The sequence below is a fragment of the Amphibalanus amphitrite genome, unplaced genomic scaffold (genome assembly GCF_019059575.1).
Source record: "Amphibalanus amphitrite isolate SeventyFive unplaced genomic scaffold, NRLGWU_Aamphi_draft 001531F_arrow, whole genome shotgun sequence".
In the NCBI taxonomy this organism is placed as follows: domain Eukaryota; kingdom Metazoa; phylum Arthropoda; class Thecostraca; order Balanomorpha; family Balanidae; genus Amphibalanus; species Amphibalanus amphitrite.
Genome location: NW_024883024.1, coordinates 1 through 144,179, shown reverse-complemented (window position 1 = coordinate 144,179; position 144,179 = coordinate 1). Strand labels below are relative to the sequence as shown.

The 144,179-nt window shown below is 49.2% G+C and overlaps 3 protein-coding genes across 12 annotated transcripts in view; 1 reads left to right on the top strand and 2 right to left on the bottom strand.

The window, feature by feature from the left end:
- LOC122373659 overlaps positions 1-19,891 on the bottom strand; it is a 20,915-nt gene extending 1,024 nt beyond the window's left edge. Inside the window, exons 1-3 of one of the 8 annotated variants that reach the window (XR_006255081.1) lie at positions 14,326-14,388; positions 10,028-10,226; positions 279-507 (exon numbers count right to left, since the gene is read on the bottom strand). Coding sequence is in view for 1 of the 8 variants with exons in the window: in XM_043351948.1 (XP_043207883.1) it covers positions 279-507; positions 19,179-19,304 (355 nt within the window). In the remaining 7 variants the exon portion in view is untranslated. The other 7 variants (XR_006255085.1, XR_006255083.1, XR_006255082.1 and 4 more) reach the window with 7 other exon arrangements.
- Positions 19,892-45,961: 26,070 nt separating this feature from the next.
- On the bottom strand, positions 45,962-56,719 carry LOC122373660 (dynactin subunit 4-like). 2 transcript variants are annotated; one of them, XM_043351950.1, is made up of 11 exons: positions 56,479-56,719; positions 56,210-56,347; positions 54,282-54,393; positions 52,971-53,100; positions 52,144-52,246; positions 51,313-51,418; positions 50,477-50,660; positions 50,124-50,223; positions 49,493-49,602; positions 48,377-48,505; positions 45,962-47,138 (listed from the first exon to the last, which is right to left on the bottom strand). In XM_043351950.1, the coding sequence occupies exons 1-11, from the start codon at positions 56,620-56,622 to the stop codon at positions 46,919-46,921; spliced, it is 1,476 nt and encodes a 491-aa protein (XP_043207885.1). In that variant the 5' UTR covers positions 56,623-56,719; the 3' UTR covers positions 45,962-46,918. The 2 variants fall into 2 exon arrangements, with proteins under 2 accessions (XP_043207885.1, XP_043207886.1); XM_043351951.1 differs by lacking the exon at positions 45,962-47,138 and adding an exon at positions 47,314-47,371 and having other exon boundaries at positions 56,479-56,705.
- A 580-nt stretch (positions 56,720-57,299) lies between these two features.
- On the top strand, positions 57,300-143,481 carry LOC122373658 (protein transport protein sec31-like). 2 transcript variants are annotated; one of them, XM_043351946.1, is made up of 5 exons: positions 57,300-57,951; positions 71,247-71,401; positions 74,526-75,019; positions 142,589-142,690; positions 143,265-143,481. In XM_043351946.1, the coding sequence occupies exons 1-5, from the start codon at positions 57,856-57,858 to the stop codon at positions 143,447-143,449; spliced, it is 1,032 nt and encodes a 343-aa protein (XP_043207881.1). In that variant the 5' UTR covers positions 57,300-57,855; the 3' UTR covers positions 143,450-143,481. The 2 variants fall into 2 exon arrangements, with proteins under 2 accessions (XP_043207881.1, XP_043207882.1); XM_043351947.1 differs by lacking the exons at positions 57,300-57,951; positions 71,247-71,401 and adding an exon at positions 73,387-73,756.
- Positions 143,482-144,179: the final 698 nt, after the last annotated feature.

The following is a 144,179-nucleotide window of genomic DNA, read 5'->3' as shown; positions in this document are numbered from 1 at the left end:
AAAGACAACATTAGAAGCGGAACAATCCAATGATATCCATGTCATGCGAAAATACGTGTCCATCCATATGGTCGATCACTCAGTCACTGACAGTGAGTGATAGTCGACAGACAGGTGAGGTATCTTAGCAAAAGTTCTACTTATTGTCACCTGACATTGTCATTACCCACTAGATACAGACAGACAGGCCAACGTTCTTACTTCATTGCTCATCCCCATTACTGACTGTATCCCACTATTCACTATCCCGTGTTTCCCAGCCTGCGACGGCTGCCTACCTTCAGTACGGTCTCCAGCAGCTCCGGCCGTGTCTCCGTCGCCACCTCCCATGTCTCTCTCCGTGTCTCCGGCCTGTCTCGGTCTCCGTCTGCCGTGTCTCCGCTCTGTGCGGCCCAGATACCGGCTCTCCAGTTTCGCCACCAGTCGGGCGGGTCGAATTGGAAGAAAACCGTACTGCGCCACAGCGATGGCAACCAATAGGAGAACAGCGCCGACGGCCGGAGCATACTGCAATAACGGAGGGAACGGTGATAGAGTCAGAAAAATCAAGACAACTCCGGGAGAACACAAGGAATGAACAGCAAACGCCAAATGGTATCGAAGTAAGTATTTTCCAGTCACAATACAAACTAACATCTCAAAGCACCATTAGCTTATTGCGATTAGCGACACAGTTCCTGGAAGAAAAGTTATGTTCTAATCAAGCGTTACGCTCCTTTAGCTCCAAAATTTGCGGCATAGGCGCCCATGGTCAATACCTACGAGAAGATAATCATAATGACCTGCGTAGTCCTCCATTGAAAGCTTGAAATGCAACGGCCGACGACTGGCGAATTACGATTTATAACTCGAATGATAACGGTCGATGCTCAAACCGTGTCAAAATAGATATCACTCCCTGTTAAATCCTATTCATAGTCACCGTGTTAAATCCTATTTATAGTCACCGTGTTAAATTCTAAATCCGGCTGAGTGAGCGCGCGTTCATTGACCTCTACCAGAGCAGGATGGTCGCAGTGTCGGTTATCGACAGTAGTCATCACGCTGGGGGCGCCGGAGCCTGGTCTCAATGCAGACCCCGCGTCAAGTCGCTGTTTACATGACCGATATCGACGGTCATAGCCTCTCATTGACGTGTTTGAGTGGAATTGGCATTGCTAATGGGTGTCTATGGAGCGAGAGATGCACTCAATGCAATGCAGCTATATTATTGGGATCAATAGCTGTATTTATGTCAAATGAGGTCCCATAATAGATTCATATCGTTTGAAAGTATACCCTGTTTTAGATCACGGAAAATGCGAAACAAGGAGTATGTAGACACCATTAACCCGGCAGGCGGTGGGACTCCCGGCCACCTTCCGCGCGGTGGTGGGGGGGGGGGGACATTTTTTTGCCCCCCCCCCCGTATCTCCGAAACTACTGGACGGATCCAAAAAATTCAAACGCCCTTCGATAGCCCTGTCAAATTTGTCCAGGGCAACCAAATTTCATTGACCTCGGGGTCACCAATGACGTCACAGGTCAGGTCAAAGATAAAATTTTTCACCGTTCACGGGGCTTCTAGGGAAAGCGCTATAACACCGAGTAAAACGCATTTTCTCGAAAATCAGCGATAAGGCGTCAGTTGTCTAGTACATATGTTGCTATTAGAGGTCACTGGTCATACCAGGTCAGGTCACAGGTCAGGTCACCAAAGGTCACCAAGGGTCACCACATAAGCCCAACTTTACTAAGGTTATGCGATGCATGTTTTATGGCCAGTTTTTCATTTCCAACTCAATGGTGTTGGTTATGACCTGTTGACCTGTTGACCTGTTGCTGGTTAAGTGGCCTTAACCGACCATCAGGTACGGTTAAGGTCACTTTCTGGTGGAGGTCAGGTCAAGGTCAGGTCAAAAAAGGTCAAATTTCAAAGTTGATATTTTTGCATAAAATGGGTATTGATTCGATGCAGCTCGTCACGGGGAGTCTAATGGTGGTGGTCTTTGTTTTGCGCTACGAGGTCTAGAATTGCTAAAAATTGAGTTTGAAAATTTGACGTCATCAATTTTGAACAGTTTTTTCGCTATAACTTGGCCAAAAAAAGAGGTATCGATCTCAAATTCGGTATGTAGATAGAAGGCGGTAGGGACTATCACATATATTCCGGTTTTGTCGAAATTCAAAAATCTTTTTGGATTTTTCGGCTATTATATTCGAAAACCTATTTTTTTTTTAATTTTGGGGGTCAAAATCCAAACAATTCGAAAAACCGAAATAGAAGTTTTGTAGCCCTTTTGATTCAAAACCTTTTATCCCTCGCCGGACCTATTGGTTTTCTACATACGAGCCGGCCGAGGGGGGGGGGGCGGTTACGACCCCCCCTCGCCGTTTCGCCCCTGGTGGAGCTAGCGCGACGCGGAAAAAACGAGCGGGTGCGCCGTTACGAGACGCAGAGATTGGTACTCGATTTTAAAATCCTAGGTCAACCGGTGACCTCTGAGGTCAGGTCAAGTGCCCCAAGGTACGGTTCAGTTTTTGGTGAATAACTTCGCAAAAAACGGCCGCAGCGCCGCGATTTTGGCAGCATCGTGTTTGCCTCACTCAGGCGCGTCGAATGATATACTTTTTGTTCGGGTCAGGTCAACTTGGGGTGTTGACCTCAGGTCAAGGTCAGGTCAGCACCCCCAGGTCACGAAGCTGGTCGAAAGAGGTCATGTCGCATATCATTCGATTCGGCAGGTCTTCCTGAGTCCATTGGTGGCTTTCCCGACTCGCTAGCTCAATTTGATCAAGAGTTATTGACGAAAAACTAATATGACCTTGATGACGTCATAAATGACGTCACGCAAGGTCAACATTGCAAAAGTGACGCATCTAACCTAGCAAGGAGTGCATCAAATCACGATTCTGTGTGCTTGAGATAGTTGGAGATCGTTCCCGGCGCCAGAATAGCAGTTTTCATTTTTCCCCATTGACTTATAAAGGTGAGGTCACGAAAATGACCTGACCTCATATGACCTTTAGGAAAAATCCGAGATATACAAGTTGTGAGACTCATAATGGATACTAGATCCTGCAAGTTTCATTTCCCTGTGACATCTCCTCTGGCAGTGAGGGCGTTGCGAAGTTGCGACATCTGAAGACCGTGCAGAGGTTCACTTATGACGTCATAGGTCAGTGACCTGACCTGACCCAAAAATACGGTTGGTGTCAAAAGATCCGGCTTGGATCAAAGGTCAGGTATGCCAAGTTTCAGCTCTCTATCGCCAGCGCGTTCGGAGCTATCGCGAAAAACCCTATGGGGGGCGGCACCCCCCTTGGCCGGCGAGGGTTATGTCTGAAACATTTTTATGCATCTCTAAAGCTGTAGGCCTGACAGCTCTTCCCGGGAAATCTTTTTTTGGGTCCAAGGGCTCCGCCACGGACTTTTGGTTGGGGGGGACGGGGGACAATTCTTCGCTCATCGCCCTGTGTGTCCTCTAAACCTAGGGTACCCCCAAATCCTGTTTTCTCATCGGATTTAGGCTACTTATTTTTCGTCATAGCCCTGGCGCGATTGTTTTTTTTTAAGTAGAGTAAAAAAAAAGGTTTGCCCAGTGGCTCCGCCACGGAGTTCAGGTTAAGGGGGGGGAGCGGTCTCGCAAATCAAAGACGGTTGTAAGAATAGCGGGTGGCCAGCGGCCCGGCCACCCAACAAATGTTGGGCGGCCGGGCACGGATTAGGCCGGATGGGTAGCGCGGAGGCTCTTCGCCGTTCGGAGCGATGCCCAGACATGAATAGGTACATGCATGTATCTACTTGTCGCGAATTCAGTTGCGAATTTAGTTAATTTTTATTTTGAATCGTTTGTTGATGGTAAGATATACACAACACCTTAGTTTAAACAATGCTGTTGTCACCTTTTATACAAAAGCAAAGAGCTATATAGTTATTGCACTCGGGATAAATTAATCAGCTACTCTACATGCATCATCCACAAGGACCAGTCGATACCACGATATGTATTCACCATATGTTGGCCATTACGAGAACAGCGCTTCAATGCAAACGTTTGTTACCCTGCCCCAAACATTCTCAAACTAGAGAGAATTCAAACTAGAAACATTCTCAAACTGAGAGCATCAACCGATTTTAAAAGAATGTAGCGATTGATCCGAATGTTTAAACGATGTAACGACTTGTGAATTTTGAACTACGATTTTTTGTATTAACTTTGTTTTGTCATGTATCATGAATGTAACATGTATGCCCACTGATGATGGTGCTTAAACGTGCCGAAACCGGTCTGGAATATGATTACTGCCTTGAGCTGTCTTTTGGTGAAGTTTCTTTTACTTCTACGACCAAAACATGAACGACTTTTCGATCATATCAAGAGATCACACAGAAGATCTACGTTCAAAGACGTTTTCAAACTGATCGATCATGAGAAGAAGGCCGCAAAATGCAACCTGGACATCACGTTTTTAGAAACTTGCAAAACTTATGACATCTTTCCGAAGTTCTCAAACTATTGCAGCTAGCTTCAATGCCTTCATCTGATTAACACTCATACATCACAAATATAGATATTCACAATCTAGGGTATCACTACACTGCAGGTGATAGCGTCGGCCTCCGCCCACGCCGCCTCGCACCTCTACCCACGCGAGGCGGCGCCCCCTGACCACCGACCCGTCACGCGGGCCACAGGCGGCCCGGCCACCCAACAAATGTTGGGCGCCCGGGCACAGGTTAGCCCGGATGGGGTAGGGCGGAGGCTCTTCGCCGCTCGGAGCGATGCCCAGACATCTGCATTCGCTTACGTATCGTTCAGTATGGGATTGGGGCCCAATGGTAGCATCTGTGTGCCATAAAATGTAACAATGGGCGCTTTCATCTGGCGCTCGCCGGCGCGGACACTATGGCGACCGTCTAAAAACGCCTGTCCGTTTCACGGCCACTATCACGCTGCTTGCCGCTAGCGTTAGCATTGACACCAAGTTGTAATGTTCGTGCATTAAAATATCAAGATATTTCTGTTACCATTTGGGCGGTCGATTGTTACCTGTTATTTTGGTGAAAACGTTCAAAAGAAAAATGTAACCAATGTACATATGTGTATAATCCATGTTGTCCATGACATATGTATTATGTGGTATGTCATATCTGCACAATTTGAGACAGGGAGACATAATTGAGCCTGTTATTGTACAGTTGGAGACAGCCAAGCCATTTTTTCAGCTCTGTACATATTTGCACATTACGTATTACGGCAAAAGCCTGTTAACCTCCCACAACTTGAAAAATGAAATAAAAGGCGGCAATGGAGTTTGAAAGCAATCGCTTCCATATGAAGTAATCCTCCGCTAGCCATTTTTCCTTCATAGGCTTACCCCGTGGCCGTTCCCTTTCTTCTAGAATCTAGAGTGACAAAATCTGTAATACGTTTATATAACTAAAGGGGAAATTTGGACAGATTTTTGGGGGGGACAAAAGACACTATATCCCACCCAACATTTTGGTTGGGTGGGACGTGTCCCCCCCGTCCCCCCCGGTGGCGGAGCCCTTGTTTGGGTCGAAAATGGCAGAAATGACGTCACTCTGACGTCATTAGCGGCCAACCTATCATAGCCTTTGGGAAAAAAAAATGTGGTCACCATGTGCGCTAGTTACTCCCGGGAGGGTACTGAAAGTTTGGTGACGATCGGCGCAGCGGTTCTCGAGATATATCGAAAAAAAACTTAACCCTATTAGTGGCAGGCTCCTGGCTACCCCATATTAGTGGCAGGGGGGGGGGGGCTGTTTACGACCCCCCCCCCTTGATATCTCGAGATCTAACCGGCCGATTTTCAAAATTCAAACGGCATTCGATTTGGCTCAACGAGATCTACATTTCTAAAAAAAAAAATGTCAATAGGGGGGTAGAGGGGGTAAAAACGGGCAAATTGCAGATACATTTTAGACTGTTTATCACGGCCAGGTTTCTGAACCAATCTTAACGCAACTTTTGCCGATCGATAGAGAATGAACCAGGAATTCACATGGATCCTAAAAATATGCATTTTCAAAAATCATAGGTGGATACAGATCATTGAGATTGGGGGTACACAAAAAGTATAGTAAATAAGGTTTATGTTGGTACTGTTTCTAAAAAGGGTGGCAATGGTCTTGTTATGTTACAATTTTCTTATGAGAGAACGACTAAAATTGTATTGGTCATGCATAGGCGGTGTCAGGGCACCTATGTTGGGAGGTAAAAAATAACCCCCCTTTTTGGACGCCTGGATCCGCCTATTATAGCAAAAACGTGTCAAAAGAGGATGCACAATAACTTTGTATATGCTATTACATGATACCTTTCATTCACTGTTCGTAAAACTGGTGCAGCATCGTGATCTTCGCCCAAATGACTCGCTTCACGAATAGGACCCCCCAATTCCCAGTGCTCTGGAGCCGCCCCTGATAAAGTTATGAACTTGAAATTTTCAGGGAATGTGCCCAATTTGGTTTTAGGAAAAGTCAGAAAATTTCAGCATCATAGCTTTAGCGGTTTCGGAGATATTCCCGAAAAACCTGAGGGATGGATAAAAACAACCCCCCCTGCCACTAATAGGGTTAAGGGGGCTGCAAAAAATGCCCCCCACACCGCCTGGAAGGTTAACCAAGCATTGTTGAAATGCTGGCTAATTTTTCTTTTCAATAACAATATGAAAAGTTCCCAAGCACTGGTAAACTACTCGTATCTACTATTAATAAACTCACTATTAGCAATGTAGGGAAATTGGCTTATAAATCTATATTACTATTTGTGGTGACGTAGTTTCTGTCTATTACGAAGGTCGCGACATGGTGCTACGTAGCGCGGGTTACAGGTCACACCGTGGCACCTACCGCGCTGAAGTTTGCGCAACTCATAGAACAAGGATGGACAACGTGCCTTTGATGGGTCTCAGCTCGATCGGATCGATAGCGAGCGCGTGGCGCGTGCCCAAAAAGTGCAAATTCGCGTCATAGACTTTACATGTATTAATCGGCTGGCAAAAACGGGCGAAAACAGCCAAATTTGCCCGACACGGGTCCGGTCCCGGTGCAATATCTCGGTAACCGTGGGCCCGACCGGTACGGGGAAAACAGCATCGTGTAGAGAATCGAACGGGCTATCGAATGGTGTGCGGTGCAGGGGTTGGCACGCGCCACGTGCACCGGGGAGGACACTTTCTTTTGAAAAATGGACGTTTTTTACGGATTTTGGAATTTATATTAATTTCAGGTGATCGTCAGACGGAATGAGTTGAAACAGCGCCTATTAGCAATAAAAATGTACCGTCTCTCATGGAAAAATTGTGAAAAACTAATTGATCAAAAACAATGTGGAAAAAATCGCTGAATTAAATGGTATTTGTCCAAAATGTGCCACTAAATAATTGCACGGATTTCGCTGCTTAACCTGATACGTTTGACAATTGAAAATGCTATCATTGGAAAGAGCATTCAATTCTCCCCTAGATCCTATCATCACGTTTGCATGACAAGCAACAGTATTCTTAAAAATATAAATGTTTCAAACCTCTGCAAAACGATTTTTAGTGAAAATTATCTACGCCTTTAATTTGTCATAAAACTACGCGCCTAAAGTATAAAGCACATTTGACAGATTCTGAAGTGGAAAGCATGCTTATCAGACACGGGCACCGCGATGCGGTGGATATTTTTTCCACAAACCAAAACGTTTAGCCGTCAAAAAGCAATCGACCGAAATGGATAGATAACCCAACCGACACAAGAACAACCGAACACCCGCCGATCGAAAATATCCCTTTTCGCGTTGCGGAGCACGCGGGTCACCCTAGTTCACTACTATGCACGCACACCGAGCGAATGACCAGAACCAGAGGCTTTAATTACCCACATACATATGGTAAAATTACCAATGCGTTCAAAAACTGGTGATGAAATTAATGAAATTAAATTTGAGCAGTGTTCCTACGACCTATAAATGACAATGCCCATTGCGTCAGACTAACTCAGCTACATACTTCCCGCATTATCCGATCATCGGATCCGGTTTGAGTAACCCAGACGTTCTCGCCGCCTTTAGCGCCGCGACATCTGTCCCGGGCGGGTCACGAGGTCAATCCCGCCGACCTCAGCTCCGCAGCAGGGGCGTAGCCAAGGGGGGGCATAGGGGCCATGCCCCCCCTTGGAGCCCAAAAGGGCCCCCATCGCGGTGTCACAAGTACGGTAAGGGGCACAATAAAAGTAGCGTAAGGGCCCCTCGGGGCACTCCACTGGGTTCGCGGGGGCCTTTCGGGCCTGAGACTTTGCCACTGGGCCCCTCGGGGCCCTCTCCATTGGGTTCGCAGGGGCCCTTCGTAATTTTAAGGTAGTTAAGCAAATAACTACGTCATGAAATTAAGAAAATGTTGGGCCCCTTCGCTCACACGGGCCCCTTTCGGTTGGATCGCCCCCTCTCCCTGAAGAAAATCCTGGCTACGCCCCTGCCCTTAGACGGGTTACATGACCCTCAGACGGCTTACGAGGCTGCCATGGGCTGTAGGGGCCTTTGGCGGTCTGAAGGACCCTCATCCGACCAACGGGGCCCTCAAGACCGCCTTCAGAACCGGTTGAGCAACTCTATGAAGCTATTCGTGGGCCGATCTAGCAGGCACCCATGAACTGCTTGCCCCTCAGTTCTAACATTTTTTCATTTTTTAAATGGTTTTTAAAAATTATTTGGGCCCCCTCCAAAAAATAGTGGATGAAATCCGATGACTTTTTGGATTTTGAGGGGGTTTACCTTGGGCCCCTGTAAGTTTGGCCCCATCCTGGAGGAAATACTGGCTACGCCCCTGCTCCGCAGTGCATGTCCTGGCCGGGTCACGAGGTCAACAGCGGACCTCCATTAGGTGGTGGTCGGGTGGCATGTCGCCAGGCGTCGGGTGGCATGTCGCCAGGCGCCGTCGCCATTTGTTCCTGTCTGACACGACATCGTTCCGTCACAGACCGCTGAACAGGAGTTCAGCGGCAGACAAGCGGGCGACGAGTGAATACCATGAATGGCAAGTGAGGACCATTGGCACAGCTGAAACCTGAGGCGGACTTTGGGATGACAACAGGCGTTACAAAGGTCCATGGAGAGGAGTTGGCAGTTGGCACGTTATTGTTTGGATGTTGGAGGCGCGTTCCACTTCAGCGCTTTTTTGCGGTGCACTTAGAGGACTTGATTTTATTTGCATTGACTGGCTGGTTTTGTGGCGTTTGTGGTGGAAGAAGTAAACTATCCTTTTTTCTACGACCTGATTATAAGTTCATGTATCGAAAAAGCGAGAATAAGGTACATTTCAGCATGCCTATATAATGAATTTCACGAAATTCACCTTACAAATTTCACGACCTTCTTGGACAATATGTTGCGGAGAGAGAGAGAGAGAGAGAGAGAGAGAGAGAGAGAGAGAGAGAGAGAGAGAGAGAGAGAGAGAGAGAGAGAGAGAGAGAGAGAGAGAGACAGAGACAGAGACAGAGACAGAGACAGAGACAGAGACAGAGACAGAGACAGAGACAGAGACAGAGACAGAGACAGAGACAGAGACAGAGACAGAGACAGAGACAGAGACAGAGACAGAGACAGAGACAGAGACAGAGACAGAGACAGAGACAGAGACAGAGACAGAGACAGAGACAGAGACAGAGACAGAGACAGAGACAGAGACAGAGACAGAGACAGAGACAGACAGACAGACAGACAGACAGACAGACAGACAGACAGACAGACAGACAGACAGACAGACAGACAGACAGACAGACAGACAGTCTGTCTGTCTGCCAATCAAAATTGACAGACAGACAGACAGAGAGGCAGAGAGACAGAGAAACGGACAGACAGACAGAGACAGAGACAGAGACAGAGACAGAGACAGAACCAGATTCAGAGAGGCAAACAACTAGACAGAAATAGAAAAACAGTAACAACAGACAGAGAATAACACGAGAAGAAACTATTACAATTGTTCGTAAATAACCACTTGGGAAAAATAGCGGTACTCTGATGGCCACTCTCACCTTCCAGTTCTGTAACGCGGCGTCTGCCGTCAGAAATACAACCGGGAGCGAATTAAAGTTGAAAAGCTGTTCACTGACAGGTAGCAGAGCTAGCGCCGCCAGTAGCAGTGGTAGCAGACCGACTCTCATGATCGGCAGAGCGATGTTCCATTCAATCTTAACCCGGCAGTTGCTGGGGTATTTCGCCACCCACCGTTTGCTGGGGGGGGGGGCGTTAAACGCCCCCAGCCCATAACTCGAGAACCAATAGGCGCAGCGAAACGCACGAGGCGGCAAACGAAAGAGCGCGACGAGACGCTTCAGATGAGTACTTTAAAGTTGAATTTTGAGGTCACAGGTCGGGTCAAGGTCAGGTCAAACACCTGAAATCGGGCTTTCAGTAGCATGGACTTCAGGACTTCGCAATGGGCGCCTCTCGTCATAAACTCTGTCCAAACGGTGCACAATCCATCATATAAGACCTACAAGAGTGTCAGCCCCATGTAGGGGTCAGTCAAACATAGGTCAGGGTCAAGGTCAGGTCAACCGGGTAGGCACATATCCCCGAAAATCAAAACTGATATTCGCAGCCTGTGACACATGTTTTATAGGTAATTTGGGGCGTAGAACACGATGGTGACATTCATTTTATCATATGTGTACGTGTTTGGCTCAAAAAGTTCAATTTAAGAAATGCATGTATCATGGTCGTGAAGTAGTCACGAAAAATTGCCAAGATTCAGTTCAAGATTATGGAAAATGCGGAGCGACAATCAATAATCGAAGATAGCCATTTGATTGATCATGGTATTGGCAGTCTAATGGCGTTTACGGCATGTCTGTATGTCTATTCTGTGATTTTATATGATTTTTTGAACATATGCCGTTTTTGGTCGAAAACTCAGAAATCATGACGTCACTAAAACCTCGATATCTCAAAAATTTTCCAACCGATTTTTTTGAAACTTTGTCACAATAAACTTCAATCAATTCCCTACAGGTACCCAAAATTTGGCGCGCCTGCGGCGCGCCGTTTTTATGCTATGGCCCGGCGAAAAAAGTGGGGGCGTTTAACGCCCCCCCCCCAGCAACTCGCGGGTTAAACCACGGCCAAATAACTACAATAGCACTTCAGTTCTAACCACACACATTGCCCCAACAGACGGTAAATAACTTTTGAAAATACCAATTTCCAATTTTAGTGTTTTCTGGACCAAAATTTTGCGAGGAATCCGATGGTGTGGTCCCCGAAACCTGAAAAATTTCCATTTTGGAGATAGCACCAATTTTTTGAAAAATAAATATTCGTCAGGCTTAATAGTCAAATAAATTGGAAATATAATGAGTTAATTTTTGTAACAACACTAGAATGTGTCGAACATGAATTAGAGATATATTTTAGCTGAGATGATACTATATCTGCGCATACATGTACATGAACTAGTACATTAACCCTCGTCGGCCGAGGAGGGGTGGGGCGGGTGCCGCCTAATAGGGCTTTTCGCGATAGCTTAAAACTCGCTTAGGGTAGACAGCTGAAACTTGGCATACCTAATCTTTTATTCAAGCTGGATCTTTTGACCTCAACTGCGTTTTCAGGTCAGGTCAGGTCACTGACCTATTACGTCATAAATGAGCCTCTGCGAGGTCCTCAGATGTTGCAACTTTGCAACGCCCTCAGTGCCAGAGGAACTTTCACAGGAAGATGAAACTTACAGGACGTAGTATCCTTCAGAGGAGGAAGATGAAACTTACAGGACGTAGTATCCTTCAGAGGTCTTACAACTTGTATATCTCGGATTTAATCTAAATGTCACATGAGGTCAGGTCGGTCACGTGACCTCACCATTATAAGTCAATGGGGGAAATACGAAAACTGTTATTTTGGCGCCGGTAATGATTTAAAACTATCCCAAGCACATGAAATCGTGGTTTCATGATCGGACCTTACAAAGAGTACATGAAACCACGATTTCATGTGCTTGGGACAGTTTTAGATCATTTCCGGCGCCAAGATAACAGTTTTCATATTTCCCCCATTGACTTATAATGGTGAGGTCACGTGACCGACCTGACCTCATGTGACATTTAGATTAAATCCGAGATATACAAGTTGTAAGACCTCTGAAAGATACTACGTCCTGTAAGTTTCATCTTCCTGTGAAAGTTCCTCTGGCACTGAGGGCGTTGCAAAGTTGCAACATCTGAGGACCTCGCAGAGGCTCATTTATGACGTCATAGGTCAGTGACCTGACTTGACCTGAAAACGCAGTTGAGGTCAAAAGATCCAGCTTGAATAAAAGATTAGGTATGCCAAGTTTCAGCTGTCTACCCTAAGCGAGTTTTAAGCTATCGCGAAAAGCCCTATTAGCAGGGTTGGCATTTTTGCCGGCAAAAACTAGTTTATGCCATTTGCCGGTTTAAACCGGTTTTAACCGGCAAAAAGTGGCAAAAACTGGCAAAAACTAAGAAATATCGCAATGCTATGCTTGGACATGAATTTGAACATGAAGCATTTTAAGGAGAATTCGGTGAAAGCTTTATGCTTTCAAACAGAGGCCTGTTTCACTAAAAACTTGCGATTACAAGTGTTTGAACTTTACAATTCATAAGTATTTTTGCAAACTATGTAAAATCGGGTTTCACTAAACTTCATCACCAGCGGCACCTCCGATAAAAAGAGTTGGTAAATAAACTTGTAAACAATAAAATTGTTTTTAATCAAGAACTTTAACATGTTACAGATATTGCTTCTTTTTATCAAACTATGTCTAGTTTTCATGTTAGAAATTGCAGGAATAAATTAAAAATAATGATGCTGTTTCTGAGTGGTATAAATGATAGTTCACAATATCTTATTATTGAAAGAAAATAACACGTAAAACATTTGACAGCAGAAGACTGTTTAATGCAATTATGGCGCGCGAATGACAAAACATGACGATATTTATTTATTGCTCGTAGCTGGTTCGTAGGGAATGTGCTAAGTGAAAAAGAGCATATAATGACTCAGCATATCATATTTGTTTTAAATAATTGATTGCTTTGCATCATTGCACAAAAAGTATCAAAATTCCGAACGTCATGACCACTGGAATTTCAGGTTTGTAATTACGATGTTTTCTTTCAAGTTTCTGGTCTTCGTGAAACAGAAAGTTTGCGATTCCCGTGTTTTCTAGCAAACTTTTTCTTGTAAAAAAGTTTGCAAATTTTAAACTCAAAATTCATGCCCGAAGGTTTCGTGAAATCCAAATTTCAAATGTTGGTAATTATTTCTTTTAAACTCAAGTTTTTTCTTTGTAATTACACACTTTATTTGTTAGTGAAACAGGCCTCAGAAGTGACATTGGCCATTGAAATGCTTCATAACTCAAACATTTTCATGGGCTTTCCATAAGGAGCTAGTAAGATGCCTTTTGGGGTGACAAATGAGCCAGTGCAAGAGTGACTGGGTGAGTCCTGCACAATCAGAAGTGCGAAGGGGCATCTGCCACTGATATGCATTGCGCACGGCACCGCATGGCACCTTACTTACCGTGGCTGTCTTGCCCCACTCTCCCCTACATGGAAATACGTTCCGTTGTGGATGTCTATTGTCTACCGACATGCATAGACATTTTAAGCAGGGATAAGTAATGAGGCAGCTTTAGGATGTTTAGTGCATCTATATAACTACCAGAAATGCATTCGTACATTTCAAATCCATTCCTAACTAGAAGAGTTGTAGGTTTGGCCATCTGAGTTTTAGCCAGTTTTTGCCAGTTCTTGCCACCAGGGTTTCTGCCAGCCGGTTTAAACCGGTTAAAACCACTGGCAAAAACCAGTTTTTGCCACCCCCTGCCAACCCTGCCTATTAGGCGGCACCCGCCCCACCCCTTCTCGGCCGACGAGGGTTAATGTACTAGTTCATGTACATGTATGCGCAGATATAGTATCATCTCAGCTAAAATATATCTCTAATTCATGTTCGACACATTCTAGTGTTGTTACAAAAATTAACTCATTATATTTCCAATTTATTTGACTATTAAGCCTGACGAATATTTATTTTTCAAAAAATAGGTGCTATCTCCAAAATGGAAATTTTTCAGATTTCGGGGACCACACCATCGGATTCCTCGCAAAATTTTGGTCCAGAAAACACTAAAATTGGAAATTGGTATTTTCAAAAGTTATTTACCGTCTATTGGGGCAATGTGCATACTGGGTGAAGACTTTTTATATTGTTGACGCACTACACTGAGAATGCTGTGGCTGCCGATTTCCACAAGCTCCACCCGAAATTCGGACGTTCGTGATAAACCTCTACGCCACCTCACTTTGTTCACTGTTCACTGTTCCGCGTCTGATGACCACTCAGCACACCCCTCTCTCAGGAGCCGCGGCAGGGTACTGGTCGGTGGCTGGGCTCAACAGCACTGCACAGGACGCTCCGTGCTGGTCAGGGGGCCGATAATTCGGCCGATACGGATGGCCCAGACTGCACACGGACCGGTGCAGAGCGATATATGACTGACACCAGCCGATACATATCCTCAGCGGGATTATACGAGCCGGGTCTGAGATAGGAGGCTGGGTCAGGGCTGATTGCAGAGCACAGAGTCGCGGTCTAATAACACAACTTTTAATATCATAGCGCATGCAGTAACTACCTGAGCCTAGGCAGGAGGTATGCCGGTCTTCTTGTGTGAGTAAGTCGAAGGAATAAGTCGAGGTATATAATACATATAGTTTTGGTCACGATTCATACAATGGTAAATGTGTTTTTGTAAGTACCACTGAAAATTGCTTATGGTGCCAGCCCCAGGCTTAGTAACTGGTGCCTACGTTACTTCATAACTTATCGTTCTTGCTATCTTTCTTAGCTATCCGTTTATCATAAATATTACTTTAAAAAAGTCTACTCTAGTTGCAATATCAAGTCACAATTTGCATGAGTTATACGTCATTGAACTGACTTGTCGCCTGTCGGGTTAGCAAATGACTTATGACCTTAACCCGCGCCCCACTGGGGTCTGCGTATAACGCGCCCTACGGGGGGGGGGGCTCTCCATAGCCTCCCTCCAAACTCCGAAACTACTCGGCGGATCGCCAAAATTCAAACGGCCTCTGATAGCCCCGGAAAAACTGTCGAAAGAAACCTAATTTCAATGACCTCGAGGTCACCGATGACGTCACAGGTCAGGTCAAAGTAAAAATTATTAGCATTTTGGTTTGTTCACAGTTTGGGCTCTGGCCGCCGTCTTACAAGTCAGATAAGGTTAATTTTTTTGTTTTCACACTCGTGAACAGCTGCTTTAGCTATCCTGTGGGTACCAAATCTTTACGTAAATTTTCAGGTCAGGGTCAGGTCATCACAGGTCACGGAAATATTGTATCATGCGTCGGTCACGTGACACATGTTTTATGGTCCTTTTAGGCCATAGATTTCGAATTTGATGTCTTTTGTGTTATTTGAGGTCATTTTGAGTTGAATTTAGCTTAGATAAGTTCACTCACAGGTAAAAAAAGGCAAATTTTGAAGTCAGATTTTTTCAACAACAAAGGTGTTTAGTGGATGCCGTTTGAGCTCAGGAACACGATGGTGCTATTCATATTGGTGTGCAATGTCAAATACTTGCTGAAAAATTGATTTGAAAAATTAATAATTGTGAATTTTTTAGCAATAATGCGTATAACTTGGCCATTTTTGAAGATATTTAGATAAAACTTGCTAGAGTAAGTCATAAGCATGTGTTGTATCACATATATACCGTTTTTTTTCGAAAAGTCAAAAGTTTTTGAAAAAAATATAAAAATTTAAATTTTGAACTTTATTATCTATAATTTTCAAAATTGTCAATATTTGGAAAGTCCGAGATAAAAGTTTGATAGCACAGTCTATTTTGAGTCCTCTCATACAAAGAAATTGGATCTAACCTAAAAACTGAGCTCTTGGGAGCGATTGCGGTGGTTCAATGTCATGTGTCGAAATCGGCCGAACATGACGTCATTCTGACGTCATTTCCAGCTGACCTATGGTAGCTAGGAAGTTCATATTTTGACACAAGGTGTCAAATTGATGCAACCGAAGGTACTGAAAGTTTGGCGGCGAAATGTTAAGCCGCTTTGAAGTTATTGCAGAAAAACGGCAGGGGCTATGAATAGCCCCCCCCCCCCCCATGGGGCGCGGGTTAAGTTTAGATGCATCGGCTTTGTCTCGCCGTGAGCAGCGCGCTCTTTTCCCGCCAACCTCTACCTCATTCAGAGGTCAAAGGGTTGGGGAGTTCGACCAACCTCACCCGTGATCTCACGTATCGTCAGCTGCTGCGAAAAGGCCCATACGTGTAATGGTTGAACCAAAATGATAATAATATGGAGTTCTGCTGAAAAAAAATCTCGATTGTATTGCGACTGCGCGCAACAATGCAAGAATATCTGCTTCTTACAAGATGTGTGTAACATCCTTACCTTGATATGCTGCAGTGCTGGAACTTCGATGAAATAAGAAAGCGGATACGGCTCGAAGTTTAGAATCGCAGTCACTGGCCAGGCGCATATCAGCAGCCACAAGAGCGAAATAAGTCGCATGGCGACTGGAAGTGGTTCAGTGCTTCAGATGAATACTGGTTTTTGCGGATTGAAGGCGGGTGAAAAGCAGATAAGTTGCTATCAAGAGAACGTATTTGCCACTGATCAAGACATTCTAACCAGTAATTCAAGTTATCGAAGATAACTCAGATCGAAGATGCTTGTGGTTTTGGATTAAATTTTGAAAACTGTGTTTCAGCACCCCGTTTTTACAACACTATAATGTAGGTCTTCGCAATGCAGTCACGCAACACTAAAATGAGCCTAATATGGCACAGAGACCGCCTCGCAGCACCGACCACACAGTAACAGTCACCGCTCAATCGTCACCCGTGTCATATGTGGGGCTCGGGTTTTATAGAAACTCGTTTCCTATGCAGTAACGGGTGGACTGTGTACTGTGTCTCGATCAGAAGGGTGATCGTATGTAAATTGTCACTCTTTTGACTGGAGACACGCCTGTGGTCGTGAGCTCAGTGACTCCCTATCGGCGGGACTTGAGACATGTCTTTGTGGTGATACAGGGCAATGTGAATTTACTGACCTTGTTTGTCATATAGCAGCACAGAAACAACAATGACCTGCATACTCTTATTGACAAACATCGTGATGCAAATATATATGGAGTTGGAATTGTTCAAATTTTGGGGTGGTGCCACCGACTCAAAAACATTTTAATGCAAATAATGTAAAATCGTGGACGTGGTGGAGAGAGGAGAGAGAAAGAGAAAAATAGAGAGAGGGAGAGAGAGAGGGGGGGAGGGGAGAGAGAAAAGAGCGGGCATTATAATATTTTTAGCACTGAAAACATTTCTATCTACCTATAGTTATGCTGTTTATATGTATGTCAAAATTAGCGCTGGTAGGCGCGAGCGGGTACCCGAATAAGAAAAATAAAGTGTGAATAGGTATGATTACAAATTATGTATCATATTAGGTATAATAATAAATATGTTATGTGTACCAACAATGCAATTCAGTTAAAATGATCTGACGAATTTGTATTACCTATCATACCGAATACGATGCAAAGAACAAGCGTGCCCCATTGGTGCGTTCAATGCCTGAATAAATGAGCATAATTTACCGCTTAGTGCCACACTTTTTCAAACGAAGCATGACGAAAGACAGTTTGCGCCCGGCTCTCGCTAATCGGCCAACATAACTCCTATGAACCCAATAACAGCGGCGGCGAATTTATGAGCTGATGAGCACCAGAACAAGGTAGTCCGGGTCGCCGGGAAGACGTTAGTGGAGCGATACATATCCGTGCTGGTCAAATGAGCACCTGCCTCATACTTCATATCAAGAACTCGTGGCACTAAACCCCGCCCATATTGGTGTTTTGCCAGCCGCGAACGTATGTATAAGAAGGAGATCCGTTGCATCCCCCTTTCCGTTTCGTCCCTGATCGAGCTAGAGCTCCGCGGAAGAAAAAAAGCGTGTCGCCCATGACGAGAGGAAGCCGATGATACCCAATTTTAAGGTCCTAGATCATTGGTTGAACTTCCAGGTCAGGTCAATGACCCAAAAGTCGGGAAAATTGGGACCTGTTAGAACGTCGTAGTGTGGCTGCTATGGGGTTTTTCGGGTTGTTGATCACGATTATAATGTTAGTTTTGATCACAGATGATGTCTTCATGCATTTAGACCAGGTCGGGTCAGGTCAGGTCAGGTCAACCAGTAGGGGTCGTGACGGGTATTCTAGTAGGTGTCTAACCGCTTCTGACAGCTTCCTAACATGTTACGAAGGCACCAAAACGACTTCGTAAATGTTCAAATGGCTGCTAAATTGGAATTTAGCTCCAAAAACTATCCTAGAAACATGTAAAACTTGACAAAGTGGACCGAGGTCATCAAAGGTCAATGACCTGACCAGACCTTCAGGGGACCTTGATACCCACCCTGATGCATAGGGGCAACATTAGGTATATCACACGTTTGAACGCTTGAAACCACGAAAAGACTGCAAACGCGCGGCTAATAAGAGCCAACATACGCGGAATCGATTCCAGCCAAACATGGTCTCGGAAAGTATAGGTCACAGGTCAACGATCATTCGGGTCACATGAAATCTTCAGCGGAGGTGTAAGATTGATTACCACGAGGGTACTGAACGTTTCGTCACGATTAGCGAGTTATTCGCGAAAAATCGAGATGATTTTTCGTTCGACCCCCAATCCCTATAATACGGGCGAGCTGGTAAAAAAAAAAAAAAAACGGGCTGACACGTGAGAGCTGGATGTAAATGTTTGTTTTGAATCAACTGTCTTTGATAGGAGAGAAAACAACTTTAATCAGGCAAACATCAATAAATATTTTTGACCAACGTAATGGGCAAAATGTTTCTGTCTCATAAATCAACTTTTCAAACAAAACCAAGAACTAATAACTGCCGATATCCGAGGCCAATGAGTTCACCCCTTCTCTCTGTCTCTTTCTCTCTCTCTCTCTCTCTCTCTCTCTCTCTCTCTCTCTCTCTCTCTCTCTCTCTCTCTCTCTCTCTCTCTCTCTCTCTCTCTCTCTCTCTCTCTCTCTCTCTCTCTCTCTCTCTCTCTCTCTCTCTCTCTCCCTCCCCGCTCTCTCTCTCCTTGTCTCTCACCTCCCAGTCGTCCAGCAGCGCCGGGTGTATGAAGAAGTTGGTCACGAAGCGGACGAAGTTGAGGCCGTACCCACTGACTGAGTTCAGACACACGAACAGCAGTAGCAGAGGTGTGGTGATCCTCATCGTGTCAGGTCACCAGGAGCGGCAGGTCAGCGGGTAACGGCAGGTCACTGGGAGCTCGCCGCCTGGTCACAGAGGCCCCTGACGTGCTCGTCGGGAGCGCAGAGAAGAAGTATGTGGTGGGACGAGCGGCCGTTTCAATTTCAAGATGAGTCAATTTTCTGATGATTGAAGAGTGAGGAGAAACGATCGACTTCTGGTGACGGACGATTGATGACTGATGATCGACGACTGACGACTGAAGACTGACGACTGAAGGCTGACGAGTGACCGCTGACGACTGACGACTGAAGACTGACAGCTCAACCTGATGATCGCAATCGGGAACGCGATGTGGTTGATTTTCTATTCACCACACGGCTGAGACCCCACATGCAGAGTCGGAAAGTCGATTGTCTTGACCTGTGAGCTCCGAGACAATGCCAGAGACGGGTTCACCAGCCGGAGACGACCGAAGATACCAGCGCCACAGAAGAAGCTGAGGGTAGGCGGAGACTACCGCACGCTTTTAGACTTGGACTATGGCAGATCAGGTATCGGTGGACGGGCGTGCTTCGGATAGCGACTGACAGAGCCGTCTGAAAAGAACTGAGGATAACCGCTCGGCCCGACCGGTGTCATTCACTGGCAAAAGACCTCCCACTGTTCGGATTTCCATAGAATCCATCAAAGTGGGAGGACGAGAGTCAAAACATTGAAAAATGAGACACTGGTAGATGGGCCACGGTGACTTTGCGGTTTAGCCTCTGTTTAGGGAGTCGTGTTCAGTCCTATTGTCGTTCCTGGCACACTTTTATGATTTACGGTAAGCAGGGGCGGATAAATGCAGGCCGATTGGTTCGTCAAAAAGAGTTGGGTTGGGGTGACTTTTGTGATCCCCAGCAAAGGATCTGTTTTAGTGATGTCAATTACGGAAAATCGGAATACCGATACCAAACCAAATACCAACCAAAACCATGGGAAAATACCGAAACCAAACCAACTTGGGAAACTGAGGGGAAATACCAACTTTTTACCGATTTCTTAGCCTCTTACACATTAGTAAGGGCTTATGATACCAACAAAATACCAAACACATTACGATTGAAATACCAAATACCAAGTTGGTATCGGTTTGGTATCGGTATACCAAAAAGTTGGTATCCGATTGACATCTCTAATCTGTTTCGTAGCAAATTACACCGAATGATAGTTACCCTACACACATGCAAATTATTAGATGTTTATTGCAATGCAAGCACATTGCCCCAAAAGACGGTAAATAACTTTTGAAAATACCCATCTCCAATTTTAATGTTTTCTGAACCAAAATTTTGTGAGGAATCCGATGGTGTGGTCCCCGAAATCTGAAAAATTTTCATTTTGGAGATAGCACCTATTTTTGAGAAGTAAATATTCGTCATGCATAAAAGTCAAATAAATTGAAAATATAATGAGTGAATATTTGTAACAACATAAGCATGTGTCGAACATGAATTAGTGATATATTTTAGGTGAGATTATATAATATCACACGGGGCCGGTAAAATGTTTCATTCAGGACCGAGGGATTTGTTGAGTTTTCCGCACGAGACCGAAGGTCGAGGGCGGAAAATTCAACAAAGCCCGAGGTCCTGAATGAAACATTCCGGCCCAAGTGTGATATTTATTTTAGCATATGCCGTTTAATTTCCATATTTAAGCTCCTTTAACAATTTTACATGCTTGAAAGAAGTGAAAAAACCAAGACAGAATATCAAGAACTAAAAATGTACATATTCCCTGCAGTGGCGGCGGAAGCGGGGGGGCAGCGGGGGCACGGCGCCCCCCCCCCATCTTCCAGGGTGGGGGTGCAAACATATCTTTTTGCCCCCCCCCCCAAATTGTTATCGACGAAGTACCACAATACTTCCATACTACGTCATGAACATATGCCAGTTTGGCTGAGTACCTTTTTAAGTTAGGTAATAGAGCGAGTAATTTGGAATGGATTGATATTGTTGTCAATGTCGTCGTACATATTTTGATCACATTGGCTAGCATTTTGCAGTGCGAGTGTTACCAACCAAAAAGGTTTGCAATAGCCAATAATTGGCTAACTTTAATGACGTCATTGGTTTAAAGGAAGCAAGTTGTTCAACGCGAACAACAGTCACGGCGACAGCCACAGCGTGCTACACGTATTTGAACTGGACTTGCCGCAGTGGCGCGGGAACCAGAGGGGCGGTTCCCGGGAACCGGCTGGAGGGGCTAGCGGGGGCTGAGCCCCTCCAACTTTTCGGCGGGGGGAGGGCTCGTAATGTAGGTATTTGAGACCCTCCAACCGGAGGAATCGAAATCGGAAATCTACCAACATAATTTCATAGATTTATTACCTTTTCGAAATGTTAACCAGAAACAACCTTCATTATGGAGCGTTCTAACGCAGAAGACTGTGACAACATGTAAGCACATATTCATTCTCTAAATATCATACATTTCCACCAAACGCCCTCCACACATAATGCTCAGAAATCAAGCAGCTATCTACGAGCTACCGGTAACCGGAAGAGTAGGACGGAACGCGAGTGGCCCGGCATGCGGACGTCACAGAAGCGCGTCTGAGCGTGCCACAGGCCTTTCCCCGCGACTCTGCCAGACGCCAGCCGGCATAGACTCGTGAGCCGGGGGGCAGCATGGGGGTAGCCTGCCCCCACAACTCTGGGGCCGTGGGGGGCGCAGGCGCTGCCCCCACAAAGTTTCATAGGGCCAGGAACCGTCGGGGCAGCTTGTCCTCCCTATATTGGCGGCCGTGGGCCTCAAAGAAAAGCTGAATGGAAGACAATACCTATTTAAGTAAAAAAATCCCCCTCTATACCTGATTTGACAGCTCATGTGTGAAAGCTTTAAACGTTTATTCCAAGTTACCAAAAAGGTAGTTCCTTGACTCAGATGAGACGGGATATCCCACTTTTTGCAAATGTTTTCGTTTCGATTTTTCGTTGTAAAGGCCAAGGGGTGAAAAATAAGTGGCCTAAAACCGGTGAGAAAACTAGATTTGGGGGTACCCTAGGTTCCGGGAAGGATCAGGTGTGCCCCCCCATCCCAAAATACCTTCCGCCGCCTCTGATTCCCTGACCAAGATAATAAACCAAGCCGACTCAAGATCACTGTGTTCCATCCTTGTGTCTGGTTCTGAGTTGGATTCATATCAAACCAAGAACACCTACTTCAATCTATGTCATATAAGAAGCTAGAGTAACGTTTGTTTTCAATATTAGAGAAGAGTGGAAGGTATACAATCTTGTGAAGTGAGCGCTTGGTTTTTTACCCATGTCAATATGAATAAAGTTTTTACTGATCAATGTGAAATGCGTTTTTTGTCAATTCATTGCAGTTGTAAAAGGCATGAAATTGACGCTGTAAATGTAGGTGATTAATTAATCTGTCTGTACATTAGGATGTAAAATATTATCTTATTGAAAACCAACATTTACAATCCAGGGCCTATTTTAAGACAATTGGACTGGGGTGGCCAGGCAGTGGTGGCGCCCCTGTCTCTTGTGTTGGCGCCCCCCCCCCCCCCCCCACCGAAATACTGCTGTGCGCAGCATTTCGATGGGGGGGGGGGCGTCGCGATCGAGTCTCAGAATCTTTTCTTTGTGACGGTAGTACGTAAGGACTAACGTTTCGGGAAAGTGTCTGGAGGCCTTTGTTGGCATAGTTTTTTTTTCTAACATAGCCCTTTCGGGCGATGCATGGAAAGAATTAAGCCAAAAGTCGGCTGTGCATGGTGCAACCCCCTTTCGTCAGAGAACTTTTACTGCTTATGCCGATGGCCCTCAAATCCCCCCCCCCCCCCCCCCGATCCGTCCATGATAAACACCTTCCCATACCAAGCAGCCGGCGTCACTCGAGGTCACTTTATCTTGAAATTTCGATATCGATGACCTAAGGTCAGGTCAATTTTTCGACCTCTCCATTAGGTATAAGTCAATGGGAGAAAATTGAAAAGCGCCTCTTTTAGACGAACGCCATTCTAAACATTTTCAAACACTAAATTACGAGTTAACATGACACGCTGAACCAGAAAATGGCACCCGTGACCCCTCGTTATGCCCCCGAGGTCATATCAGGTCACGAATGGTATCTAACAGTTTTTCGCTAATAACTTCTGATAGAGGCAAGCTAGAGCGATGAAAACGCCTTAGATGTGTTCGGCTCGACGTTGCGGATCGACTGATATGCAGCACGACCTTTTCCGGTCAGGTCATTACCTTGACCTGTAGTCAAATTTTCAAGTTGACCTTTCAAGGTCAAATTATAGTTCATTCGACGCGTCTAGACGAGAGGAACACCATGCTGGCAAAAATACTGTCGTGTCTCTCTTGAGTCAAAAGTTATTGAAGAAAACGAAGTTTTTGCACTCTGGAGGCTAAACCGTTGACCTGAGGTCAAACCTGAGAACATTATTCAGAAAGCCCTGTAAAAGAGCTATCGATTGCGCTTTTCCGCGGCGCTGTAGCTCTATTGGTTCCCGAGTTGTCCGTCGGCAGTTTCGAAAAATGTTGAAATAACAAAATTTGACCTTTGATGACCTTTGGTGACCTGACCTTTGACCTGACCTAAAAAAATAACAAGTGGGTATTTTCGTCATGGTTTTTGACGTCCTTTCGGATGCCGCTTACCGCGTGTCGCTACTTGGCCCAGGAGCCGACTTAGAAGGGGGTGTTCAAATCCCCGCCCCCCCCCCCCCTCCCCAGCAGGGCGTGGAAATCCAGGACCCCCAGTGGGGCGCGGGTTAAACCGCCGCCCGCCAGATTTTTCTCTTGGAAATACCCTCGTCAGAAGCAATGCGTGCACGTGCGTTTGAAAATCCATTGTTGATCACACGGCCTGTCTCATAGCCAAATGACAAATTTAATTTTGCGGCCGATACTGATAGGGCTCCCAAAGGTGCAGTTGGCGCCCCAGTAGTGGTGTGGCGCCCCAATCGTGTCTGGGCGCCCGAATGTTGATAGGGCTCTTCAGTCGTGGTAGGCGCCCAAGTGCTGGTAGGGCGCCCCATTGCCGGTAGTGTGTCCCAATCGAATTAGAGAGTCCCATAGCTCAGTTGGTAGAGCACCGGACTCCCGGTAGTGAGAGCCCGGGTTCGAGTCGCTCCGGTGCTCGATATTTGAGACTCCTGACGGGGATGGTCTGCGGTTGGTGGGAGCAGCCGCAGCCAGTTGAAGTCAGTTGAGTGGGACAGGTTGTGTCCGGCTTTGAAGGGCACGTTAAACTTAGGCATCTAAATTATTCCGTTACCCGGAATTGCGCGATCAGACGGTAGGGGTCGGGGTCTACGCAACAAGCTCTGCTTAGCGTGGGCTCCGGCTCTGTCAATCCGTCCATTCAAACATTCAAGCTAAATTTATAAAAAAGTAGGGCGCCACAGTTGCGGCAGGGCGCCCCCAGTAGTGAGAGGGCATCCCATTGGTGGTGGTGGCGCCTCAGTGAGCCCTTTTCCCCCTGTCAAGCTGAGTTCGCCCCAAGAATGTGTCGCCTCCGTGATTGTCGGCAGCCAATATCTGTGGGCAGACTTTTGGGCTGTTTTGCACTGGGGTGGCAAAGCAAGACGACTTGGGTGGAAAACCGCACCACTGGGGTGGGTTTTGCCACCCCAGTTAACATGTTAAAATAGGCCCTGTTACAATCTGTTCAATAGTTCAAAGCGACCAAATGCAACACGTAAGTTCACGTTAGATTTCTATCAGTTAAGCTCTTTTCCAGCACCTTCCTCCGCCTCAGGAAATGCTACAAAATCTCGCTGATAAAATGTTTTGCCCATGGGCCGAAACCTTTGCTCAATTGACTTCAACATTATGCGGTTTAATCCAAAAAGCTTTTACCGCACGCTCGCGCTAATGCTAAAGGCATACTTCGGCATATGCTAAAATACTACATACATCTGCTCATACATGTACAATGTACATAAACTAGTACATTAATCGCCGGCCGAGAAGGGGCGGGGCGGGTGCCGCCTCATACATAGGTTTTTTCGCAACAGCTCAAAACACGCTGAGTGTAGACAGCTGAAACTTGGCATACATAATCTTTTCTTCAAGCTGAATCTTTTGACACCAACGGCCCTTTCAGGTCAGGTCAGGTCACTGACCTATGACGTCATAAATGAATCTCTGCACGGTCCTCGGATGTTGCAACTTTGCAACGCCCTCAGTGCCAGAGGAACTTTCACAGGAAGTTGAAACTTACAAGACGTAGTATCCTCCAGAGGTCTCACAACTTGTATATCTCGGATTTTTTCCATAGGTCACATGAGGTCAGTTCGGTCACGTGACCTCACCACTGTAAGTCAATGGGGGAACTATGAAAACTGTTATTTTGGCGCCGGAAATGACCTAACACTAGCCCAAGCGCATGGAATCGTGGTTTCATGATCGGACCTTACAAGGAGTGCATGAAACCACGATTTCATGTGCTTGGGACCGACGTCCAGCCGAAGTCCAGCCGACGTCGAGCCGACGTCGGGCCGAGGTCGTTTGCCGAGGTTGACGAGATCGTTTGTCGTTAGACCGACGGGGCCGACGTCGGCATGTTTATTGGGACAACGCGCCAAAAATATCAACCAGCGGCGGGATTCGAGCCCCCCATTCGCCGACGTCGGCATGTTTACTGGGACAACACGCCAAAAGCATCATCCGGCGATGGGATTAGAACCCCGTGTCATTCGAACGCGAGGTTAGTGCGCTAACCACTACACCACGCAGCCAGATAGCGAATCTAGTTTGTTTTGTTGGGTTATGCCCTTTCGGTCTGACAAGACCATTTCAGAGCCGGAAGGATGATAGGATGGAGACATTGGTCTTCTTGGCGAGCACCCTGGGTCCAGTTCATATAGAGTCCCTGGTCCCATTGCTGTTACGTGACACTTATTGGAAAGGGCGACCCCACAATGGATTCATATAGTTAGCCACTCTTACACACCTGCACCAACGTTTCCCAAAGTGTCCCTTTGATAAGTGGCACTTTGGCAAAGTGACACTTGCCGACTGGCCTTTCTATCTGAACTGGGCCCGGCCCTGGTGAGTTGCCGGGGCTGAGCCTGACCAAAGGATAGGCCGAGCAGCCCCCAAGCACTCACCGCACCCGGCTACGGGCGAGCTCGGCTTACGGGCAATCCCAAATGGGACAAAGTTTCCCGTCCAGTCCGGATCAGCTGGTTGCGGCGTGGAAAAAGATTTGAGTTTCCTGAGGATATTTTGAATACAGAAGCTCTTTATGAAACATGAAACATGTGGTTTATATTATTTTAACGGTCAAAACAGCGGCCGATGTCGGTCCGACGTCGCCCCGACGTCGGCTGTGTTCGGACGCGCATCCACCGGCAAACACCTCGGTTCAGCTAATCAATATATTTACAATGATCGTACGGTACACGCCAGCGCAATCCGCAGTCACCCCCGATTATCCCATTGGACCTCTTGTCAGCTTTCCCTCCTCGCTGCCGCCCCGGAGCTCCGACCGCCGAGCGCACCGCTCAGCGTCTGACTGCTGCCGGCGATGCACCGCCTTATATAGGGGGGCTGGGCGCCCACCGACCAATCAGCGGCCGCCGCAGCCGCCGCGTCATCACCGGCAGAGCTGCAGGATTCGCGGCCGGCGCCCGCCGCCGACTGCCGGCCGGGCGGCCGTGTGTCGCTCCCCAACACACACCCCCCCTACACATAGGAGAGGTGCACGGCCGCTCACTCAGCCGCCCCGACGAATCTTGGCTTGCAGCGCGCAACTTCGCGCGCCGGACCATCGAGTCCCCGATGATCAGGTGGCTTTTCGGAGCGCTAAGGTGCGGCGGAGGTGTGGGCGCACCGCCCCCCACCGTGCCGGGCGCAGCCGGGAAGGGGTCGGACGCCGTGTCGACCGTCTGGTGCGCTCCCCACAGGTGCTCGAACGATGCGTCCTGGAAACCCTCCAGGATCTCGGACAGGAGGCTAGGAGTAGGATCCATACTGTGGACAAAAGGAATTGATAATCTCCCGACGGCATGCACATCACCCCAGGCAACTTCAAGGGAATCTTAACTAGGTCCCGTCCTGAGCCTGGCACTACCTTAACAAAACTAGAGCAACACTAGAACACCCGAGCGACATACACATATACATTCCCTCACACCGATCGAATTTGTACACGCTTTAGTGGCTGCAGTCCCCGCAGCTCACGAGCCCCCCGCCTGGTATTGGGCGAGAGGGCGGCTGAGCCGCCCGTACCGCGTTCGGTACGGCGCAGGCGGCCCAAGGGCGGTCGGGATCGGCTCGTGTCCCTCGCCGTGATCTGGGCGATGCCGAGCGCACCATACCGCGATCAGCGGCCTGCTGTCTCGCGGTGACCAGCCCGTCCGACCCAGGAAGAGCTCAGGGGGCTGCCCGGGACGCCCGCACCGCTGAGGACCCCCACCCCCGTTGTCGCCTTCGAACGGCTTCAGGTGGTCGTGGTGCCACACTTTGACCTTACCGGCGCTGTCCCGCACTCGGTAGGTGTCCCCTCTTCTTTCCTTACTCCCGTGGCCCTCTACCACCCACGGGCCCTTGTACCGTAGGCCGAGTTTCGGCTTCCCGCCGGCTGCCGCCCGGAAGTCGCGCACCCACACCTTGTCACCGGTGTGATACGCCTTTTGGCGTGCCCTACGGTCATACATCTCCGTGGCGTAATCCGTGGCTCTCACTGCGTTCTTCTTCGCCAGCTCCCGAGCTGCTCTCATGGCGGCCAGCCGGTCCTCCGCGTAACTTCGTACCGGTACCAGTCGTTGTGGAGGTCCGAACTCCGCGTCCAGGGGTGTGCGCGGCTCGAAGCCGTGGACCAGTGAGAAGGGCGTGTGTCCGGTGGTGTGGTGTACCGACGAGTTGTAGGCGAACGTGTACGCCTTGATGTCGACGTCCCAGTCTGACCCGTCCTTTTTGATGTATTTACTGACCATGTCCTTCAAGGTTCCGTTGAATTTTTCGACCATTCCGTCGCTTTGGGGTCTGTACGGGGTTGTTCGAGTCTTGTGGATCCCCAGTCTGTCGCACATGAGCTTGAACAGGCCTGCCTCGAACTGCGGACCCTGGTCCGAGTGCAGCTTCTCCGGCACGCCGAAGTCGTACACCCAGTCCAGTACGCCATCGAGGATCGTCTCGGTCTTCTGGTCGGGCATGGGATATACACGCACGTACTTAGAGAAATAGTCCATCACGACTAGTGCGTACCTGTTCCCCTTCGCCGACGTTGCCATCTCCGTGATGTCGACGGCTATGCGCTCGAAAGGATGTGTGGCCAGCTCAGTCTGCATCGGGGCTCTTGGCGACGGTGTGGGTTTGTTTCGCCTCTGGCAGAGGATGCACGTCTTGCAGTATTCCCTGATGTCCTTGTACATCCCGGGCCACACGAAGTTTCTTTTCACCCTGAGCGTGGTGCGTCGGTGGCCCATGTGTCCGCTCGTTGGTGGTTCGTGCGCCAGCTGCATCACCCGGGTGCGCAGAGAGGGGGGCACTGCCACCCTGAACCCGCTCGTCGTGTCGACGCCGACGAGACCGTCCACCATCCGAACATGGTGACCTCCTGATCCCAGGATCTGACCCCACTTCTCCAGCATAGGGATGTCGAAGGGTGTCTGCTGGCCGATACACCGTCGGGCATAGTTGAGTGGTGAGCTCTCCTCTTGCGCCCTCTGCATGGCGCTCCGCTGCTCCAGCGGGCTGGCATCACCAGCGTCGCCGTCAACACCCGTGTGGGCGAAGGCGCGTGCGTCCTCGCCCGTCACCAATAGAATTTTACTGGCAGAATCAACCTCCACGTCGGCCTGGGCGGTCTGCGTGCCGGGCTCGCCTGCGCTACCGCTGCTGGGCCTCCCGCCCTCGCAGTGGCTCGCGCTTTCCGTTCCCTGCACCCTCGAGGTCATCACGTCCGTAACGCAGCCGCTGCTGGGCGACCCGCCCCCGCAACGACCCGTCCCGGGTCCTTGGAGCTCGACTGTGACCCTGTGCGAGGGCGTTGGGGTGCTTTGTAGCCGTCGGTTTGGTCCCGCTGACCGAAAGACGGCCCGCACGGTGCCAGTCAGGAGGGCCGCCGCCCGCGCGCAGACTTGTGCGCAGCGCCTCACCAAGCCAGTGCTCGCAGCCTTTGGCCGCTCGCGATGCCCAAGCTCATCGACCGGGGGTCGGCATGCGGGCGGAGCCTCGCTGCCCGCCGGCTCTGACCGTGTCATGCATACGACCGACGGTGTGGGTCCCGGGGGCTGGCGTGACATGGCGTCGGCGTTCCCGTGGGCGCAACCCGCGCGCACCTGAACTTCGAACTCGAACGAGCTCAACTCCACCGCCCACCGCCCACGTCGTCCTGTCCCATCACGCTCCACTGCTATGGACTTTGGGATATTGGCCAGGGGTCGATGGTCAGTGACCACAAGGAACGGCGCGCCGACCGTGTATTGCCGGAACCTCCGAATGGCGTGTACAACTGCCCACAGCTCCTTATCGTACGTCGGCCATCGTGTCTCGGCTTTCGAGAGCACTTTGCTGTCGTACGCGATGACCCGCTCATCGCCGTCGACCCGCTCGGTGAGCACCGCCCCCACGGAGGTGTTGCACGCGTCTGTGTAGAGTACGAACGTGCCCCGGAACGTGGGCAGCGCCAAGAGCGGTGGAGAGCTAAGAGCCTGCTTCAGTCGGCCGAAGGAGGTCCGCATCTCGTCAGTCCACTTCAGCTTGCCGGGGGCTTGAGAAGCCACCCGCAGCGGCCGGCTGACTTCTGTGTAGTGTTCGATGAACCGAGCGTAGTACCCACATAGCCCGAGAAAGCTGCACATCTCATCGCTTGTTGCGGGTTCTTTCCACGACAGCACCTTCTCGACGTTGCGTGGGTCTGGTTTCACCCCATCCTTGGAGACGCGGTGTCCGAGGAAAGTGACTTCTTTCCTGGCCAGGACACACTTCTTGGGTTTCAGTTTGAGTCCCGCTTCTCTGATCCGCTGGAACACGTCTCGAAGAGTGCTGAGATGGTCATCCTCGGACCGGTTGAACAGCACGATGTCATCCAGGTAGACCAGACAGGTGGTGGCGTCCATCCCAGCGAGGACCAGCTCCATCAGCCGCTGGAACGTTCCGCTGGCGTTCTTCAGTCCCATTGCCATCACTCGGAACTGGTGCAGGCCACTGCCGGTGCTGAATGCAGTTTTTTCACGGTCTTCGGGTGTGATGCCGACCTGCCAGTATCCGCTAGCGAGGTCCAAGGTGGAGAACTTTGAGGCGCCGGCCAAGCTGTCAAGTGTGCTGTCGATGCGTGGTAGGGGGTGAGCGAATCCCTTTGTGACCCCGTTTACGGCTCGCAGGTCCACGCAGAACCGGAACGTGCCGTCCTTCTTTCGGGCCAACACCACTGGAGACGACCACGGGCTCATACTTGGTTCGATGATCCCGTCACGAAGCATCTGTTCCTTCTGGCGCTCGATCTGGGCACGGACCGACACCGGGATTCGGCGAGGCGGCTGCCTGATCGGCCGAGCATCGCCTGTGTCGATCTGGTGTTCGACGAGGTGCGTGTGTCCGATGTCGCCGTCGTGACGGCTGAAGATGTCTTTGTACTCGGTGAGCGGCTTCTGTAGTCGCGTCTTGCCGGACGGGGAGAGGTCACACTCGCTGAGGTCTACATCGGGGTGCTCTCCCGCACTCCCACACTCGTCCGTGTCCGGCTCCCCATCCTCCGCGACCGCGTTGACCCGGGCCTCTTGTCCCTCACACAGCTCGAACTCCCCATCAGGGACAGGGGAGAACGCGAAGAACGTGCCCACGTCACTGCCCCTCAGCAGAGTTGCCTCTTCGAAGCCTGGATTGGTGAGTTGGACGGGCACGCAGCCACCTGCTGCGATCCTCACGACCTCACGCGGCATCAGCAGGTCCTCTCTCGTTAAGGTGCCGCTGGGTTCGATGACGCCCTCGCCTTCCAACAGTGGCACCGACCGCCCCGTTAGGCTCAACAGACGGGCGGAGACGCACATTGCTGACCTGGGAGGAACTACCACCGTCTGCGTGAGCATGACCCGTGCGCGCTGCGGCCTCACTTCTGTGTAGTACAGTAGGTCTATTAAAAAAGTCCCCGGCACCAGTGGGCGCTGCCTTCGCTGAGCCGAACCCCCGTCTGCCTGTCCCATATCGCGCCGGGCTCAGGTCAGATAGGGTCAGCGGGACCGCTCGGTCCGGCCCGCGGGCGGTGGACGGGCGGCCGGTAACGCTTTCCGCCAGCCAGCTGTAGAATCCAACAAACGGGACGGCCGCCGCTCAGCGCAGCGAAACCGGTGTTGAAGAATGGCAGTAGATGTTCATGGCCACAATGATTATGAGAAAGTCATTGTTAGCCCGTGCCCCAAAGGAATGCCTATGCACGCACTGTTGGAGGGAAAATGGGGATTGAGCATCATTCTTATAACTCAGCTTTGGGCATTTAAGTGGCATTCGAAGTAGCGTCAAAAGTAGCAAAAAGAAGAAATATACTTCAGCCAATTTTAGATCGGGTCAGAGCCAGAGGTCATGTCATCAGAGGTCATCGGTGGTAAAATTTTGCTTGGACAGGGTGCGTTGCGCGCACCGGTGCATTGGGTTTCCAGTTTCCATGGAAAAATCAACAGACTCGGGAGCTCGCAACGCTAGCGTGGAGCCGAATTCATGTCAACCGCCGCAACAATGCAGCAGCGCAGCGCAGCGTGCTGCAACGCAGGGCCGGGAAACACCGCCCAGGGCTATCCATGTGTCAGGGCAATCCAACCCACGTGATGGGCTCGGCCCCAGCGGAGCATGAGGTCCAGGACTCTCGCCCAGGCCCCCTGTCTCCCCCTAATTCCTGTCATCCTTCCCACTCTGAAATCGACCGAGCCTAACCTAACACAACAATCATCTCGTTTACCGCTATGTCTGAATAATATTGTCAGATTTAATAAAGGCGAACGGCTTAGCACGTAAATAACAGCAACTGCCACCATCGGTATTATGAGAAAACCAATTGCTTTTCCACAAACACTTAAAAGTTTTTAGCTTAAAACTTGCTTGAAATTAATTTTACCAGCCTCGTGTTCCTCTTATAAAAAAAAAACGCTTCGAATGAATCAAAAGTTGATCTATAAAGGTCATTTGAAAAATTTGGCCTATGTTCAAAGACATGACTTGACCAGAAATGGTCATGATGCATAGCAGGATATTAGATTCGTATCGTGGAACTTTACAAACACTTTAGATAATTTCATAACTTAAGCATGTCTATCAAAAATGATTATGACATGGCTCATATATAAGCTGGGTGTGTGATCATGCTTACTAGTATGTTTAACGCAACTGATAATGTTCTGTTGGTCACAATTTCTATATTTAATTTATTCTCCCGGATTTCATATTTCTATTAATGACACCTTGACGATGTCGAGAAAAAAAACGCTTAGGAGATTTAACAGCCTGAGATACGTTCAGTATAAGGAAGGGTCAAGGGTGCTAGATCCCTTCCGTCCTCGCTATCCTCAGGAAAAAACAATCCACATCGCCCCTAGTCTTCATGTTTCCCTCTCTGGACTGGAGGTCACCCCACCAGCCAACCTGTAGTTGATGTCGGATCCATTCCAGGACACATAATCCTCTTCGGGTGACCGTTTGGGAGACGGCTGGACCGTCCCGACAGGGCAATCGTCCCACGGGAACAGTCTCGCTTCCGCAGATCACTGTCGCTGGCTCGCACAACCCAATTACTACACCAGCGCATAGTTATGTCATAGCTCTGCAAGGGCCTTTTCAGACCGAAAAAGATGGCTCCCAACAAAACAAACAATTTTCTCATTCAGTATTGTATCTCATCAAGCACCACGTGTTTTCATAGTGTTTATTAAGCGTTCCGTCCAAAAAAGCGCAGTTCAATTTTCTCCCATTGACTTGAGCGATCACAAAATTGACCCGGCCTTACTGTCTGTCAAACTTGCAAAGTAAACGTTTCAAATACATACAGTGTTGCCCATTGAAATCGCTGAAAGTTCTAAGGCGATCGGTTAGTCGGTGTATTTAGATATGATGAGCACAGGAACTTTCCTTGAGGTAAGGTCACTTGACGTGACCTGGTGTTATGACCTTGAATTGAAAGACTTGGGCGGGAAAAATGGGTTATTTGAAAGCTGAAAATGCTAGATTTTAACAAGAACTGCAAACATTATCCCGGCCAAATAGTGAGTGAGAAGGGAACGATCCCCCAACCCCATGTTTAGCTCCTATAATTGAGCTAGCTGCTAGAGCCTCGCGGAAAAAACGAGCGCTTGCTTCGTTACGTGACGCAGCGACTGGTACCCCATTTTCAAATATCAGTGACCTCTTAGGGCAGGTCAAGGGCCCTAAGGCATTCGATCGGTTTTTGGTAAATAGCTTCGCAAAAATGGTCGCATTATCGTCATTTCGATACAATCGTGTTTTCTGTTCTCAGACGCGTCGATTTATATGCTTTTTTGTGTAGGTGAAGCAATTTAGAATGTTTACCTGAGGTCAATGTCATGTTAGGGCAACACAGGTCACGAAGCTTTTGAAAGGAGGACATGTTGCATAACATTTGATTCGGCAAGTCTTGCAAAGTCCAAAGATGGCTGTCCCGACTGGCTAGCTCACTTTGATCGGGAGTTATTGACGAAGCACTCCTATCACCCTAGTGACGTCATAAATGACGTCAAGCAAGGTGAACAATGCAAAAGTGAAGCATTAGACCTTGCCAAGATTGTATGAAGTCACGATTTGAAGTGCTTGAGGTGTAATTTTAGATCATTTCCGACGCCAAATTAACAGTTTCCATATTTCTCCATTATGCTTGACACTAAGTGCATTGCGGGTTTGCATCATTTTATAACCGACAACCGTGCAGAGGTTTACTTAACCCTCGCCGGACCTATTGGTTTTCTACATACGCGCCGGCCGAGGGGGGGTGGGTGGGTATGACCCCCCTCGCCGTTTCGCCCCAGGTAGAGCTAGCGCGTCGCGGAAAAAACGAGCGTGTGCGCCGTTACGAGACACAGAGATTGGTACCCGATTTTAAGGTCCTAGGTCAACCGGTGACCTCTGAGGTCAGGTCAAGTGCCCCAAGGTACGGTTCAGTTTTTGGTGAATAACGTCGCAAAAAACGGCCGCAGAGCCGCAATTTTGGCAGCATCGTGTTTGCCTTGCTCAGGCGCGTCGAATGATATACTTTTTGTCCGGGTCAGGTCAACTTGGGGTGTTGACCTTAGGTCAAGGTCAGGTCAGCACCCCCAGGTCACGAAGTTGGTCGAAAGAGGTCATGTTACATATCATTCGATTCGGCAGGTCTTCCTGAGTCCATTGGTGGCTTTCCCGACTCGCTAGCTCAATTTGATCCGGAGTTATTGACGAAAAACTAATATGACCTTGATGACGTCATAAATGACGTCACGCAAGGTCAAAACTGCAAAAGTGACGCATCTAACCTTGCAAGGAGTGCATCAAATCACGATTATGTGTGCTTGAGGTAGTTGGAGATCGTTCCCGGCGCCAGAATAGCAGTTTTCATTTTTCCCCATTGACTTATACCTAATGGTGAGGTCGCGAAAATGACCTGACCTCATATGACCTTTAGGAAAAATCCGAGATATACAAGTTGTGAGACTCATAATGGATACTAGATCCTGCAAGTTTCATTTCCCTGTGACATCTCCTCTGGCAGTGAGGGCGTTGCGAAGTTGCGACATCGGAAGACCGTGCAGAGGCTCACTTATGACGCTATAGGTCAGTGACCTGACCTGACCCAAAATGCGGTTGGTGTCAAAAGATCCGGCTTGAATCAAAGGTTAGGTATGCCAAGTTTCAGCTTTCTATCCCCAGCGTGTTCGGAGCTATCGCGAAAAAAACTATTGGGGGCGGCACCCCCCTCGGCCGGCGAGGGTTAAGACGCCATGGTTAAGTGACCACTGACCAGTGACCTGAAAACGTGGTTGATTTCAAATGATCCGGCGTGAATCAAATGCAAGGCATGTGAAATGTCAGCCTTCTATCATCAGTGTGCTTTGAGCTACCGCAAAAAATACCTGGTGGCGGCATTCACCCCTTCTTCTCGGCCGCCGAGGGTTAAACCTCGCTTCGAATTATTGCAGATAATGATGCGACCGAAAACAAAGCATTTATCTGTGTCTAACTAGAACGGCCGCTGACTTGTTGGACAAGATCCCCAATCTTGATTTGCTAGATGGGAATAAAATGCTGGGTATGTGATGCATATATACCCCCCGATTTGCTCTCGCGCTATGTCTATTTTAATCATTACTGTCGCTTTTTTATCCGAGATGATGTCGCCGCTAAACGGGTTGTTTTGTTTGCTTGCTTGCGTTGAATGGTCATTACGGATTATTTAAGGGTTATGATAAAATAGGAATGGGGCGAGGGAGGATATGCACTGCGTCTGCGGGTGTTTAATTTAGATCACAAAGGCATCATTTCCGGCATAGTGCAGAGTCACTATCTTCCCCCTCCTCTGCACTGCGGCATCTCTGCGCCCCTCACACGGCGTCCTCACTCCACGGCCGGCCGCCGCCAACTGACCCACTCGCCGGGCGCCGCGACCTGACCCGTGTCGCTGCCGCGGCCTGCGCAATAGAGTCGGGGCTGGAATCCGGGGGTTCGGCCGGCTGGCCGCCTCTGGAGCGGGGGACTTTTTTTGTAGACCTACTGTACAGTAGGTCTACTAAAAAAGTCCCCCGCTCCAGAGGCGGCCGGCCGGCCGAACCCCCGGATTCCAGCCCTGACTCTATTGCGCAGGCCGCGGCAGTGACACGGGTCAGGTCGCGGCGCCCGGCGAGTGGGTCAGTTGGCGGCGGCCGGCCGTGGAGTGAGGACGCCGTGTGTGGGGCGCAGAGATGCCGCAGTGCAGAGGAGGGGAAGATAGTGACTCTGCACGATGCCGGAAACGATGCCGGAAGCGATGCCTTTGTGATCTAAATTAAACACCTGCACTGCAGTGCATATCCTCCCTTGCCCCATTCCTATTATATCATAATCCTTCAATAATCCGTAATGACCATTCAACGCAAGCAAGCAAACAAAACAACCCGTTTAGTGGCGACATCATCTCGGATAAAAAAGCGACAGTGATGATTAGAATTGACTTTGCGCGAGGGCAAATCGAGGGGTATATATGTATCATATGCCGAGTATTTTATTCCCATCTAGCACATTAAGATTGGGGATCTTGTCCAACAAGTCAGCGGCCGTTCTAGACACAGATAAATGCTTTGTTTTCGGTCGCATCATTATCTGCAATAATTCCAAGCGAGGTTTAACCCTCGCCGGCCGAGAAGAAGGGATGGATGCCGCCACCATGTATTTTTTTTTTGCGGTAGCTCAAAGCACACTGATGATAGAAGGCTGACATTTCATATGCCTTACATTTGATTCAAGCCGGATCATTTGAAATCAACCACGTTTTCATGTCAGGTCACTTAACTATGACGTCTTAAGTAAACCTCTGCAGACTGCACGGTTGTCGGTTATAAAATGATGCAAATCCGTAATGCATTTAGTGTCATATAAGCATAATGGGAAAATATGAAAACTGTTAATTTGGCGTCGGAAATGAGCTTAAACTATACCTCACGCACATGAAATCGTGACTTCATACATTCTTGGCAAGGTTTAATGCTTCACTTTTGCATTGTTCACCTTGCGTGACGGAGTGCTCGTCAATAGGAGTGCTCGTCAATAACTCCCGATCAAAATGAGCTAGCCAGTCGGGACAGCCATCAATGGACTCTGCAAGACTGGTCGAATCAAATGTTATGCAGCATGTCCTCCTTTCAACAGCTTCGTGACCTGTGCTGCCCTAACATGACATTGACCTAAACATCCTAAATTGCTTCACCTAAGCAAAAAAGCATATAAATCGACGCGTCTGAGAACAGAAAACACGATTGTATCGAAATGACGATAATGCGACCTTTTTTGCGAAGTTATTCACCAAAAACCGATCCAATGCCTTGGTGCCCTTGACCTGCCCAAGAGGTCACTGATATTTTAAAATGGGGTGACAGTCGCTGCGTCACGTAACGACGCAAGCGCTCGTTTTTTTTTCCGCGAGGCTCTAGCAATTAGCTCAATTATAGGAGCTAAACATGGGGTTGGGGAATCGCTCCCTTCTCACTCACTATTTGGCCGGGATAGTGTTTGCAATTATTGTTAAAATCTAACATTTTAAGATTTCAAATTATCCATTTTTCCCGCCCAAGTCTTTCAATTCAAGGTCATAACACCAGGTCACGTCAAGTGACCTTACCTCAAGGAAAGTTCCTGTGCTCATCATATCTAAATACATCGACTAACCGATTGCTTTAGAACCTTCAGCGATTTCAATGGGCAACAGTATATGTATTTGAAACGTTTACTTTGCAAGTTTGACATTACTGACAGAAAGGTCGGGTCAATTTTGAGATCGCTAAAGTCAATGGGAGAAAGTTGAACTGGCGCCTTTTTTTTTTGAACGCATAATAAACACTCTGAAAACATGTGGTGCCTGATGAGATACAATACTGAATGAGAAAATTGTTTGTTTTGTTGGGAGCCATCTTTTTCGGTCTGAGAAGGCCCTTGCAGAGCTATGACATAACTATGCTCTGGTGTAGTAATTTGGTTGTGCGAGCCAGCGAGAGTGATCTGCGGACTTCGGAAGCGTGACTGTTCCCGTGGGACGATTGCCCTGTCGGGCGGTCCAGCCGTCTCCCCAACGGTCACTCGAAGAGGGTTATGTGTCTTGGAATGGAACCGACATCAACTACAGGTTGGCTGGTGGGTTGACCTCCAGTCCAGAGAGGGAAGCATGAAGACTAGGGGCGATGCGGATTGGTTTTTCCTGAGGATAGCAAGGACGGAAGGAATCTAGCACCCTTGACCCTTCCTTATACTGAATGTATCTCAGGCTTTAACCCGCGCCCCGTAGGGCTACCGGCGGACCCTACCACCCGTAGGAGGGGGGGGGGGGCGTTTCGGCCCCCCTAAGATCTCGGAACGTTACCGGCCGATTTTCAAAATTCAAACGGCGTTCGATAGCCCCACCCGGGAACTACCTTGTGACCAAATTTCATTGACCTAGGTCAAACCGATGACGTCACAGGTCAGGTCAAAGGTCAGATTTTCACCGTTCACAGGCATTTCAAGAAATGTGTTGTAAAATCGAGTAAATTGGTAATTTATTGAAAACCATCGATGGTATATTGTTCGTCAAACACATACTTTGCTATCTGAGGTCACTGATACCAGGTCAGGTCACAGCGAGGTCAGGTCACCGGGGGTCACAATATGAAAGTGTCGTGCGGTGTGATACATGTTTTATGGTCCATTTTACATGACAAATGCGATTATGTGGGTTAGGCAGCCTTTGGGGCCGGCCTAGGTCACGTTTTGGTAAAGGTCAGGTCAAGGTCAGGTCAAATTAGGTCAAATTTCGAAGTTGATATTTTTGCATAATATGGGTATCGATTCGATGTAGCTCGTCACGTGGAGTCTAATGGTGGTCTTTGTTTTGCTCTACGAGGTCTAAAATTGCCAAAAATTGTGTTTGAAAATTTGACGGCATCATTTTTGAACAGTTTTTTCGCTATAACCTGGCCAAAACGAGGTGTCGATCTGAAATTTGGTATGTAGATTGAAGACGGTAGGCACTATCACATATATTCCGGTTTTTCGAAACTCAAAAATCTTTCTAGATTTTTTTGGCTAATATATCCAAAGAAAATGCTTTTTTGATTTTTGGGGGTCAAAACTCAAAAAGTTCGAAAATCCGAGATAGCAGTTTTGTAGCCCTGTCAATTCTACACCTTTTATGTCTTGATCATTTTTGATTTTCTGTATCTTCAAAGCTGTAGGCCTGACAGGTCTTCTCGCGAAGGGCTTTTTTCGGTCGAAAATGACAGAACATGACGTCATTCTGGCGTCATTTGTGGCCAACCTATCATAGCCTCTGGAAAAATTTTAGTCGCAATGTGTAAAATCGATGCCCGGAGGGGTCCTGAAAGTTTGGTGGCGATATCTCCAGCCGTTTAGGAGATATTGACCGAAAAGGACAGGGGGGCCGTTTCGGCCCCCCTACGGGGCGCGGGATCTCCTAAGCGTTTTTTCTCGACATCGTCAGGGTGCCATTAATAGAAATATGAAATCCGGGAGGATAAATTAAATATAAAAATTGTGGCCAACAGAACATTATCAGTTGCGTTCAACATACTCGTAAGCATGATCACACACCCAGCTTACACATGAGCCATGTAATAAATGTTTTTTATAGACATGCTTAAGTTATGAAATCATCTAAAGTGTTTGTAAAGTTTCACGATACCTACGGATCTAATATCCTGCTATCCATCATGACCATTTCTGGTCAGGTCATGTCTTTGAACATAGGCCAAATTCTTCAAATGACCTCCCTCGCCGGCAAAGGGAGCAACTTGATGTTGTTGAGTTGAGGGAGTTGCATCAACTTGAGTTGATGCAACTCCCCCCCCCCTCCTCCTAAGGTTTTTCGCGAATAACTCGCGTAAAAAGCGGCCGATCGCGACGAAACTTTCAGTACCCTCGCATTGATAAATTTTACACCTACCCTGAAAATTTCATGACCCTGACCCAAATGACCTTTGACCATCTGAATCACCTGAAGGTCAGGTCAGGTCATTGACCTTTGGTGACCTCGGTTCACTTTTTCGAGTTTTACATGTTTCTACGCGCGCTAGTTTTCGGAGCTGAATTCGAATTTAGCAACCATTTGAACATTTACGAAGTAGTTTTGGTGCCTTCGTAACATGTTACGAAGCTGTCAGAGGCGGATGACAGGTATTACGAATACCCGTCGTGATCCCTACCGGTTGACCTGACCTGACCTGACCCGACCTGGTCTAAATGCCTTAAGACATCATCTCTGATACAAAATAACACGATATTCGTGATCAGCACCCCGGAAAACCCCATAGCAGCCACACTTTACGACTTTCTAACAGGTCCCCATTTTCCCGATTTTCGGGTCATTGACCTGACCTGGAAGATCACCCGATGACCTAGGACCTTAAAATTGGGTATCATTGGCTTCCTCTTGTGACGGGCAGCACGCTCGTTTTTTCCGCGAAACTCTAACTCAATCAGGGGCCAAGCGCGAGGGGGGAGGGGGGTCGTGCCCCCCCCCCTTGTGCCGTCGAAGGATGCAAAATAGCCTATGCCGGCGAGGGTTAAAGATCAACTTTTGATTCATTCGAAGTATTTTGATAAGAGGAACACGAGGCTTGTAAAATTAATTTCATGCAAGTTTAGCCTAAAACTTTTAGTGTTTGTGGAAAAGCAATTGGTTTTCTCATAATACCGATGGTGGCAGTTGCTGTTATTTACATGCTAAGCCGTTGACCTTAATTAAATCTGACAATATTATTCAGACATAGCGGTAAACGAGCTGCTTGTTGTGTTAGGTTAGGCTCTTTCGGTCGATTTCAGAGTGGGAAGGGTGACAGGAATTAGGGGGAGACAGGGGGCCTGGGCGGGAGTCCTGAGCCTCATGCTCCGCTGGGGCCGAGCCCATCACGTGGGTTGGATTGCCCTGACACATGGATAGCCCTGGGCGGTGTTTCACGGTCCCGCGCTGCAGCACGCTGCGCTGCGCTGCCATGCATTGTAGCGGCGGTTGATATGAATTCGGCTCCACGCTAGCGTTACGAGCTTCCGAGTCTGTTGATGTTTCCATGGAAATTGGAAACCACATGCACCGGTGCGCACAACGCACCCTGTCCAAGCAAAATTTTACCATCGATGACCTCTGGTGACATGACCTTTTGCTCTGAACCGATCTAAAATTGGCTGAAGTATTTTTTCTTCTTTTTGCTACTTTCGACGCTACTTCGAATACCACTTAAATGCCCAAATGAGAAGAGTCAAACATTTTGTTTTTCTCACAGACAATGACTACACAAAAACAATGTAATAAGACCAGACGTTTCGACAAAAAAGTGGATATTCGTCAGTGGAAAACAAGATATAGGCTTTACATCGATAAAAATATAGATTTTTTATACTTATTATCTTCTATATTTTTTATCGATGTAAAGCCTATATCTTGTTTTCCACTGACGAAGGCACTTTGTTGTCGAAACGTCTGGTCTTATTACATTGTTTTTGTATTGTCATTGTCTGTGAGAAAAACTAACTGCCCAAAGCTGAGTTATAAGAATGATGCTCAATCCCCATTTCCCCTCCAACAGGGCGTGAAAGTCTAGGCATTCCTGTGGGGCACGGGCTAACAATGACTATCTCATAATCATTGTGGCCATGAACATCTACTGCCATTCTTTAACACCGGTTTCACTGCGCTGAGTGGTGGCCGTCTCGTTTGTTGGATTCTACAGCTGGCTGGCGGAAAGCGTTACCGGCCGCCCGTCCACCGCCCGCGGGCCGGACCGAGCGGTCCCGCTGACCCTACCTGACCTGAGCCCGGCGCGATATGGGACGGGCAGACGGGGGTTCGGCTCAGCGAAGGCAGCGCCCACTGGTGCTGGGGACTTTTTTAATAGACCTACTGTACGGTAGGGGGAGCGTCAAGCTTCCGAGCCTGATGACTCCGTTCTCGTCGTCGATAACTGTTTTCTCGCGGCAGCAGAAGTCCCTTCCGAGCACCATATCATACAGCAGACCCCCAACAATCTCCACTTCCGGGCAGACGACTATCTTATCTCGTATCTCGAGCCCCAAATTACGCACCACTCCCAGCATCTGCAGCTCGTTACCTCCGGCCCCCTTTGCGAGCCGGGTGCTTGGTGAGGACTGGAGGTGCAAACTTCCCCTGATCGTGTCCCAGAAATCCCCCCTCATCATGGAAAAGTCGGCCCCGGTATCCACCAGAGCCCAAGCCTGGTGACCCGCGACCCGCACCTCTACGGCTGACGCCGTCAACCCCGCGCTGTGGGACTCTGATGGATTACGTACCGGTACTGGCCCCGTCGCACCGGTACTCACTCGTTTCCCTGTGGCTGACCCACCGCAGCTACGTGAGTGTCCCTATGCACGACCGCGGGTGTGGGAGGGCACCCTTGTCCCTGGCGTGCGGGCTGTCCCGCGGCGGGTGTACCGTAGGGGGCAGGTGGGTAACCCACCCTCCGCTGCCCTTCACGGTCGCACCCCGCTGCCTGTGTGTTTCCCCGCTGCCAGTGTCCCGTGTGTGTGGCGGGGCCCTCCATCGGCGGGATATCAGGCGTGCCTATGGCTGCAGTCGCGGGGGCAGGCGGGCACCCCGCCCATCGCTGTCCCCCACGGCTGCACCCGGGACAGAACGGCGCCCATCCGCCGGCCTCCTCAGGCGGACCACGGGGGCGTTCCGCCCACTCCAGGCCCGCCTGCTGGTAACCGGGTGGAAAGGGCCGCCCCGCCCGCTCGTTGGCCTGCGCCTGCCGCGCCGGACAGTTGCGGATCAGGTGGTCCGGGCTATTGCAATGGAAACAGCGTCGCCCCGGGCCCTGCCTGTTCGGGTTCGGTCGCCCTCGTTGGGGGTTCCTCGCCCCCGCCCCGTGCCCCGTTGTGTCAAGGCGCTGCAGGGCGCGCTGCAGGTCCCCTATGCCCCTCTCCAGCGCGTCTAGGCGATCTGTGCCCGGCGCGTCCCGGTCTCGGACTGCCAACGCCTCACCGCTCTCGTTGGGAGGGCGCATCGCTCGGAGTGCGTCCTGCTGTTGTTGGAATTTAGCGGCGACATCCATGGCCTCCATGAGGCTGGCCGGGTCCTTTGTCAGCACCCGCATCCGCAGCTGTTCGTCGCGGAGGCCGCACACGAAGCGGCTGACGATAGTCGCCTCCACGGACGGGTCACCGGCTGCCGCCCCCGGGTACGCCTCCCGGCTGGCCTGGCGCACCCTGTCCGCGAAGTCGCGAGTCGCCTCGCCGGGCTGCTGTCGGATGCTTGCCAGTTCAGCTTGTGCCTGCATTGCGTTCTTTGCCGTGCCAAAGCGGGCTTCCAATGCGGCTACTGTTTGTTGGAGATTTCCTTGGACATCCTCTGACAGCGAGGCGAAGTAATCCAGGGCGCCGCCCTGCAGAAGGCTGAGCAGGCCCTGCAGCCGTTTTTCTTCGGAAAACGCAGCCGTCTTTGCCCGGAATCGTCGGTACCATTGACCCCATGCCTGTTTGTTCTCCCCCGTGAAATTCTCAAAGTTAGTCAAAAGTAGGAATTCTCTCTCCATCTTACGTTGCTGTACTAAGGCCAATTAAAATAAATTAGATTGAAATTTACTTTAGGGGTGATGCAAGCCAATGAATGCGCGTCCGCTTGTTTCCGAACAGTCCTACCGACCGCGCCAGTTGTTCGGACGCGCATCCACCGGCAAACACCTCGGTTCAGCTAATCAATATATTTACAATGATCGTACGGTACACGCCAGCGCAATCCGCAGTCACCCCCGATTATCCCATTGGACCTCTTGTCAGCTTTCCCTCCTCGCTGCCGCCCCGGAGCTCCGACCGCCGAGCGCACCGCTCAGCGTCTGACTGCTGCCGTTTGTTTTTTTGTTTTGTTGGGTTAGGCCCTTTCGGTCGAAAAGACCATTGCAGAGCCGGAAGGATGATAGGAATTAGGGGGAGACATTGGTCTGGGCAGGCACCCTAGTGAGTCGCCGGGGCTGAGCCCGTCCAGAGGACAGGCCACCCAGCCCCAAGGCACTCACTGCACCCGGCTACGGGGTGCGCTCCCTCAGGAGCAGCGGTGCCGCTCCAAGGGAGCAGCCCGCATGAGATAAAGTTGACTGTCCAGCCCGGAGGAGGGTTGCGGCTTGGAGGAGAAGGATTTCAGTATCCTGAGGATAGAAGCACGGATAGGTGACTGCTGCCGGCGATGCACCGCCTTATATAGGGGGGCTGGGCGCCCACCGACCAATCAGCGGCCGCCGCAGCCGCCGCGTCATCACCGGCAGAGCTGCAGGATTCGCGGCCGGCGCCCGCCGCCGACTGCCGGCCGGGCGGCCGTGTGTCGCTCCCCAACAGCTGGACCTCAGCAGTTGATCTCGGTCCGACGTCGGCCCGACGTCGGCTGGACCTCGGCTGGACGTCGGTACATGCGGGCATATCCGACATCCAGCCGACGTCGTGCCGAGGCTGGACCGACGTCGGGCCGACGTCGGCATGCCGATGCCGAGTTGCCGACGTCACCCCGACGTCGGGCCGACGTCGGCATGTTTACTGGGACTTTCCTGTGTATAACTGCAGTCTCCAAACTGGTGCTACTGTCCTGTGTATAACTGCAGTCTCCAAACTGGTGCTACTGTCCTATGTATAACTGCAGTCTCCAAACTGGTGCTACTGTCCTGTGTATAACTGCAGTCTCCAAACTGGTGCTACTGTTCTATGCATAACTGCAGTCTCCAAACTGGTGCTACTTTCCTGTGCATAACTGCAGTCTCCAATGACTGGTGCTACTGTCCTATGTATAACTGCAGTCTCCAAACTGGTGCTTCTTTCCTGTGTATAACTGCAGTCTCCAAACTGGTGCTACTGTCCTGTGTATAACTGCAGTCTCCAAACTGGTGCTACTGTCCTGTGTATAACTGCAGTCTCCAAACTGGTGCTACTGTCCTATGTATAACTGCAGTCTCCAAACTGGTGCTACTGTCCTGTGTATAACTGCAGTCTCCAAGCTGGTGTTACTGTCCTGTGTATAACTGCAGTCTCCAAACTGGTGTTACTGTCCTGTGTATAACTGTAGTCTCCAAGCCGGTGTTACTGTCTTTTAACAGCTGCAGTCTCCAGTTACTGGAAATATTGTACGGTGTATAACTGCAGTCTCCAGGGACTGATGTTACTGTCCTGTGAATCGCTGTAGTCCCCAGACTGGTGTTATTGTCTTGTAAACAACTAGTCCCTAAAAGCTGCTGCTATCGTGAGCAAAACTCGGTCTACGGGGACTGGCAATCGTATGGGAGACGGGCGCATGGTGGAACCGATTCCCTTGTTCATATCACGATAGAGCAGTGTCCGTCAGTCGGCGGATCGGCCCGGTATCACGATATCACTAAAGGTCTGCTTTACGCTGACGCTGACGGATCAACACTGTCTGAGTAAACAGAACTCTCAGCTCGCCCAGTCGTCTTCTCCATTAGACTTCCACGTGTTGAAAACACCTTATAGTGCGTGCTTAGTTATATTTACGCGCAACAAGAACAGTGTGCATTTAGAGTGCAACGTGCGGTTTTTATGGGGCTTCAAAGAAGATGCCCCTAATCCTAAAGAAGGTAACAAAAGCCAGTCAGTCACATTCACCGGAACACGTCCCTTACAGGCTGGAAGCTCAAAAAGGCCCACCACAAAAAGGAACTTTTTGTGGTGGGCCTTTTCACGGGATAAAGTGCCTGGTATCCACATAGCAGTAAGCAGATACGTGGAAGTTTCCAAACTTGCTTTCAAAGCACAGCTACATTGCGCCACGATAACAAAAGTCTTAAGAAGGCAGCCTGCGACCAAAAGCCAGGCAATCACTCCTTCACGGGATAAAGTGCCTGGTATCCACATAGCAGTAAGCAGATACGTGGAAGTTTCCAAACTTGCTTTCAAAGCACAGCTACATTGCGCCACGATAACAAAAGTCTTAAGAAGGCAGCCTGCGACCAAAAGCCAGGCAATCACAACACTGAATAAATAATAAGCAACGGTAATCCACAATTCCGTTGAAAACAAGCAAGAAACGCATTCGTCTAAGGGACAGAAAATATGTTACAATCTCCCTCAAAACACACAACACTCAAAGCAACACCGGAGAAAGAGTCCAAGCCAGACCACTTGAAAAGCCTTCAATTCAAAGGTGCACGACCCAACTCTTAGCTAATTGGGGGTTACAGACGCGTAACCTACACGGACCCAGACCTCTGTCATGGACCTCAGCGGATCACAAACGAGGACCTCCCGATCGCATCCCCCCTCGGCACATTCTCTATATAGAAACACAGCTGCGCTGAGAGCGATGGCAGTAGGGAACCGGTAGCCCAACACCCAAAGACACTCTAGCCACATAGTGGGCTACCGTTGCTCAAAGCGCCGTCTCAAAGCAAAGATCCAGCATTCCCTTCACTTGAAAGGCATCTTTTCACACACCATATAAATAGGAAGTGTTAGGATAGCTTTTGCCAGTATTTTCGCCGTCAGCAGATGCAAAAGATAGCTATCACCGGCTGTGCATCCCAAACGTCTCCCTCCACATGATAGTACACACCCCAACTAACGACTCTTTCACTCGTTACGACTAGCAATTACGACTCCCTATCTTCCTCATTCGCTGGTGACCACCCTCCTTTATTACCTCCGCTTTTCTCCCTTCTTTTCAATCGCCTGCCAAACACGGCTATCGCTCCATCAGTGACTCTCTCAGCCTATAGCTGCTCCCCGTACATCGCTGTTCTTGAATACTCTCCAATCTAGTTACTGACAAGTGACAGCTCTTCCTTATCTCAATCTCTCCTCTTTCTGACTGCTGTCTCATCTCGCTCCCATCTCGCCAGCCTTAGCAGCTTTCCCCTGCCGCTCTATCGCCTGCCCCCTCTATTCCTCTCTGCACTCTCTCTGTCCTATCCGCCCTACAAATGCTCTCTCGCCGGTCCCATGCCTACCCTACCCGCCTCTCTAACCACTGCCCTCTGCGGCGGTGACCTGCCCAAGATCGACCACGAGCCGTGCGCGCAGTTTGAGCGTCTGCGGCTGCTTGCTCTCGCCAGTGACGATTGTGTTTGTGTAGCTGTAGTGGAGTAGCAGGGCAGCGGAGCAGCGGCCGCCGCCGGCAGACGGCAGGGGTGTGACGGGCACACGGAGAGCCACCTTGTTGGCCTGGCGCCACACGACGACGCTGGGGGAGCGGAGGGGGGGGGGTGTTATAGGGTGACACGGAGAGCCACCTTGTTGGCCTGGCGCCACACCACCACACTGGGGGGAGCGGGGGGGGGGGTGTTATAGGGGGACACGGAGAGCCACCTTGTTGTTGGCCTGACGCCACACCACCACACTGGGGGAGCGGAGGGGGGGGGGTGTTATAGGGGGACACGGAGAGCCACCTTGTTGGCCTGGCGCCACACGACGACGCTGAGGGGTGTGTGTGTGTGTGTGTGTGTGTGTGTGTGTGTGTGTGTGTGTGTGTGTGTGTGTGTGTGTGTGTGTGTGTGTTATAAGGTGACTCTGAGACACCACCACACTGGGGGAGTGGAGGGGGTGTTATAGGGGGGGGGGGGGACTCGACGGACCCAGTTAGCCTGCCACCACACCAACGCACTGGGGGAGGAGAATTAGAGGAGATTTATCCGAGGCCATTATATCTCAGATCTCAGACAACAAAAAATGTATCGAAGGCCTCGAATTACCTACAGTGAGTATCCTAACTAGCCTGAAATATTCGTTAACCCTCGCACCGACGGGGGGGGGGCGGATATCCGCCCCCCCCTGAGGTTTTTCGCGAATAGCGGGAAAACCGCGGCGCGTAGCGCCGCGAAATTTGATATGACTATAACCTCATCAATTTTACACATGGTGTGCAAGTTTGAACCTCCTACCTTTTAAGGTCAGGTCACCAGGTCACTTTGAATGACCCAACCTCAAGTCACTTTTTTGCAACTTTGTCACCGTGCCAGAGCTACAGTAGATGTCGGAGGCCTTTGAAAGTCGCAGGATATTATTAGGTCATTAGTAGCTACAATTTGTATATCTCGGAATTTTGATATCGATGACCTAAGGTCAGGTCAATTTCGCGACCTCCCCATTACATAAGTCAATGGCTCTTTTTGACCCAATGTAACCTGAGATCAGCCTAACATGAGATCAGCCTAACCTAAGATCAGCCCTGAACAAGACGACCTCCTATATTATAGCCTCCCTGACCTCCCGAGACAGCCTGCAGATCTGTATGATACCTCTGATCGGCAGTGATCTGAGCGTCCCTGATCTAGACGACGCTTCTGACCGCTCTGACCCCCACGATATCCTTAATTGACCTGACGTGGGGTCATCCCGGAACTATGTATGGCACCACATGGCCCAAATACGGCCGTAAATGACCTCTCTGACCCCGCACGAGAGCCTCAGATGACCTCTGACCTGGGGTCGTCTCGGAACTCGGAGGAGCTCGGTGCGTCGTCAAACTCGGCCGAGTCGTCCCGGGGCGCCAGCACCACCTCGGCGGCGGGCAGCGTGAGCTCAGCAGTCTGCTGAATGTCCGGCTCCACTCTGGAGAGAGGGCAACAGAGGTCAATAGAGGTCAATAGGGGTCAACAGGAGTCAGCGGAGGGCAGCGTGAGCTCAGCAGTCTGCTGGATGTCCGGCTCCACTCTGAGGGGAGGTCAACAGAGGTCAACAGAGGTCAATAGAGGTCAAAAGGGGTAAACAGGGGTCAAAAGGGGTCAATAGAGTTCAGTGAAGGTCAACAGGCGCAAACATAGTATCAACAGAGGTCAGTGGAGGTCAGGCATAGGTCAACAGAAGTCATCATAGGTCAGTGGATGTCAACAGAGGTCTACGGAGATCAGTAGATTTCAACAGAGGTATACAGAGCTCAGCGGGCGCGGAGGGCAGAATGGGCTAGTCAGTCTGCTGAACGCGCGGCTCCACCCTGCAGCGAAGGTCAGAGTTCCGTAAACCGTGTGAATTCTCACCTCTACGGCGTGAACGGTCTCAGCAGAGAACCATGTGAATTCTCACCTCTACGGCGTGAACGGTCTCAGCAGAGAACCATGTGAATTCTCACCTTTGCAGTGTGACTGGTCTCAGCAGAGAACTGTGTGGATTCTCACCTCTGCAGTGTGACTGGTCTCAGCAGAGAACTGTGTGGATTCTCACCCCTGCAGTGTCATTGGTCTCAGCAAAGAACTCTCCTTGTGCTCACGGTCCGGGTTCTCGCCTCTGTAGTATCGCAAGTCTCAGCAGAGAACTGTGTGAGTACTTACCTCTGTAAGGTAACCATTCAGGCTCAACAGAGAGCTGTGCGGGTTCTCACCTCTGCAGTGTGACTGGTCTCAGCATAGAACTCTCCTTGTGTTTGGGGTCCAGGTTCTCACCTCTGTAGTATCGCAAGTCTCAGCAGAGAACTGTGTGGGTTCTCAGTTCTCACCTCTGCAGGGTGACTGGTCTCAGCAGAGAACTCTCCTTCTGCTCCGGATCGCGGTTCTCACCTCTGCAGTGTCACTGATCTCAGCAGAGAGCTGTGTGGATTCTCACCTCTGCAGTGTGACTGGTCTCAGCAGAGAACTCTCCTTGTGCTCGGGATCAGGGTTCTCCTGCAGTTCCTCCTCGTCCGGCTCACGGTACTTCTCCAGACGAATTGTCATCTGACGGAGTGATGACACGGAGTCAGTGTCATTTTCAGTGACATCTGACACTTGACGAAGACACAACGGTAAGGCTAGGCACCGCTTTAGTACCTATAATTTATCCATTATCATCATTCTTACGCAAGAACACAAATACTTTTCACTTAGCACACGCGGTGATGCAGCTGCTAAGGGTCATTGTTCGATTCATTATTGAGGTGCTAATGACCTTAGTTGATGAATAACACATAGGTACATAGGATGCTGACAGCTCAATCCTTACTGGGTATATGGCGGGGTTGCTGAGAGTCAGCACTAGGTTAGATTGCCGACTGTTGAATTCTTACCGGGTAGATGGTGGGGTTGCTGAGAGTCAGCACTATGCTAGGTTGCCGACTGTTGAATTCTTACCGGGTAGATGGTGGGGTCGCTGAAGGTCAGCACTAGGTTAGATTGCTGACTACTGAATTCTCACCGGGTTGATGGTGGGGTTGCTGAGAGTCAGCACTGGGTTAGATTGCCGACTACTGAATTCTTACCGGGTAGATGGTGGGGTTGCTGAAGGTCAGCACGGTCTCAGTCTGCTGTCCGACCAGCAGCTCGCCGACAGACAGAATCTTCACGTCCGGCACGTGGTAGCTGGGGGCAGAAAAAAGGTCAGAGCTCAGAGGTCGGCTGTCGGCCGGATTAAGTCTGAGGTCACGTGGGGTCAGTGTAGTTCGACGAGCCTATCCGAATTCGTTTGCACTTCGAGATCTACGTCGGAAACTGAAGTGAAATCAAAGAATCAAATTTAGATCCTAGAAATGTGTTTGGCCCGAAGATATTTATTTCCACAGGAAACTAAGAGATAGCACAGAGCATATCATCCGAAACCAGGACTGCTACCCACTAGGCGTTGAGCTGGATCCTGAACTTGATGCTGATGCAGCTGTACTCTGGCTTGCTGAGGTTGTGGTCGCAATACCGGCAGCGCATGGAGCGCTTCATTTCGGCGTGCTTGTGCTGCGGCTGGAGACGATCCTGGCGCTCAGTCTGCAGCTCCGGGAACGCCAGACGCTGGTCCAGCGTCGTCACTGGGGAAACAGGCAGACATTACTGCCGGGGGGACGACAGACGCTGGTCCAGCGTCGTCACTGGGGGGACAGATAGACAGAGAGACAGACATTACTACTGGGGGAGAGACAGACAGACAGACATTACTACCGGGGGAACGCCAGACGCTGGTCCAGCGTCGTCACTGGGGAACAGATAGACGTCAGTAGGGGAACTTATAGACAGACAGATACACATCACTGGGGGAACGCCAGCCGCTGGTCCAGCGTCGTCACTGGGGAAACAGGCAGACATTACTGCCGGGGGAACGCCAGACGCTGGGCTAGCGTCGTCACTGGGGGAGGAATACGGGTGTGTTGTTACCGGTTGTTACAGAGACAGACACGTCAATTCAATGGTGACAGTAAATACTGAATGACTCTGGGATGAATCGACTTGGGTATTGAGATCACAAGACACAGAAATGCAATATCTTAAAAAATACACATAAGAAAGTCATACGCATTAATAGAAATACCTATGTACGTTAAGTACGTATCAATAATAATATCACGATTTCTACCAAACACTTAAATTAGCGTCGAGACTGATAACAACCATCGTAAAGTGTCTACGATTTTTACTACGTGAATTCAGCTACGTTTGTAGCGGGATAGTTGTCGTGTCTCTCACCAGATGTCAGCACTAGCGGCTCGGTGAAGGCCGACTCCGGCAGCGCGTCATCGGCCTCGTCAAAGGGCTGCGCCGCCATCTCCTTCAGGCTTTTGGCGTCCAGGTCCTGGGGGATGGGAGGGAGCGGTTATTGTACTCGTAGGCTCAGTGGAAGAGACGGCTCTGCCATCTACGTCAGGCTTTTAGCGTCCAAGTCCTGGGGGAGGAGGAGGGGTTATTGTACTCGTAGGCTCAGTGGAAGAGACGGCTCTGCCATCTACGTCAGGCTTTTAGCGTCCAAGTCCTGGGGGAGGAGGAGGGGTTATTGTACTCGTAGGCTCAGTGGAAGAGACGGCTCTGCCATCTCCGTCAGGCTTTTGGCGTCCAGGTCCTGGTATGGTCACAATATGGGTGAGTGAAAGATGGACAAGACAAAGTTATCAATACTATCTTCACACACCATGCCATTTTCGCTTGATATATCATACCAGTAGCAAGTAGCAGCATCCATTCCTATTAACAGATTTAAACAGCTCAGGACCCATCTCTAGGACCAACTCCGAGCAGCCGGACCCTAGCACAGGAGGAAGCCCCATCATACAGCAAGCTGTTGTACAGCGCCTCCATTCCCTTAAACCAGCCTCAGTAGGTTGTCAGAGCCAAACCCTTCATCTGCTCCCCCCCCCCCCCCCGTACGTAGCTCTGTTGTCACGTATAATGCAGCCAGGCCCAGGACACTAAGCACTTTGGTCGAATCGTCCCACCCACACCCCCAGACCCCAAGCAGCTCTCCTGTCACGGTATAACGCAGCCCGGCCCCGGTCACTTTGGAGTCGTCCCACCCACACTCACCTTGGCGGTAACCAGGGAGCGGGACGGCGGCAGGCCGGCCTGTTTGCGGGTGGCGCGCGCCATCGCGCCAAACTTGCCCTTACCCTCCAGAAAACGGCGCGTCCTGATGGGGAAAAGAGAGCGAGGAGCGTCATACAGCAGGCTTTATGGAGCAACATGAGGTGATGAGCACACCACAGAGAAGCATGAAGTGCATTACATTCCCTCACCTCCATCCTGACCAGCTTATTCAAAGAATTTAGCTCCAGGCAGTACCTGCCTGCCAAGTGACTTACAGTCTATCGTCTTGTCTATCTATACGACGTCTCTATATGACGTCTATCGTCTACCATCACAGTACCAGACTTCCTGGCATTTGTAGGATATCATCCCCTCCCCACCCCCACTCACACTCACTTATCCTGCCGGCCGTATTTGGTATTTGCCCTGCTCCACCGCAGACCGCTCCAGTCGCCCTTCCTCCCCCCCCCCCACTCACACTCACTTATCCTGCCGGCCGTATTTGCCCTGCTCCGCCGCGGACCCGGCTCCAGTCCTCCCCCTCCCGGTCCCACTCACTTATCCTGCCGGCCCGTATTTGCCCTTCTCCCTCTAGCACCGCTCAAGCCCCCCCCCCCCCCCCCCCCCAACTCACTTATCCTGCCGGCCGTATTTGCCCTGCCCCCCCCCCCCCCACCACTCACTTATCCTGCCGGACGTATTTGCCCTGTTCTTCCCCCCTCGGACCGCTCCAGTCCTACCCCCCCCCCCCCACTCACTTATCCTGCCGGCCGCATTTGCCCTGCTCGGCCGCAGACCGCTCCGGTCCCCCTGCTCCCCCAACTCACTTATCCTGCCGGCCGTATTTGCCCTGCTCCGCCGCGGATCGTTCCAGCACGGCCAGCGCCCGGTAGTTGTCGGAGAGGGTCGTCAGCCGCTCCGAGTCGGGGTTCTCAAACTCCGTCCACGTGCCAGACGCTGCCGCAAAACAAACGTCGCACCTCAGAACATACAGGAGTCAGTGCAACTTTGCGCAATAACGCAAGGTATTCTTCGAGGGTTACTTCACAAGTTATGATCACAAACAGCACACTGCTTACATATAAATTCTCGAGCTTATCTTCCCACTTTTGGAGCTTGTTTCCACTAACGTTCCAGTTCGTTCTCTCACCATAATTAGCCGAACGTGCCCAGGCACCTCATGTATGATTTTATAGATGATTTGTGGATGAGGATTGAGATGCTTAGCAGGGTGCTGACAAACTGGCCAAATGCTGACAGACCTTGACGCATGTCTATTATAATCAATATCGCAAATTGGTGCGATAGCTCACCCCGGCGGCCGCCTGATCTGCTGGCTACCAGAGTTTTATTACAATATCGGCGATTATATGCTTCGGTATCGACCGACGACGATCAGATAGCGACAAACGTGCTCCGCAATTAAATGACGTCCTGGAGTAATACTGACCGACATTCTGACTAACAATACAGACATTCTGGTGAGCTAATGACCGACATTCTGACTATAATACTGACGATCTAATGAGCTAATGACCGACGTTCTGACTATAATACTGACATTCTAGTGAGCTACTGACCGACGTTCTGACTAACAATACTGACATTCTAGTGCGATACTGACCGACATTCTGACTATAATACCGACGATCTAGTGAGCTACTGATCAACGTTCTAACAATACTGACATTCTAGTGCAATACTGACCGGCGTTCTGCCTGACAATACTGACATTCTAGTGAGCTACTGACCGACATTCTGACTATAATACCGACGATCTAGTGAGCTGCTGACCGACGTTCTGACTATAATACTGACGATCTAGTGAACTAATGACCGACGTTCTGACTATAATACTGACATTCTAGTGAGCTACTGACCGACGTTCTGACTAACAATACTGACATTCTAGTGCGATACTGACCGACATTCTGACTATAATACCGACGATCTAGTGAGCTACTGATCAACGTTCTAACAATACTGACATTCTAGTGAGCTACTGACCGACGTGCTGACTGACTATACTGACATTCTAGTGGGCTACTGACCAACGGTCTGACAATAATACTGACATTCTAGTGAGCTACTGACCAACATTCTGACAAACAATACAGACATTCTAGTGAGCTACTGACCGACGTTCTGGTCGGGCAGCTTGCTGTCGCGCGATGTCCAGCGACAGAACCCGCAGGCCACGTAGTAGACCTTCCTGGGCACGATCTTGGTCGGATCCTCCATACTTGGGGCCTGGGGAACAGAACGTATTCTGTGAATGCATCAGTGATGATAGGCTAGGAAATATTGCTACTCAATGGGCGCTCCAGTGAATTTAACTACACATACAAAAATAAAAATAATATCGATTTGATGTAATGGCTACTTTCATTCCATTCATTGATTGTTCATGCAAGTCATCTCCTCTGTTGTTTAGCCTCATAGTCAATGATGCCAACTATTTGCATCATTTGAAATGTCTGATAGGTCAGCTTCATTTACTCTTATCAGGAAGTTTCTTCTTCAGCTTGTATAAAATAAAAATGGAAAAAACAAAAAACGGTGCGTTGCTTAGGCTAGAAAAAAACTTACTTTCATGAGGTCTGGTCAGAATAGCAATCTAAAAGTTATCTGCAGTGCCATTTGCTGAGCAGTGACAGTGATCAGTGGCATGAGATAAGTCATTCTTCTTTTCATGAAATTCTGTGGTATACATTGTATTTTTCAGAGGAATGAATACAACTGTTTCTACAACTTGCCATCAACTTATGGTCCCTGATTAGTGATCACACAGTTCAGCTCTACTTTTAACTTTGAGGCTGATGTGCAAAGGGGGACGACGGTGAAAACAGGGCGCCTGGGGCGATTTGATCAAGGATCATGAAATTCACACGTGACATTTAGCATGTAGAAGGCCCACGGAGGGGGACAAGTTAAAAATGTCACATGACTAATATGCCCTCCGGCGCCCTGTTTTCACGGGCGTCCGCAAAGGGCAATTTTCACAAAGTAGAAAACTGCTGAATGAGCAGCTGACTACCAATGACCCTGGTAAGAATCTCAGTTAGGTCAGTTGGGCAAACTAGACCTTTGGAATCAAAATATGGAGGCATCAAAAGATTGATTCCTTTTGGGCATAAATGCAGACCATTTCTAACTTACCAATCACATAAAAATAAGAGAGTGTTTCAAGAAGGAGCATGCCTGATCTTGAACAGAAATGCTTGAACTATCTCCTAAGCAAAATAATATTGCTCCTTTCATAACAATTTGAATTCTATAGGTAGTGAAAGACAATCAAGGAATTGATTCACTTTAAACAGATAATCATAATATTGATTCCCCATCAGCTGGCTAATCATTATTTTGATTCACAGGTAATGTTAACAGATAGGCAACAATGACTTGCAAGAATACAGCATTTATCTTGCTATTATTCTCATTTAGTGATATCCTCAGCACCACAACTGATACCTATAGCATTGTTGTACTTTACCTTCACTACATTTGATAACAATTCACAATTTTTAAATGTCAAGAATACAAAAACTGAAGCAACAGGTAAAAACCATATAAATAATATAAAAGCACTACAACAATGATAATTAGGGGTTTAAAAATTTCATTTTGCCATTTTACACAAATGCTGATTGGTTAGTATGTGATTCATGATACACAAATAACATACAGTGTGATTTCCTCAAAACAGCTTTTACGTGATGGACAGTGGCTCTGTCTTTTTCCCATTCACAAGGCCAAAGGGACAATTTCTTAGCTTTGAGGTAACACTTTTTGCAAACCTACCACATTTTTCTGCCTTTTAAAAGAAAAATCTCACCGTCATGGGCCTTTTTTCAACCGTAACGATTCATTTGAAGTCAAAAGTGTACCCAAATGAATCAAAAAATTGATTCCATGCCCATATTTGGTCATGGCTCCTCCCACCAGAATCAAATTATTGATGCCTCCATATTTTGATTCCAAAAGTCTAGTTTGCCCAACTGAGGTAGGTAATCAAACTTTCAGCTGGCTTAGAAGTTCCGTTCGGGCATGCTGCTACGTTCCACACCTGGATGCTGGTGGCCCTGGTGGAGAGGGTGTGGCCACAGGAGGGGCAGTCCTTGCATGTGGAGCAGCGGTTCTTTTTCAGCCCCGCCTCCACATTGGACATCATCTCCAAGCAGCCACTGCAGTACGTCGAGTCCATCTGCGGAAGAATGCAAGACACAGGCTGATGCCAATGCTCATAATCTAAGCTCGTGGGTATATGCAATAAATCTGTGCGAAGTGAACCTGTCATCCGTTCACACACCAACATCAACAATTTAGATAAATTACCTCCTGCGAGACGCAGTTTCCACATCTTATCTTCTGGCAGTGCCGACAGAAATAAACTCGGTAAATTGGCTTCAAAAAGCCGCAAGAACATAAGTACTTTACACGTTCAGAAAGAAACGCTTCTTGGACGTTTGCTCGTTCCATGTTTGAGTCTTCAAAGCCACAACAAATCACAGAAAAATAACAAATTGCAATCTATATTCACCGCGCCCCACCCCACACACAATATTAGCCAGCAGGCAAAGAGGATTTGTATATGTTTTAGGGCCTTGGTTTTAGGGCCTTGGATTTGTACATATATGGCGCAGAGGTTTCAATCAGGATGTTTGTGCTAAAACGCAGACACTTTTAATATTTTTTAGTCCGTATAAAACTATTAAAACGAATTCTGATTTTTAATATATTTTAGTAGAAATCATTACATTTTTCATGTGAGCCAGTACCTTCATTCCAAGAAAAATGTCAAGCAGTAGATTTTTGAAAGAACTGAACTGAGCTACTTGATTTGCAGCATCAGTTCCTGTCTTATGAAATCGGATTTTAGTAGGAAAGGAATGGATCGAGAAGAGACAGAAATGTGTTCAAAATCATATTTTAAACACAACTTTCAATGTAACATATACAAATCTAAATCCAAAAGGAATGCATAGGCACAAAGAATACACAATTCATATTTCATCCATTCCTGGTAGGTGGTGCTGATAGCAACACCTTTTCTCTATAGATGTCGCTGTCGTTACCTTCTCTGACCGATCGATGTGGCCGGCTCAGCTGCCGCCGGCCAGCCGACGGCGGCGACTCGTTCTGTTTACGCCTGAGGCAGTCGCGGTCCATGTGGTCGCCGGGAGGGTGGAGGTCGGCGGGTCGTCGGTCGGACGTGGTGTGACCGGTGTTTGAGAGTGACAGCGAGAGGGGTATATCGGTGTGACAACTGACAAACGAGTGTGGATTGACTGAGCCAGTGACTAACATGGAGAGAAGCCTATCACACGTGGGTTTGTTGTGGCCTGCAGTCCAGTGAAACCACCAGCGGAGCTGGGTGATTGACAAATGACCGAAGGCACTGTTTGAACGATCTTGGCCTTTGCCATTTGTTGATTGGGTGCTCGGGACTTAACGGCACGCCGTACGGTCTCTGGGGTGAATGAGTGTCACCTGACAGCGACGTTAGCCTGACCCGTGTCAGATGACAGAGATGATGACTGCGGCGGAATGATGACAGCAGCACGTCATCGGTGACCGACATCTCCACCCGGTGCACTCTGACATTTCCCCGAGAGGGCAGCCGAGGCAGCACTGCCCCCAGGTCGTGTCCCGTTACACGCGGTACCCGGTGTCTACAGTTACACGGTCCTGTGGAAGCCTCAGCTGTAGCCGATGACGACCAAGGAGATCGTACTGGAGGGCGGGCCGCCGTGGGGCTTCCGGATGCACGGGGACGGCGCGGCCGGAACGCCCTTCCGGATATCTCGGGTGAGTGGGGAGAGAAGGGGAATACGGGAAGAGTGAAGGGAGGGGAGCGGAGGGAGAGGGAGAGAGAGAGAGAGAGAGAGAGAGGGAGAGAGAGAGAGAGAGAGAGAGAGAGAGAGAGAGAGAGAGAGAGAGAGAGAGAGAGAGAGAGAGAGAGAGAGAGAGAGAGAGAGAGAGAGAAAGAGAGAGAGAGAGGTGTTTGAACCTGGCTAAGTGTTATGTGTACGATTGCAGTTCAAATATCTATTTTATATCATCGCAGATTGGGATCCTGTATTGGTGGGCAGTTTACGTCAAATTCAGTTACCTTAGTTTGGTTTAGTTTAGATTAGCTTCGTTTATTGAAAAAGAAAACAGTAACGGCATTGGCTCCCAATGATGGGCGCAGTGAAATATAAAACGTAAATGTAAATATGAAGGTCCGTGCATTTAAGTGCTCGATAACTTAAATTTTACCGAGGCTCGTTTTCTGTGTTTCCTACTCATCAGATGTTTCTAGTGGGTTTACATGCAGACACCCGACATAACTCTCCCCGCCGCTTAGACTGTTTTATTAGTCTCAAATCACGTCTCTCTTTCATCCCGTTCACGGCTGCGCGGTACTGACCGCCACGGCCCGAGATCAGAGACGATGAGCCGTAGTCCCGGTCTGGCCGACTCGTCTCGGTCAGGGACCGGTAACTGTTTCCAGATGGAGGTCTGGGAGTAGTCACGTCTGTCTGTCTGCCAGGGTGGTGGTGGACGGAGGGGGGGGGGGGTAGAGGAGGGGGGAGGGGCGCACAATGTCAGGTGTATCACTGCAGTCCTAGTCGCGGCAGGGCACTGGACAGTGGACGTTGTGTCGTTTGGAACTAATGGTGGCGGTGATTTGTGATCTTCAGTAGATTAAATCCACTCTGCTCTTCATCCTTCGACCATTGCAATTGGTTAGTCTGTCTGTTCGTCTGTCCGTTCGTCAATCTGTTCGCCTGCCCGTCTGTCCATACCGTCTGTCCCGTCCGTCTGTCCGTCTGTCTGCCTGTCTGTCTGTCCGTCCGTTCCGTTCTGTCAGCCTACGGACAGACAGAAGAGTGAAGTAAAATGTAAACGTTATCCGTCCGTCTACCGTCCGTCCCTCTGACCATTTCTCAGACTACCCGTCTGCCCGTCTTTTCAAGAAACCAACACATGTGACAATTCAGATAAACTTAAAAATAACACGACTGATCTCAGTGTAGATTTACATCAAACCCTTTTCGTGTGTCTATGAACGATATAAAAACCGTGGTTCTATTAAAGTTGATAAGGCCACTGGGCAGCATGTCTGGTTCTTTACTTGATGTATTTACCTACTGGTTCTTTACATGATTTAGTTTCTGCCGAAACACGTACATCATTGATGCGAACAAGCGGACGACACGAAAGTGGCCTAGTGTAGGCTCAACTTAGCTGAAGTTTAGTCAACCTGCAAACGCACCGTCTCGTAAATATGGAAAAGTAAAAGTCTGGACGGAAGTTTTCAGTTTATGGCTGCCGGTTTCATATTTCCTACGTTGACATGGTGAGTTATTGCAATAGTGTTGCGAGTCTTGTGCGACCTTATGCAAGTCCTTGAGTCTCTAAGCCTATGAGCCTGTGAAATTATGAGCATACAGGCATTGTGAGCGTGTGGGTCTGTGGTCCTGTGAAACTCATGTGCCCTGTGGGCCTCACGTTATCCCATGAGTTTCATGTGAGTCTGTGAGTCTCATGTCACCCTGCGAGTCCCGCGTCATCCTGTGAGCCTGTGAGCTGTGAGTCTATGGGTTCCGGCCCATCCCCGCGGCCCGCTCCACCACCATCCCGCCGATAACCGGCCGACCAATCGATACTGCAGATGATTGGTGGACCCAGGGGTAGCCAGTAACAGTTGGTAGCATTAGGCCAAATGGGCGCTCAAAAACTACTACCCCATAGGGTTTCCATGTTAAATCGACCTTTTTCAAGCGAGCCTCACACGTAAGCTAAAAGATAAAGTGCCAATATTATTGTGGGGAAAGGTAGCTTCAAGCCTCCTCTACAACCTTTTTATCTAGCGTTTTTCGATGCGGAGGCCATAACAGGTCCAAAAAGCATTGGGCGCTGCCCGAGGTACCAAAAGCCCCTCCATGAGAGCACAAGTTCCTGCGCATGCGCACATTGCCTCAACCCTGTACTGGCGTACATTAGTGATACTGCTCACGGACCCGGTCAACCAATCAGCGTCCCCGATTACATTAATAAATGTCGCTAGCATTACGTAAATCCTGCTTGCGAACACGTTTTAAGAATGAAACAGCTGCGCCATTTCCGCCTTCCATTGATTCCTTCCATCTTAGTATCAACTATACGCTTTTCAACTATTTTTAGACTAAGTTTTAAACTATGGTCAGTATGTTATTTCTGGTACATATATTTAAAAAATAACTGCTTTATGAATTTGGTTTTACTCGTCAGAATAGAATACTCTATTTTTTTCCATATTCAAAAAATATATCACCTACCATGTAACTCATCCAGGTAAAATGGGCGCTTTCCGCGTCGTTGGTGTACCCGTTGTTCTATATACCCTGGGTGGACCGCCCGGGCAGCTGTGACCTGATTGGTCCAGCCGCGGCCGGGGAAATCAGCCGCCGGCTGTCAAATAGGGCAGCGTTTTAGCACCTCTTGGTGGAATGAGGACGGAAAATGTGATAATGGTCAATGACATGTGAAATAACTGAAATGTGTGATTGATAGGCATGTAGGAAACTTTTTGCAAGTATTTTCTAAAACAAGCAATAAATCAAACTTTGATTTGTTTTACATACTCGTTTTACTTGTCATAGGTGCTCGTTGATGGGTACCCTATCTATTTTTTTATGTTAACTTGTTCCATGAAATCAACAAAAATAAATTAACACTCGTTTCGTAAATGAAACGATTCAGTTTTCTCAAATCAACACGACATAATTAACTCGTGCCCGGGAATGATATGTGCAAAATGAGTATGAGTATGAGTATGAGTTTATTGTAGAGACCATCCACGCAGTGGCTATTCTGATCTCACGTCAGATGATACATTACTAAAACACAGGATTAACCCGCGCCCTGCTGGGGGTCCTGGATTTCCACGCCCTGCTGGGGGGGGGGGTGTTTGAACACCCCCCCCCTTGTAACTCGGCTCCTGGGCCACGTAGCGATACGCGGAAGGCGGCGTTCGAAAGAGCGTAAAAAATAATGACGAAATCACTTCGGTCAATTTTTTGGTCAGGTCAAAGGTCAGGTCACCAGAGGTCATTGAAGGCAAAATTTCGCCGATTTCCAGGTCGAATGTCGAAAATTTCCAAGAAGCCAACGCATAACTCGGGAACCAATAGAGCTACAGCGCCGCGGAAAAGCGCATTCGATAGCCCTATTAACGCCCTTTCTGAGTAATTCTCTCAGATTTGACCTAAGGTCAACGGTTTTGCCTGCAGGGGGCAAAAACTGCAAAAATAGCCGATATTTTCGAAAACAGTTTTTCTGCAATAACTTTTGACCCAAGCCTTGTACGAGCTTACTTTTACCGGCATCGTGTTCCTCTCGTCAAGACGCATCGAATGAACTATAACTTGACCTTGAAAGTTCAACTTGAAAATTTGACCTCAGGTCAAGGTCATGACCTGACCGGAAAGGGTCATGTTGCATATCAGTCGATTCGTATCGTCGAGCAGAACACATCTAAGGCGTTTTCATCGCTCTAGCATGCCTCTATCAAAAGTTATTTGCGAAAAACTGTTAGATACCATTCGTGACCTAAGATGACCTCAGGGCATAAACAAGGGTCACGGACACCATTTCCAAGTTCAGTGTGTCTAAACCACTTGTAATTCGGTGTTTGGGAGTGTGTATAATGTCTTTCATCCAAAAGAGGCGCATTTCAATTTTCTCCCATTGACTTATAATGGGGAGGTCGCAAAATTGACCTGACCTTAGGTCATCGATATCAAAATTCTGAGATATACATTTTGTACATGCTATTGCTCTTAGCAATCGCTGAAAGTTTCAAAGCGATCGGTCACTCGGTGTAGCTATGACAGACATTGAAAGTTTTTATGAGGTGAGGTCACTTCAAGTGACCTGGTGACCTGACCTTGAATGACCTTGGTCTGAAATTTTCACAACATGTGTAGAATTGATGTATGATAAGGTGTACCAAAAACGGCGGCGCTCCGCGCCGCCGTTTTTGAGATATTCGCGAAAAACCACAAGGGGGGGTGTTCAAACACCCCCCCCAGCAGGGCGCGGGTTAAAACACATACCTAAAACACCAGGCCATTACATTTTAAAAGTAAAGTAAATTAAGCAGTAGGCAAACACTATAAACACGTTAAACACCAGATAAAAGAAGAAAAGCTCTTAGTAATCTTGTCTCATATTTTGTTTATGGAAGGGGTGTTTCCTCGGTGCGCCATTTTTCGAACATCATCTCAACCTCTCACTATCCGATCTTTGATGTGTCTTCCTGCCTGGTGCGTCTGCGGCTGCGTCTGCCATCTCTATCTACCGTCAACACTGCGTCTCTGTTTTCTATCTGTCGGTGCGTGCCAACATCTCGGCAGTGGTACTGGTGCCCTCGTCACCCTCAGCCCCCCCCCCCCAGGCCGCCCCCCCCCCCCGAGGTCGCCGGGCTGCCGAAATAGCCCCGGGGCGTACGAGTGACCTCGATCGGCTGGCACTCGGCTGTCACTGCCCCCAGGCGTCAGGGGCGGCGGTGCCCTCTTTGAAGTCGTTTGGCGGGCGGTTTTGTCGGGCGCGACAAACGGGAATTTGGAGCAGCCGGTGATTGATGAATGTTCTGAGTGATGAGGTGTGAAGGCCTATATAGCGGACGAGGGCTTGAAATGTGGAATGTGATTTTTTCTTTATAGAATCGAGGTATTGTATTTTAGCCCATACCTACGTCTGTGCTGCAGAAACTATGTTTGACCACAACAAAGTGTTAGAACAGGAATAAAGTAAAAGGACCGGAATGACATTGGAACAAACGGGCGGGAAAAAACTAATGAAGCAGTTAAATGGAACTGCAATCAATAACACTTCAAGAGCAAGCTTCCTAGACGAAATCGTCAAGATGCATCTACATATATGTACCACCGAAATCATTTATCACTGTCACAGGCTGCATCGAGCGGTAAATAAACATTGCAACGTGAACAGATGTTGCCTGCGGGTCTATGTCTGATTGATAGGGTTTGCAGTTGCAGCGTAGCGGAATTCTGTAGTCGTGTTGCTGCCTAATGATCAGCGATATGCGCTTATGTAGAGATATAGAGCGACATTGGACAGTCATATTTCTCTATGTACAGCAAATGGCGAGACTCTAGACAGGTAAAAATGTTAATTGACTGATAAGAATGTGGCTAATGCACCGAACGCGATTTCCAAATTGAGAGAAGCAGTACTTACAGCGGCGTAAGCTACTAAAGTAAGATGCGCTTATTTCACATCTTAACGCAAAGCCCAATAATGCTACAAAAACAATATGGTTCAGCTCAATGCCAACAGCTCAGTTTCCTTCATGTTCATGGATTTAAAATGATTTGGATTGCAGATCAACTAGTCTTTAATGCAACGTCAGCTCATTAACCCGCGCCCTGCTGGGGGGGGGTGTTTGAACACCCCCCCCTTGTGGTTTTTCGCGAATATCTCAAAAACGGCGGCGCGGAGCGCCGCCGTTTTTGGTACACCTTATCATACATCAATTCTACACATGTTGTGAAAATTTCAGACCAAGGTCATTCAAGGTCAGGTCACCAGGTCACTCGAAGTGACCTCACCTCATAAAAAGTTTCAATGTCTGTCATAGCTACACCGAGTGACCGATCGCTTTGAAACTTTCAGCGATTGCTAAGAGCATTAGCATGTACAAAATGTATATCTCAGAATTTTGATATCGATGACCTAAGGTCAGGTCAATTTTGCGACCTCACCATTATAAGTCAATGGGAGAAAATTGAAATGCGCCTGTTTTGGACGAAAGACATTATAAACACTCCCAAACACTGAATTATAAGTGGTTTAGACACACTGAACATGAAAATGGTGTCTGTGACCCCTGTTTATGCCCTGAGGTCATCATAGGTCACGAATGGTATCTAACAGTTTTTCGCAAATAACTTTTGATAGAGGCATGCATGAGCGATGAAAACGCCTTAGATATGTTCAGCTCGACGATACGGATCGACTGATATGCAACATGACCCTTTCCGGTCAGGTCATGACCTTGACCTGAGGTCAAATTTTCAAGTTGACCTTTCAAGGTCAAGTTATAGTTCATTCGATGCGTCTTGACGAGAGGAACACGATGCCGGTAAAAGTAAGCTCGTACAATGCTTGGGTCAAAAGTTATTGCAGAAAAACTGTTTCCGAAAAAATCGGCTATTTTTGCAGTTTTTGCCCCCTGCAGGCAAAACCGTTGACGTTAGGTCAAATCTGAGAAGATTACTCAGAAAGGGCGTTAATAGGGCTATCGAATGCGCTTTTCCGCGGCGCTGTAGCTCTATTGGTTCCCGAGTTATGCGTTGGCTTCTTGGAAATTGTCGACATTCGACCTGGAAATCGGCGAAAATTTGCCTTCAATGACCTCTGGTGACCTGACCTTTGACCTGACCAAAAAATTGACCGAAGTGATTTCGTCATTATTTTTGACGCTCTTTCGAACGCCGCCTTCCGCGTATCGCTACGTGGCCCAGGAGCCGAGTTAGAAGGGGGGGGGTGTTCAAACACCCCCCCCCCCAGCAGGGCGTGGAAATCCAGGACCCCCAGCCGGGCGCGGGTTAAATGACTGTTCGAAACTCGAATGACCATCACCAATAGTATCACACATTCGTTATGTAAAACAAGTACAACTTTTATTTTGTTCTTTATATGGAGCCTTGCAACTCATTTAGCTTTGTCATAAGCAGTCGGAGCGCCTCTGAAAGCTCATCCGATCGTTACCGGAACAACACTCGTGGTGACCTCGTGTGACCTTTTGGGCGGCGATAGCGGGCGAGGGCGACCCACCGACTATCGGACGCGCGGGACTCTCTGGCGCCGCGGGGATCGATTGTGGGGACACGGGGGAGGGGGAGGGGGAATCTGCCCCTATAGTCTGGTCCACTCGTCTATTGAGATGGCGCAGTGGGGAGGGGTAGTCTGACGACCCTTTCTGACACATGCAGTAGAGAGGGGGGGGGGCGCTTCAATTCAATTCTGTTGAGTGGTGTGCTTCTCATTTGCTAGAGTGAAGCTAGTTTGACGATATGGACATTGGGTTTGTTGATATGTGAGACTGTAACCGCACAGACAGACAAGTGAGGAATCATGGCCCATGTGCGGCTGCTGCATGGATGGAATATGCATTGGGCACGCATTGCTCAGCTCTTGTCGGGTACTCTCCAACGACTATGGTCACGTCTGTTTTATGTATCTGCGTCGCACGCTCTATAAATAATCTGAATCAAACAACTCTAAAATCGAAATAAGAAATGATATGCAGATGATCTAGCCCATCTGTTACCAAAGCCAGTGTAAAAGTTCCCTGCACGACCTGCACGATAATGAAGTTTATCGCATTTGTATATCGGTTCACCATCGCCTCATTATCTGTTGATCTCACGTCTTTGCACACGAATCTCATCACACAACACATCACCACACATCACTCCATCATCACATCATCACATCAGCACCTTTGGCGACGCGGGCACTTCAGACGAACCGCCAGCGCTGTGACTGCACAGGGTGCTAAGTGCTAATGCTACCCTACCCTGTCCTGCACGGCCGTGTCTCCTGCCCTGCACGGGGATTGCTGCCCTGTCCTGCACGGGTGAACGATATTTGAATGAGTGACGTGGCGCCGTATCGGCGGCCCGTTCGACGCAGTTCGGTCGCTCAAGGTAATTAACAGTGCGGTAATAACACCCGGTAGAGTAATCATGGTCCACCGGTCAGGCGCAGAGTAAATCAGGTCTGGTCAATCGGGTAATGATGTTTCGGTTTATTATCATATCGTGTCTGGTTTAGGGCAGGCTTTATTATAACAGATGCTCAGTACCTTCATTTGACCCAACGCTGTTTCACGCAAATGCTGAGAAATGCCCTCCAGAAAGCAATGAGCGCAAAGTCAGCTGGAAGCGGATTATGAGGCTATCACTGCCGCCTCCGACGAATGAGACGGCTTATCCCTCGCCGGACCTATTGGTTTTCTACATACGCGCCGGCCGAGGGGGGGGGCGGGTACGACCCCCTCCCCCCTCGCCGTTTCGCCCCTGCACAGTGGCCCTTTTTCAGAATTAGCACGCATTAATTCTCACATTACCTGAAAGTGGTGTAAGACATCACCACGTGATCAAGGACGTATTCCCTGCCAATGCAAAGAGAAGAAAAGAAACGAACTGCCCAATGAGATTCGGCCCAACAGCGACAGGCCGTTTGGCCCAAGATTTGGCGCACGTTCGCACGGCTCGCCCGCCGGCCCAGGCCGCTCCGAACGCAAGTGTGGCGAGCCCGCCAGCCGACCGCGCTGCACTGACCGCCAGGACGCCCCAGGGCGTCACGTGACCGTATCTCTACAGCTGTTGCCAGCCACCGTCAGTCGGCCCCGGCCGGGCAGCAACTAAGGTCAGCGCGACGCGAACAATACAAACACATAGGCGCTTTTGACGTTAGATCTTAAGCCGACCACGGGACTTGTGCGGCTTGGACATCAAACGCGACAAGAAATCGGACAGTTTTTCTTGAGCACAGCGTTATGCCTACATGACATTTCAATAAGCACATCTTATGGCAAAGGTCAAGCCACATTTAGGCGCACACCAGGTGACACCAGCTTCGAGCCAGGTCAATGAGCTTAGTCGTATCGAACAGGAGCCACAGCCGCTCGCGGACTGAACTGGCTCACGTTATCCACCGTAGAAGCAAAATGGCGCAAAATGGCGCGATGCCCTTTGGTGGACATGGTCAGAAGAGATCGGCGATTCGAACGATGTATAATACGACATGTTCCAGAGTGTGCTACTTAACATAAAGCTTCATATGTATGCCGCCATCTCCAGTTAATAACACTGAACAACAAAATTTGACTTTTGTCATAGTACAGAAAGCAGAATACCCATTTCTGTGGTAATTTGTGACGCTGAACACGAATCTGGCATCAGAAATGGCGTATCAGGCTAGGTTTTTTGAGATCCAGTATGTCTGTGTATCTGCTCTGAATGGCTATTTTCAACATTTCACTCTTCTTTTATATGACATTGCCGGTGACTCCGAAGGAAAAAGCTCTGCGTCTGGGGTAATTTAGGGTGCAAAATACGAATCTGGCACTAGAAATGGGGTGTCGTGCTAGGTTTTGGCATTACAGTATGTTTGCGTCCTTTTCTTAGGTGCATGTACTCAGCTTGTTATTCTGTCTTTATATTACATGGCTAGTGATCCAATTTACTTTCGACAATCAAAATATTGGTGCTATCTTATGGCTGTTAATTTCTTGAATGTTAATCGATGCTATACAGCACACTTGGGGTAAGACACGGCAGATCTACATCACCCTTTAAACACAAATATGGAGACCCGGTGAGCCGTCCGCACGTCACCGTCGACACGACACTGAGAATGCATATGAACTATTTTGATATTTGAAATGTTCTTTTACTGCCGTCAGTTAGCTGTAACTTCTTCTTTCAGCCTCGCGGAAACCGATTCTTTGAAACAGCCGCTTGATGGAGCGCCGCAAGTGCCTGAACGACCCCGACCGATTTTGCTATATATGTGGAGAGTTTACGCCAGCCACTTTGAGGAGGTCCATAACAAAACCTGTGCGGCTAAAATTACATTTCTGTTCCAACAAATTCAACAGTTTTGTGCTCATCTGTGATGCCTGGCTGTGGTAAATATGGATTAAAAAGATATATAATCTAGATCTAAGGATATCTACAATAGGTCAACAACAATGCATAAAAAGTGAGAATTTAAGGCATCGGTATGTGCCAGACAAAAAACTGAGCCCGATGGGGCAAAACGGTGACCAGATTTGGAATCAGCGGCCTCGAATTAGGTAGAAACGAATGCTCACCTCTCTGTACATTTTTGGCTGTTGATCAGTGTAATTGCCCTGTTATTGTGTCCACAATATTCGGCAAAAGTGGTCTATTTAAGTTTATACAATGAAAATTGTGGTCTCTAGGGCTTCTACGTAAACTCAGCTTCACAGCCATGCCACTAAATTTTAATATTTTCTCACCGAAAGCCTTACAAATTGATGTTCATCTCACCCTACTTTTTAGGGTCCGCCGGTGGTGTCCGCGCGCCTCTCGACAAACTTCGATTTTGCGGTCAGTTTTACCAAAGATAATTATTTTTTAGGAGGTAAAAATGGCACCATCGGATAGTTTGGAATGTTTTGCACACGATTAGACTGCTTTTTACTCAAAAGAAGAGAAAAAATATTTTGAATTTATGCGTGCTAATTCTGAAAAAGGGCCACTGTGCCCTGGTGGAGCTAGCGCGTCGCGGAAAAAACGAGCGTGTGCGCCGTTACGAGACGCAGAGATTGGTACCCGATTTTAAGGTCCTAGGTCATCCGGTGACCTCTGAGGTCAGGTCAAGTGCCTCAGGGTACGGTTCAGTTTTTGGTGAATAACTTCGCAAAAAACGGCCGCAGAGCGCCGATTTTGGCAGCATCGTGTTCGCCTCGCTCAGGCGCGTCGAATGATATACTTTTTGTCCGGGTCAGGTCAACTTGGGGTGTTGACCTCAGGTCAAGGTCAGGTCAGCACCCCCAGGTCACGAAGTTGGTCGAAAGAGGTCATGTCGCATATCATTCGATTCGGCAGGGCTTCCTGAGTCCATTGGTGCCTTTCCCAACTCGCTAGCTCAATTTGATCAAGAGTTATTGACGAAAAACTAATTTGACCTTGATGACGTCATAAATGACGTCACGCAAGGTCAACATTGCAAAAGTGACGCATCTAAGCTTGCAAGGAGTGCATCAAATCACGATTCTGTGTGCTTGAGATAGTTGGAGATCGTTCCCGGCGCCAGAATAGCAGTTTGAATTTTTCCCCATTGACTTATAATGGTGAGGTCACGAAAATGACCTGACCTCATATGACCTTTAGGAAAAATCCGAGATATACAAGTTGTGGGACTCATAATGGATACTAGATCCTGCAAGGTTCATTTCCCTGTGACATCTCCTCTGGCAGTGAGGGCGTTGCGAAGTTGCGACATCTGAAGACCGTGCAGAGGTTCACTTATGACGTCATAGGTCAGTGACCTGACCTGACCCAAAAATGCGGTTGGTGTCAAAAGATCCGGCTTGGATCAAAGGTCAGGTATGCCAAGTTTCAGCTCTATCGCCAGCGTGTTCGGAGCTATCGCGAAAAAACCCTATGGGGGGGGGGGGCGGCACCCGCCCCCCCCCCTCGGCCGGCGAGGGTTATATCCCAGTGAAATATAGGACCTATTCGTCACACAGCTCATATATTACACGAGCCGCCGACTATCTGAGACAGAACAGCAAATCTTCCGCTTTGCTTTTTTTAAAAGGAAGCTGTCTTGCCCTGAAAGCCGTTGCTCACTGCACAGCTATAGGATGATAGAAAAGGATGGTAACATTGGTCTGTACGGGCCACTGAAGGTGCGCCGCAGCGGCAGAAATCGTCCCAATATGGGACGAAAATGTCCCGGGGGGACAGCCGCCCTGCCGCTATAACGGCCACCCCGGAGAGGGTGTGGTCGATTGCGACAAGTCCGATGAAGACCTGCCCTCGCCACTGGCTGTCTGATGAGGGTGACCGCCACCGGCAGCTGGGGGGGGGGGGGGGAAGCGTGTGTGGGCAGTGGGAAGGGGAGGGGAGGACGCGGAGGGGTTTATCCTGAGGAGGGCAAGGACCAGGGGCGTCGCCACGGATTTTTGACTGGGGGGGACGGATTGGCTGACTAAAAACCCAAAAGTTAGTTAGTTTACCGTACAATTTCAGGCCTATGCACTACTTGTAACGCATACGCAATACACATGTTCTCATGTTCTCGCGTGGAGGCGTTATTAGTCACACTCTTTTCTACCTGTGCATGAATTGGCGGCGCGAAGCGCCGCGAAAATTGGCAAAAACTCTTGGCAAAACAGTCCCAAAACGCATAAATTTTGCATCCCGCGTAATAAGTTTGATACCAGGACAGTTAGGGTCTGGTCACCAAGTCCAGCAGCCCTGCCTCTAAAAAATCGTGTGGTCCTCTGTAAACCGCTGTCAACCATAGGTACAGCTTTTTTCCAACTTCTGTGCAGTGTAGCTGCAGGACTGCGGGGTCGGAGTCGACTTCGGTCGTAGTCGACGGTTTTGGTCGGATACGGAGTTGGAGTCACCAAAATCGTAACAGACTTCAACTCTGAAGTCAGAGTCAACGTCATCCCCGAGGATGGGTCGAATAAGAGCTGGAGATTCTGTTGGCTGTGGTGATTGTAGGGGTCATGGTAAGACCAATGTAGGGGCATACTGAGCATTACGTCCTCCTGGGCTCTCTCAGACCAGGTCGAGGTCCTCTCACCCTCAAGCATCAAGCGTTTAAAGGCCATGGTGAGACCTTCTGCTGTCAGATGGCCTCGAACGGGAAGAGGGCCGTTTGAGAGTGAGCTGAAGGTCTTGACTATTACGAATATCCTATGTAAAATGTGTGGTCTCTGCAAGCTGTTGTCCTACTGCACTCTGAGACTTTGGGACAGATCTTCAGCCCTTGTTGGATATGGTCGCCCCTACAACTGGAGCTTTGGCTCCCTATCGAGGACCTGGGACGGACAGTCCAGAGCTGCACCTCGTAGGCAATGTTATCTTTTAGTGTGCCAAGAAACGTTCAAAGAGACAAAAGCATCACATCACATGTTTTTTTCACTCCGATGCGGGCTGAGGGATGCCGTGGTCGGAGATGGAGTGGGGACTCCGAGCATTTTTTTTTAAGCCGGAGTCGGAGTTACCAAAATCATCTACTCCGCAGCCCTGTAAGCAAGGGTACAGTGTCAGCAATTCGCAGATTCAATTTGTATACGAGTAGGTATCCGCAATTTCATCCCAAAACGACAATATACCAATGTTGTAGGTCACTTTTTAAATCATTCATGGGGATATTTTTGCGGGGGACGTCCCCCCCGGATTCCTCGACTGGGGGGGACGCGTCCCCCCCGTCCCCCCCGGTTTCGACGCCCATGGCAAGGACGGATTAAGTCTGCCCCCGTTCCGACGTCACGTCATTAGTCGATTCCGTCCCCCTCGGCAACTTCTGACGCTATTTTTCTCCGCCAGGTGAACCCTGGCAGCCTGTCGGCCGAGTGCGGACTGCGAGAGGGCGAGCTGGTGCTCCGTATAGGCGGAGTCCCGGCCGCTACCCTCAGCACGGCCCAGGCGCATCAGCTGATGAGGGAGGCCGGCGGACGGATGGAGCTCACCGTGGCCGCGCGGTACGTGCTGCCGCCTGGCGAGTGAAACGGGAAACTGTAGTAGTGAGGGTGGACGGTGGTGCGCTGTGTTTCCCCACGATGCAATCTGCATGACCGGCTTCAGCACTTGGCAGTTGGCTGGTGCATTAACCCTCGCCGGCCGAGGGGGGGGGCGGGTGCCGCCCCCCCCCATAGGGTTTTTTCGCGATAGCTCCGAACACGCTGGCGATAGAGAGCTGAAACTTGGCATACCTGACCTTTGATCCAAGCCGCATCTTTTGACACCAACCGCATTTTTGGGTCAGGTCAGGTCACTGACCTATGACGTCATAAGTGAACCTCTGCACGGTCTTCAGATGTCGCAACTTCGCAACGCCCTCACTGCCAGAGGAGATGTCACAGGGAAATGAAACTTGCAGGATCTAGTATCCATTATGAGTCTCACAACTTGTATATCTCGGATTTTTCCTAAAGGTCATATGAGGTCAGGTCATTTTCGTGACCTCACCATTATAAGTCAATGGGGAAAAATTCAAATTGCTATTCTGGCGCCGGGAACGATCTCCAACTATCTCAAGCACACAGAATCGTGATTTTATGCACTCCTTGCAAGGTTAGATGCGTCACTTTTGCAATGTTGACCTTGCGTGACGTCATTTATGACGTCATCAAGGTCATATTAGTTTTTCGTCAATAACTCTTGATCAAATTGAGCTAGCGAGCCGGGAAAGCCACCAATGGACTCAGGAAGACCTGCCGAATCGAATGATATGCGACATGACCCCTTTCGACCAACTTCGTGACCTGGGGGTGCTGACCTGACCTTGACCTGAGGTCAACACCCCAAGTTGACCTGACCCGGACAAAAAGTATATCATTCGACGCGCCTGAGCGAGACGAACACGATGGTGCCAAAATCGGCGCTCTGCGGCCGTTTTTTGCGAAGTTATTCACCAAAAACTGAACCGTACCTTGGGGCACTTGACCTGACCTCAGAGGTCACCGGTTGACCTAGGACCTTAAAATCGGGTACCAATCTCTGCGTCTCGTAACGGCGCACACGCTCGTTTTTTCCGCGACGCGCTAGCTTCACCAGGGGCGAAACGGCGAGGGGGGGGTCGTACCCGCCCCCCCCCCCTCGGCCGGCGCGTATGTAGAAAACCAATAGGTCCGGCGAGGGTTAAAGAAGGGGCATGGGGATGCAACGTAGCCCTCTTTTCTGGCTCGAACTTGAATATTCCACCTACAACAATTCATGGGAATAACGGAACAACCAAGCATCATTTTTACGGCTGTCTGCCCTCCTCCACGGGTAGAACTTTATTTATGAGTGTGGTTGCCCGTTGCAAGTGTACCCCCATCTACAAAAAATGCGCCCACGCAGTCAAAGTACCCCCCCCCCCCATAGGCTAAGTGTCACCTCGTGGCTCGTGCACCGAAAAACACCGATAAACTGATGAGCAGAGAAGGAGGGTAATTTCCCGTCTACAATCCGTCTCGAGGTCTCGTGATCGCTGTGGACTCTTTTCAGGTCAATAGGGGCTCAGTAGGGGTATCAAATGATGTCGGAAATCATAGCTACACGATCCGCTGCATTCATTCCTGAGTCCTGAGAATAGTGCTTGAAGACAGGAAGATAGTTCGGTGTTTATTTCTCATTCATACACATTTACACACTTCGACAACATCAGCATTTTACATTTCGACATATCGACGTCACCAACATTTTATACCCCTGCCCTCCAACATTCATGAATCCAGCCTCAGCTCGTTCCCACCCCCTTACCTCACCCCGTCGACAGTTCTAGCTCCCACTGCCGTCCCCTGTGTCTCCGCCGCCGCCGGCGCCGCCCGGCCGGTATATTTGGCAGCAGGGTCCAGCCGCCCGTGGCCCTGGCAGACGCTCCAGCGAGCTGCGCCGTGTTTTGTGAGGCCTGGCACCGGCCACCCCCGGGGGAGAGGGGAGAGAGAGGGCGGAGGAGCCCTGGAGGCCACCAGATGAGCTCAGTCGTCGGGCGGCCTCGCCCCAGGGCACGGCCGGGTACGGTCAACTACGGCCGAGTACGACCGAGTACGGCAGAGTACGGCAGGTCATTGTAAGGCACCTCAGAGATTATCGTGCAGCGTGGTGCGATCCTGCCCTGCGGCTCATGTGGCTGTATGAGTGAAGAGTGAAATCTTAGAGCCTCCATTCGTGAGATTCAAGATATGTGAATGCAAACGTCCGTGGTTTGGTGATCGTAAATGTTCCTGCCTTGATACGATATTGGTTAGCTATCTGTGACGTCATTGTGACGTCATGAAGTTCAACCCTCACCGTCGGGACGGCAGTCCCAGTTACTACACCATCGGAGGGAAGCTGCTCATCCACAACAGGTCGGTATGCATACCGAGACGTCATGTTAGATTGTCGCCTCTACCTGCGGAAAAGTGACTACATAGATGACCCATCTCCCTGTGTGCATTTCATCTGATCGCCTTTCCGCCGATTGACTCGTAATATCTGCTAGATCGATGATGTTGATTTAATCGTTTCATAAGTTAGCGATATGATATATAAATATAGAATCTGCCTGCTAGATTGAGCTATTCGTTTTTTTTCGGCTAGCGGTTCCATGCTACAGGCGTCCGTACTAAAGGCTCGCCGACGCCTGACTGCTAGGCTGTGCCGCCGAGCTCCCATGCTGCGCGGAGCAGCATCCGCGGGAATTGGCCTGTCTCCGGCCGGACTCAATCAGGCGACTTTGACGCGATTCACTCATCGATGCTACTGTTTTCACTTTTCAGCATTGCATTTGTCGAAGCAGATTGCCTGAGTAATAATCCGTTCCCACTTACATACAAGCATGGCCTGTAACAAGCGCGAAAGTGCGAATTCTTGACAGGTAACCTTTTTCAGCACCGCTTGTCGCAAACTGATCGGATGAAATCCCACTTTTTACGTCAGTTTCAGTGGCATGTTGTCGAGCCAGACGAAATTCCCCACGGCCCTTTGTGAATAATGGCATCGTCCGGACTGACGCTTCCTGTCTCATTTTCTCATACCACCGGACCTGCTATTGATTTTCGGAATATTAGATGGCGCTGTAACTGGTCTCATCCTTCGTCAATAGTGCCGTTGACGCACGTTTTTCTCCTTTTTCAGTGAGATGCCGTCGCCGCGGATGAGCCGAAAACAGAGTGCTCCTACTGCGGTGCCTGCTCCGCCCCCACCTCCTCCCCCACCCCCCGTACGTCCCCCACCTCCTGCCCCGGCCCCGGCACGGCACGGCAGCCCCAGCGCTGCCCGGAAGGACACGGTACGTCCCCCGGCCCCGGTGCTGCAGGGCAGTCCCAGCGCCGTGCGGAAGGACCCGGTCTCAGTACCGGGAGCTGTGCCGTCCGTGGGCCCCCGTCGCAGCCCGGTCCGCAGCCCCAGCCCGGCCCGGGCTGCCGTGGACGGGATGCAGCGGTCGGGGTCACAGGAGGAGCTGAACGCTGCGTTTGAGCGGCTGGCGATGGGGGCGGTGGCCCAGCAGCAGCAGCAGCCACAGCCGCAGCAGCAGCAGCAGACCCCGCCGCCGGCCCGGAGAATGGTGGCACTGAGTCGGAGTCGATCGCTGGACAAACCCCCGGGGATGCAGCGACACATCGTCAACGGTGAGTACCTACCGCCGCCGATACATCGGCGTTTGATCTGTTGACGGTCCTTGCTCCGTTTTTTTTTTTTAATCTTTGTAACCTTACACCTGCGATGAAGGTTGACGAGGCTAGTTGGGAATAATGCCTTCATATTCTTTACATTTTGACGAGGTGAAATGCAGCTCCAATTTCACTTACTGCAATGTAATTCATGCATAATTCATACAAATTACCGCTATCGCATTAGTGTAGCTACCAACATTAGCTCATGCACTTCCCGGTACAATGAACCATGTCAGCAACTGTACCCAATCACTTTGCCAGCGGCTGTACTGGGGCCATGACCCATATCGGTGCGCGCTTTATGCGTCCGGGGGCTCAGGTGTCCGCCAGGGGGAGGGTCAGCGGAGGGAGGATAGGGGGGCTGGGTCCGATCTGATTCTAGGTGGCGCGTTCCGACCCCGGGCCGCGGTGGTGTCAATTTCATAGCGCGATGCGGTGCTGAGAGCGAACGGCCTCAGCGCTAGGTGGGCTTATAGCTCTATCAATGGTTGGTGATAGGCACTGGTCAAATGCACGGCGGAAGGAGCCATGCCACAACTTGCCGTGGGTTGTTATCTAGCGACAATTTTTATGGTTAATGACTGCTATGGTGGAATTTATTTACGCAGAAAACCTAAAGCACTCATCTGATATGATCCTCAGAATTATTTTCGTGGAAAACGAGGTTAAGTCTGTTTTCAAGTGTTCTGTAAGTCCTCACTCCTCTGACGTTGCTCATGGCGATGGCATTTCCCGCTGGGATTTCCTCTGACCTGTCCCTCTCTTCCCTGTTCATTCCTGTGCGGTATTAGAGGTGTCAGCGGCTCCCAAACAGATGAAAACGACGAATGCAATTCACAGCAGGCACCGTCACATCAGCAGAGGCACAAACAGAAAGAAAAATTAGAACCGGAAGCACTGTTGAATGTTGATATAGCACCCCGGCTGCCCTTACAAAGGAGTTTCTTATTTTCGGACCGCCTCCGTCCTTCTAACTGATCCGTAACGAGAGCTATTTTCTTGACGAAGGTGTGTTTATGCTCCTCAAACTGAGGTTCTCTCATCCAACTGTCATCGCCAGGTCAATGACCCCAGTCTGCAGCTGAGACCCCCTGTGACCCTGTAACCTCTGAAGGTTATGTCGCTGTCACCGGGGGGAGGGGGCGCTCTGGTATTAGGAAACACCTGTGGTTGATGACTGTTCCACGGAGGACACTTGTAGATGACGAGGCTGCTGATAACGGTGGTTATTCAGGTGCGTTCAGACACGTTTGTGTTTAGGAAATGATAATTGACTCATTTATAGTTTTACACATAGCTTTTAAATGAAGCATAGCGTAACAATGCACATATTGTGTGCATTGTGTAGATGGAAACATCTTGCATTTTCAAAAGCAGAAGTGCTACTGAATGATAGAGAAAGAGAGAGAGAGAGAGAGAGAGAGAGAGAGAGAGAGAGAGAGAGAGAGAGAGAGAGAGAGAGAGAGAGAGAGAGAGAGAGAGGAGAGAGAGGGAGAGGGGATGAGAGCTATAGGTAAATGACAAAAGCACTTTGAAAACCGATATCAATCATGGCGCTATTCGCGAATTTTGAACACCTTGAATTGTTGATTTTTTAGTTACCCGATTTTCACTTATCAGTTTGGTTCATCGAGTCTCATGATGGAAAGAACAGCGCGATTCCTTGTATTCCCCAATCTTTCAAGGCCATCCCTCCCGCAGCTGGTCTGGCCTGTATCCAGCTGGGTCACTCCTCCTCTCTCCCTCCCCTCCATTCCTCTCTCCTTCACACCTGTCTGCGATACTCAGTCTGCCCACACTGCACTGTTTGTGCTAGACCCCCAGCCGTGTGTTCAATCTGAAACAGATACAGGTGTTATCGGTGCAGTTAGAGCAGTGTGCCGCTCAGTGTTGAGAGAAAGATTATTATCCCAGGCCGAATGATGTGAGATGGGGGGCTGTTCCCACCTTGTCAGGATTCCAATGAATATTGGATGGTACTTGGATTGCTGCAGTTTTCATTGTGACTCATTGATGACCGTATTCCGGCATGTGAAATGATGAGACTTTATATGTAGATTCCTTACGTGTCATAAGACAGTGCGCTTGTTGGTTCCTCTGCTGTCACTGAACTCATCAGAAAGTATTCCTTTTGCCTCCGTCTGTTCCATGGTTATGGATAACCGAGGCTGAGGGACCCAGTGCATCAATGTAATTCATACAAAGATAATCCAGCCTTTGTAGTGACATACGATCAGAGGAGATGTCAATCATCCAGACAACCGCTGAGGCCTCTGTCGCTGTATCCTGTTGTGATTGGAGGGGTCTGTGGATCTCTACAAAGAGGGATTATCCCATAGAGCACGCTCTCTTTTATTCTCAGTTCCGGCCGGCGCGGCGGAAGCGATTTGTGAGGATGTATTAGCAGACTAAATGGGCCTTTGAAGAGCACTGCCTGCCAATAGAGCAGGGGTCGGCAAATGGTGGGGCATGCCCCCTTTGGGGGTAATGGAGCCCTTTCGGTGGGGGTAATGAGGGATTCTGAGAAAGCATATCTTTTTAGAGTTTGTAGCTCCAGTGATGGAGCCATCGTGACTGTTGCATCCCAGGGTTCAAAGACTAGCCCAGGCCAAAGGCACAGCACACTATTGATTAGATACCAATTTTCACGTACCTGCTCGCCTCACCATCTCACCCCTCCGTACAGTCGTTCAAAAGCAGCTGCAACTTTTAACCGTCGCCCGTCTGTTGGCGTTTCAACAGCCGCTAACGTAAGGGGGAGGAGTCGATCGGACCCCCGCGGCCTCTCGGACTCTGATATGGAGCTGTGCATAAAAAAGACGAGCGTGCTACCCGTGACCATAGGAAGCCGCTGCTGCCCATTTTTAAGGTCCTTGGTCATTCCGTCTCATTCAAGAGGGCAATGATAAGTGTCGAGAAAATCGGGACCCGCTATAACTTCTTGAAGTGAGATTTTATGGCTCAAGATGATCTCCAGAAAAGGCTCATAAGCCAACGGTCATTATGGGTCCAGAGGCCAGTTTTACCAACAGAAAAATAGCCGCCTGCCGGAATTTTTGCCTAAAGATCGTTTCACATATGGAGCGTAAACGGTAAAGCCCTATCCGCTTACGAGCCCATCGCGCTTACGCTCCGTATGTGAAGCGGTCTTGAGGCAAAATTCCGGCAGGCGGTTATTTTTCTGCTGGTAAAACTGGTCTCAGGTCATGATATTTTCCGGGCTGGTGAAAAAAAAAATGATGGGCTCGAGGGTACAATTTGGTCGTGATCCAATGCCTTTTACGTGAGCTTTTAACGAAAAACCACCCGCCGCCCCTATACGTACAAGGGTTAAATGGGATATAGCATAGGCGGCGGAACGGGGAGGGCACCGGGGCACCGTGCACCCTTTGATTTTTGCATTTTAACATTAGCCCTATGGGCGTTGCATGGAAAGAATGGGACCAAAAGTCGGCAGTGCTCCCCCCTCCCCCTTAATTGAATGTGTTCCGCCGCTACTGGGATATAGGCATTAAATGTTTTGTGGAGGAAGTGTCATGTTTTAAATTTGATGCATTGGAAATGCACAAATACCCAAAGAGTTCCAGGACGGTATGGAATTTCAGTAAGCATAGTTGTGTCAGCAATGGGGTCTGGTAGGTGGGGGTAATGGCCCTGCCTGGCGCCCAAAAAGGGGGCACGACCCCGAATGACCTGCCGACCACTGCAATAGAGGAATACAATGTTACAAGTCTTTGTGATCTATTGTGATCTAAACTCCAGAATAAAATGTTGTCTTCACTCTTTTCTATCTTCAACCATTGCCTTCAGATCTTACGATTTATCAGAAGCGCCAGGACTACCGGAAACACTTCCACCCCTGCAGAGAAATTAAAAACACCCCTTCGTCCTCGGATGGTCTCTAAACACCACCGCTCTCTGATGATCCTCTGATCACGGTCCGTCTGACCATCTGGCAACTGTACCGACCTGGCAACCGGCGTCCTCCTGGCGCCCGGTTCGCGGCCGGTGCCAGGGTACACAACACACACATGGCCTGGTGTTCGGTCAGACAGGTCAGCGGCAGCTCAGGGCCCGTGGTGGGCGAGGGCGGCCTTTGTGAATCACTCACCGGGGAGGGGGTGGGTGTAGGTTACTGAGTCAGGAGCGAGCGGGCTCAAAGAAAGGTAATACCGATACTCGTATATCAGGTGAGGGAATGGTATGCGCGATGGTGCGTATAAAATTACATGGTTGAAACTGTTACATGTGTAATCATATCCATCACGAATATGCGAGGTATATACGACATACGACGATTTTCCTACCTCTTGATAGATGTTTTACTGAACTGATGATAAACAACATCCCTTCGTCACTTATTTGAAATCAGGCGTGCAGCTACCCAGCCGTTCCTGAGATCTGGAAGCGTCACCCTGCACGTGCGCACGTGCAACCTGGGGCCCAGCAGACCTGTGCAAGACACCCTACTACGCGATCTCTAGCGGTGTGCCAAATCTGAGCACAATTGGCCCGGCCGTTCTCGAGATCTGGAAGCGTCACCCTGCACGTGCGCACGTGCAGTTGCACCCCAATCGTGGCACACGGAAATACATACTAAATGACTGCAACCTACTGATCGGTATCAAGCGTTATGCCAAATTTGAACACAATCGGTCCAGCCGTTCTCGAGATCTGGAAGCGTCACCCTGCACGTGCGCACGTGCAGTTGCACCCCTACCAAGACACATGGAAATACATCGCCTGGAAAGTGTCTACCTCCATGCCAAGTTTTAGCGCAATCGGCCCAGTAATTACCGCGAGCTATTGCGCTTATTACAAAACAGGCACCTCTTGGCTTTACACGTGGAACGTGCGTTAGGGGTCACCCATATGCATCGAGAGTAGCACACTATGTGAAAGAAGGGAAAAAGCTACCCCGCACAAAAAACCGCACGTGTATCAGCCCAGTGGTTGCCGAGATATAAGTCGTACAAAAACGTCCCCACGGCGGCCGGCCGCTATTTAGCAGTAAAATCGTGTCGCATCCTTCTATGGGAGGTATCCCCGTCACCTGTTCGTATACTGTCTGAGCAAAGGCCATACGTTACGGTCCAAACTCCATAGTGAGGCGGACATACGAATTTACGAGAGTTTAGCGACGAAATGATTCACTTAATTGTTAAGTAATGGGTACCATTAGGTAGACCATAAATTTTATCTAGCATCTCACCGTAGATGCAGTAAAAAGTGCTTTACTTTTCAATGTACCTATATAAAGACTTGCTCAGCTCAATCAGTTCACTCTGTATTGGCTCAAGCCGTATCATGCGAGCGCAATACAAACTAGAGCACCAGACAGCGCAGCGCTCCCCAACTCACTGCTCGCCCAGTCCACCCGGGCCGCCGCCACGACGGCCCCCCGCAAGTAGGCATCCCGCACTGCACCGACAGCCGCGGGCGACCAGCTGACCGGCCAGCAGCCGGCGGGCGGCAAGCCGCGGATGGCCGACCCGCCGGCGCGGCGAGGGAGGGGAGGGACGCAGCTGAAAGACCCGACTACATATATATCAAAGAAACATTATATGTAATCATCGATGACGCGACATAAATCTGCTTTATTGGGGTTAGCGGTGTAGTCTGTGATGCCATCACAATGAAAATAGCCTAGTTTTGTAGAGCATCAAATTCTGATTCCATAACGACTCTCGCTAGTCCATTCTCAATTGTAAATAAGCCTTTTATTGCGATGCAAAGTCCCGAAATGGTGCCGACGGCGGCCGGTCCCCCGATGGTACCATACCATAAATGGTAAACAGGTTAGTTCACATTCCCGCCGCTATGCGGGCGGCGGCGGCGCCACCTGTCCTCGTGTCCGCCTTACACCGTAACGATATAGGTCTGAGCTCAAATCTCGGTAAGGTCGTGCTTTTTTACTATATTTCTCAAAAACGGCACCACGTGCAATAAAGTTGTATATATCATTGGAAAGAGCATCAAAAGTTGTATAAAATATCAACTTTTGACTTAAACATATCATTAACGTAAAAAGTTATAAAGCAGCAAAGACGCTCCCATTGACTTCCCATGTTAAAATTTTTCATTTTTAAACGAGCTTAAAAAGAACAAACGAATTCTGACAGCTTAACGAAGCATAACGGCATGTACTACGGCCTATTCTGAATAAGTGTTGAAAGTTTGGTCAAAATCGTATCATATAATTTTGTACAATGAACGAATGAAAATGTCTCTGCAAAAACGCCCATTGACTTAACATGGGGAGCGAAAAAAGTTCAACTTCAAAGTCGTACTACAAAAAATATCGACTTCTTACGGGTATACAACGCACAGGGGCGTGTACCTGAACGTGTCGGCCATAAAATGGTGTGCAGCAAACCATACCTTGACCTGCGATTTTTCCCGCTATTTGCGAGCGCGCAAAAAGTGTCCAAAACCCCGTTGACTTAACATGGGGAAAATGGAATGGCACGTGCCACGTGCCACGAGGTTTTAAGCGAGTAGCGACCGATGCCATCAGGTAGATCGCCCCCGATAGCCCATACACTGAACTTTTTACGAAAATCGCAATGCACGTTTAGGCCCCACCCAAAATGTCTCGATTCGCTGCCAGACTTGCAAAACATAGCCCGGAGAAGGACCGCTCCGGTTGTTTTTCAATAGAAAAACACAATTCTAACGAATAGTGTTTGTCTTTTCAAACAACCTGCGGTTACACCGGCATCTGCGATGCCGGGCTCCGCATCGCGGGACCGCAGGTTGTTTGAGCAAGCACCTTTGTAAACGCAGCAAAAACGCCCGCCACCAAACGAGAGAATGAGCCTTGCACGTGCAGACCGGAGTCGGTGTGCTACGGACTGACGTGCACTGCACCCTATTCGCCGGTCTATAGCGGTGTGCCAAATTTGAGTGCAATCGACCCGGCCGTTTTCGAGATCTGGAAGCGACACCCTGCACGTGCGCACGTGCAGCCTAGGCCCCAATTGACTTGTGCACGGCACTCTATTCGCCGGTTTCTAGCGGTGTACCAAATTGGAGCTCAATCAGCCCCGTCAATTTCAAGATCTGGAAGCGACCCCTACACGTGCGCTGGTGCAACTGCACCCCAACCGTGGCACATGAAAATACATACTAACTGACTTGTGCACGGCACCCTACTAACCAGTCTCTAGCGGTATGCCAAATTTCAGCAGAGTCGGCCCAGCCGTTCTTGAGATCTGGAAGCGTCAGCCTGCACGTGCGCACGTGCATAGCGGGTCCCATCTGACTTGTGCACGGCACCCTACTTACCAGCCTCTAGCGGTGTGCCAAGTTTGATCACAATCGGCCCAGCCGTTCTCGACATCTGGAAGCGTCACCCTGCCCGTGCGCACGTGCAGTTGCACCCCTACCAAGACACGTGGAAATGCATCGCCTGGAATGTGTCTACCTCCATGCCAAGTTTTAGCGCAATCGGCCCAGTAATTACCGCGAGCTATTGCACTTATTACAAAACAGGCACCTCTTGGCTTTGCACGTGGAACGTGCGTTAGGGGTCACCCATATGCATCGAGAGTAGCACACTATGTGAAAGAAGGAAAAAAGCTACCCAACACAAAAAACCGCACGTGTATCAGCCCAGTGGTTGCCGAGATATAAGTCGTACAAAAACGTCCCCACGGCGGCCGGCCGCTATTTAGCAGTAAAATCGTGTCGCATCCTTCTATGGGAGGTATCCCCGTCACCTGTTCGTATACTGTCTGAGCAAAGACCATACGTTACGGTCCAAACTCCATAGTGAGGCGGACATACGAATTTACGAGAGTTTAGCGACGAAATGATTCACTTAATTGTTAAGTAATGGGTACCATTAGGTAGACCATAAATTTTATCTAGCATCTCACCGTAGATGCAGTAAAAAGTGCTTTACTTTTCAATGTATATAAAGACTTGCTCAGCTCAATCAGTTCACTCTGTATTGGCTCAAGCCGTATCATGCGAACGCAATGCAAACTAGAGCACCGACAGCGCAGCGCTCCCCAACTCACTGCTCGCCCAGTCCACCCGGGCCGCCGCCACGACGGCCCCCCGCAAGTAGGCATCCCGCACTGCACCGACAGCCGCGGGCGACCAGCTGACCGGCCAGCTGACCGGCCAGCAGCCGGCGGGCGGCAGGGCGCGGATGGCCGACCCGCCGGCGCGGCGAGGGAGGGGAGGAACGCAGCTGAAAGACCCGACTACATATATATCAAAGAAACATTATATGTAATCATCGATGACGCGACATAAATCTGCTTTATTGGGGTTAGCGGTGTAGTCTGTGATGCCATCACAATGAAAATAGGCGCCTAGTTTTGTACAGCATCAAATTCTGATTCCATAACGACTCTCGCTAGTCCATTTTCAATTGTAAATAAGCCTTTTATTGCGATGCAAAGTCCCGAAATGGTGCCGACGGCGGCCGGTCCCCCGATGGTACCATACCATAGATGGTAAACAGGTTAGTTCACATTCCCGCCGCTATGCGGGCGGCGGCGGCGCCACCTGTCCTCGTGTCCGCCTGACACCGTAACGATATAGGTCTGAGCTCAAATCTCGGTAATGTCGTGCTTTTTTACTATATTTCTCAAAAACGGCACCACGTGCAATAAAGTTGTATATATCATTGGAAAGAGCATCAAAAGTTGTATAAAATATCAACTTTTCACTTGAATATGTCTTCAAGGTACAAAGTTATTAAGCACCAAAGACGCTCCCATTGACTTTCCATGTTAAATTTTTTCATTTTTAAAGAAGCCTAAAGACAACAAACGAATTTGCACAGCTTAAAGAAGCATAACAACATGTTCTATGGTCTTTTCTCAACAAGTCCTGAAAGTTTAAACAAAATCGTATCATATAATTTTGTACAATGAGCGAATGAAAAAGTCTCTGCAAAAACGCCCATTGACTTAACATGGGGAGCGAAAAAAATTCAACTTTGACCTCGTGCAAAGACACGTTACGAAGTTCTGAGGGGTATACGGCGCACACCAGCGTGTACCCAAACGTGTTTGCCATAAAATGCTGGGAAGAAAACCACCTCTTCCTTGGCTCGTTTTTCCGCTATTCCCGATCGCGCAAAAAGTGTCCAAAACCCCGTTGACTTAACATGGGGAAAATGGAATCGCACGTGCCACGTGCCACGAGGTTTTAAGCGAGTAGCGACCGGTGCCAACAGGTAGATCGCCTGCGGGAGCCCATACACTGAAATTTTTAAGAAAATCGAGCCACAAGTTTAGGCCTGACCCAAGTTGCCCCAATTCGCGGCCAGACATGCAAAACATAGCCCGGAGAAGGACCGCTCCGGTTGTTTTTCAATAGAAAAACACAATTCTAACGAATAGTGTTTGTCTTTTCAAACAACCTGCGGTTACCGGCATCTGCGATGCCGGGCTCCGCATCGCGGGACCGCAGGTTGTTTGAGCAAGCACCTTTGTAAACGCAGCAAAAACGCCCGCCACCAAACGAGAGAATGAGCCTTGCACGTGCAGACCGGAGTCGGTGTGCTACGGACTGACGTGCACTGCACCCTATTCGCCGGTCTATAGCGGTGTGCCAAATTTGAGTGCAATCGACCCGGCCGTTTTCGAGATCTGGAAGCGACACCCTGCACGTGCGCACGTGCAGCCTAGGCCCCAATTGACTTGTGCACGGCACTCTATTCGCCGGTTTCTAGCGGTGTACCAAATTGGAGCTCAATCAGCCCCGTCAATTTCAAGATCTGGAAGCGACCCCTACACGTGCGCTGGTGCAACTGCACCCCAACCGTGGCACATGAAAATACATACTAACTGACTTGTGCACGGCACCCTACTAACCAGTCTCTAGCGGTATGCCAAATTTCAGCAGAGTCGGCCCAGCCGTTCTTGAGATCTGGAAGCGTCAGCCTGCACGTGCGCACGTGCATAGCGGGTCCCATCTGACTTGTGCACGGCACCCTACTTACCAGCCTCTAGCGGTGTGCCAAGTTTGATCACAATCGGCCCAGCCGTTCTCGACATCTGGAAGCGTCACCCTGCCCGTGCGCACGTGCAGTTGCACCCCTACCAAGACACGTGGAAATGCATCGCCTGGAATGTGTCTACCTCCATGCCAAGTTTTAGCGCAATCGGCCCAGTAATTACCGCGAGCTATTGCACTTATTACAAAACAGGCACCTCTTGGCTTTGCACGTGGAACGTGCGTTAGGGGTCACCCATATGCATCGAGAGTAGCACACTATGTGAAAGAAGGAAAAAAGCTACCCAACACAAAAAACCGCACGTGTATCAGCCCAGTGGTTGCCGAGATATAAGTCGTACAAAAACGTCCCCACGGCGGCCGGCCGCTATTTAGCAGTAAAATCGTGTCGCATCCTTCTATGGGAGGTATCCCCGTCACCTGTTCGTATACTGTCTGAGCAAAGACCATACGTTACGGTCCAAACTCCATAGTGAGGCGGACATACGAATTTACGAGAGTTTAGCGACGAAATGATTCACTTAATTGTTAAGTAATGGGTACCATTAGGTAGACCATAAATTTTATCTAGCATCTCACCGTAGATGCAGTAAAAAGTGCTTTACTTTTCAATGTATATAAAGACTTGCTCAGCTCAATCAGTTCACTCTGTATTGGCTCAAGCCGTATCATGCGAACGCAATGCAAACTAGAGCACCGACAGCGCAGCGCTCCCCAACTCACTGCTCGCCCAGTCCACCCGGGCCGCCGCCACGACGGCCCCCCGCAAGTAGGCATCCCGCACTGCACCGACAGCCGCGGGCGACCAGCTGACCGGCCAGCTGACCGGCCAGCAGCCGGCGGGCGGCAGGGCGCGGATGGCCGACCCGCCGGCGCGGCGAGGGAGGGGAGGAACGCAGCTGAAAGACCCGACTACATATATATCAAAGAAACATTATATGTAATCATCGATGACGCGACATAAATCTGCTTTATTGGGGTTAGCGGTGTAGTCTGTGATGCCATCACAATGAAAATAGGCGCCTAGTTTTGTACAGCATCAAATTCTGATTCCATAACGACTCTCGCTAGTCCATTTTCAATTGTAAATAAGCCTTTTATTGCGATGCAAAGTCCCGAAATGGTGCCGACGGCGGCCGGTCCCCCGATGGTACCATACCATAGATGGTAAACAGGTTAGTTCACATTCCCGCCGCTATGCGGGCGGCGGCGGCGCCACCTGTCCTCGTGTCCGCCTGACACCGTAACGATATAGGTCTGAGCTCAAATCTCGGTAATGTCGTGCTTTTTTACTATATTTCTCAAAAACGGCACCACGTGCAATAAAGTTGTATATATCATTGGAAAGAGCATCAAAAGTTGTATAAAATATCAACTTTTCACTTGAATATGTCTTCAAGGTACAAAGTTATTAAGCACCAAAGACGCTCCCATTGACTTTCCATGTTAAATTTTTTCATTTTTAAAGAAGCCTAAAGACAACAAACGAATTTGCACAGCTTAAAGAAGCATAACAACATGTTCTATGGTCTTTTCTCAACAAGTCCTGAAAGTTTAAACAAAATCGTATCATATAATTTTGTACAATGAGCGAATGAAAAAGTCTCTGCAAAAACGCCCATTGACTTAACATGGGGAGCGAAAAAAATTCAACTTTGACCTCGTGCAAAGACACGTTACGAAGTTCTGAGGGGTATACGGCGCACACCAGCGTGTACCCAAACGTGTTTGCCATAAAATGCTGGGAAGAAAACCACCTCTTCCTTGGCTCGTTTTTCCGCTATTCCCGATCGCGCAAAAAGTGTCCAAAACCCCGTTGACTTAACATGGGGAAAATGGAATCGCACGTGCCACGTGCCACGAGGTTTTAAGCGAGTAGCGACCGGTGCCAACAGGTAGATCGCCTGCGGGAGCCCATACACTGAAATTTTTAAGAAAATCGAGCCACAAGTTTAGGCCTGACCCAAGTTGCCCCAATTCGCGGCCAGACATGCAAAACATAGCCCGGAGAAGGACCGCTCCGGTTGTTTTTCAATAGAAAAACACAATTCTAACGAATAGTGTTTGTCTTTTCAAACAACCTGCGGTTACTCTACTAACCGGTCTCTAGCGGTTTGCCAAATTTGAGTGCAATCGACCCGGCCGTTTTCGAGATCTGGAAGTGACACCCTGCACGTGCGCACGTGCAACCTGGGTCCCAATTGACTTGTGCACGGCACTCTATTCGCCGGTTTCTAGCGATGTACCAAATTTAATCTGAATCGGCCCAGCCGTTTCCAAGATCGGGAAACGACCCCTACCCGTGCGCACGTGCAGCTGCACCCCAACCGTGGCACATGAAAATACATACTAACTGACTTGTGCACGGCACACTACTAACCAGTCTCTAGCGGTATGCCAATTTTGAGCACAGTCGGCCCAGCCGTTCTTGAGATCTGGAAGCGTCAGCCTGCACGTGCGCACGTGCATAACGGGTCCCATCTGACTTGTGCACGGCACCCTACTAACCAGCCTCTAGCGGTGTGCCAAGTTTGATCACAATCGGCCCAGCCGTTCTCGAGATCTGGAAGCGTCACCCTGCCCGTGCGCACGTGCATCTTTTCAAACAACCTGCGGTTACACTCTACTAACCGGTCTCTAGCGGTTTGCCAAATTTGAGTGCAATCGACCCGGCCGTTTTCGAGATCTGGAAGTGACACCCTGCACGTGCGCACGTGCAACCTGGGTCCCAATTGACTTGTGCACGGCACTCTATTCGCCGGTTTCTAGCGATGTACCAAATTTAATCTGAATCGGCCCAGCCGTTTCCAAGATCGGGAAACGACCCCTACCCGTGCGCACGTGCAGCTGCACCCCAACCGTGGCACATGAAAATACATACTAACTGACTTGTGCACGGCACACTACTAACCAGTCTCTAGCGGTATGCCAATTTTGAGCACAGTCGGCCCAGCCGTTCTTGAGATCTGGAAGCGTCAGCCTGCACGTGCGCACGTGCATAACGGGTCCCATCTGACTTGTGCACGGCACCCTACTAACCAGCCTCTAGCGGTGTGCCAAGTTTGATCACAATCGGCCCAGCCGTTCTCGAGATCTGGAAGCGTCACCCTGCCCGTGCGCACGTGCAGCGGCACCCCAACCGTGACACACGGAAATGTATTGCCCGGCGGTTGCCTACATCCATGCCAAGTATCAGTGCAATCGGCAAAGTAACTACAGAGTTATTAGACTTGTTACCGAACTGAGACCTCTTCGTTTTGCATGTGGCACGTGCATTAGGGGTCACCCATACGCATCGAGAATAGCACACTACGTGTAAGAATGGAAGAGGCTATCCCACACAAAAGACGGCGAGTGAATCGGTCAAGCAGTTGTGGAGATATAAGCTTAGCAAAGGCGCACCCACAACGGCCGACTGCCAATAATAAGCAATAATCAGTGTCGCGTCCGCACATGGGAGGTGTCCCCTTCACCTGTTCGTATACTATGTGGTTGGGTTCAAGTCACAGTCGAGCCCTGCTTTTTTACAACTTTTCTTGAAAACGGCACATCGTGCAGTGACGTGCTATACATCGTTGGAAAGAGCATCGAAAGTCGTATATTATATCAACTTTTCACCTATATATATTACTAACGATAAAAGTTATAGAGGAATAAAGACGCACCCATTGACTTTCCATGTTAAAAATTTTCATTTTCAAACGAACTTTATTAGAAAAAACGATTTCTGCCAGCTTAACGAAGCATACCAGCATGTACTATGCTCCTTTCTCTACAAGATATAAGAGTTTGGGCGAAATCTATCTCTAAAATTTTGTACAAAGATCGAATGAAAATGTCTCTGCAAAGTCTCGACATCGCCGTCCATTGACTTAACATGGGACACAGCAAAATTCCAACTTTGACCTCGTGCAAAGACACGTTCCGAGATTCTGAGGGGTATACAGCGCACACTGGCGTGTACCCAAACGTGTTTGCCATAAAATGCTGGGAAGAAAACCACCTCTTCCTTGGCTCGTTTTTCCGCTATTGGCGATCGCGCAAAAAGTGTCCAAAACCCCGTTGACTTAACATGGGGAAAATGGAATCGCACGTGCCACGTGCCACGAGGTTTTAAGCGAGTAGCGACCGGTGCCATAAGGTAGATCGCCTCCGGGAGCCCATACACTGAACTTTTTACGAAGATTGTACATTTCGTCTAGGCCCCAATCAAGATGTCTCGATTCGCTGCCAGACTTGCAAAACATAGCCCGGAGAACGACCGCTCCGGTTGTTTTTCAATAGAAAAACACAATTCTAACGAATAGTGTTTGTCTTTTCAAACAACCTGCGGTTACTAAACCCGTTTTCAGATCGACCCTATCACAAAAACTGACGGCCTGACGGCTATTTCCCCCACTCCTTGCATTTCACAATGCTAGTATACTTAAGCACCAAAATTGACCCCGTGCCACGGCACGTGCAATAGCACGTGCGACACGTGACCACTAGTGCGACAAGCTGGACTCATCTGCTCACCGGCTGCACTGATTTGGTGTCGCTAGTTGAAGTCGTTTCCACGCCATAGGACCCCAAGTAGGCCAATGTCGGATTTTCCCGGAGGTTACCCCATCAAACACGTTTGCACGTGGCACGTGCTTTTCAATCGCCTCATATCTGACCCATACCTTGTGGTAGCCGAAACCCCGGGGCACAACATATTGGAACATTTTCAAAATCTAACGTGGAAATTTTTCACAAAATCGATTTGAAAATAATATTTCGAAATCGCCATAGGCTCAACATGGGGTAACTGTTTGTGACGATTACCCGAAATTTTGTCAATTATATTTTAAGTAATTACCACCGTCAGTTGGGGTGCCAGCCCGAGATCCGACCCTAAAAATATCAGCAAATATAATTGACGAAATTTTTCGCAAATCGCATTTTAATTTTTCCCATGTTAACCCTATGGGAAAATGCATGTGCCGATTACCCCAAAACGGGCCATTATATTTCAAAACGAAGCAAAACAACATGTTCTATGGTCGTTTCTCAACAGGTCCTGCAAGTTTAAACAAAATCGTATCATATAATTTTGTGCAATGAACGAATGAAAATGTCTCTGCAAAAACGTCCATTGACTTAACATGGGGAGCGAAAAAAGTTCAACTTTGACCTCGTTCAAAGGCACGTTACGAAATTCTGAGGGGTATACGGCGCACACTAGCGTGTACCCAAACATGTTTGCCATAAAATTCTAGAAAGAAAACCACCGCCTTCTTGGCTCGTTTTTCCGCCATTCGCGATCGCGCAAAAAGTGTCCAAAACCCCGTTGACTTAACATGGGCGAAAATTGAAACGCACGTGCCACGTGCCACGAGGTTTTAAGCGAGTAGCGACCAGTGCCATCAGGTAGATCGCCTGCTGGAGCCCATACCCTGACATTTTTACGAAGATTGAGCGATTCGTTTAGGCCCCGGTCAAGTTGTACTGATTCGCGGCCAGACTTGCAAAACATAGCCCGGAGAAGGACCGCTCCGGTTGTTTTTCAATAGAAAAACACAATTCTAACGAATAGTGTTTGTCTTTTCAAACAACCTGCGGTTAACCAGCATCTGCGATGCTGGGCTCCGCATCGCGGGACCGCAGGCTGTTTGAGCAAGCACCTCTGTAAACGCAGCAAAAACGCCCGCCGCCAAACGAGAGGATGAGCCTTGCACGTGCAGACCGGAGTCGGTGTGCTACGGACTGACGTGCACGGCACCCTATTCGCCGGTCTATAGCGGTGTACCAAATTTGAGTGCAATCGGCCCGGCCGTTTTCGAGATCTCGAAGCGGCACCCTGCACGTGCGCACGTGCAGCCTGGGCCCCAATTGACTTGTGCACGGCACTCTATTCGCCGGTTTCTAGCGATGTACCAAATTTAATATGAATCGGCCCAGCCGTTTCCAAGATCGGGAAACGACCCCTACACGTGCGCACGTGCAGCTGCACCCCAACCGCGGCACATGAAAATCCATACTTACTGACTTGTGCACGGCACCCTACTAACTAGTCTCTAGTGGTATGCCAAATTTGATCACAATCGGCCCAGCCGTTCTCGAGATCTGGAAGCGTCACCCTGCCCGTGCGCACGTGCAGCTGCACCCCAACCGTGACACACGGAAATGTATTGCCCGGCGGTCGCCTACATCCATGCCAAGTATCAGTGCAATCGGCAAAGTAACTACAGAGTTATTAGACTTGTTACCGAACTGAGACCTCTTCGTTTTGCACGTGGCACGTGCATTAGGGGTCACCCATACGCATCGAGAATAGCACACTACGTGTAAGAATGGAAGAGGCTATCCCACACAAAAGACGGCGAGTGAATCGGTCAAGCAGTTGTGGAGATATAAGCTTAGCAAAGGCGCACCCACAACGGCCGACTGCCAATAATAAGCAATAATCAGTGCCGCCTCCGCACACGGGAGGTGTCCCCTTCACCTGTTCGTATATTCTAATGTGGTTGGGTTCAAGTCACAGTCGAGCCCTGATTTTTTACAACTTTTCTTGAAAACGGCACATCGTGCAGTGACGTGCTATACATCGTTGGAAAGAGCATCGAATGTCGTATATTATATCAACTTTTCACCTATATATATTACTAACGATAAAAGTTATAGAGGAATAAAGACGCACCCATTGACTTTCCATGTTAAAAATTTTCATTTTCAAACGAACTTTATTAGAAAAAACGATTTCTGCCAGCTTAACGAAGCATACCAGCATGTACTATGCTCCTTTCTCTACAAGATATAAGAGTTTGGGCGAAATCTATCTCTAAAATTTTGTACAAAGATCGAATGAAAATGTCTCTGCAAAGTCTCGACATCGCCGTCCATTGACTTAACATGGGACACAGCAAAATTCCAACTTTGACCTCGTGCAAAGACACGTTCCGAGATTCTGAGGGGTATACAGCGCACACTAGCGTGTACCCAAACGTGCTTGCCATAAAATGCTGGGATGAAAACCAACCCTTTCTTGGCTCGTTTTTCCGCCATTCCCGATGGCGCAAAAAGTGTCCAAAACCCCGTTGACTTAACATGGGGAAAATGGAATCGCACGTGCCACGTGCCACGAGGTTTTAAGCGAGTAGCGACCGTTGCCATAAGGTAGATCGCCTCCGGGAGCCCATACACTGAACTTTTTACGAAGATTGTACATTTCGTCTAGGCCCCACCCAAAATGTCTCGATTCGCTGCCAGACTTGCAAAACATAGCCCGGAGACGGACCGCTCCGGTTGTTTTTCAATAGAAAAACACAATTCTAACGAATAGTGTTTGTCTTTTCAAACAACCTGCGGTTACCGCAGGTTGTTTGAGCAAGCACCTTTGTAAACGCAGCAAAAACGCCCGCCGCCAAACGAGAGGATGAGCCTTGCACGTGCAGACCGGAGTCGGTGTGTTACAAACTGACGTGCACGGCACCCTACTCGCTGATCTATAGCGGTGTGCCAAATTTGAGTGTAATCGGCTCGGCCATTTTCGAGATCTGGAAGCGTCACCCTGCACGTGCGCACGTGCAAGCTGTGTCCAATTGCATTGTGCATGGGACCCTATTCGCCGGTCCCTAGCGGTGTACCAAATTCGAGCTCAATCGGCCCAGCCGTTTTCAAGATCTTGAAACGACCCCTCCACGTGCGCACGTGCAGTTGCATCTCAACCGTGACACATGGAAATACATACTAACTGACTTGTGCACGGCACCCTACTGATCGATCTCTAGATGTTTGCCGAATTTGAGTGCAATCGGTCCAGCCGTTCTTGAAATCTGGAAGCGTCACCCTGCACGTGCGCACGTGCAAGATGGGTCCAAACTGACTTGCGCACGGCACCCTACTAATCGGTCTCTAGCGGTGTACCAAATTTGAACTCAATCGGCCCGGCCGTTCTCGAGATCTGGAAGCGTCACCCTGCACGTGCGCACGTGCAGTTGCACCCCAATCGTGGCACATGGAAATACATACTAAATGACTGCAACCTACTGATCGGTATCAAGCGTTATGCCAAATTTGAACACAATCGGTCCAGCCGTTCTCGAGATCTGGAAGCGTCACCCTGCACGTGCGCACGTGCAGTTGCACCCCTACCAAGACACATGGAAATGCATCGCCTGGAAAGTGTCTACCTCCATGCCAAGTTTTAGCGCAATCGGCCCAGTAATTACCGCGAGCTATTGCGCTTATTACAAAACAGGCACCTCTTGGCTTTGCACGTGGAACGTGCGTTAGGGGTCACCCATATGCATCGAGAGTAGCACACTATGTGAAAGAAGGGAAAAAGCTACCCCACACAAAAAAACCGCACGTGTATCAGCCCAGTGGTTGCCGAGATATAAGTCGTACAAAAACGTCCCCACGGCGGCCGGCCGCTATTTAGCAGTAAAATCGTGTCGCATCCTTCTATTAGAGGTATCCCCGTCACCTGTTCGTATACTGTCTGAGCAAAGGCCATACGTTACGGTCCAAACTCCATAGTGAGGCGGACATACGAATTTACGAGAGTTTAGCGACGAAATGATTCACTTAATTGTTAAGTAATGGGTACCATTAGGTAGACCATAAATTTTATCTAGCATCTCACCGTAGATGCAGTAAAAAGTGCTTTACTTTTCAATGTATGTAAAGACTTGCTCAGCTCAATCAGTTCACTCTGTATTGGCTCAAGCCGTATCATGCGAACGCAATACAAACTAGAGCACCGACAGCGCAGCGCTCCCCAACTCACTGCTCGCCCAGTCCACCCGGGCCGCCGCCACGACGGCCCCCCCCCCCCGCAAGTAGGCATCCCGCACTGCACCGACAGCCGCGGGCGACCAGCTGACCGGCCAGCTGACCGGCCAGCAGCCGGCGGGCGGCAAGCCACGGATGGCCGACCCGCCGGCGCGGCGAGGGAGGGGAGGGACGCAGCTGAAAGACCCGACTACATATATATCAAAGAATGATACATTATATGTAATCATCGATGACGCGACATAAATCTGCTTTATTGGGTTTAGCGGTGTAGTCTGTGATGCCATCACAATGAAAATAGCCTAGTTTTGTAGAGCATCAAATTCTGATTCCATAACGACTCTCGCTAGTCCATTTTCAATTGTAAATAAGCCTTTTATTGCGATGCAAAGTCCCGAAATGGTGCCGACGGCGGCCGGTCCCCCGATGGTACCATACCATAGATGGTAAACAGGTTAGTTCACATTCCCGCCGCTATGCGGGCGGCGGCGGCGCCACCTGTCCTCGTGTCCGCCTGACACCGTAACGATATAGGTCTGAGCTCAAATCTCGGTAATGTCGTGCTTTTTTACTATATTTCTCAAAAACGGCACCACGTGCAATAAAGTTGTATATATCATTGGAAAGAGCATCAAAAGTTGTATAACCTATCAACTTTTCACATAAATATATCTCAACTGTAAAAAGTTATTAAGCAGCAAAGACGCTCCCATTGACTTTCCATGTTAAAATTTTTCATTTTTAAACGAGCCTAAAAAGAACAAACGAATTTGCACAGCTTAAAGAAGCATAACAACATGTTCTATGGTCTTTTCTCAACAAGTCCTGGAAGTTTAAACAAAATCGTATCATATAATTTTGTACAATGAGCGAATGAAAAAGTCTCTGCAAAAATGCCCATTGACTTAACATGGGGAGCGAAAAAAGTTCAACTTTGACCTCGTGCAAAGTCACGTTACGAAGTTCTGAGGGGTATACGGCGCACACTAGCGTGTACCCAAACGTGTTTGCCATAAAATGCTGGGAAGAAAACCACCTCTTCCTTGGCTCGTTTTCCCGCTATTCGCGATCGCGCAAAAAGTGTCCAAAACCCCATTGACTTAACATGGGGAAAATGGAATCGCACGTGCCACGTGCCACGAGGTTTTAAGCGAGTAGCGACCGGTGCCAACAGGTAGATCGCCTGCGGGAGCCCATACACTGAAATTTTTAAGAAAATCGAGCCACAAGTTTAGGCCTGACCCAAGTTGCCCCAATTCGCGGCCAGACATGCAAAACATAGCCCGGAGAACGACCGCTCCGGTTGTTTTTCAATAGAAAAACACAATTCTAACGAATAGTGTTTGTCTTCTCAAACAACCTGCGGTTAGGTTTTTCAGCACGACTTTTCTATCAATACAAACGTTAGAATATTTTGCAAAAAGCGCACTCGTTAAAATATAGATAAGTGATTTTAAAAATATACTATTTAGCCAGCCCGTTGTCTGTCTGTCTCCGTTTGTCTGTATTGGTATGCGCGATGGTGCGTATAAAATTACATGGTTGAAACTGTTACATGTGTAATCATATCCATCACGAATATGCGAGGTATATACGACATACGACGATTTTCCTACCTCTTGATAGATGTTTTACTGAACTGATGATAAACAACATCCCTTCGTCACTTATTTGAAATCAGGCGTGCAGCTAAGGTTTTTCAGCACGACTTTTCTATCAATACAAACGTTAGAATATTTTGCAAAAAGCGCACTCGTTAAAATATAGATAAGTGATTTTAAAAATATACTATTTAGCCAGCCCGTTGTCTGTCTGTCTCCGTTTGTCTGTATTGGTTTGGTTTGGTTTGGTTTGGTTTGTGGTGACGTCACCGTTACGTCATAGTGTCTGCACCGCACTCAGTTACGGTGGTATGACGTCACGGTTGGCTGATGAACCGCCGAACAGCGGCTTCTAACTGTGGTGGCCCGCGTCATAGATGGAAAATAACCGCAGGTTGTTTGAGAAGACAAACACTATTCGTTAGAATTGTGTTTTTCTATTGAAAAACAACCGGAGCGGTCGTTCTCCGGGCTATGTTTTGCATGTCTGGCCGCGAATTGGGGCAACTTGGGTCAGGCCTAAACTTGTGGCTCGATTTTCTTAAAAATTTCAGTGTATGGGCTCCCGCAGGCGATCTACCTGTTGGCACCGGTCGCTACTCGCTTAAAACCTCGTGGCACGTGGCACGTGCGATTCCATTTTCCCCATGTTAAGTCAATGGGGTTTTGGACACTTTTTGCGCGATCGCGAATAGCGGGAAAACGAGCCAAGGAAGAGGTGGTTTTCTTCCCAGCATTTTATGGCAAACACGTTTGGGTACACGCTAGTGTGCGCCGTATACCCCTCAGAACTTCGTAACGTGACTTTGCACGAGGTCAAAGTTGAACTTTTTTCGCTCCCCATGTTAAGTCAATGGGCATTTTTGCAGAGACTTTTTCATTCGCTCATTGTACAAAATTATATGATACGATTTTGTTTAAACTTCCAGGACTTGTTGAGAAAAGACCATAGAACATGTTGTTATGCTTCTTTAAGCTGTGCAAATTCGTTTGTTCTTTTTAGGCTCGTTTAAAAATGAAAAATTTTAACATGGAAAGTCAATGGGAGCGTCTTTGCTGCTTAATAACTTTTTACAGTTGAGATATATTTATGTGAAAAGTTGATAGGTTATACAACTTTTGATGCTCTTTCCAATGATATATACAACTTTATTGCACGTGGTGCCGTTTTTGAGAAATATAGTAAAAAAGCACGACATTACCGAGATTTGAGCTCAGACCTATATCGTTACGGTGTCAGGCGGACACGAGGACAGGTGGCGCCGCCGCCGCCCGCATAGCGGCGGGAATGTGAACTAACCTGTTTACCATCTATGGTATGGTACCATCGGGGGACCGGCCGCCGTCGGCACCATTTCGGGACTTTGCATCGCAATAAAAGGCTTATTTACAATTGAAAATGGACTAGCGAGAGTCGTTATGGAATCAGAATTTGATGCTCTACAAAACTAGGCTATTTTCATTGTGATGGCATCACAGACTACACCGCTAAACCCAATAAAGCAGATTTATGTCGCGTCATCGATGATTACATATAATGTATCATTCTTTGATATATATGTAGTCGGGTCTTTCAGCTGCGTCCCTCCCCTCCCTCGCCGCGCCGGCGGGTCGGCCATCCGTGGCTTGCCGCCCGCCGGCTGCTGGCCGGTCAGCTGGCCGGTCAGCTGGTCGCCCGCGGCTGTCGGTGCAGTGCGGGATGCCTACTTGCGGGGGGGGGGGGGCCGTCGTGGCGGCGGCCCGGGTGGACTGGGCGAGCAGTGAGTTGGGGAGCGCTGCGCTGTCGGTGCTCTAGTTTGTATTGCGTTCGCATGATACGGCTTGAGCCAATACAGAGTGAACTGATTGAGCTGAGCAAGTCTTTACATACATTGAAAAGTAAAGCACTTTTTACTGCATCTACGGTGAGATGCTAGATAAAATTTATGGTCTACCTAATGGTACCCATTACTTAACAATTAAGTGAATCATTTCGTCGCTAAACTCTCGTAAATTCGTATGTCCGCCTCACTATGGAGTTTGGACCGTAACGTATGGCCTTTGCTCAGACAGTATACGAACAGGTGACGGGGATACCTCTAATAGAAGGATGCGACACGATTTTACTGCTAAATAGCGGCCGGCCGCCGTGGGGACGTTTTTGTACGACTTATATCTCGGCAACCACTGGGCTGATACACGTGCGGTTTTTTTGTGTGGGGTAGCTTTTTCCCTTCTTTCACATAGTGTGCTACTCTCGATGCATATGGGTGACCCCTAACGCACGTTCCACGTGCAAAGCCAAGAGGTGCCTGTTTTGTAATAAGCGCAATAGCTCGCGGTAATTACTGGGCCGATTGCGCTAAAACTTGGCATGGAGGTAGACACTTTCCAGGCGATGCATTTCCATGTGTCTTGGTAGGGGTGCAACTGCACGTGCGCACGTGCAGGGTGACGCTTCCAGATCTCGAGAACGGCTGGACCGATTGTGTTCAAATTTGGCATAACGCTTGATACCGATCAGTAGGTTGCAGTCATTTAGTATGTATTTCCATGTGCCACGATTGGGGTGCAACTGCACGTGCGCACGTGCAGGGTGACGCTTCCAGATCTCGAGAACGGCCGGGCCGATTGAGTTCAAATTTGGTACACCGCTAGAGACCGATTAGTAGGGTGCCGTGCGCAAGTCAGTTTGGACCCATCTTGCACGTGCGCACGTGCAGGGTGACGCTTCCAGATTTCAAGAACGGCTGGACCGATTGCACTCAAATTCGGCAAACATCTAGAGATCGATCAGTAGGGTGCCGTGCACAAGTCAGTTAGTATGTATTTCCATGTGTCACGGTTGAGATGCAACTGCACGTGCGCACGTGGAGGGGTCGTTTCAAGATCTTGAAAACGGCTGGGCCGATTGAGCTCGAATTTGGTACACCGCTAGGGACCGGCGAATAGGGTCCCATGCACAATGCAATTGGACACAGCTTGCACGTGCGCACGTGCAGGGTGACGCTTCCAGATCTCGAAAATGGCCGAGCCGATTACACTCAAATTTGGCACACCGCTATAGATCAGCGAGTAGGGTGCCGTGCACGTCAGTTTGTAACACACCGACTCCGGTCTGCACGTGCAAGGCTCATCCTCTCGTTTGGCGGCGGGCGTTTTTGCTGCGTTTACAAAGGTGCTTGCTCAAACAACCTGCGGTAACCGCAGGTTGTTTGAAAAGACAAACACTATTCGTTAGAATTGTGTTTTTCTATTGAAAAACAACCGGAGCGGTCCGTCTCCGGGCTATGTTTTGCAAGTCTGGCAGCGAATCGAGACATTTTGGGTGGGGCCTAGACGAAATGTACAATCTTCGTAAAAAGTTCAGTGTATGGGCTCCCGGAGGCGATCTACCTTATGGCAACGGTCGCTACTCGCTTAAAACCTCGTGGCACGTGGCACGTGCGATTCCATTTTCCCCATGTTAAGTCAACGGGGTTTTGGACACTTTTTGCGCCATCGGGAATGGCGGAAAAACGAGCCAAGAAAGGGTTGGTTTTCATCCCAGCATTTTATGGCAAGCACGTTTGGGTACACGCTAGTGTGCGCTGTATACCCCTCAGAATCTCGGAACGTGTCTTTGCACGAGGTCAAAGTTGGAATTTTGCTGTGTCCCATGTTAAGTCAATGGACGGCGATGTCGAGACTTTGCAGAGACATTTTCATTCGATCTTTGTACAAAATTTTAGAGATAGATTTCGCCCAAACTCTTATATCTTGTAGAGAAAGGAGCATAGTACATGCTGGTATGCTTCGTTAAGCTGGCAGAAATCGTTTTTTCTAATAAAGTTCGTTTGAAAATGAAAATTTTTAACATGGAAAGTCAATGGGTGCGTCTTTATTCCTCTATAACTTTTATCGTTAGTAATATATATAGGTGAAAAGTTGATATAATATACGACATTCGATGCTCTTTCCAACGATGTATAGCACGTCACTGCACGATGTGCCGTTTTCAAGAAAAGTTGTAAAAAATCAGGGCTCGACTGTGACTTGAACCCAACCACATTAGAATATACGAACAGGTGAAGGGGACACCTCCCGTGTGCGGAGGCGGCACTGATTATTGCTTATTATTGGCAGTCGGCCGTTGTGGGTGCGCCTTTGCTAAGCTTATATCTCCACAACTGCTTGACCGATTCACTCGCCGTCTTTTGTGTGGGATAGCCTCTTCCATTCTTACACGTAGTGTGCTATTCTCGATGCGTATGGGTGACCCCTAATGCACGTGCCACGTGCAAAACGAAGAGGTCTCAGTTCGGTAACAAGTCTAATAACTCTGTAGTTACTTTGCCGATTGCACTGATACTTGGCATGGATGTAGGCGACCGCCGGGCAATACATTTCCGTGTGTCACGGTTGGGGTGCAGCTGCACGTGCGCACGGGCAGGGTGACGCTTCCAGATCTCGAGAACGGCTGGGCCGATTGTGATCAAATTTGGCATACCACTAGAGACTAGTTAGTAGGGTGCCGTGCACAAGTCAGTAAGTATGGATTTTCATGTGCCGCGGTTGGGGTGCAGCTGCACGTGCGCACGTGTAGGGGTCGTTTCCCGATCTTGGAAACGGCTGGGCCGATTCATATTAAATTTGGTACATCGCTAGAAACCGGCGAATAGAGTGCCGTGCACAAGTCAATTGGGGCCCAGGCTGCACGTGCGCACGTGCAGGGTGCCGCTTCGAGATCTCGAAAACGGCCGGGCCGATTGCACTCAAATTTGGTACACCGCTATAGACCGGCGAATAGGGTGCCGTGCACGTCAGTCCGTAGCACACCGACTCCGGTCTGCACGTGCAAGGCTCATCCTCTCGTTTGGCGGCGGGCGTTTTTGCTGCGTTTACAGAGGTGCTTGCTCAAACAGCCTGCGGTCCCGCGATGCGGAGCCCAGCATCGCAGATGCTGGTTAACCGCAGGTTGTTTGAAAAGACAAACACTATTCGTTAGAATTGTGTTTTTCTATTGAAAAACAACCGGAGCGGTCCTTCTCCGGGCTATGTTTTGCAAGTCTGGCCGCGAATCAGTACAACTTGACCGGGGCCTAAACGAATCGCTCAATCTTCGTAAAAATGTCAGGGTATGGGCTCCAGCAGGCGATCTACCTGATGGCACTGGTCGCTACTCGCTTAAAACCTCGTGGCACGTGGCACGTGCGTTTCAATTTTCGCCCATGTTAAGTCAACGGGGTTTTGGACACTTTTTGCGCGATCGCGAATGGCGGAAAAACGAGCCAAGAAGGCGGTGGTTTTCTTTCTAGAATTTTATGGCAAACATGTTTGGGTACACGCTAGTGTGCGCCGTATACCCCTCAGAATTTCGTAACGTGCCTTTGAACGAGGTCAAAGTTGAACTTTTTTCGCTCCCCATGTTAAGTCAATGGACGTTTTTGCAGAGACATTTTCATTCGTTCATTGCACAAAATTATATGATACGATTTTGTTTAAACTTGCAGGACCTGTTGAGAAACGACCATAGAACATGTTGTTTTGCTTCGTTTTGAAATATAATGGCCCGTTTTGGGGTAATCGGCACATGCATTTTCCCATAGGGTTAACATGGGAAAAATTAAAATGCGATTTGCGAAAAATTTCGTCAATTATATTTGCTGATATTTTTAGGGTCGGATCTCGGGCTGGCACCCCAACTGACGGTGGTAATTACTTAAAATATAATTGACAAAATTTCGGGTAATCGTCACAAACAGTTACCCCATGTTGAGCCTATGGCGATTTCGAAATATTATTTTCAAATCGATTTTGTGAAAAATTTCCACGTTAGATTTTGAAAATGTTCCAATATGTTGTGCCCCGGGGTTTCGGCTACCACAAGGTATGGGTCAGATATGAGGCGATTGAAAAGCACGTGCCACGTGCAAACGTGTTTGATGGGGTAACCTCCGGGAAAATCCGACATTGGCCTACTTGGGGTCCTATGGCGTGGAAACGACTTCAACTAGCGACACCAAATCAGTGCAGCCGGTGAGCAGATGAGTCCAGCTTGTCGCACTAGTGGTCACGTGTCGCACGTGCTATTGCACGTGCCGTGGCACGGGGTCAATTTTGGTGCTTAAGTATACTAGCATTGTGAAATGCAAGGAGTGGGGGAAATAGCCGTCAGGCCGTCAGTTTTTGTGATAGGGTCGATCTGAAAACGGGTTTAGTAACCGCAGGTTGTTTGAAAAGACAAACACTATTCGTTAGAATTGTGTTTTTCTATTGAAAAACAACCGGAGCGGTCGTTCTCCGGGCTATGTTTTGCAAGTCTGGCAGCGAATCGAGACATCTTGATTGGGGCCTAGACGAAATGTACAATCTTCGTAAAAAGTTCAGTGTATGGGCTCCCGGAGGCGATCTACCTTATGGCACCGGTCGCTACTCGCTTAAAACCTCGTGGCACGTGGCACGTGCGATTCCATTTTCCCCATGTTAAGTCAACGGGGTTTTGGACACTTTTTGCGCGATCGCCAATAGCGGAAAAACGAGCCAAGGAAGAGGTGGTTTTCTTCCCAGCATTTTATGGCAAACACGTTTGGGTACACGCCAGTGTGCGCTGTATACCCCTCAGAATCTCGGAACGTGTCTTTGCACGAGGTCAAAGTTGGAATTTTGCTGTGTCCCATGTTAAGTCAATGGACGGCGATGTCGAGACTTTGCAGAGACATTTTCATTCGATCTTTGTACAAAATTTTAGAGATAGATTTCGCCCAAACTCTTATATCTTGTAGAGAAAGGAGCATAGTACATGCTGGTATGCTTCGTTAAGCTGGCAGAAATCGTTTTTTCTAATAAAGTTCGTTTGAAAATGAAAATTTTTAACATGGAAAGTCAATGGGTGCGTCTTTATTCCTCTATAACTTTTATCGTTAGTAATATATATAGGTGAAAAGTTGATATAATATACGACTTTCGATGCTCTTTCCAACGATGTATAGCACGTCACTGCACGATGTGCCGTTTTCAAGAAAAGTTGTAAAAAAGCAGGGCTCGACTGTGACTTGAACCCAACCACATAGTATACGAACAGGTGAAGGGGACACCTCCCATGTGCGGACGCGACACTGATTATTGCTTATTATTGGCAGTCGGCCGTTGTGGGTGCGCCTTTGCTAAGCTTATATCTCCACAACTGCTTGACCGATTCACTCGCCGTCTTTTGTGTGGGATAGCCTCTTCCATTCTTACACGTAGTGTGCTATTCTCGATGCGTATGGGTGACCCCTAATGCACGTGCCACATGCAAAACGAAGAGGTCTCAGTTCGGTAACAAGTCTAATAACTCTGTAGTTACTTTGCCGATTGCACTGATACTTGGCATGGATGTAGGCAACCGCCGGGCAATACATTTCCGTGTGTCACGGTTGGGGTGCCGCTGCACGTGCGCACGGGCAGGGTGACGCTTCCAGATCTCGAGAACGGCTGGGCCGATTGTGATCAAACTTGGCACACCGCTAGAGGCTGGTTAGTAGGGTGCCGTGCACAAGTCAGATGGGACCCGTTATGCACGTGCGCACGTGCAGGCTGACGCTTCCAGATCTCAAGAACGGCTGGGCCGACTGTGCTCAAAATTGGCATACCGCTAGAGACTGGTTAGTAGTGTGCCGTGCACAAGTCAGTTAGTATGTATTTTCATGTGCCACGGTTGGGGTGCAGCTGCACGTGCGCACGGGTAGGGGTCGTTTCCCGATCTTGGAAACGGCTGGGCCGATTCAGATTAAATTTGGTACATCGCTAGAAACCGGCGAATAGAGTGCCGTGCACAAGTCAATTGGGACCCAGGTTGCACGTGCGCACGTGCAGGGTGTCACTTCCAGATCTCGAAAACGGCCGGGTCGATTGCACTCAAATTTGGCAAACCGCTAGAGACCGGTTAGTAGAGTGTAACCGCAGGTTGTTTGAAAAGATGCACGTGCGCACGGGCAGGGTGACGCTTCCAGATCTCGAGAACGGCTGGGCCGATTGTGATCAAACTTGGCACACCGCTAGAGGCTGGTTAGTAGGGTGCCGTGCACAAGTCAGATGGGACCCGTTATGCACGTGCGCACGTGCAGGCTGACGCTTCCAGATCTCAAGAACGGCTGGGCCGACTGTGCTCAAAATTGGCATACCGCTAGAGACTGGTTAGTAGTGTGCCGTGCACAAGTCAGTTAGTATGTATTTTCATGTGCCACGGTTGGGGTGCAGCTGCACGTGCGCACGGGTAGGGGTCGTTTCCCGATCTTGGAAACGGCTGGGCCGATTCAGATTAAATTTGGTACATCGCTAGAAACCGGCGAATAGAGTGCCGTGCACAAGTCAATTGGGACCCAGGTTGCACGTGCGCACGTGCAGGGTGTCACTTCCAGATCTCGAAAACGGCCGGGTCGATTGCACTCAAATTTGGCAAACCGCTAGAGACCGGTTAGTAGAGTAACCGCAGGTTGTTTGAAAAGACAAACACTATTCGTTAGAATTGTGTTTTTCTATTGAAAAACAACCGGAGCGGTCCTTCTCCGGGCTATGTTTTGCATGTCTGGCCGCGAATTGGGGCAACTTGGGTCAGGCCTAAACTTGTGGCTCGATTTTCTTAAAAATTTCAGTGTATGGGCTCCCGCAGGCGATCTACCTGTTGGCACCGGTCGCTACTCGCTTAAAACCTCGTGGCACGTGGCACGTGCGATTCCATTTTCCCCATGTTAAGTCAACGGGGTTTTGGACACTTTTTGCGCGATCGGGAATAGCGGAAAAACGAGCCAAGGAAGAGGTGGTTTTCTTCCCAGCATTTTATGGCAAACACGTTTGGGTACACGCTGGTGTGCGCCGTATACCCCTCAGAACTTCGTAACGTGTCTTTGCACGAGGTCAAAGTTGAATTTTTTTCGCTCCCCATGTTAAGTCAATGGGCGTTTTTGCAGAGACTTTTTCATTCGCTCATTGTACAAAATTATATGATACGATTTTGTTTAAACTTTCAGGACTTGTTGAGAAAAGACCATAGAACATGTTGTTATGCTTCTTTAAGCTGTGCAAATTCGTTTGTTGTCTTTAGGCTTCTTTAAAAATGAAAAAATTTAACATGGAAAGTCAATGGGAGCGTCTTTGGTGCTTAATAACTTTGTACCTTGAAGACATATTCAAGTGAAAAGTTGATATTTTATACAACTTTTGATGCTCTTTCCAATGATATATACAACTTTATTGCACGTGGTGCCGTTTTTGAGAAATATAGTAAAAAAGCACGACATTACCGAGATTTGAGCTCAGACCTATATCGTTACGGTGTCAGGCGGACACGAGGACAGGTGGCGCCGCCGCCGCCCGCATAGCGGCGGGAATGTGAACTAACCTGTTTACCATCTATGGTATGGTACCATCGGGGGACCGGCCGCCGTCGGCACCATTTCGGGACTTTGCATCGCAATAAAAGGCTTATTTACAATTGAAAATGGACTAGCGAGAGTCGTTATGGAATCAGAATTTGATGCTGTACAAAACTAGGCGCCTATTTTCATTGTGATGGCATCACAGACTACACCGCTAACCCCAATAAAGCAGATTTATGTCGCGTCATCGATGATTACATATAATGTTTCTTTGATATATATGTAGTCGGGTCTTTCAGCTGCGTTCCTCCCCTCCCTCGCCGCGCCGGCGGGTCGGCCATCCGCGCCCTGCCGCCCGCCGGCTGCTGGCCGGTCAGCTGGCCGGTCAGCTGGTCGCCCGCGGCTGTCGGTGCAGTGCGGGATGCCTACTTGCGGGGGGCCGTCGTGGCGGCGGCCCGGGTGGACTGGGCGAGCAGTGAGTTGGGGAGCGCTGCGCTGTCGGTGCTCTAGTTTGCATTGCGTTCGCATGATACGGCTTGAGCCAATACAGAGTGAACTGATTGAGCTGAGCAAGTCTTTATATACATTGAAAAGTAAAGCACTTTTTACTGCATCTACGGTGAGATGCTAGATAAAATTTATGGTCTACCTAATGGTACCCATTACTTAACAATTAAGTGAATCATTTCGTCGCTAAACTCTCGTAAATTCGTATGTCCGCCTCACTATGGAGTTTGGACCGTAACGTATGGTCTTTGCTCAGACAGTATACGAACAGGTGACGGGGATACCTCCCATAGAAGGATGCGACACGATTTTACTGCTAAATAGCGGCCGGCCGCCGTGGGGACGTTTTTGTACGACTTATATCTCGGCAACCACTGGGCTGATACACGTGCGGTTTTTTGTGTTGGGTAGCTTTTTTCCTTCTTTCACATAGTGTGCTACTCTCGATGCATATGGGTGACCCCTAACGCACGTTCCACGTGCAAAGCCAAGAGGTGCCTGTTTTGTAATAAGTGCAATAGCTCGCGGTAATTACTGGGCCGATTGCGCTAAAACTTGGCATGGAGGTAGACACATTCCAGGCGATGCATTTCCACGTGTCTTGGTAGGGGTGCAACTGCACGTGCGCACGGGCAGGGTGACGCTTCCAGATGTCGAGAACGGCTGGGCCGATTGTGATCAAACTTGGCACACCGCTAGAGGCTGGTAAGTAGGGTGCCGTGCACAAGTCAGATGGGACCCGCTATGCACGTGCGCACGTGCAGGCTGACGCTTCCAGATCTCAAGAACGGCTGGGCCGACTCTGCTGAAATTTGGCATACCGCTAGAGACTGGTTAGTAGGGTGCCGTGCACAAGTCAGTTAGTATGTATTTTCATGTGCCACGGTTGGGGTGCAGTTGCACCAGCGCACGTGTAGGGGTCGCTTCCAGATCTTGAAATTGACGGGGCTGATTGAGCTCCAATTTGGTACACCGCTAGAAACCGGCGAATAGAGTGCCGTGCACAAGTCAATTGGGGCCTAGGCTGCACGTGCGCACGTGCAGGGTGTCGCTTCCAGATCTCGAAAACGGCCGGGTCGATTGCACTCAAATTTGGCACACCGCTATAGACCGGCGAATAGGGTGCAGTGCACGTCAGTCCGTAGCACACCGACTCCGGTCTGCACGTGCAAGGCTCATTCTCTCGTTTGGTGGCGGGCGTTTTTGCTGCGTTTACAAAGGTGCTTGCTCAAACAACCTGCGGTCCCGCGATGCGGAGCCCGGCATCGCAGATGCCGGTAACCGCAGGTTGTTTGAAAAGACAAACACTATTCGTTAGAATTGTGTTTTTCTATTGAAAAACAACCGGAGCGGTCCTTCTCCGGGCTATGTTTTGCATGTCTGGCCGCGAATTGGGGCAACTTGGGTCAGGCCTAAACTTGTGGCTCGATTTTCTTAAAAATTTCAGTGTATGGGCTCCCGCAGGCGATCTACCTGTTGGCACCGGTCGCTACTCGCTTAAAACCTCGTGGCACGTGGCACGTGCGATTCCATTTTCCCCATGTTAAGTCAACGGGGTTTTGGACACTTTTTGCGCGATCGGGAATAGCGGAAAAACGAGCCAAGGAAGAGGTGGTTTTCTTCCCAGCATTTTATGGCAAACACGTTTGGGTACACGCTGGTGTGCGCCGTATACCCCTCAGAACTTCGTAACGTGTCTTTGCACGAGGTCAAAGTTGAATTTTTTTCGCTCCCCATGTTAAGTCAATGGGCGTTTTTGCAGAGACTTTTTCATTCGCTCATTGTACAAAATTATATGATACGATTTTGTTTAAACTTTCAGGACTTGTTGAGAAAAGACCATAGAACATGTTGTTATGCTTCTTTAAGCTGTGCAAATTCGTTTGTTGTCTTTAGGCTTCTTTAAAAATGAAAAAATTTAACATGGAAAGTCAATGGGAGCGTCTTTGGTGCTTAATAACTTTGTACCTTGAAGACATATTCAAGTGAAAAGTTGATATTTTATACAACTTTTGATGCTCTTTCCAATGATATATACAACTTTATTGCACGTGGTGCCGTTTTTGAGAAATATAGTAAAAAAGCACGACATTACCGAGATTTGAGCTCAGACCTATATCGTTACGGTGTCAGGCGGACACGAGGACAGGTGGCGCCGCCGCCGCCCGCATAGCGGCGGGAATGTGAACTAACCTGTTTACCATCTATGGTATGGTACCATCGGGGGACCGGCCGCCGTCGGCACCATTTCGGGACTTTGCATCGCAATAAAAGGCTTATTTACAATTGAAAATGGACTAGCGAGAGTCGTTATGGAATCAGAATTTGATGCTGTACAAAACTAGGCGCCTATTTTCATTGTGATGGCATCACAGACTACACCGCTAACCCCAATAAAGCAGATTTATGTCGCGTCATCGATGATTACATATAATGTTTCTTTGATATATATGTAGTCGGGTCTTTCAGCTGCGTTCCTCCCCTCCCTCGCCGCGCCGGCGGGTCGGCCATCCGCGCCCTGCCGCCCGCCGGCTGCTGGCCGGTCAGCTGGCCGGTCAGCTGGTCGCCCGCGGCTGTCGGTGCAGTGCGGGATGCCTACTTGCGGGGGGCCGTCGTGGCGGCGGCCCGGGTGGACTGGGCGAGCAGTGAGTTGGGGAGCGCTGCGCTGTCGGTGCTCTAGTTTGCATTGCGTTCGCATGATACGGCTTGAGCCAATACAGAGTGAACTGATTGAGCTGAGCAAGTCTTTATATACATTGAAAAGTAAAGCACTTTTTACTGCATCTACGGTGAGATGCTAGATAAAATTTATGGTCTACCTAATGGTACCCATTACTTAACAATTAAGTGAATCATTTCGTCGCTAAACTCTCGTAAATTCGTATGTCCGCCTCACTATGGAGTTTGGACCGTAACGTATGGTCTTTGCTCAGACAGTATACGAACAGGTGACGGGGATACCTCCCATAGAAGGATGCGACACGATTTTACTGCTAAATAGCGGCCGGCCGCCGTGGGGACGTTTTTGTACGACTTATATCTCGGCAACCACTGGGCTGATACACGTGCGGTTTTTTGTGTTGGGTAGCTTTTTTCCTTCTTTCACATAGTGTGCTACTCTCGATGCATATGGGTGACCCCTAACGCACGTTCCACGTGCAAAGCCAAGAGGTGCCTGTTTTGTAATAAGTGCAATAGCTCGCGGTAATTACTGGGCCGATTGCGCTAAAACTTGGCATGGAGGTAGACACATTCCAGGCGATGCATTTCCACGTGTCTTGGTAGGGGTGCAACTGCACGTGCGCACGGGCAGGGTGACGCTTCCAGATGTCGAGAACGGCTGGGCCGATTGTGATCAAACTTGGCACACCGCTAGAGGCTGGTAAGTAGGGTGCCGTGCACAAGTCAGATGGGACCCGCTATGCACGTGCGCACGTGCAGGCTGACGCTTCCAGATCTCAAGAACGGCTGGGCCGACTCTGCTGAAATTTGGCATACCGCTAGAGACTGGTTAGTAGGGTGCCGTGCACAAGTCAGTTAGTATGTATTTTCATGTGCCACGGTTGGGGTGCAGTTGCACCAGCGCACGTGTAGGGGTCGCTTCCAGATCTTGAAATTGACGGGGCTGATTGAGCTCCAATTTGGTACACCGCTAGAAACCGGCGAATAGAGTGCCGTGCACAAGTCAATTGGGGCCTAGGCTGCACGTGCGCACGTGCAGGGTGTCGCTTCCAGATCTCGAAAACGGCCGGGTCGATTGCACTCAAATTTGGCACACCGCTATAGACCGGCGAATAGGGTGCAGTGCACGTCAGTCCGTAGCACACCGACTCCGGTCTGCACGTGCAAGGCTCATTCTCTCGTTTGGTGGCGGGCGTTTTTGCTGCGTTTACAAAGGTGCTTGCTCAAACAACCTGCGGTCCCGCGATGCGGAGCCCGGCATCGCAGATGCCGGTGTAACCGCAGGTTGTTTGAAAAGACAAACACTATTCGTTAGAATTGTGTTTTTCTATTGAAAAACAACCGGAGCGGTCCTTCTCCGGGCTATGTTTTGCAAGTCTGGCAGCGAATCGAGACATTTTGGGTGGGGCCTAAACGTGCATTGCGATTTTCGTAAAAAGTTCAGTGTATGGGCTATCGGGGGCGATCTACCTGATGGCATCGGTCGCTACTCGCTTAAAACCTCGTGGCACGTGGCACGTGCCATTCCATTTTCCCCATGTTAAGTCAACGGGGTTTTGGACACTTTTTGCGCGCTCGCAAATAGCGGGAAAAATCGCAGGTCAAGGTATGGTTTGCTGCACACCATTTTATGGCCGACACGTTCAGGTACACGCCCCTGTGCGTTGTATACCCGTAAGAAGTCGATATTTTTTGTAGTACGACTTTGAAGTTGAACTTTTTTCGCTCCCCATGTTAAGTCAATGGGCGTTTTTGCAGAGACATTTTCATTCGTTCATTGTACAAAATTATATGATACGATTTTGACCAAACTTTCAACACTTATTCAGAATAGGCCGTAGTACATGCCGTTATGCTTCGTTAAGCTGTCAGAATTCGTTTGTTCTTTTTAAGCTCGTTTAAAAATGAAAAATTTTAACATGGGAAGTCAATGGGAGCGTCTTTGCTGCTTTATAACTTTTTACGTTAATGATATGTTTAAGTCAAAAGTTGATATTTTATACAACTTTTGATGCTCTTTCCAATGATATATACAACTTTATTGCACGTGGTGCCGTTTTTGAGAAATATAGTAAAAAAGCACGACCTTACCGAGATTTGAGCTCAGACCTATATCGTTACGGTGTAAGGCGGACACGAGGACAGGTGGCGCCGCCGCCGCCCGCATAGCGGCGGGAATGTGAACTAACCTGTTTACCATTTATGGTATGGTACCATCGGGGGACCGGCCGCCGTCGGCACCATTTCGGGACTTTGCATCGCAATAAAAGGCTTATTTACAATTGAGAATGGACTAGCGAGAGTCGTTATGGAATCAGAATTTGATGCTCTACAAAACTAGGCTATTTTCATTGTGATGGCATCACAGACTACACCGCTAACCCCAATAAAGCAGATTTATGTCGCGTCATCGATGATTACATATAATGTTTCTTTGATATATATGTAGTCGGGTCTTTCAGCTGCGTCCCTCCCCTCCCTCGCCGCGCCGGCGGGTCGGCCATCCGCGGCTTGCCGCCCGCCGGCTGCTGGCCGGTCAGCTGGTCGCCCGCGGCTGTCGGTGCAGTGCGGGATGCCTACTTGCGGGGGGCCGTCGTGGCGGCGGCCCGGGTGGACTGGGCGAGCAGTGAGTTGGGGAGCGCTGCGCTGTCTGGTGCTCTAGTTTGTATTGCGCTCGCATGATACGGCTTGAGCCAATACAGAGTGAACTGATTGAGCTGAGCAAGTCTTTATATAGGTACATTGAAAAGTAAAGCACTTTTTACTGCATCTACGGTGAGATGCTAGATAAAATTTATGGTCTACCTAATGGTACCCATTACTTAACAATTAAGTGAATCATTTCGTCGCTAAACTCTCGTAAATTCGTATGTCCGCCTCACTATGGAGTTTGGACCGTAACGTATGGCCTTTGCTCAGACAGTATACGAACAGGTGACGGGGATACCTCCCATAGAAGGATGCGACACGATTTTACTGCTAAATAGCGGCCGGCCGCCGTGGGGACGTTTTTGTACGACTTATATCTCGGCAACCACTGGGCTGATACACGTGCGGTTTTTTGTGCGGGGTAGCTTTTTCCCTTCTTTCACATAGTGTGCTACTCTCGATGCATATGGGTGACCCCTAACGCACGTTCCACGTGTAAAGCCAAGAGGTGCCTGTTTTGTAATAAGCGCAATAGCTCGCGGTAATTACTGGGCCGATTGCGCTAAAACTTGGCATGGAGGTAGACACTTTCCAGGCGATGTATTTCCATGTGTCTTGGTAGGGGTGCAACTGCACGTGCGCACGTGCAGGGTGACGCTTCCAGATCTCGAGAACGGCTGGACCGATTGTGTTCAAATTTGGCATAACGCTTGATACCGATCAGTAGGTTGCAGTCATTTAGTATGTATTTCCGTGTGCCACGATTGGGGTGCAACTGCACGTGCGCACGTGCAGGGTGACGCTTCCAGATCTCGAGAACGGCCGGGCCAATTGTGCTCAGATTTGGCACACCGCTAGAGATCGCGTAGTAGGGTGTCTTGCACAGGTCTGCTGGGCCCCAGGTTGCACGTGCGCACGTGCAGGGTGACGCTTCCAGATCTCAGGAACGGCTGGGCTGATTGCATTCAAATTCGGCACACCTTTAGAGACCGGTTAGTAGGGTGCTGTGCACAAGTCAGCTAGTATGTATACTCATGTGTCTCGGTTGGGGTGCAACTGCACGTGCGCACGTGTAGGGGTCGCTTCCAGATCTTGAAAACGGCTGGGCCGATTGAGCTTAAAATCGTTACACCGCTAGAGACCGGCAACTAGGGTGCCGTCCACAAGTCATTTGGGACCCAGCTTGCACGTGCGCACGTGCAGGGTGAGGCTTTTAGATCTCAGAAACGGCTGGGCTGATTGCATTCAAATGCGGCACACCTTTAGAGACCGGTGAGTAGGGTGCTGAGCACAAGTCAGTTAGTATGTATATTCATGTGTCATGGTTGGATTGCAACTGCACGTGCGCACGTGCAGGGGTCGCTTCCAGATCTTGAAATTGACTGGGCCGATTGAGTTCAAATTTGGTACACCGCTAGAGACCGGCTAAATGTATCCCATGCAAAAGTGAATTGGACATAGCTTGCACGTGCGCACGTGCAGGGTGACGCTTCCAGACCTCATATTCGGCACAAGTCAATGACTCTGATTCGAATGGTGACGTCGACGGCGACCGTGACGTCACCATTACGTCAATATTGATTAACCCTCGCCGGCAGAGGGGAAGCACCCGCCTCTTCCCATAGGGTTTTTCGTGATAGCTCGGGACACGCCGGCGACAAAGTGCTGAAACTTAGCATACCTGACCCATGATTCAAGCCGGATCTTATGACACCGACCACATGAGACCGGCGAATAGAGTGCCGTGAACAAGTTAATTGGGACCCAGGTTGCACGTGCGCACGTGCAGGGTGTCGCTTTCAGATCTCGAAAACGGCCGGGTCGATTGCACTCAAATTTGGCACACCGCTATAGACTGGCGAATAGGGTGCCGTGCACGTCAGTCCGTAGCACACCGACTCCGGTCTGCACGTGCAAGGCTCATCCTCTCGTTTGGCGGCGGGCGTTTTAGCTGCGTTTACAAAGGTGCTTGCTCAAACAACCTGCGGTCCCGCGATGCGGAGCCCAGCATCGCAGATGCTGTAACCGCAGGTTGTTTGAAAAGACAAACACTATTCGTTAGAATTGTGTTTTTCTATTGAAAAACAACCGGAGCGGTCCTTCTCCGGGCTATGTTTTGCATGGTTGGCAGCGAATCAGTACAACTTGATTGGGGCCTAAACGAATCGCTCAATCTTCGTAAAAAGTTCAGGGTATGAGCTCCCGCAGGCGATCTACCTGATGGCACCGGTCGCTACTCGCTCAGAATTCTTTTGCGCGTGGCACGTGCGATTCCATTTTCCCCATGTTAAGTCAACGGGGTTTTGGACACTTTTTGCGCGATCGCGAATAGCGGAAAAAATCGCCGATCAAGGTATGGTTTGCTGCACCCCATTTTATGACCGACACGTTCAGGTACACGCCCGTGGGCGCCGTATACCCGTCAGAATTCGTTAACTTGAGTTGCACGAGTTTGAAGTTGAACTTTTTTTGCTCCCCATGCTAAGTCAATGGACGTTTTTGCAGAGACATTTTCATTCGTTCATTGCACAAAATTATATGCTACGATTTTGTTTAAACTTTCAGGACCTGTTGAGAAACGACCATAGAACATGTTGTTATGCTTCGTTATGAAATATAATGGCCCGTTTTGGGGTAATCGGCACGTGCATTTTCCCATAGGGTTAACATGGGAAAAAATTAAAATGCGATTTGCGAAAAATTTCGTCAATTATATTTGCTGATATTTTTAGGGTCGGATCTCGGGCTGGCACCCCAACTGACGGTGGTAACTACTTAAAATATAATTGACAAAATTTCGGGTAATCGTCACAAACAGTTACCCCATGTTGAGCCTATGGCGATTTTGAAAAATTATTTTCAAATAGATTTTGTCAAAAATTTCCACGTTAGATTTTGAAAATGTTCCAATATGTTGTGCCCCAGGGTGTCGGCTACCACATGGTATGGGTCAGATATGGGGCGATTGAAAAGCACGTGCCACGTGCAAACGTGTATGATGGGGTAACCTCCGGGAAAATCCGACATTGGCCTACTCGGTGTCCTCTGGCGTGGAAACGACTTCAACTAGCGACACCAAATCAGTGCAGCCGGTGAGCAGATGAGTCCAGCTTGTCGCACTAGTGGTCACGTGTCGCACGTGCTATTGCACGTGCCGTGGCAGGGGGTCAATTTTGGTGCTTAAATATACTAGCATTGTGAAATGCAAGGAGTGGGGGAAATAGCCGTCTGGCCGTCAGTTTTTATGATAGGGTCGATCTGAAAACGGGTTTAGGCACAGAATGAAGACGTCTAAAAAACTGCTATCTCGGATTTTTTGTAAAATGAAAAATTTAAAATTCTGGGGAAGTTATATATTCGAAAGGTGAAATTTCCCTAAATTTCCCCGTTTTTCGAGTTTAGCCGTCCACTGTTCAGAGACGGTGACACCGGCCGGGGTCATCTTTTACATGCTGATGGCCACGTCGATGGGTCATCACGTGGCGTGAACGGTGAAGCTATCAGAGGTCCGGCACGTGCCACGTGGCCACGTGTTTGAGTCCCGTACCTCCCAGATTATCGTGTGTCTGCCGATTTGTGGCCTTATAGCACGAAAACAGCACAAGCCAGGAACACTGAAATGGTGCAATCAGTGAGCGGACAAGTCCTGCTTACACCAACGGCGGTCACGTGGCACACGTGCAAATTTGTGCACCTCCGTTGCGGAGATATTTTATAGTGAAATATTCAAATAAACATAACTTTGTCAGTTTAAGTCCAATTGGGCTAGATTTTAGTGGGTGGATAAAATTGTTAAGCGACAGGAACGAATGCGCCACGTTTGTCGCAGTGCGCCACGTTTGTCTCAAAGCGCCATTTTTGCCGCAAATCACAGAATGTGCCTAACTTTATCGAACATGGGACGATTAGGATGCGCTTTGATTGAGGGATGGCTGCTTAAACGGCAGATATGAATGCACCACACTTGCCGCAAGGCGCCATATTTGTCTTAATGCGTCAGTGTTTAGTTTAACGGACGGCGTGCGTTTTTTTGCGGCAGTGTTTGTAGCACACCGACTCCCGTGTGCACGTGCAAGGCTCATCCCCTCGTTTGGCGGCGGGCGTTTTTGCTGCGTTTTCAAAGGTGCTTGCTCAAACAACCTGCGGTCCCGCGATGCGGAGCCCAGCATCGCAGATGCTGGTACGCACACAGAAATAGGAAAAATACGCCGGGCCGTGTGTGGTGTTTCGACCAAAAATATTTCCCGTCTATGTCTATTTTTTACTTTATTTATGTTTCATATCTGTTGAAAATTCAAAATGCAGTGGATCCGACTGGAAGGTGTTAGCTACCAGTAATATGATAAAAATGCAGATATATTTTAATTTTAGGCCCGTGGTCTACACACTCGTATCTCAGTTTTATGGATATCATCAATCAACATCACCAGCAGCACCTTTGGTCATAAATCTCTTCAATGACTTATCTTTTATTGGGTTTCTAACTGAAAAAACACTAAATAATCGAAGTTTTTAGCGATTTTTTAATTGTGCTGGCATTTTTTAATAAATGGACCTGATCTGTCCATTGCATCCTTGCATGTTTTTTTATATTTGAATCAATGTTATTCACCCGATACACGTGCTTTACTTTGCATAGCAAAATTACACTAGGCAGTAGCATTACACTAGTACTGCATTTATCAGACATTCACTAACTGTCGTATACTTCTCTATCAGTGCTGTATGACACGGTCCCAGAGGCAGATTTCCACAGAAGTTAATGGGCGTAGACAATGCTTGGGCGCGTCTGGCTGGGTCCCGCCGGCCCGCCGGGCCTGTGAGGCAGGTAGTGCAGCGCTGGAGGGGTGCTAGGCACGGTGAAGGCGCCTCCGGGCACTCGGGGTCACCACAGGTCGCCAGAGGTCACATCGGGTCACCGGAGATCACAGGTCACCGCCCGGTCAATGGAACAGGTAGGTTGTGCATTGGGGAAACAAGGGAGGATCATGGATGGGTGTTATGTTCTTGGCTTTTATTATAAAGCAGTATAAAATAACTAAATGTGAGATAAATAACAAGTAGGTATTGGTAGTCTTGGCAATTATTGAAAACCATTTTTGTTGACATTTCCGGCATTACACCTACCATTAAATCCCATCAAATTACCAGGCACGTGTTGCGTGCAGCTGTTCGGACAATCTCTTCTGATTGGAACGGCTGAAAACAGGCTATTAATTTCACAAATGAGACGGCACTGTGAGCCCCAGGGATCTGTTAGTGCTAAAGTCGGCTTCACGTGAGAAATTGGGCCGTGATTTGGAAACGAGCCAGCGTGTACGTACTTCTTGCGGGGTGGGGTGGGAGACATGCTACAAGTGCGGAAAATTAGCGTGTACGACAACTCAGTTTGCTAAATTGATTAGCGAGTTTGTCTTCATGACTTGAAAATAGCCTCAGATAACCAAACGCTCGGTGAATAACAGAGGGTTAGGGTTGTGAACATCTAATAGTCCCGGGATGGTGATTCTCCAAAAGAAGTTATGCGACAAAAAATCTGACTATTAACCCTCGCCGGCACAGGCCATTTTGCGTCCTTCGACGGCACAAGGGGGGGGGGGGTACGACCCCCCCTCGCGTTTGGCCCCTGATCGAGCTAGAGCTTCGCGGAATAACGAGCGTGTTGCCCGTCACGAGAGGAAGCCGATGATACCCAATTTTAAGGTCCTAGGTCGTCGGGTGACCTTCCAGGTCAGGCCAATGACCCGAAAACCGGGAAAATCGGGACCTGTTAGAAAGTCGTAAAGTTATGTGTTATTTGACATGTATCTGTTATGTGGTTTTCCGGGGTGCTGATCACGAATATCGTGTTATTTTTTATTAGAGATGATGTATTGAAGCATTTAGACCAGGTCGTGTCAGGTCAGGTCAGGTCAACCGGTAGGGGTTGTGACGGGTATTCGTAATACGTGTCAACCGCCTCTGACAGCTTCGTAACATGTTACGAAGGCACCAAAACTACTTCGTAAATGTTCAAATTGTTGCTAAATTCGAATTCAGCTCCAAAAACTAGCCTAGAAACATGTAAAACTCGAAAAAGTGAACCGAGGTCACCCGAGGTCACCAAAGGTCAATGACCTGATCTGACCTTCAGGTGACCTTGACACCCACCCTAATGTATGGGAGCAACATCAAATCACATGTTTGAACGTTTGAAACCACGAAAAGCTTGCAAACGCGTGGCTAATGCGAGCCGACATACGCCGAATCGCGATTCCGGCAAAGCATAGTCTCGGAAAAGAGGTCACAGGTCAAAGGTCATTTGGGTCAGGGTCATGAAATTTTCAGGGTAGGTGTAAAATTGATCAATGCGAGGGTACTTAAAGTTTCGTCGCGATCGCCCGCTTTTTACGCGAGTTATTCGCGAAAAAACCTTAGTGGGGGGGGGCTGCATCACCCCCCCCCCCTGTGCCGGCGAGGGTTAAATTAAAGGTAGTTCTGTTTTTCCGAAAGCGAAAGCCTATATTTTATACTGGGAAAATAAAGCGGAATTCCTATTGTATACCATTGTTTTTCTGACGGCCTAGAAGTGTCTCGGTTCCGAGTCTTGTATTTACTAACATAATTTAGATTCAGATTCAGATTCGTTTATTAGCAATAAGTCCACAGCACGGTGGCTTTTCACCATTGCACGTCAATTGACAAGGGATATAGCAGGGACAAGCACATCACATGCATTCATATACAGACTATCATATAGACATCCAGACAATGACGCGTAAAACGAGCGTTTCAAGGCGGTTGAGACATGATCACACTTTTTAGGTGTCTTTTAAAATTTGTGATACCGGGATCGAGCCCCAGTTCATTGATGATAGTCACACCGCGGTAACACAGGCGACGTTTACCGGTTTCTGTACGGATACGTGGTAACGTTATTCGACCAGCATTTCTGGTGGCATGGTCATGGTGCATGTTTGATGGACGCCCGATGGTGCTGAGCAGAGCCTCTGGTTGTCCAGTGGTAATCGTCGACTGAACAGTACAGGCAGTGTGGTACATGACAAGCTGCTTGGCATCCATCCACCCTAAGCGTTGAAATACATCCGAAACATGTTCTCGCCTTGTCCTTCCGCTGACCACACGAGCACAGAAGTTTAGAAGCTTCTGAATCCGGTGGAGCTGCGTGCCGTTACACGAACCATACACAGACATACAGTAGCGCACGACAGAAATGACGAGAGCCTGCACTAGACAAGGCAGTACGCTCTTAGGTATTGCGTGTTTCGCGTGATTCAGTGCCGATTTGATATGATTAGCAGAGGATATAATCATGTTCTGATACTAAAATTGTGCGCTTTGGCTTGCAGCACTCTGATTATTCACTGCAAGCCCGAGGTCGTTAACCCGCGAGTTGCTGGGGGGGGGCGTTAAACGCCCCCACTTTTTTTCGTCGGGCCATAGCATAAAAACGGCGCGCCGCAGGCGCGCCAAATTTTGGGTACCTGTAGGGAATTGATTGAAGTTTATTGTGACAAAGTTTCAAAAAAATCGGTCGGAAAATTTTTGAGATATCGAGGTTTTAGTGACGTCATGATTTCTGAGTTTTCGACCAAAAACGGCATATGTTCAAAAAATCATATAAAATCACAGAATAGACATACAGACATGCCGTAAACGCCATTAGACTGCCAATACCATGGACAATCAGATGGCTATCTTCGATTATTGATTATCGTTCCGGATTTTCCAAAATCTTGAACTTAATCTTGGCAATTTCTCCTGACTACTTCACGACCATGATACATGCATTTCTTAAATTGAACTTTTATAGCCAAACACGTACACATATGATAAAATGAATGTCACCATCGTGCTCTTCGCCCCAAATTACCCATAAAACATGTGTCACAGGCTGCGAATATCAGTTTTTATTTTCGGGGATATGTGCCTGCCCGGTTGACCTGACCTTGACCCTGACCTATGCTTGACTGACCCCTGCATGGAGCTGACACTCTTGTAGGCCTTCTATGATGGATTGTGCACCGTTTTGACAGAGTTTATGACGAGAGGCGCCCATTGCGAAGTCCTGAAGTCCATGCTACTGAAAGCCCGATTTCAGGTGTTTGACCTGACCTTGACCTGACCTGTGACCTCAAAATTCAAGTTTAAAGTACTCATCTGAAGCGTCTCGTCGCGTTCTTTCGTTTGCCGCCTCGTGCGTTTCGCTGCGCCTATTGGTTCTCGAGTTATCGGCTGGGGGCGTTTAACGCCCCCCCCCCCCCAGCAAACGGTGGGTGGCGAAATACCCCAGCAACTGCCGGGTTAATGCTTTTGCTTTTGCTACAGCGTTGGAATTAACGATAACGGCAAACATGTTCGTCAAATACCGATTGCAGGCCTATGCATCTCTAACTTGATATGTATGATTGTATGTATGTATTGACGATCAAGAGCAATCCACAATCGGCGTGGCGATTACACTCCGATTTTGCGATTTGATAGATGCGCAAACATTCCTGACACCTAAATGTTGGCTTGTAATCGAGCTTGACTCTTGTACACTGGCTTACATCTGTATATTCAGCCTAGTCCTATGAACCTCTGGCTATGCGGGGCCACCCTTGTTGGCCTCTGTTATGCTTCTGTTTGGAGGCCCGTCATCAGAGGCGGATCCAGCTCAGAGTTTTTTTTTTTGGGGGGGGGGGCAAACCATAACAATTTATCGATTCTTTCCATGCCTCGTCCATAGGCATAATGTTAACATTATGCCGTTTGGGGGGGGCAAATGCCCATTTTGCCCCCCCCCCTGGATCCGCCACTGCCCGTCATTTGACCCGGACATGCCCCCGAGCAACGGCGGGCTCGCGGATCAATTGATACAGAGATATCGGTTTGCTGTGCCGGGCTGTCAGGTGCACGGCTCAGTTTTGACCGCCGCTGAATACCATGGACCGAACTATTCTGCCTAGGCTGGCGCAAACGGCCAGCAGTTTCAGCTGACAGAGAAATAGATCAGGCTGAATTGGATGACTCGTTTAGATAAGCAGTTGACGAGGGATGGTTTTATTTTTGTTGTGTTTAGCTCGAGAGTGAGGGGGTTAGGTCTTATTCATTTATTTGTTTCCAGTTAAGTCGTTATAGTGCATGCGGTATTCTGGCATACGTTTTTTAAATGCCTGATAGTTACACATTTCTTCGCTCTTGCTTCAAATGTTGACCCGGGGTGCACCACAGAACAAAGTTATTGCTGACCATAACACTTCTCGACCAGCTTATCGACCAAGTGTAATCAAAATAAGGGCCGACTTTGACTGTGGAAAGAGCAAGCCGAAATCAATTCAGAAGTTTATCGTTTCGTCTGGCTAAATATACAATGATGCTCCTATTTTCGACATTGCTCCACTATGATAAGGGGTCATTACCAAGCCGTCCCTCCCCACCTCCCACATACGAACACCGGCCTCCGTAACCGACACCCGCCCTTCCTATCACCGCTCGCTTTCACACCGCTTTCATCCTCCCCTCCCCTCCCTACTGTCCTAGTGTCACACTGCGCCACAATGTCACCGCGCCCTTCGTACCGCCCGGCGGCTAATGGTGGTGTCCGTCCACCGCCACTGGGGCTTCATTGTGGCTTCAGAGCGGCCCCGATAGGGCCACAGCTAGTCGACCCAGAGCCGACCCCAGTCCGAGCCGTGCGGCGGCATACACGGTACAGGACGACGCATCTCGGTCACTCATTGCGGCGCGGCTGTGCATAACGTGGTGGTGAAACGTCGAGGAGGTGGCGTGGAGTGTTACGTGGACGTGACGTGGAGCTCTGTGACGTGAATGTGATTGCCGTATGCATGGTGATGTGTATGATGATGTGACGGACAGCTCAGCTGACTAGCGTGAAGCTGGTTGCATCGCGAACTGACCTTTGATGTGGACTGGGGCCGGCCTCGAATGGCTAAACGGAAGCCGCTTATTCGTATACCACAAGGAACAGCCGACTAAACGCCCACTGAAGTTACACCTAGCTACACACCTGCGCCGCCCAGTGCCGTGCCGTCCCGTGCCGTGCCGTGCCGTGCCGTGTCGTTCCCATACCGCGTCGTGCGCCGGCAAACCTACAGGGCTTCTCGGGCGACAGATCACGTTACGCGCAGACCAAATCTGGGAGCGCCGGTACCGAGTCCAAGGCACGTTTGGCCGACTCACAAGGACGACTGGCCATGGTCTGAACGCGGCCAAAGTGTGGCTGTGGAGGGGAGAAGGAGTGTAGTGATTAGCGAGTGCAGTGGGACGCTGGTGGTGCGATGGTGAACAAGAGTTTTTCTTGGTGAGGCATATATATTGTGTGTGAACAGTAACGACAGACACTGGTGGAATAAGTGAACCGAAGAAAGGCCATGCACCCGGGATAAACAAACTTCGTGTATTTACGTGGCAACATTGAGCAACAATACTTGTAGTGGCGAAAGTGCGAGAAAATTACAAGTGACGTCCGAAGCTGATGCCTCAGCTCTGACACCTGTTACATCAGGAAGAGGCTCAGAACCCAGCGACACAAGCCGACACACCGTCCGACAACCCGTTGACGCCGGTGACAGCTCCGACAAGCCGCGGCCCTGACTGTGGCCGCCACAGCTGCCGACGCACCTGTGGAACCGATCGATCCACTCTGCCGCCGTCCGACGTCCGACGCTGTGGCTCAGTATGCTGTCAGAGTCGGGTCCGAACCGACCGTGCCGCTACCGGGTCACCATCGTCTTGGACGTGAACGGGCGGGGAGGCAAAGCGACATTCCCCCGGCAGGTTCCACCGCCGGCAGAGGTGATGCCAGACACCTGCGCGCCGGTGGCGGTCCGCGCGCCTCGGGTGCCGGGAGCGACAGACTCCTCCGAGGTGAGTTCAGTCCCCTCGCCACCCGAGTCGACAGCTTCCAGCGTGAGGAAGGTTGGAGCGCCTTCCGACGGGACGGAATCTCCGGGCAGACGCACGTCCATCGGTCTGAAGTCGCCGATGTCTCTGAGCACTGGCAGCCTGTCACCGTCTCCAGCTCCCTATCCGCCGCTGTACCGCGCCTCCTTGCTCGTGTACGTTCCCCGAAGGAGTACCTCCACTGAAGGCCACATCGGTCCGGCGGACAGGAGGAACTTCGGTCAGGACGGTCAGTACCTGAGTCGCACCATCCCCGCCTACAGGCTGGGCTCCTACCGCCGGCCGTACAACGTCATCCGGGGCAACTTGGCCAGGAGTCGGGAGGAGCTGAGGAGGCTGACGGAGGAGAGGCGGAGGAGGGAGTGGGTGAGCTGTCCCGACCTCACCGACACCGCGGAGAGACCGGATGAACTGCGAGGAAGGACGGCTGAAACTCGGGAAGTGCGTGCCAACAGTTCTGATAAGAGAGCGAAGGAGGGAAGAGAAGAGAAGACGCAGTTCGGGACGACATATGTAAGAAAGGACAGATCAGAGCTTGGTGAGGGAACTTGGAACGAGTTTCAGGTGAAGAGCGGTGATCGTGAAAGCTGTCATGGCAATCTGAGAGGCAGTGATCTGGAGAATTTGAGGATCAATCTGCAGCCTAAAACACATGTCGGTGATGATGTCCCTCAGTACCGTCTGAGAGTAGTGAAGGTGGACAGAACTGAGGGGTCGCGGGGCCGCAGTGTCGGCGACCTCAGTTCAAGCAATAATTTGAGGTCGGGACGAAGTCATGCTAAGCGTTATAGTGATCGTGATCCTCGTGACTTTGAGGGGAGTGCGGAGATAGTGAAGGAGCAAACACAGTTCGAGGCTAAAAGACATCGTGCCAGGTCAACTCCTGACCTCAGAAAGTCCAGTGAGTCGACTTACTCTATGACAGGAGATCAGTTCACCGATAAATCGGGAAGATCCTACCGAAGCAGCAGGGATCTCAGTTCGAACCTCTCAGGACAGTACCGATCTCGACTAGGCCACCCAGGATCAGCACACGTCCTGCGGATTGAGCATCCTCCACCTCTTCAGACCCCTCCGCTCCTTCGGAAGGTGGCGCGAGAGCAGCATCAGCATCGTAGCTCTCCAGACCTGCAGTACCCGTCATCTGTCCTCAAGACGGGAATACGCTCCAGTGCGAAGAGAAGCCATGCCGAGTCACACCCTAGTCAGTCTGAGGGAGAACCTGGCAGACGGAGCGGACGATATTCGACGAGGCAGGACTTTTTGGAGAGTCTGCTTGATTCTTCCAGTGCTAGAGATGTGTCAAATACACCAAGAGGAGATTTCAGAGTCAACAGTAAAAATGGAAGAGAATCGTGTACCCAAATAGGAGAAAGTGGTGACGAAGATACGTGGTCCCTGTACCAATTTGAATTGGCTGAAAACCTACTGACTCCTTCATCACGAGGTGATCTAAAGCAGTGGAGGATTGAGCACAGTGCAGAGTGCAGGGATCGGCCGGAAAGGTACATTGATGTTATCAGCGCACCTCTGCCATCTGACAAACGAGACACTTCCAGAGCTACAGCACTGGAGACGCATGTCTCCGCCCGTATAAATGAGTTCCTCGATACTGAGTCATCATCGCCAAGTGATGAACAGGAACCTTGCCGGAGGCGTAGTGACACCTTACCCTCTCGCCGGCTATCCTCTAAAGACAGCCTTGCTCTCGACACCCGCCGAGCCCGTAGTCTGCCGCGGTCCGGGCTGAAGGACTTTGAGAGGGACATCATGTCGAACAGCAAGAGCAGGAGGGTGTCGGAGGCTGGCAGTGACGCCGAGGGATGGCGACAGGAGGTGCATCTGGAGAGGCTGAAGAAAGGAGCGCTCTACAACGGTCCGAGCTGGAGGCAGGACTGGGAGAACACCAGAGGTCAGTCAGGGAGGGATTTCGGCGTGGGGATGTAAGACTGGTGATGGAGTTTTTGTTGTAGTGGGAGTTTGAATAAGGCACAGGTTGATTGAATGGTAGACCATTACGAGTATATAGTGCACTGGATTGACAATTGGACATAATTCAACGACGCTAGATAGTAGCTATTACTTATTAGCAGCAGAAAATGATCCAGAACTGATGACAAAATAGCCAGGGCGCTGGCCGATCGTATATCATCTTGACTGCAAACTGATTGCCCTTTTCACTGCAACATCCTTCAGTCAACTTAGACTGACATGTTGTCGGTCAATTTGGACGTCGGCGACTCTACTAGATGGGGCGATTACCGTCACCTTCAGACGGCTATCCATCGCAGACTTATCAGACTTATTTCTGGCATCGATTCATGGTGAAGTGACAGCGAAAGGTTGGACTCTAGTGCGTGCTCAATTTATCGACTAGCCTAGTTGCGTTCAAAAATAGGCACCTTAAACAAATTACAAGCCGGGATTGAGTTCTAAAACCTCTCAGGTCCCAACTCAATAACCAATTTTTTCATCAGTATCTTTTATCAACCTTGATACCCGTGATTGGGTGTTACTTTTAGCGTCATGCTGACCCCTATGTGTATTTTGCTTTTACCGGCATTGACCCCCAGCCACCCTGACCTCATTACCATACAGCCAGCTCTCAGCCTGCCGTTAGTTCCACTCTGATTGTCTCTGTCTGTGGTCGGATGGACACCTTGGCCGTCTCCCCCCACTTCCCTCCCCCCGGAGGGTGGCACGCGCCGGAAGCCCGTCATTACCGGTGGCGGCACTTCTGAGGGCCGAGGTTTGCACCCGGCTTCCGGCGCGCGCCAAAAAGGAGATAGAAATGGCGTGCACGATGCAGCAAGTGCTTGGGTAAACTGGGAGAAGGGTAGACCTAAAGCCACATTTATACGAAATCGAAATTTACACAGGAAAGAAGAAAGGCTATGACTGGATCAGCATGGCAAATGTCATGTCGCATGTACAGATTCCTTTTACCTTTGTTATTCCTAGGCTTAGTCATTCAATTTATTTTTGTTCAAAATGATTGGGATGCCAATAATTGCTGGGGTGGGTAAATTGCATGCCATGAATTCGTGACATTTCCGTACAAGCGCGGCTACCTTCGGCCGTCGCTGTCATGCACTGAGGCGGCCCTGATTCACCGTCGGCTGCGATGCTCCCCCCCCCCCCCGTCTCCCGGCCGTCGGTGACGGTGCGTGGCCACCGGAAGTGGCCATTTCCGGCGGGCCGATGAAGGCACCCGGCTGAGAAAGGCACGTGCGGAGTCCGCCCCCCCCCCCCGGATCTCCGCGCGGACGGGCGGAGCGGTAGGAGACCCACGGGAGTGTCGCACAGGGCGGAGGGATTCACAGATTACACGGCGTTTGGACACAAACTTACTGCGTGACGCTGATTTGCGATCCTGGATAATGAATATTTTTAATGATGAATCATAACTAAAAACAGTCCGTGGGAATGCATTAAAAATCAATGAAACAGTACAAATAACAATGATTCAAGATAGTTTCTCTGACGTTGTCAAATGCAGCAATTTATATCAGTGTTTGGCTAAAAGGAATGGTCAACTATGAACGGGAGGTGGAATAGTTTTCACATTTTTGTAGACTCATGTTATTTTCAAGGTCATTGCATTTTCATTCCTTAACTTTTTAAAGTATAATTTACGAGGCGTACTACGCAAACCCATCATGATGATGGGTTTGCGCTCGTTGATGATTGGAGCTCACCTCCAACCATCATGATGATACTGAAGAACGTGTGAGTGACACGCATTTGTCTGACTTTTTGCACCGCTGATGATGTTAATGACTATTTACCTCTGCTCATATCGACAATTAATCTCAGCCTGACACTGTCCCGCTGTTTACCCATTCCGCTCCTTGTTTTCCCCAATTCGCTTCACCCATTCATTACCCGCCGAGCGTGTCCCACTCCCATTAGAACCACACGCCGTGAACCGACCCGGGCAGAGATAAAGGGCAGTCCGTTTTGTCGAGCTTTGTCGCCATGCTGTACCTCCCACTCCGCCCACCTAGCTCGTAAATAATATACAGAGAAAATTGCCGAGGGGGTAATGAGGCGGTGTTCCCGGATATTTGGTCTCGGCGGGTGGCGTCCAACTAGCCGCTCCGGTGCGCCGCGGAATAATGGCTGACATCGTACCTGTTGTCTTACCCATTTTCTTGCTCATAATTTTGTCAGACGTGTTTGCTGTCATCGACCAGTCATTCTGCAAAAAGAAGTGAATCTTCGTTTTTTTTTTTTTGTAATTCCTGCTTCCTTCTCCGACGTTGGTCTACCTAAGGCGTTGTCACTTCATTGCAAGAGTAGCAACACAGATTGGGCATGGTGAATTGAACGAAGATGTTTCTTGTTTACCAAATGTAGGTTTCGTAACACGATGATGTTGTTTCTTCAAAACACGAATACGATGATGTTTCTTGTCCAAATGTTTCACTTCACTGAAACATTTGGCGCTTTCATTTCATGTACGCCGTTAACTGCTAAGGTGATCTACCGTGGCATATCGGTTCATGAGTTCCGGTGTGCCTTTGTCTACACAAATATGAGATCCGTGTGAGATCCAACAGTCCAACGATCCCCTAACACAGCCCTTTTACTTCTGGAGAAGGGCCCAAACCCAATTATCAATTTCCCGGCGCGTGGCGCGGGGGAAGCGCGCTAACGTCTGGCGCCACCGGTAAATACCAACCCGCATCCGTCTGCCCGGCGCGCGTCTTTGTGTGAGCCGCACCGGCATCACGGGCGTCAGTCGGAGCGCGCGCGTCACGGCACACGCGCCGGCGTCACGCCCAGCCACCGTGACGTCATGTGTCATGGCGGCGTGTCGCCTCCGTGACGCGTCCGTGTCGCGCGGCGCGTGTCACGACCGGTCACGAGTCACGAGGCGGCGCCGACCGTCACGAGGTCGTTACGGGTCGTCACGGGAAGTGACAGGTGACATGGCGCGTGACGCCGGCGAAATGCGGCCGAGACACGTGTGGCTTGTTACCGGTACAAAACCGCTCCGAGTTGCGTCGTGAAGTGGTAAAAAACGGTGTCAGTCTAACCATTGGTGGAATATTTTTGACCGCAGATAAGATCTTTGCATGGTTTGTCGAAATGTTATTTATTCTTTATCGAAATTTGCTAGCTTTTTGTAAAAAAGCAAAAAAAAAAAAAACATTAAGATTCAGCTCTAATATTTCGTTATAAAAATGGCAGGACGAGGAAGAATTTCTCACTTACCAAACTCATCATTCCCGTGGACATATTGGATCACTCCTCTCTCACACAAACCCATCACGCGGCACCCTCTCCCTCAATATCCCACACCTCAGTCACGTCTGATCGCCTCCCGTTCTGCTCTCTAGCCGCGCCCCCCACCGTGCGAACACCGCTCCGTTTGGGTTCAGTCCCCACACCCACTGAGGTGAATCCAGGCTCTCACACAGACTCCTAAACACGGACCGCAGCCCGGGGCTAGTCGAACAGATAGGTGTGGTTCTCACAACGGTTACCACTGAGAGCGGGTGGTTTACAGAGCGGTGTCTCTTGGGAGGCAGGTTTTCCAGCGGAGGAGGGTTTACGGGAATGGGTGGGTTTACGGGAGTATCGGTTGGGGTATGGCTGAGGGTGAGCTTTCAAAGCTGTCCATTGGCAGAATTGATTAGATGGAGCATTTTGCATCACGTGAGAGTCCAAATCGGATAAAAAACATATAAAACTCTATTGATTTGAGAATGATTTGTCCAATTACCGTAGATTTAATTTCCCAGATATTTGTAAACGATCCTTCAATAATTTCACAGCAAACATCTATCTGAATTCAAGGACAACATTTCTGGCGTAAGGAAGAACATTGCTTATATGCCTCTGTTCTTCATTTTACGGCTAAAGCGCATAGGCTTTGCAAAGTACCTACAGTTTCCATTAGTTTTGCACAATTCCTGCGGCTCCCTGACCCAGTTTCTTCAGACCATGAAATGTTCAGCTTTGTTTATCTCTCGTGGATGATACATTGGTCAGTAGAATGACGAAGCTAACTACTTCGTCCTGCCTTGAGCCCGCGGAGGCCGAGTCATGATGTGCGCAAGTTGTGTGAATAATGTGTGCCCTGATAGGCGATTTGTATGGCTAGACTGGAGCAGCTAGCCATGTGACTGAACATATATTTCATCGGAGCCTGGAATGCAAAAGCCGGGCAATGCTTAAAGTCGTTGGTCACTCCGCTGTCTTTGAAATAAATAGGCCCTCCGTAACAGATTATCAAAATAAGTTGTTATCCTCTGATCCTCCAGAACGTCTGACTGGTTATAGAGCTGTAGACGTAACTGATACGCTCTGCTACCCAATCTGATGCTCCAACCCACCTCCATGCGATATGCAATGTGTACGCCTTCTTGTATTACCAAAGACGATACCATTGTCATTTTGCGACGAAAATATGGCACTGTAGGTGCATTGAGTTGGTTATATTGAACTGTCAAATGTCAACACTGGAAAGGGGCAAAACACAACAAGCTTATTCGCCATCCATCCACGATGGCATTCATCCACAAAGCTCAGGCCGCAGACTACTGAATTCCCATTCAACCGATCCCTGCTTCTGTGTCTCTGCGCCCATCCCCGTCCCATCTCTGCCCCTCCCTCCCCCCCCCCCGCCGGCGACCCCTGCACCTGTCTCCGTCGGGACGGGGCGGGGCGGGGAGGGGAGTTCCGGTGGTCGCCGCCGCGCCGTTCCGGCCCCTGACCCGCGGCGCAGCCGTCCTTTTGTGGATGGCTGATGGTCGCCAGTTGTGACCGACTTCTCCCGCCGAGTGGTGGTGTACCCGGAGCTGGTGATGGTGCTTGGTGACGACTGCTGACGATGGGAGAAGGGTAGAGATGTGTGTGCCGATTGGTGACATATTGTTGGTGATTGGTGCCTGCTGAAGCTCGTTGATGGCTTGTGAAATTTCTTAAAACTGGTGACCAGTGATCACTGACTAGTGATAAAGTGACAAGAAAAAAAAAACTGACGAAACACGACACGACGATAAACACTCAGCTGATAAAACTCAACAAAGAGTATTTCACAAGGTGAGGTACTGGGGCAACAAGCATGGGCAATGGGGATATGGGCATGCCGTTTTAACGGTGCCTTTTTTGTCTCGTTTCACGCAAACGTTATGGTGCATTGTTGAAGCATGGAGGCTTGCTCGTCTACATACATACCTACATCTCAAATATGATTTTTGGTCAATCTTTACTGGCTTTTGATATCATAAGCCCATTGTGGCGATTGCTCCATGAAATAGCATGGTAGCTAGAGCCAACCTCGTAGACTTCCAGCATATGCAAATGTACCAAGTGCCAACTCACATATTTCCCTTATTAAAATGAGAAATATACCTAATTTTAGTTGGAATACATACATAGTTATCAATGAATACAGTATAGTTCGTGGCTTCAAAGATTACTTCACACTTTCTAAGAGCCTGCTCGCGGCGGACATACCACAGCAGCTGTATTGCAAAACAGAGGCATTCCAGCATACCTAAGTAATTATCTCCCCCCCCCCCGCCGGCTGTCCACCTCGTCTGCCACCTGCCGGGGGTCACGGCCCCGCCCGGCCGACCGGAAGTGAACGCTTCCGGTCACCGTCTGCTAGTGGCGCGCGGGTATTTCAAATACAGCCGAGGAGCTATTATTCCCATGGATCGCGAGGTCGAAACATACGAATTCAGAGGCCTCAATAGAATAACTAATGTGCGCTTGCCAGGGTAGCTGATTAGTCGGTTTGGTATGATAACAGTTTGAGCACGAGTGTCTCCACAGAGTGACAGACGGATCATGGTCAGGCAGGTGTGCCAGCTGTGAATGGGGCAGGAATGTCGTGTCCCCCTACATTCCGGACAATTACCGCCCCTCTGGCGGGGGGGGGGGGGCGTGGGACAGGTGTCAGAGAGGGGGGAGAGCGAGGGAACAGGTGGGCACCGGGCGATGTGCTGTCCAGTTCTTGGAGCGGACGAAAAACGCAGACAGATGGATGAAATACGGTATACGACTGCAGAGTGCAGACGTCGAAATTGTCTGCTTTTTGTGCGGCCAAATGGTGGGTATCGTTGTTGATACTCCATTATCCATGTCTTTTACAAATGATGCGAGACACTTTTTTATCTATCCATGCATCTTACATGCCAGTAGGGTGACTTGACTCGTGTATGTACCTATATCACAATTTCACTGCGATGTTGCATTTCTGCGTGGCTAAGCAATGTTTGGTGTTGATCAAATGTAGGTATGAACTTGAACCTGCCAAAGAAAGTTACCAAAAGGCATAGGAAGTATAAATCATAATAAGTTATAATTCGTAAAACGTTTCAAAGAATCAGCCTATCCGAAACTTATCCACCATATATAGGTACTGTAATAATCAAACTTAAATCAAACTTAATCAAACTTTGTACAGTTTCATACTGACCACCCGTTATGTTGTTTAGCCTATAGGTATAGTTACATCATTCCATAGTTCGCTGCTGATTTCAGATTCCAGGGCGATATTCTAATTTATTGCTTCCTTGAAGTGCACCACTACCTACACTATCCACGACAGGTGTCTAAAATGGCGCAATGTGCCTGACCTTGTATGTATCTGTGCCTACGTATTGTATGCAAACTACGAGTTATCATGATTTCATTTACGACTGACCACTAATGACCCCTAATCTGTAACTCAGCTGATATTGAATCGAATGTGCGTAGCTGATACGCTATGTACTGCGCTCAGGTGATGTAAAATTTGCTGCGTTTGAGTTTGGTATATAATTCTGATGCGCTGAACATACCACCAGTAAAACGCCTTTTGGGCGAAGAACGAGCGAGCGAGATAGTGAGCCCTGCACGTGCGGAAGGGCGAGAGGGTACTTCCAACGGGGCTTGTGCAAAGCACCCTTCTAACCGGTCGCTAGCAGTGTGCCAAATTTGAGCGCAATCGGCCCAGCCGTTCCTAAGATCTGGAAGCGGCATTCTGCACGTGCGCACGTGCAAACGGGGTCCAAACTTACTTTTGCAGGGCACCCTACTAACCGCTCCCCAACTGTGTACCAAATTTGAGAGCAATCGGCCCAGCCGTTCTCGAGATCTGGAAGCGCCCCCTGCACGTGCGCACGTGCAGTGGCACCCTAACCGCAACACATGGGAATGCATTGCCTGGTGGGTGCCTACCTGATATGCCAAGTTTCAGCAAAATCGCCCCAGTAATTACCGAGTTATTCAAATGGGAACAAATTTGGCACCTCTTCTTTTTTTATTTTGCACGTGCAGTGGGGGTCACTTACATAGATCAAGAGTAGGTATCCGACCTTTGGAAGAAGGGATGCAGCTACCCTACAAAAATTACCGCAAGACAATCGCCCAAGCGGCTGCTGAGATATGAGCCTCTCAAAATCACTACTTTTGCAAAACAGCTTGAACACCCTTGACTTTTCACGTGGCACGTGCCACGACGGTCAATGAGATGTGTCAAAAGTAGTCAATTACAGGGTAGAAGGGATGGGGCTACCCAGCAAAAAAGACCGCAGGCCAATCGGTCCAGCGGTTGCTGAGATATAAGCCTCTCAAAAGCGTTACAGGCCGGGCCGGGCCGCTCATACTGAGATTTTTCCGTTATATTGAAAAGACTTCGCTTCGCTCGCTGCGCTCGCTCGCTCGTAATCATCTGCATCCAGCTGATGTAGGGCTGCGTTTAGTCGCATAATCCAAGTTCGCCTGACGTATAGTCCGCTGCGTTCACTGCTCAGCTGATATGTACTATGCTGTTCAGCTGATCATTCAGCTGTGGTCGTTCGGCCGCGCGCGTTCCGCTGAGCGGTGCCTCTGATTGGCTGTTGGCTGTCCGTGACGTCACACACGGCCTGCCCACCTGCCTGACCACTTCCTGTGTGGGATAATGAGAGCCTATGAGGATAGAGGGTGAGCCGGGGAGGGACGATAAATGTGGGCCAAACAGAACCTTCCGACAGCTTCTGAAAGGCTGGCCCTGGTTCATGGGAACTTCAGAACGCCTGAACTATTGAAGGGTACGATCGCGTTTCATTTGCTTTTTATACAAAAAGAAACTTTTTTTTTGTTGGGTAGACATAAAAATATGAATGGCATTTTTACAAACGACATCTAAGCAGCACCTAGGCATCTGGCCTCATAAAAGTTAGTCCGACGTGTAAGTGTCCTGGATGTATTGCATATATGACTCGTCAGGTATATGATTTATTAGGTATACCTACCTATTTAGGTAAGTATGTACATCTTATGAGCTATAGGTATCTCCTTCTGCCCATTACTAAAATACTATATGAAGTTAGATACTGAAATTCTATCAAAATAAACCTTCTTGAGGCCTAGATTAGATTTTACTGCAGTTTGAATCTCATATATACGGATTCGAGGAAGAGCCGATATTGAGAGTGTCTGTCTTCCTTCCAGCCTCCCACCTCCCAGTTCGCCCGATCAAAAGTTAGACCACCTCGCCGGGGTCGGTCCCTCTCAGTCCCTCTGTTTATAAATGGCACCGGGTGACGTTCACATCATAACACAACGAAATGCGCAGTGCATGCGGCGTGGAACAGGGAGGTTGATCAAAATGGAAAGGTGTGATGGAGCATCAGCTGTGATTGAGAGGTGCATGACAAAATTTGCTCATAGTACGGATGGATGGATGAATGGGAAAGAGATGAAATCATTACATTGAAATCATGCACATTGCTTGGAAACAGGAAAGAACTATCAGCAAAACTCCAATGGAATCATTAGTTGGCAATATCATCGCAGTTACAAACGGTATCCGAAGTCCGACATAAAGTGACAGAAATTGACGGCCACTGGGAACTGGGACCGAGGACACTTGCAATGAGTATAACTGTAACTCAGTGATAACAGCGCTGGAGTAACATTTAGGCTGGGGGGATCCAGAGCGTCGTAAGCCTCGTCGCAGCTGCGACGTGTCGCAAGTTGTGTAGTAAGTCGTTTTTGGAGGGATCAATTGATGAGTAGCGTTACTTAAGAAGTAAAGTCTATCGCAAAGTGCCTGATTTACGACACAACTTACGAATTTGAAATAGCAGTCGTAAGTTGTGTCGCAAGTTGATATGGCCTTGAGGGAGAGGTCACAGGTCACAGGTCATTGGGGTCATGGTCACGAAATTTGCATGGTACGTGGAAAATTGTTGAAACTTGAGATCCTGAAAATTTCGTTGCAATCCGTTGCCGCTAACGCGAGTTATAAAGCAAGAACCAACGGCTCGTCTATGAGGCCTCAATCCGCGCCAGCGAGAGTGTTGAACATGGTGCATAATATGTTATATTCACATTTATTGGGGTATTCATGAATATGAAGTAGCCTAACACCATTCCAGCAACTACTGGCGAATCCAGAAAGGCGGTCTTGGACGTTGCGAGAGGCATCCCCCAAAAGATTCTCCAAATTCTAAAAGCAATGTGTCCCAGATGACCCCCATGACCTCGAATTGATCTCTGTGATGACCCCAAGTTGACCTCTGTGACCTGACGTGTTCCAGATGACCTCCAATTGAGCTTTGTGATGACCCTAAGTTGATCTCTGTAACCTGACGTGTCCCAGATGACCTTCGTGACCTCCAATAGAGCTCTGTGATGACCCCAAGTTGACCTCTGTGACATGACGTGTCCCTTGATGACCCCCATGACCTCCAATAGAGCTCTGTGATGACCCCAATTTGACCTCTGTTACCTGAAGTGTCCCAGATGACCTCCGTGACCTCCAATTGAGCTCTCTGATGAACTCAAGTTGACCTCTGTGACCTGACGTGTCCCATATGACCTCTGTAACCTCTAAGTGACCCCTCTGATGACTCCAAGCTGACCTATCTGACCTGATGTGCCCCAGATAACCGCCATGACCTTCAATTGAGCTCTGTGATGACCCCAAGTTGACCTCTGTGACTTGACGTGTCCCAGATGACCTCCGTGACCTCCAATTGAGCTCTTTGATGACCTCAAGCTGACCTCTGTGACCTGGCGTGTCCCAGATGACCCCCAATTGAGCTCTGTGATGACCCCGAGTTGACCTCTGTAACCTGACGTGCCCCCAAGTTGCCTTCTGTGACCTGACGTGTCTCAGATTACTTCTGCGGTCTCCAATTGAGCTCTGTGATGACCCCAAGTTGACCTCCGTGACCTGAAGTGTCCCAGGTGACCTCTGTAACTTCCAATTGTGACCTCAATCTCCAACTCTACTAACTCTCTGTGACCTCATACTCTCTTAACTCATTTCTTCTAAAGCATCGCTTCTAGATGCCCTATAGCGCCACAAATCTTCTGTGATCGATCCCAAAATTCATGGCAACTCACGTGAGCGATAGCAACCACAAGTCACCCAGTTGAGACAAAGCTTCAGAATCAGATAACATGCTTGAACTGGCTGTCTCATAAGCTCGCAAACCAGAAGGACGAATGTTCCTTTATGCTTGATAGAGTTTTCGACCTTACTGACGCTTACTACGGGATCAGCTGATCGTGTAGCCTTTTAAATTCTCGAGTAAAGCGGGTATTTAAACCTTGTCGCAGCTACGTTCTGTCGTATCCTCCGACAAACCCCTCTTTCCTCAACATCCCTCCTTTTTCGCTACGACACAACTTGCGACGGGACATGTGTCGTAACTTGCGACGTGTCGTAGATGGACTTGCGACGCCCTGGATCCCCCCGGCCTAGGTATTTATGGTCAACAACCTTTTATGTTAATACAGTTATTGAAAGTGGTTTTATGCCTTGTTGATGTGAAGTCATGTGTGCATGACGTATTTTACGAAACACCAGGCAAATATCGTTGGAACTAGCGGGCGTCAGAATCCGTATCAAGGAAACTAGTGACCAACGTTATGCATTGTCATCGCTCCTAAAAAATCACCCCTTACCAACTCGCTGCGTTGCGTCTTTCCCTTTTCCTCCACGTCACTCGCCGCGCGGCCAGGCCCGTTTTCCGCACCTCCCTGCCACTACCGCCACTGAGCAGAGTCTACCCTCCTTCCTCCCCGACCCGCGGGGCTGGGTGCGCCCCTGCACGGTAGACGGGAACCTCCCCCCGCGCGAGCCGCACGGTAATGGATAGTGAGTTGGGGGCTGGAGTGACACGCCGCTTGGCGGCTGGCGCACGTGCTGGCCGGCAGCGACCGAGAGTTGTGCCGAAAGTGTGGAGAGTGGAGTGTGGAGTGAGGTAGAGTGGAGTTATAGCGTGGTGTTGAGAGTTACCGGGAGTGGAGTCAGTAGTGGTGCCGAACGGAGTTCCTGAGGGATTCCAGGGTACTTGGGTGGCGTCGAAGTGAAGTCTAATCTATATATATTGTCGTTCGCAAGTGCATCATAGCTCGAAGTTGCATAGTTGGGCGATGTTGTGACCCGTGCTCAGGAACATAGAATGTTGATCTGTGTGACCAGCAAATATTTGAAACGGAAGATGTGCAGATCTGTAGCCGCCGCTCAGCTTTACGCCTGCACCAATCAAGTATCAGATATCTGTTGAGTCGTGTCAGCCTTCTTCTGAAGCCATTCGCGGTCTCCGCTAAGTCAACTTATCCCCGCGAGTGAGCATCGACTGATTCTCTGAGGGAGAGCTACAGCTCCAGTTTTGTGCACCGTGGTGCGGCAAAGATCACCAGAGGGTGGCAAAGAGCAGGGAGATGACTGCACCAGGAAGCGTTGCATTGCACGGGAAACCTTTCGAAAGCAGGGTGAAGCTGACGCTGTAGCGTGGAGCGGATAAGTGAGCCAGTGAAGTGAAGAAGTGAAACGAGACCTGAGATTGAGATGGGAGGTGGAAATCGGTGTTTGTTGCGAGCATCGTTGCGACGGGGACAATCATGTGCTGACTGCTGGATGTGTATATTTGCCACGAAGCAGGTCACAAATCGTCGTCATCCCTATAGGATTACTTAGCGCATGTCATATCAGGTCACTGCAGATGATTTTAGGTCATGTCAGGTCACCGCAGGTCACAAATGGTCCCGTCAGGTCACAAAAGGTCACATATTGGTCGCATGTGTCTAAAAGTTCCGTGGAGTATCGCCGCGTATATTTGTCGTTACACTGGTGGTTTTGTTTGCATGCTATATGGATCATGAGCACATGCAATATGCAATGTAGAGGCCAATCAAGGAAAGTCGGAAATCGGAATTTCTAAAGACGCTACTTGTGCAACAACACGTTATCCAGAACTTCGATGACGTGTTGGATTCTTGTACTTTGCGGCGACAACTCATGGTGTAAGAATGAGGCAAAGCAAGGCAATGCTGCATTGGACCATTCGCTCATTATTACATGCAAGCATTTCTTGAGTTCGTTGAGCAAAACATTCTAAAAAGAAAATTGTCTTTCTACCCCACAGCAATGCCATAACATTTCTCAAACCATAATTCTTTATATGGTGCTTTTTGCTGAACTACCGGGCACCGATACAAACTACCTAATTTAATTCATTCAATTAAACTCATTGAATACATTCACTTGTTCCATTGGCTCATGTTTTGGCGCTCTACGCTCATCCCGAGTAGAAACCTGTGTGTCAAGTGAAATACAGAAAAACCGTTCTAGCTTTGCAGAGCCATCACTAACCTAAAAAGATCACACAGATAAGGCACAACTTCTGCACGGGTCAGGTAACCTTCCTATCTACCTGTGAGTAACGTTCCACAATGGCTCGCATTTTCTCGGTCTTTTCCTTCGGGCACTGATGGAATCTACCGCTCCCCGTCAGAGAAGAGCCAACCCTGATTGTGATGGAGCAGCTCTTGTGTGTCTTGAGGTCTGCGGTAACGCACTGCTGCCGGTGTGTGACGCGTCACATTTTAATTGTGACGGCTGCTTTCAGAGATGTCTTGAACCGGGATGATGGCGGACAAAAGTCGACACGGTTACCGCCAGAGTTGTTTTCGAAAGTTGCGACCGCTTTACCTGAGAGGCCGACGCTCTCGTCATGCTCTTGTTTCTGGCGACTCTCGTTTGCTGTTGAGCTAATGTACCAGAAATGATCCGCTTTCATGTTTTCCTCTTCTCTCGCCTGATGCATTAACATCATCTTTTCTTTCGTCACCCTTTCTCGGTCGTTACGCTTGTTGTCGATGTTGTTGCGCAGCATCATTGCAAATCGTTGACCCCTGGAGTCTGGTGACAAATTCGGCGCATGTGGCCGCCGAGCTGCGCCACCACTGACGCTATGGACTGGTTATGGCGCATTAGCTCTCCGTTACCGCGTCATTACTCGCGCCAGTTGCGCCATTTGTTGACAAAGACTGGGTCACAGGTGACGAATGGTTCTGAGGCTGATCTGATGGCTCGACCGGCGCCGTGCAGAATCACTGCGGCTGAGGCTCATGTGTGAAATGTCCCCAACAATCATGCCGCTATCCAGAGTGGAATGTGGCACCAGGGGCATTACAATAATGATGCGGTGCTAATTTTGTATGGGCATTGGCATCAAAACTATACCTACGTCTATGTTAACCATCGCCGGACCTATTGGTTTTCTACATACGCGCCGGCCGAGGGGGGGGGGGCGGGTACGACCCCCCCCCTCGCCGTTTCGCCCCTGGTGGAGCTAGCGCGTCGCGGAAAAAACGAGCGTGTGCGCCGTTACGAGACGCAGAGATTGGTACCCGATTTTAAGGTCCTAGGTCAACCGGTGACCTCTGAGGTCAGGTCAAGTGCCCCAAGGTACGGTTTAGTTTTTGGTGAATAACTTCGCAAAAAAAACGGCCGCAGAGCGCCGATTTTGGCAGCATCGTGTTTGTCTCGCTCAGGCGCGTCGAATGACATACTTTTTGTCCGGGTCAGGTCAACTTGGGGTGTTGACCTCAGGTCAAGGTCAGGTCAGCACAATGTAGGAAATGAGGCCCTTTGCTGGTCTCAGTCGGGTCCAAACGATTTGGTTCTCCTTTACAAATCTATTCTCCGGCACCTAAAATCTCTTAAATTTCCAGCCTGTGTAATAACTGCCATTATTACGCCTAAAAGATGCAGTTATAGCATTGAGAGAACACAATTTATCAACTGTCACATATTTTAGTAGGCCAAATATGATTTTCCTGTTGAATGTACTAAAAGCTGGCTGATTCTCCGGACAAATTTTATTCTCCGGGACCAGGACCAAAGTTCACAATTCCAACATTGAGCACCTCCAGGTCACGAAGTTGGTCGAAAGAGGTCATGTTGCATATCATTCGATTCGGCAGGTCTTCCTGAGTCCATTGGTGGCTTTTCCGATTCGCTAGCTCAATTTGATCAAGAGTTATTGACGAAAAACTAATATGACCTTGATGACGTCATAAATGACGTCACGCAAGGTCAACATTGCAAAAGTGACGCATCTAACCTTGCAAGGAGTGCATCAAATCACGATTCTGTGTGCTTGAGATAGTTGAAGATCGTTCCCGGCGCCAGAATAGCAGTTTTCATTTTTCCCCATTGACTTATAATGGTGAGGTCACGAAAATGACCTGACCTCATATGACCTTTAGGAAAAATCCGAGATATACAAGTTGTGGGACTCATAATGGATACTAGATCCTGCAAGTTTCATTTCCCTGTGACATCTCCTCTGGCAGTGAGGGCGTTGCGAAGTTGCGACATCTGAAGACCGTGCAGAGGTTCACTTATGACGTCATAGGTCAGTGACCTGACCTGACCCAAAAATGAGGTTGGTGTCAAAAGATCCGGCTTGGATCAAAGGTCAGGTATGCCAAGTTTCAGCTTTCTATCGCCAGCGTGTTCGGAGCTATCGCGAAAAAAACCTATGGGGGGGGCGGCACCCGCCCCCCCCCCCCCTCGGCCGGCGAGGGTTAATGTTTTCTGGCGCATCATTTTCTTTTTCAAAACGATCTAAATAGTGTACCCTTTTCTTTGAGAGGAAGATGACCTGCAGTGGCCTCCCAGGATGCCTAGGATGCAAGTGATCCTTTTGATTAAAACTTATTGGTGCTTTGAAATAATGTTCATATTTTGAATCTGCAATTTTGAACACAATCGCAGTGTTTATCTGACAGAAGCAAAATCCGTAGAGGAATGCTAAAATCGAGGCAATTGTCATGTCATGCTCAGTGATTCGCTGTTAGCTTGATTTCACACCTTTCAACACTGGCTGCCAGTTCCCACCACCGAAAACACCACCGATACGAGCCAAACGCGCCTCGCGATTGGCTAGCGAAGGCCAGCGTGAACACCGTCAGCGGAGGGGCGAACACGATGTCCAACAACCGACAATGGATGAGAGGCCCGACAATCTTGGCGGTTACTTGGCGTCAATCGGTGCTGGTTGACGGTAGACAGAGGTAGAATCTGGCAGACGGGGAATGGTAGAGGTTGACACTGGTTGACGGAGGTTGACAGAATAGTGGTTGACGGTGGCCACTCGTAATTAACAGTGGTTGGCAGCGTTTGGCAGAAGTTGGCGGAAGGTGTTTTCGGTGACAATTGTCGCTCAGTTGGTGAGCGGAACGGCTGGTGAGCGGTCCGATTCTCCGGTCGTTCTCGTGGTAAGAAGGGAGGCAAACGTGGTGAGAAGTGGGCTTGTGGTGAGAATTGGAGTGAGCACGCTTCGAGAAACCGAACCTGCTGAGCGGACCATGAAAGGAATCCTCGTTAAGCGAAGTGAGTTGAAAGTTGTCGACTGTAGTTTTATTTACCACATACTTTTTTACTCCAATAGCATGACCCTCGAGCTGAAAGAAGATGAGACCTAGCTTGACCTGCAGTGACCTGACACACAATATTTTTGCTGTAGAAACTAGTTGAATACTTGCGTTCTCCAATACGTTTCTATAACATTTTCAGGGTCTCTGATGTTGGCGAAGTGTAGCTAGCACTGAGTTCCGTAGCTAGTTTATAATTATCACGTTGCTGAGATCCGCGGCGTGGTTCTGTTCGCACCATGCTCCGAACCCTCCAGAACTCGTTCCGAAGGTCCAAGGAGAAGAGTGTGGAACGAAAACCAGAAGAAAATGGCGTGGTCACCAATGGTAAGTGCTCTGACGGAACTGCGGACTTTTTCACATGTTTACTTTGCGCAGGTGACTCAAGACAGCACCAGTTCGATATACATAATGCAATGTGAATCGTTGTTACATTGGTAATATTTACGTGGGTTCTAGACACAGAAATGTTTATCCAATTTCATAAAAACAAATTCTGTCCTTATAATGTCGATACTCTCAACAAAAGTGGCGCCTGATATTGGCGCCTTCCAGGTTTGATGTATGCTATTGATGTCACGTTGGCAGCCACCCCGTTCGAGCTTTTGTTGGCACCCTGCTAACAATATTCAACACCGCTTACTACAAAAGTTACTCATCGAAACCAATAAACTTATGCACGCTCCTAACCGCTTACTCTTTTATGTATGCATCAAACCCAGCATCCAAAGAATAGCATGCTGACACATGGCATAAAATGATCATTTTGACCGGAATGGCACAAATATAGCCAAACAAAATTTTCCTGCCGCCTCCCATGTTCCGCAAGATTCCGTTTGTGTGTGTGTGGTATTGGTAGAGACGTATGTCAGGCTGACCCCCCCCCCCCCCCTAACACATCCAATATTCCTGTAAACAAACCGACTTCTATTCCGTCCCGCCCTACTCTGCTGTCGCCCCCACCCTCGCCCCGCCCGCCACAGGCACAGACCCCATACCTAACGGCTCAGGAGCCAGCGACCCCTCCCCCGCGCGCGTCCCCCTGCCGATGTCATTTATAGCCTCGGGGCAGGGGTGGGGGTGGTGACCTTGGCGGTGACGCGCGTTTGACTTGGCTGGCGAGGGCGGAGGGAGGGGAGGGGGCGCACCTAATCTACCCTCACACCAATGGATGGGTGTAGTGACGTGTCTGTCACAGTTGAAAGGGATTGATTAGATTGATCGAGATGTTAAACTGATTGACATTTCCGACGTAAGCATTGGAAAGGTTTGCACTTCTACGTACAAAAAGCATACAAGACATCTCGTGACTGTGTCAACAACACAAAACATTTGTAAGCATGCCGAAAGGGGAAATGGCATTGTAGATACCAATGTAACTTTGCATCCCGGAAAGCCACATTCAACCACATAAGACAGATCCTCTGGATCTGCTGAGGCCAAAGACCTCTTCCATTCACGACCTTCCCTCCCTCACCCACCCCAATCTCTGCACTGCAAAACTCCTGCATCGCGCTGAATCGGATTGCATGTGCTACTGCACTGAGCGAGTCACAACAGTGTCCGATACACATTCAGCCGACTAACTGACACAAAAACAGGCTGTTACGTGCCGACGTGCGTCGGACCGGCGCACAGTGCGTGACTTAACACATCGACAGTAAACGAATTGACGCGGTGCGCTGAGGCGGAATTTATGGAGTGTCAATTGGCGACCATTGCGGAGAGGGGGTGTGGAAATGGTCCGCGGGGAATTGGTACGATGGACCGCGAGGGGCAATAAAGAGGGACAACCCGATGGAGTTGTTGACCCTGACTTTGAATGTAGCGGCCTTGGCGGCCTATTTCCCAGACTATTATCTAATCAATGACGTGACTTTGCCGGTTAGTGGAGTGACTCGAGGCAAACATAGTTCAGTGGTACTGTGGTATGTTGATATGTTTGGCTATTAAATATATGTTCCTGTTTGATATGTTACAAAGTTGCTCAAGATATCCGTATTAATTTCGATGGTTTAGCGAAAGTCGATGCGTACTTTTTTAGCAAGTATACATTTTGCTTAGCTTCTTTAGCAGAAAAATATGAGCATGCGGTGCAACACTGCACGAAAACGCATGATGCGATGCCAAGAACAATAATCATTGCAATTACAATTTGCCGTCTTAGTTTTTTTTTTTTTGACTGAAATTTAGGGCAATCGAAGTTAAGCCATTTTTAGTTATTCACCTACGCCAGCCTTACAACATATCGTCCTCCCGGTCTCCCGATCCATGCGCTTTGCTAAGCCTGCAGCCCCTCTGCAATTCTTTCAAACAGACAATCTGCGGAGTCCCGCCCGGTCAGTGCCGCGCACATACCGGGCGCAGATCTGTCACCCTGCCGCCATCTGTCACCGGGTGACAGCCTGTCACCGGCGGCTGCCAACTCGGCGGCGGTGCTGCCAAATCCCCGCCTACAGAGCTGCCAGATGGGGACACCGTCCGGCCGTCTGGGCGGGGTGGTGTGGTTGGGGAGGGAGGAAAGGGAATACAGAGGGGAGGAGGTAACCCTCGCTAACCCTCAGCATTTCACGATTGTCATTGTTAGCCTTGTGTCCGTTCTTCAGCAATTGACTAACAATGTCGAGCCACAACTTTGCATCGTTTCGAAATATCCTTACCATTTCTTGACAGCTATTTTTGGGATTTCTGAGCGTCTCAGGCTGTCATACAAACGTTTTGGAAAATGCTTCATGATTGGCGTCGGTTATTGAATTGTTATTTCTCATTTTATTTTTTCTCTCTCTCTCTCTCTCTCTCTCTCTCTCTCTCTCTCTCTCTCTCTCTCTCTCTCTCTCTCTCTCTCTCTCTCTCTCTCTCTCTCTCTCTCTCTCTCTCTCTCTCTCTCTCTCTCTCTCTCTCTCTCTCTCTCTCTCTCTCTCTCTCTCTCTCTCTTCCCTTCCTTCCCCCTCTCTCTTCCCTTTTCTTTCCATCTCCTCCTCCCCCGTCACGTTTACTACATCACGTCTCGGTATAGTCAGCGGACTGAGACAGGCGCTCACAGCCGCCGAGTTTTTACCCGTACAGCCAGTTGCCCTTTTTGGCGTTTTTCCCGTGCGGCTCCTCGCTCGAGCCAAAACAGCTGGTATTTGTGGATCAGAAAACCGAAAAAGAAGTGCCTAACACATTTACACAGGTGTAGCGGAACATACGCAGTGCGCCATCGCTTTAGCTGGCGTCTTCTCCTTACGTGATACGGCAGGAAACGTCCTCCACCAGCTTTGTAGGCCATTGAAATGATGATGAATGATTGGGAACGAATTTTTCCCAGTTACACAGTGCTATCTTTGACGTAATGTGCATTGCTCTATGACTTATTACAGATGTAAACTGTATTACGCCACTGATCAGTGTAACACTGCTCTGCGAGTATGACCTATATGACGTCACTAACCCCACGTTTCTCTCCGTTCCAGGAGACGCGTCCCAGTCGGCGGGAGACAGCCAAGGTGTGACATCACCGCTGCCCCCTCCCAGCCCCAAATCACTCAGCAGAAGTCCTTCACTTCGGCGCAAAGGTGGGTCGCCGTTCGCTATAGGTTAGTGTGATTGGCCAGTGAATGGGCGGGTAGGTGTTTGCATTTTGGTGTGAGTGGGGAGTCTCACACTTGCTAACATTGCTGGAAGCTGTGCACAGTTCACTGCATGGGTGATAGGGTTGACATTAGACTCACCGATTGAACTGCTTGCATCGTTGACAATGAAAAGTTGGCATGAGGAAAATTAGTTGGTGTTTGAAATAAGGACGTCGCTGCCTCATTAGTGGAATATGAATAAATGCCTTAGCACAATACACAGATATAGTTGAATGAGATCAATTGACGTTAACGCAAACGATGCGATTTCTCACCTCCAAACGGCCACAATATCAACCTTTTGACTTCTCCATCTAAGAAAAGCGACGTTCTTGAATACAAAATGCATGCACGTGTGTGACCACAATGCTAGAATGAAAAATGGTTTATACTTGATACTTTCCTGGGAAGAAGCTAGACGCACTAATAACGTTTTTAGTTTAACTTCGCTCCCGAATGTTTGTGATGTTGTTAACCTGTTTGTTACACGTATGGTTGTTTGGCTGCAATCCTGCAGAATTGCAGCAAAGCATGCACGAATCCGTGACGTCATTCATCGAAGCGGAGACCAGTCAGCTGTTGAAGGAGATTGACAGTGCCCTGGGAAACAAATACGACCTGGGTAAGACCCCTTCCCCACCGCAACACCCGGCTCTATCTGCATGTTGTCCAAGTCGCGCCCTTCGGAAGCGTGATCGGTGACGCCTCGCCTTGCCGTCGGCGGTCGCCCTGTTCAACAGACATTGTTCTTGGCGCGCCGGGCGAGGTCAGTTTCTGTTTTCGCTCGCCGCTTGCGCTAGCAGCTGATAGGTGGAGGGCGTTTGAGTCAGTCTGACGCACAGTTGTGTCCTTGGTTAGATTAGTAAACCGGTGTCCTTGGTAAGGCTGACAATACTGTTTATTCATGTTGGCGTCCTGGCGTGAAACAGTATTAGTTCAATGGATCAGCCTGCCAAAATCTGTTGGTAGACATTCGTACGTTCAAACAGACGGTTTTGAAGTAATGATTCACGATGGCTCGCTGATTCATTGTAGCTGGCATACAGGACCTAATATAGTGCCAGGGCTTCACTGGCAGTTGAAATAATGGGCTTAGCTAATAAAGTTTAGGGGTTTAGTATCTTTTGATCACTTTTTTCTCCATGAAATAATTTCGTTTTTTTGCAAAGATACGTTTTTTAAAAGATAAGGTAACGAGGCTCACAGTCGAATAGTATGGTAACAGGTAATCACCACTGAAAATGTTAAAGTTATCGTAGTTTTGTGTAATTCTTATGGACGCCATTGTGACGTCATCTGCCGTTGGTCGTTTGCCAGCGTCGCCTTTTGAAGTGTCCGGTGACAGAGCAGAACCTTATGTCGTCCATCCGAGATACGCTGTCTTCGCGTGGTAAGGAAGATAGGTGAAAGACATCTGTCTTATTTGCTTATG

Excerpts from the sequence above, each read along its gene's own strand:
- LOC122373660 (XM_043351950.1), bottom strand. The coding sequence starts at position 56,622 with ATGGAACGAGCAAACGTCCAAGAAGCGTTTCTTTCTGAACGTGTAAAG. Across the intron at positions 54,394-56,209 it reads CCAGGGCCACCAGCATCCAG|GCCCCAAGTATGGAGGATCC; the intron begins GTGTGGAACGTA and ends TCTGTTCCCCAG. Across the intron at positions 48,506-49,492 it reads AGACCAGTCACACTGCAGAG|AGTGGAGCCGGACATTCAGC; the intron begins GTGAGAATCCAC and ends CCCTCTCTCCAG.
- LOC122373658 (XM_043351946.1), top strand. The coding sequence starts at position 57,856 with ATGACGACCAAGGAGATCGTACTGGAGGGCGGGCCGCCGTGGGGCTTC. Across the intron at positions 71,402-74,525 it reads GAGCTCACCGTGGCCGCGCG|TGAGATGCCGTCGCCGCGGA; the intron begins GTACGTGCTGCC and ends CTCCTTTTTCAG. Across the intron at positions 75,020-142,588 it reads GCAGCGACACATCGTCAACG|GAGACGCGTCCCAGTCGGCG; the intron begins GTGAGTACCTAC and ends TCTCCGTTCCAG.